This window comes from Panicum virgatum, chromosome 2N, assembly GCF_016808335.1.
Source record: "Panicum virgatum strain AP13 chromosome 2N, P.virgatum_v5, whole genome shotgun sequence".
Taxonomy (NCBI): domain Eukaryota; kingdom Viridiplantae; phylum Streptophyta; class Magnoliopsida; order Poales; family Poaceae; genus Panicum; species Panicum virgatum.
In genome coordinates, this window is record NC_053146.1 from 61,978,526 (window position 1) to 62,101,405 (window position 122,880).

Below are 122,880 nucleotides of genomic sequence, written 5' to 3' on the forward strand. Positions count from 1 at the left end.
AGAAAGCTGGCACTAGTCTGATTTTCTGTGTTGTCGTCTCATGTGCCATTCCCTCCTCATTTAAGTCTAAAAATTTGACCAAAAATTCAGAAAAAAAAGAGAAGTGAGGAGAAAGAAAATGACGAAGCCTTACCGAATTGCGCACTTGTAATCTGCAAGTAATTATATTTAACTTATGTATTGTTTCATTGCGAATAGAAAAATACATAAGTTAAATACAATAGCAATAGAAAAATATATAAATTAAATATAATTAACTGCAGATCACAAGTGCGCAATCCAGCAGGGTTTCGCCGCTTCTCTTCTCCTCATCTCTCTCTTTTTTTCTAAATTTTTAGTTAAATTTCTATACTCAAATAAGAAGGGAATGGTACATGAGACGACGACACAGAAAATCAGACTAGTGCCAGCTTTCTGACCCACTGCACGTTGCTCTACACGCTGCGCAGCTGGTGTTTTTTTATTTTATTTTATTTGCTCTCATGTCTATATCAACGGTTGATTTGACTGGGATGGCTTTTATAATCAGCCCGCCGCTCTGATTGATGCATGGAGACCTGTGCGTGCTTTACGGACCGGTCGCCCGAGGGAGGGGCGACAGCCCCCTATCGCCTGTTGTGGGGGCGATCGGCCCCGCTCCTTGCCACCGAGCCCCTGCGCTGCACTGTTTAGGGACTTGTTCGTAAATTTTTTTTAAAAAAAGGCCTGTCGCCCTCCCCATGGGCGACAGGGGCCCATTTTTGCAATTTTCTGAAACGGCCATATATTTTTGAAATTTTGATTTTTTTTAAATATAAAAAAGAAAAAGTCGCCAGCCGCTAGGCTGACTCGGCCGGGCTGCCCAGTGGTTGTGCGCGCTAGGCCACAGGTCGATAGATGGGCCAAGCCGAGCTGAAGCTGCCACCGCCCGAGCCTCCAGCGACGCGAACGTGTTCACCAGGATGCCGTCGGGCTCCACGTTCCGGCGCATCGTGTCCATCATCATCGCCTTGTACAGCTCGCTCTCCGGTTCCTGGAGCGTCTCGCGCATGAGGTACGACGCCGGAAAGGGAGGGACGCCGTGGAATTCGATAGCGGCGTCTCCGAGCTCCTTGAAGCTCGGCTGTCCTTCCGCGGGCATCCAGGGAAGCTGGAGGAACATGGCGACCGCCGAGGCATTGGAGGCGAAGAAGGTGTAGGCCGGGACCCCGAGCTCCCTGGCGACGGAAGGTGCGTCGGCAACCACGGCGTGGACGCTCCGGGGAGGCAGGTAGCAGAGGAACTCGCGGAGGCGCTCGTTGTTGGGCACATGTCAAAATCAGGCCCTTCTTCCCCTCAGTCTTAATGACGAAAGCACTGCCCGAAAACACTTGAGCCTGGCGAGGCCCGATCTTTTTCTCCCAAACAATGCGATAAACGCTTTCTCTAGCGCCAATCGCGTGGGCAAGGATGTGTGGGTCGGGCGTGGCTCTATTCAGAACTGCATCTGGCAAAGGAGAATCTAGGTTTTCTACTAGTGCCGCCATGACTTGCTAAGAAGAAGAGAAATGAACAATATGAATTGCAATAGAAAATACTACATGAACTTGCAATATGAACCAGTGAATCAACTTGCAGTAGATTAGAAATAATAAGTGAGATACTATGCAAATATAAACCACTGTAAACGAAGTTGCAGTAGAATAGAAATAATAAATGACATACTCTAATATTGTGTAAACCACTACAAATGAAGTTGCAATGAATAAATTAGCTTCGCAATACGGCTCCCTACACCACCATGGCCAGAACGCACAACACATCCGTCATAAGTTAAGCTCTCCTCTGCTTGGTCACTCTGGGCGTTCGGTTAACCGAACCTGATCGGTTCGGATATCTAGCTAATCCGGTTCCCTGAGAACAAGGCACCGATCGGTTCTGCAGAAACTCTGAACCGAGCTATTTCGGTTCTAACCGAAGGAACAAAAAATTTCAGAAATAAAAACCCCTCCATTCAGTTGCAAATTTCAGTAGCATTTTGCCACATTTTCATGCAGCCAACAGGGGCAATTTAAAGAGCAATGCAGCATAAAACAACAGTACAACACATATATGTTATTGTTCTCTCAAATTCTAAAGCAAGCAAGCAACAATCCACAAACAGTAATGAAACAGCCTCCAGGCTCCAGGTTACAGTACATCAGCTCCTATTAGGCCCGGCTGGCTCCATCGGGCCTTGTCGACACTGGGGATACAGCAGCGACCGACGGCCCCGCCCATGAAATGCCTCCCACCGCCCATGAGCCCTCCCCTGACAACAACGAACATGAACGAGCGAGGAGCAGGCGGGCCCAAAGTTCATCACAATCTAATCTATGAAAATTGGTAGCCCAGTCGCCTACCAGGATGTAATTAGGCATGCCTGAAAAAAAGTAGGCTAACATTGTGGGCCTAAGTTCTCACAGTCCCAGTATCAGCAGGCTCTCCCAATACCAAATCGCTACTCCGACCGTCCGACGAGATGGACGACAACTCCGACGAGCGCCGAGAACGACGCCCTGATGGCCATCTCCGACGGGCTCCCCCCGTCGGTTTCGGCATTTCCGCATAGCACCTCCTGCTCCTTCCGCTAACTAACGGCAGCTCTGATCAGGCGGTACGGGGCCGGCCGGACAGGGCGCCGAAACCCCATCGCATGCACTCGGCAGGCAGGATTACTTTAGCTAGTAGGTAGGTAGGGCATACCGTGGCGGGCGGGCGCTCCTGGTGGCGGCGTCCGTTGGAAGGAGCCGGCAGCGTCGGCGTCGCGAACGGCCGGAGCAGCCGCGGGCGGCGTCACGCTGCAGGAGTGGCCGGAGCAGCTGCAGGCGGCACGCGAGGCAGGAATGGTCGGCCTCGCGAGGAAGGAGCTGACGACGTCGCGCGGCAGGAGCGGGCGGAGTAGCCGCGGGCGGCGCGCGAGGCAGGAGTAGTCGGCCTCGCGAGGAAGGAGCCGACGACGTCGCGCGACAGGAGCGCCCGGAGGAGCCGCGGGCGGCGCAAGAGGCAGGAGCGGTCGGCCTCGCGAGGAAGAAGCCGACGACGTCGCGCTGCAGGAGCGCCCGGAGCAGCCGCGGGCGGCCTCGCGAGGAAGGAGCCGGCGGAGTTGATGCAGTCGCGCGGCAGGAGCGCCCGAGCAGCGCGCGAGGCAGGACAGGAGCAGTCGGCCTCGCGAGGAAGAAGCCGACGACGTCGCGCTGCAGGAGCGGGCGGAGCAGCCGCGGGCGACATAGCGAGGTAGGAGCCAGCGGAGTTGACGCCGTCGTGCGGCAGGAGCGCCCGGAGTAGCCGCGGGCGGTGCTGTAGGTGGCGTCGCCAGGCCTGGTTGGTCTTCGTGTTTTAATCAAGTTGTAAATAGCCACCGCTATAGTCTGCTATAAACTTTAGGAGAGAAGAAAACTAGGATATCCATGGCTTAGCTCTAAAAGGCTAAATCCGCTAATAATTAGCTATATCCCGTTATAGCTGCTAAATTATGGGTTATTTAGCTAACTAAACCATATATTAGTTTTTATTAATAGTTAGTTTACTATTGAACTTCATCGTTTACAAAATTCTAGTATTCATCAACGATGTAATGAGGGAATGAAGCCCAAGATGTATTTCAATGCATGAAATTTTCTTGATTTCATGTTTATATGCAAAATTACTCAGATTTATGCATGGTGTTGAAATAGAAATGCATAATTGTGAGAAGCTTCTAGAAGATTAGAGAGTATGCATGAAATATGGTTACCATATTTGTATGGTGAAATATAGAATACTCTAGAAATTAGATATTTGCATGGTTAGATAAGCATCAGGAAAATTCTAAAGTTAGATACTTTGTAAAGAATTGTATAGAAGATGGACACATAGCAAAATCATATGAGCCATAGAGTTCTATAAATTGGGGAGCCATGGAGTCATATAAATTGGGTGCTCCCCTCCCCCTCTTGCTATATAATGGCATAAGAGGTCTCAAGTAGAAGATGACAATGTTGCCATGTAGTCTCAAGTAGAAGATGACAATGTTGCCATGTAGTATAGTAGTGTCATGGTAGGGTAGCGACATAAAGAGTGCAAGAGTCTTGTGTTGTATTAAGTTAAGTGAATAAAGAGTTGACGGTGAAGATGAAGATACAACAGGAGATCGATTTGTTTAAGTTAATCAAAGCATGCCTATCACAAGTCACAAAGGTAAAAAAGGACATACATCGCGTTGGCCAGCAATCTTGGCTGGTTAATCCAAAGGTGAAGATATGACAGAAGATTTGTTTGAGTTAATCAAAGCATGCCTATCACCTGGTCGATTGTAATTGGATCCTGAGAAGCACGGAAAAATAAATAAAGAAAAGGGCAGAGCAAGTTAATAAAAGGATTTTTTTTAACAAAACCAGAAAGGAAAAAAGGGGGGAAAAGGTGCAGATGTTTCTTACATTGTCCGGATTGTCCGGCAGTTGTAGCCATCTCTTCATCACGTCAACTACTTCCGAGGTGTAGATAGCCAGTGTTGCTACGAGGCGCTTGGTAATGGTGTCGACGATCCCGCTAGCCATCATGCCAAGCACGAGACCAACCGGACATCCAGACATGCCTGGACTACCCACACATCTTAAGCTAACTAGAACTCTATGCCTCTCACCTTCTGTGCTTCGATAGGGCTGCGAGCTTTTTTAATTGAATAAATAGAAGAAGAAAAACGAGACGAAGGGTTTGAGTACAAAAGCATGCGTGCAGTTTGTTCGAACATAAATAAATAAATAAAATAACAACTCACGTGGTGACTCCAGTTGACACGGTGGATGTCCTTGTCCAGCCATATTCTGGCACCGAGCACGACGGCTGCCTCGTCTAGTGTCAGTGGCTCTGTGTTGGTTATGCCAGTTGCTTCAATCATGGCAAGGTCTGCCAGTGGATTGTAGAAGCGCACACGAGCTCCAAACTCCTTGACTCTCTCGTCTCCCGTATGCCACATCTTACAGATGAGAAGTCTATCGCCATTGCGGGGATTGAAAAGGACACCATCGTCATCTCAGAGCACATGGGCACATGTCAAAATCAGGCACTTCTTCCCCTCCGTCTTGATGACGAAACCACTGCCCGAAAACAATTGAGCCTGGCAAGGCCAGATCTTTTTCTCCCAAACAATGCGATAAACGCTTTCTCAAGCGCCAATCGCGTGGGCAAGGATGTGTGGGTCGGGCGTGGCTCTATTCAGGACTGCATCTGCCAAAGGAGGATCAGGGTTTTCTACCAGTGCCGCCATGACTTGTTAAGAAGAAGAGGAGGAATGAACAATATGAATTGCAATAGAAAATACTACATGAACTTGCAATATGACCCGGTAAATCAACTTGCAGTAGATTAGAAATGATAAGTGAGATACTCTGCAAATATAAACCACTGTAAACGAAGTTGCAGTAGAATAGAAATAATAAATGACATACTCTAATACTCTATAAACCACTACAAAATGAAGTTGCAATGAATAAATTAGCTTCCCAATACGGCTCCCTACACCACCATGGCCACAACACACAGCACATCCGTCATAAGTTAAGCTCTCCTCTGCTTGGTCACTCTGGGCGTTCGGTTAACCGAACCTGATCGGTTCGGATATCTAGCTAATCCGGTTCCTTGAGAACAAGGCACCGATCGGTTCTGCAGAAACTCAGAACCGAGCTATTTTGATTTCGGTTCTAACCGAAGGAACAAAAAATTTCAGAAATAAAAAAAAAACCTCCATTCAGTTGCAAATTTCAGCTGCAAATTTCAGCAGCATTTTGCCACATTTTCATGCAGCCAACAGGGGCAATTTAAAGAGCAATGCAGCATAAAACAACAGTACAACACATATATGTTATTGTTCTCTCAAATTCTAAAGCAAGCAAGCAACAATCCACAAACAGTAAGAAAACAGCCTCCAGCCTCCAGGTTACAGTACATCAGCTCCTATTAGGCCCGGCTGGCTCCATCGGGCCTTGTCGACACCGGGGATACTGCAGCGACCCATGGCCCCGCCCATGAAATGCCTCTCGCCACCCATGAGCCCTCCCCTGACAACAACAAACACGAACGAGCGAGGAGCAGGCGGGCCCAAAGTTCATCACAATCTAATCTATGAAAATTGGTAGCCCAGTCTCCTACCAGGATGTAATTAGGCATGCCTGAAAAAAAAGTAGGCTAACATTGTGGGCCTAAGTTCTCACAGACCCAGTATCAGCAGGCTCTCCCAATACCAAATCGCTACTCTCACCGTCCGACGAGATGGACGACGACTCCGACAAGCGCCGAGAACGAACGCCCTGACGTCCATCTCCGACGGGCTCCGCTCGTCGGTTCCGGCATTTCCACATAGCACCTCCTGCTCCTTCCGCTAACTAATGGTAGCTCTGATCAGGTGGGTACGGGCCCGGCCGGACGGGCCGCCGAAACCCCATCGCATGCACTCGGCCGGCAGTTTAGCTAGTTGGTAGGTAGGGCATACCGTGGCCGGCGAGCGCTCCTGGTGGCGGCGTCTGTTGGAAGGAGCCGGCGGCGGCGGCGTCGCGAACAGCTGGAGCAGCCGCGGGCGGCGCGTGAGGCAGGAATGGTCGGCCTCGCGAGGAAGGAGCCGACGACGTCACGCGGCAGGAGCGGGCGGAGCAGCAGCGGGCAGTGCGCGAGGCAGGAGCGGTCGGCCTCGGGAGGAAGGAGCCGACGACGTCGCCCGGCAGGAGTTCCCGGAGCAGCCGCGGGCGGCACGCGAGGCAGGAGCGGTCGGCCTCGCGAGGAAGAAGCTGACGACGTCGCGCAGCAGGAGCGCCCGGAGCAGCCACGGGCAGCCTCGCGAGGAAGGAGCCGGCGGAGTCGACGCCGTCGCGCGGCAGGAGCACTCGGGCGGCGTGCGAGGCAGGACAAGAGCGGTCGGCCTCGCGAGGAAGAAGCCGAGGACGTCGCGTGGTAGGAGCTAGCGGAGCAGCCGCGGGCGGCATAGCGAGGTAGGAGCCAGCGGAGTCGACGCCGTCGCACAGCAGGAGCGCCCGGAGCAACCGCGGGCGGCGTCGCCAGGCAGGAGTGCCCGGAGCAGCTGCGGGCGGCACTGCAAGCGGCGTCGCGAGGCCTGGTTAGTCATTGTGTTTTAATCAAGTTCTAAATAGCCACCGCTATAGTCTGCTATAGTCTTTAGGAGAGGAAGAAAACAGTTTTTTTTCAATTGAAAACATGGAATTAACTTGGCCTTGATCCGCTCGCTCGCTCGCCCCTGACACTGCCGTCGCCGGACACCAGCGCGCGGCCTCCGCCGGACACTGCGAGCATCTCGCGTTGCCTCCGCCGGCGACCACACGGTCCTGGGCACCGCCTCCGCCAGGCGCCACAGCCCACGGGCATCTAATCGATTGGGCTCTGCCGGGACCGGGCCAACATGCCGCCTCCGCCGCCGTTCGCTTGCCTCCGTTCTTGAGCAATCCCCGGCGGCCGGTCTCTCTGACGGCCTGTCGGTGGCGCTCCGCTCTGGTTGTCCGTGCGACACCGAGGCAGGGGCCTGCACGGGAGGCTGGGAGGGGCTAGGCGCCGGCGGCCATCGGCCCTGCGGCTAGATGACTTCCATGGAGCCCTTGTACCTCGACCTTCTCGGCTCCTGCGCGGCACTACCGCACGTCGCGGCCGTGCACGCCCACATCGCGCGCGCTCACCCGACGGCCTTCCTCTTCCTCCGCAACTCCCTCCTCGCCGCCTACTGCCGCCTCGGGGCCGGGGCGCCCCTCCACGCCGCCCGCCTACTCCACGAAACGCCCCGCCACAACGCCATCTCCTACAACCTCCTCATCGCCGCCTACGCCCTCCCGGGCCGCGCCCTGGCGACGTTCGCGCGCGCGCGGTCCGCCGCGGGGTTCAGGGTCCACCGGTTCACGTACGCCGCCGCGCTCGACGTAAGGACCGGGAAGGCCGTGCACGCGATGGCCGGTCTCGGGAACGGGGTGTTCCTGTCCAACTCGCTCGCCACCAATTACGTACGCCGGGTGCGGAGGCCAGGCGCGTGTTTGATGAAGCCGAGGAGCGTCATGGAACTCGCTGCTGTCTGGGTAGTCGGCGCTGAAGGTGTTCTCTCTGATCGATGTGCCACAATGGCATCGGATGGAATTCGTTTGCGCTTGGGAGCATCATCAAGTGCTGTGCTTCTGGTTCTGGTGGTGGTGATGTCGAAGGGCGCATCGCAGAGGCAGTTCATGGATGCGTGGTGAAGGCTGGACTGGACGCCGACCTGTTTCTTGCGAGCTCAATGATCGACATGTACGCTAAGAGAGGCGCCTTGGTCAATGCTGTCACGCTTGCCGGACCCAAATGTGATTGTTTTCAATGCGATGATTGCAGGATTCTGTCGTGATGAAGCTGCCGTTGGTAAGGAAGTCAATAGAGAAGCTTTGAGTCTGTATTCAGAGCTGCAGAGCCGACAGATGCAGCCTTCTTCTGAGGCCCTAAACAGTTACCACCACATAAATCCGTAAATGCAAAAAAAAACGTCACATCGAATATTTCGATACATACATGGAGTACTAAATGAAGTCTATTTACAAAATTTTTGCATGAATGGGCTATAAATCGCGAGATGAATCTAATGAGCCTACTTAATCTATGATTTGCAACAGTGATGCTACAGTAACAATCCGCTAATTATGGATTAATTAGCATTATTAGATTCGTCTCGCGATTTACAACCCATCTGTGCAAAAGTTTTGTAAATAGACTTCATTTAATACTTCAAATTAGCAAGATTCTTTCGAAAAAAATTTGTTTCAACTAAACAGGGCCTGAGTTCACATTCTCAAGTGTTCTACGTGCCCTGTAACCTGGCCGGTGACTTTGGATTTGGGAAACAGATACATGGTCAAGTAATCAAACACAGTTTCCAAGACAATGACTATATTGGGAGTGCACTCAAAATTATAACAACGAAATATGCTACAGTACCAAAACTCAAACTTTTTCACCAACTAAACACACCCTCACAAGGAAGCTCAGCAAAGAATGGATGATCTCACAAGAAGCTCGAAGAACAACATAACTTATATCACAGGAAATATAAAGTGTTAGTAAACGGTATAGTTAACTAAAAGAACATTAGCTAGATAGACCTTGACTGACCTAACTTCTACCTAGTTCCCTGCCTTCTTTTACCCTTTTGTTAGAAATAGGAGTTGCTTGTCTTCCCCACTACCTCTATCCATAATTATCTTACCCCTGTTTATGCATTTAAATATTTCATTGAGATGAGTTCATGTTGCCTACCTACACAACTTAGTCGCCGCCTTCCCTGCGGAATTATAAATGACCCCCCAATATACTCACTAGCTAAAATACTACACCGATTATTCCGTCCGCTTGTGGAATTGTTCATGGTTTATTAGTTTGGTTATTAGTAATTTCTATATGAAATATCGAGGTATTTATTGGCGCCGATGCCGGGCATTTCTGAAGCCTTTACCGAAACCGGGCTGAATGACCCTGTATCTGAAGTAGACGTTACGAAATACAAACACCCTTGTAGACATCGCTGTCTTGTACATTATGTGGGTTGTCTTGTACATTGTTTGGGATGTCGTCGTCAGCTTCCATGACATGACGAACCGACGTGAAGGCCATGGCTAAGGACGTGCCGTTCAGGATCACCGTCGTCATTACCTGGTGTGCAGAAGGTGATGATGACCACGCTACCCCCGCTCGGCTACACGCCTGACCGTTGAAGTCCAAGGACGGTGTCTATGACACCAAGTGTGACAGTCAGAAGGCTACAAGCATCCACAACACGTTACAGTAAATACCGTTGCTGGTATTGCTGCAGCAATAGTAAGACCTTACTATGACTTTTCCTTCTTCCACCTGAAGTCACAAGAAAATAAGATGATGTAAATATGAGTAAGATGTAAGCTGACTGGTGATTACCGGACTTTGTTCTCATCAGAACTAAACTTTTTAGATCAAGATAGCAGTGTCGAATCCAACATATGAAGAGGGTGCTCATATCCCTTCTCTTCTTTCTTCTCTTCTCATCTTCACTTTTTCTTCCAAAAATGGAGGAGGGCTAAAGGGTCAATTGAGGTCCCCTACCAGGCATCCATTAATCTTGGGGAGGTATGGGGCTCGAGCCCCCTGGCCCCTGTGAAAGATTCTTGTTTGGTTTTGGTAATTGAGTAACAACTTAGGTGGACTAATAAGTGTTTATGTTGAGATACACAGGTGATTAGTCCACACAAAGACACTAGTATGAGCAACATGTGCCATGGAGAAGAAACGGCTAAGGGTTGATGCTATGCTCATATAGTGTGATGGAGGAACTCATTGCATATGAGACATGACATGGAGTTATGTGACAAAAGTGGAGAAGATCAAGACAAAGCTTGGCTTGATGGGCCGGTTGCAATGGAGAAGGGCAAGTCAAGGCTTTGAAGCGAGGGACCGCGAGGCGGTGAAGCTTGGGCAAGATTTGGCGCCGATGGACCGAGGCAACGGTGAAGAGCGAGCAAGGTCAAGATCGATGGACCAAAGAGATCATGTGATGATATGGAGTGGATCATATCATTCAAGAAAGATAAAGCCAAGTGTTGACTCATGATGATGATCAAAAGGCTTGATGGAGTTTGGTGCTTGTGTGGCATCAATATTTGGGAAGATGAAATGGAATGCACAAGGCAAAGGTATGACTTGTAGGGCATTTCATTTCACCGGTCAAAGATTGTGTAGAGAAGTGCATGACCGGATTTAGGATAGATGGCCGTACTATCAAGAGGGGCAAACTTGTTTGCATATTGGTCATCTAGTGCCACTTGAGCGATCTAACATTGCGATTTTGCTAGGATCTATACCCGATCAGGAGGGTGCGAACGTGCCTTTGATGATTTGCCTACAAACACAGACACGTGTAAACATTAGTCCGAGCCGTAGTCGGCTCCCCGGGACGACTCTTGCATTGGCTTTGAAGAGCCGATCGAGTCCCGGTGTCAGATTGGATCTGCATATCCAGATGGTAATGGATAAAGCAAATAACTACAAGAACCGCTTCAATTAAATCTAGCTAATCTAATCCACGACGGTAAAAGCTTCACTACTAGATCAGAACATCCTACACGTAGTTAGGCCTAACAAGCGTAAAAGATAACCGAACCTTGACCAGAAAAGAGGCCTAAGAACAAGCGAAAGCCGATTCCCGGATCAATCCCTATTAAGATCAAGGCAAAGCATCTAATACGTTGCCGGATCGTCCAACCCGTTTGCAAGGCCTAAACTAGCAGATATTACGTCAATTCTTAAGTATAAGAACTAACCATAACAGATTAGATCTACTAGATAAAAAAGGAGCAGAGTGTCATCTCTACGCGACTAATTCCATGCAACGAGAATTAGTATAAGATTAAAACATGATCACGCAGAGATGACATGATGTTCGTAGATGATAAGCAACAAAAGCACGATGAATCTACTAAAAATCATGCTACGAAAATCAGGATAACTTGCACTACTCGCCATAAAAAACGCTTACGAGTAATACCAAGGTAAAAGCAAGAACAACGCTGCCCTGATCGCAAGAAGCGATCAGGGCAGCATGGCACTTACTTGGATGAAACCCTAGAATTAGGGGTGGCGGTGCGCCGAGAGTTGTTGTTTGCAAAACGTGATGATATTCTCTCTTTACAAATGTCATAGGGTACATATTTATAGTCTTGTAGACTTGACGACCAAGTTAAACAAAATCTAGTCCAATACGAAAACTAATCTATCTCTAATGATTACAGATAAAGAGAGCCCATTGGCTCCCAACGCACACAGATAAGAAGAGCCATCAGCTCTTGGCATGGACCACAATCGCCTCTTCCCAGGACAATATGTATAGGCCCATCGGCAGCTTCGGCCCATATCCTTCTCGACCAAATTCTGGTGGTAACACAGCCGATTCACAAGCCTTCTTTAATTTCCGCACTAAGCCCAACTTGCTCTCGGCCCATTAATTAACCATGTTAATTTATGGCGATAACAAGAGGTTGCAGCTCTAATTGGGCTTGAAGGCCGTACTGCGGACGGTTCGCCCTTGGGGTGCGGACAGTCCGCAGGTGTTTTAAAGAATTCGTCCAGAGAGGTTGTTTCTCTGGCTTGGGCTGAAAGGTTGGACTGCGGACGGTCCACAGGTCACTTAACATATTGACCAGAGACGTCTTGGGTCTCTGGTGGGATTTAAGAGTGAAGGTCGGACGGTCCTCCCATGGGCGCGGACAATCCGCAGGTCTTTTGAGAAAATGTCCAGAGACATTTTCACTTCTGGTAGGTTGCACGATGTGAAGGGCGGACGGTCCACCAAAGGGGTGCGGACGGTCCACCCAAGGGGTGCGGACGGTCCGCCCCTCTACTTTTAGTTTGTCCAGAGGCGCTGCCTCTGTGTTTCAGAGTGTCTGAACGGAGGAAGGTCCGCCCAAAGGGCGCAGACAGTCCGCGAAGGGCTCTAACGGTCGACTCTGACACATAATCATTGCAGATCTAGCCGTTGGGTTTGAATGGCGGATAGTCCAATTTTTGTGAGGAGGACAGTCCGCGAAAACTCTGTTTTCATGGGTTTTGAGTGTAACGGCTAGTTTGGGGCCTCTCTCTATAAATAGAGGGTGTGGCCGGCCATTTGAGGTTGCTGAGCACTTTGGGGACTTGGTGTCCTTGTGTGAGAGTGCTTGAGAGCCCTCTACTCACTCTAACTTGATACTAATCATCCGATCAAGTGAGAGAGCGATTCTAGTGTGATTGCTTTGAGAGATTGCATCGAGTGGCACTAGGTGATCGTGTTGCAAGCCGGTGTGCTTGTTACTCTTGGAGGTTGCCACCTCCTAGATGGCTTGGTGGCAAGAGGCTCTGTTGAAGCCCGCAAGAAGATTGTGCGGTGCTCCGGAGAAGAGATTGTGAGGGGTGTTGTACTCACTCCGCGGGAGCCGCGAAGAGCAACTCTAGTTGAGCGAGACGTGAAGAGCAACAAGTGGTCCGGCCGGGTCATGTGCTAGAGCTCAGTGTGAGCACTCCACGTGGGAGAGTGTGACTTGAGAGTCACCACTAGCAAGAGGATCGGCGGCAACCTTGGAGCTTGTCTCAACGGGGATTAGCTTGGTGGCAACCAAGTGAACCTCGGGATAAAAATCACCGTGTCAATTTTGTCTACTCTTCTCGGTGGTTTTCATTCTCTAAATCACAATCCTTGTATTTACATTCATATATATCTTATGCTTATGTAGTTGCTCTCTAGTGATTAGTTAGCTTGTGTAGCTTGCTAATCATCTTCTTGCTTGTGTGGCTAGAAGTAGAGATCCTAGTGTAACTAGTTAGCTTGTGTAGCTTAATTAGTTGCTCTTGCTTAGATTGTGTAGCTAAGCAAGTTGAGCTCTTGGGTTTGGATTGTGTATCCTTGTCCTTGAGCATCTAGTGAGTTTAGGTTTGGCTTTGTGCTTTTGCTCATTAAAATTGTGTAGGAGTTCCTCCGGTTTGTGAAGTACTAGTGCTTAGACTTGTGTGGCTTGGTATTAGAATTGTTAGGAGAGCTCTTGCTAGCTTGGCACTCCATTTGCTTTGTGTAGGATTTTTTTGGAGGTGCCTTAGAGTCATAGTTAGAGGGGTGAAGTCTTGGCTAAGCGAATAGTTTCAATTCCACATAAGTTTCGGTTAGCCAGCGCAATTAGTTTTAGAAAGGACTATTCACCCCCCCCTCTAGTCCGCCATCTCGACCCTACACCCTGTAGATCCGCCCATGCAAGGCAGTCGACTCTGTTCTCAACAGAATTGGCATGTTTTGGGCAGATTAAGGATAAATTGTTCGATGGACCAAGCCGCGCCGAAGCTGCGGGGTTGTTGAGCAGCTGCCCTGTAATAGAACCGTCCAAATTAAACCGGCTTAAATACACTAACTATGATCTTAATGGTTAATCAAGTTGCCACGCACTTAAAACGGTGTAATCCGGTCGTCTGTCGGGTTAAGGATCGAAAAACACTGGAAGTCTCGCACGAAGACGAGCACAGATGATTACAAGCAGACAAAAGTTCTCAAAATTAATTTACAATGCGGAGTTTCTCCAACAAGTTTACGTAAAATATCAGAGTTCAAAAGTGCAGCGGAATTTAAATAGAAGTTTAGTTTAGAAAAACAACGGAAACTACGATGGCGTGACGACGTCACATCGAGCCCACCGATGTGAATTCTGGTTAACTCCAACCAGCAGCAGTTACCTGAAAATAGGGTAACAACAAACCCTGAGTATACTAATACTCAGCAAGACTTACCCGACATGGGTATACTTAGCCCACTACCTAGACATGCAAAACTTTTTGGCTTTGGAATTTATTTTGCTAAAAAGCTACTAATACTGGATCCTTACTTTCAATATTTTAGCTCATGTTTAGTATATCGAATACCAACTAGGTTTGCTTGAGTATCTAGAGCACACATGGTAGATCAGATTAATTTTCCAAGAGTACAATAAACATATATTCCATCTTCGCCTTTCAACTCTTATTCCAGTTCTTTACTACGATGTGACACAGTGACCAAGGCTCTCATATCTGCAAGTCACGGCGAATAGATCCGATTTAACCTTGCAAGGTGGACCTAACTCACACAACACATGCAAACCACGCCGGGCCACACGCGTCAGCTGTCCCCATCATTACCACGACATCTGAACCATGCCTGCTAAAACCCAGGTCAAGGGTCCCTCACGGTGAACTCCCGGAGAACCCGGAGGCGACATCCAATCCAACACCCGCCATCATCCCACGCCCAGCGTAGCAGGACGGAATTCAAAGTATCGTCGTAAAGCGGTACACAGTTTACTGGTTTCGACTACCTCCTACTTCCGGTATATGGTTAGTACTGTTCAATCCTCGGTCATCAGGGCCAACAGCGGTACGGTCCTCAATCGACACAGGCGGAGGTCCACTTTCCATACATTCCATATCCATCATCCAATTCCTCTCCGCCCGGTCTCCATTTTTCTTTTCTCACAGATTCATTCTCAAACCATTTTGCCATAAGTAACAAGATCTTATATCTCGCGAGTGACAGGAATCACTCGACTTCTACCGAGTTCCTACTTAGCAAAGCATATCTAACGACACCTGTATACTAGTATAGACTCATAGGTACCTAGGGAGAAGCATGCATACTAGGGTTCCGTACAACTCCTAGAAATGTAAATGCACAAATACTTAAATAAACATTGAATACTGAAATTAGGGGTTATGCTCCGGGGCTTGCCTGGGTTTGACACAAAGTCAGTTAGTTAGCTTGTAGTCTTGCACCGGCTTGACATCATCCCAGTCCAAGCATGCACTGCAGTCGGTCCTTCTGTCATCTGGATTGGTCCACCCGTGCACCATCTTCTGGCTCGGCTTCAACATTGCCCTCCGGTTCCACGTGTCGCACATCTAGCGTACCTAGATGATATGCAACGATGCAAATGCAATGCGATTAAAGGAAAGACATGACTGGGCAATTATTTATCGAGTAAACACAACAAACAAACTCAAAAGGCAAAAGGGTTGGTGTTGCAATAAGAGAATTCAGGTTCAATTTATTTTAGCCTGAAGTGTCTCCTATAAAGGAAGGCTACTAATTCACTTAGGAAGACTAAGCATTACGAAGATTAAGGATCCTCCTAGAACCAAAAAGAAGTAGCTATGGACTTAAATTATTAGCAAGCAAGCATAAACATAGTACACAAACCAAGAACACTCTGAACCTAATAGGGTTAGCATGATTTACAGGAACTGCATGCTTTTGAATTAGCAGGACCACAGATATTGAGAGATAGCTTATACAGGCATTAAACATGATTAAGACAAAACCTCACCAATTGCTAAACGAACAACACGTTGAACATTTTAACTAGGCACTGCAGGTGACCACAAAGCTAAACCAGTTGGTTGCAAAATTTAGCATGCTACTAACTTCAATTACGCATTTACAAGCTACAAAAGGATTTATTCTAGCATAAGAAAAACTACACAAGGCATAAAAGAAATAAAGCAAGTGATAGCTACATTAATCAAGTTTAAATTATACAAGCGGTTATACTGAGTTATACTGAGTTCCAGGGCTCAAACTTTACTGTCATGATTATGTACTCAAGGAAAAGTTCTAGTAAAAAAAATTATATTTTTCCAGGCATAGAAATTATTTTCCCTGATTTAATGTTGTTCTCCTTAACAAAAATCATTTGGTCTAGTTAGGCATAACTAAAAATTCTCAAACGTTTTCTATAGCAATTAGGAACCAAAGTGAAGGTACTGCAAAAGTTTTAACTCACGGAGCACAGTATAACACCCTGAACAGAAACAAGGATTCAATTAAAACTAAAGCTAAACATGAGAAATGATCATGAAATTTTTGCACTAACACTAGATTCACATGTACACTACCATAAAAAATTCATGGTATAACATGGCTCCAAACATTAGTTATTAAAAAGGTAAGAACAACTGGTCTTTATGCACAATTAAACATAAATCTATTTTTGCAGCAAAACATTCTAAATAAAACATGTCATTTTATGGTTCCAGAGGGTAGATATTTTGATAAGGATTCCAAATAGACCTTATTTGCCTTTTTAGGATTTTTCTACGATTTTTAATTGAATTTCTAAATTTACTGTAAAAATGTAAAAAAAAACTAGATATTATGTTTAAGTCCCTGGATTTGCAGAAAACCCCTTGGAAAGATTTGGGACCTCGCAATCTAGCCCTTGGCCGGATTTGAAAACAGGGGAGGGGACAGAGAGGGCGGCGCCGCCGTTTCCCGGCGAGGGTGAGGGTCGCCGGCGGCGAGGGAGGGGTGGAGAGGCTAGAGTAGGTCGCGCTCTACCTCGGGGTGGCCTTGGACGGGGTCGGGGCGGCAGGGAAAGGCGCTGGCGGCGAGCAGTGAGGAGCGGCAGTGGTGGAGCTTCGCGGCGGCGGCGCTCCAGTGGGCGACTGGTTCAGTGGGCTAAGCTCAAGCGGAGGAGGGCTGGGGATGGACCTCCACGGAGCAGGGCCGGCGGTGGCAATGGGGTGCGGTGGCGGTGTTACTCCGGCGGCCGTGGGTGGTGAAGAGCTGGTCGGTGAGCTTCCGGGGAACGAGGCGAAGCCGGTTGTGGGGTTTAATTGGACCAAGGAGGGGCGGGTGCAGGTGCTCCGCGGTGGGCCAGGGTGCGGCGGCAACCATGGCGGCCGGCGGCGCCTCTGGCGCAGGGGGAGCTCGGCCCGGGGCTCTAGCGCGAGGAGTAGAGAGGGGAATTCGGAGTTGTCTTGCAAACAGATAAGGACGGCCTGAGCGGCGGCGAGGGCAATGGCACGGCGACGCGTGGGGCGCCGACGTCGAGACGGCGACAGTGCGAGCGGTCACTGGAGGAGGCTGGGTGCGTGTCGCGCGTGGAAGGCGCCAAGGAGGCTGGTTTCGACGAAACCAGGTGCGCCGAAGACGGGTTTGGTCGGGGGCACGGCGTGTGGCCGGCCAGTGGCCGCGCCGGCACATGGACGCCATCACGGTGAGAAACAGAGGAGGGAGAGAGATGGAGATGGTGGTGAGGGCAATCTCGTAAATAAATTGAAGTCCAAAATACAATTTATAAATTCAGTTTTTCTCCTTTTTCTTGGCCTCAAATGAAAAACTTTTGAATACCAAACTTGCTTAAAATTTCGAGATTTACAACTTTTGTTTTAGGCACTTTTTCATTTGAACAATGGTTTGAAAGATAAATTTTGAAACTTGAGTGCATTTGAAAATGTCATATTCAAAGCAAAATTAAAGGTTTTCTTTAAATTTCGTGCTGAAACTTGAAATTTGGCCAAAATGAAAGTTGCAGAGGAAGAAAAGTTCTACAATATTGATGTTGGGCAAAAGTTGATTCGAGTTTTGGATTTGGGAGAAAACAGGGGTCAAAGCTGAGTCAATATTTGAAATTTAACTAAGCCTACGTGATTAACACTAATGACTATGCTTAAGTGATGATTAGCGACTAAGTACGAAATTAGCACCTAAATTAACACTGGGGTGTTACATGCCCGAGCCGGAGTCCTAGTCCCACTATTACCCAACAGCCCATCCAATCCCACCCAATGAAGCTACTAACATCAGTTATAACAGTTATTGTATGTCAAAAAACTCGAACCAAAAAAAAAACACAGCCAGCTCACCTTGAAGACAGTCTCGAAATAGCCGATGCTGAGCTAGTTATCATCCGAAAAGTTCCCCGTTGTGACCCATATAGTTCGGAGAACATGTAGATCATGAATTCAGATCTCCTCTCCTCGTTTCTGCACAACTTTAGAGTCGTATTTGTCTTGGAACTGTTCTTAGATCGTGCTCACCTGTGCAGCTATAATTCCGCCTTTCCTGCACAAAGGGAAGTAACACAAGAATTAGTACCTCAAATAAAATGGAGGGAAAAGAGGATTTTGCTGGCTTAGATCTTACCTGCTCCTTTCTGTCATGTTCTGATTAGAACAAATCCAACAAGCATTACAGTAAACACTGTTGTTGCTACTGCTACAACAATGGTAAGTGAGACTTTACTGTGATTTTTCCTTCTTCCACCTGCAGTCACAAAGAAAATAAGAGGCTATAAAATATGAATAAGATCCGAGCTGTCTGGCGATAACCGAAAAATAAGAGGCTATAAAATATGAATAAGATCCGAGCTGTCTACCGATAACCGGACTCTGTTCTCCTCATAACTGAACTTTTTAGATCAAGGCAACAGTGGTGAATCCAACAACATATGAAGAGGGTGCTCATATCCCTTTTCTTCTTCTTCTTCCTCTTCTTCTTCTTCCTCTTCTTCCTCCTCCTCTTCCTCCTCCCCAAAAAGGGATGGGGGCTTAGGGGTCAATGGAGGTAGGGGGCTTGAGCCCCCTAGTGCAAGGCAGTAGACTCTGTTCTTATCAGAACCGGCATGTCTTCAGCATATGGAGGATGGGGTCACAGGCAAAAAAACTTGCAATGGCTGAAATTGTAGAAGCAATGCCATTGACGCATTCTCACGTCTCACTTTCCCTTGAGCAAAATATGTCAAGCAGCTCGGGCGATCTTCAACGGTCCTTGTAGGTTGACATTGCGTGAGCACGTAGATAGGTGCGTTGGTGCCTTCAACATCGATGTCATATTTTGATGGCGATCTAGCCGTGGATCAGCACAGTCTGGAGGAGAGTTTCAACACCAACGTGGAGCTCCGCCGAGGGTGCCGGTTGTCCCTCGTGTAGAAGTTGACGTCGCCGAAGCCGTCGGTGCTGGCGGAGGAGACGATGTTCTCATTGAAGGACCTCACATAGATCAGATCATCCGTCGGGGTCGGATTGGATAAAAAAGAAACCCGTTCACTAATCCATTCACAAGTTGAAGAGAACAAGTGATTAACCCCAGGGTTAAAAGGCACCGAGATTAGAAATGGTCACTAGTCATCGCCCCCCAAAGCCCACCAAACACCATATCGCCTAGTACCCGACCATTCCCGTCAATCGCCGCTATGCAAAAGAAGCTACTACTCCTACAGAACACACGCGTGTATCAACACGGAGCGCCATTGCCTTTCTGAATTTACAAGAACACATCCCGGCTGATCACCACCAGCCGCAGAGCACGAGGCCGAGGAGAAGGGCGACAGGGATGGCCGCATGCGGCGTCAAGGCGGCGGCTGCCGAGCTCGTGGTGCCGGTGCGCTCGAACTGCAGCGAGTCCACGGCCAGCGGCATGTTCTCCTGGTCCGGGCTGCACCGCGGCACCGCGCCGCTGCCGCTGCCGCTGCTGGAGCCGGACTCCGTCGGGTGCGCGGCGTAGAGCATGGCGCGCAGCACGGCGGAGACGGTGGGGATGTAGGCCGTCTTGTTCTTGGCCAGCAGCCACGTCAGCCCCATCAGCTGGCAGTCCCGCCCCAGCATCCGCCGCGCGCGGTCGCCGCCGGAGACCTCGCTGCTCACGTTCCCCTTCAGCTGCAAGGTTCATCGATGGAGGAGTTGCAGGTCAGCACCTCACATTCGAACAAGACCCTGAAGAAAAGCAGATGCAGTAAATGTGGTTCATGCAGGGGACGTTCTTGCGATGCAGATTTTGTTGCCAAGTAGGTGGGCTCTGTTCAGCACTCGACGTTGGATTTGGCTTGCTCAGACTACCTCAGTAAATGCATGTATAACAACCCGTTCATGCCGATGCACATGCACATTATCTACACACTTGACTTCAGCAGACTTTCAGCAATGCACGCAACGGAAACATTGTCAAAAAGTTTTTGAGTGTCTTTAATTCAGCATGGTTGTTACTGGTAGAACGCTTGACTGACTGCTCGTCAAGCCAAGCTCGTGTCCTGCACCGATTAAGATGCCAATCTGGATGCAGGACAGGCAGGTCGAGGACAAGCTCGGCTCAATTATCCACACACGCATAGCAAGTGGTGGTTAGCCGACTAAGCATTCATAAATCATAATTGGAAAAGGCTTTGGACAATGTGGCACACGCCATACTGTCCAATGTCCCAACAAGGCACGGTCCTGCAATTAGCTGGCGGCTAAGGAATGCTTACTGAGTGGGGGAGGATGCCCTTTGCCACGGTGCTTTCAGAAAGAAAGACAATTGAGTAGTATCGACTATCGAGTAGTAAAATGATTAGTGGTGATCAGCTCAAGAACAAGCAGTTGGTCCATTTGGGCATTCGAAAGTCGATACAATGATGTGTTCGGAAAGGGGTTGCGGCTTTGTGGGAAAGCCGGAAATGGGATCTCCTCTCATTGATGCCATAAGAGCATCTCCAGCAGTTTGGCAAATTGAGTTGTCATCTTTGATTTTTGGCAAAAATGTTAAAAATACTCCTCCAATAGTTTGGCAAAAGACTTGGCAATTTTTGGCAACTTGGGAAAAACCAGCCTCCAGCGCGTAAATATACGCGCACGGCGCGCAGTTGGCATCGTGGTTTCTAGTCAGGTGGGAGGGTGAAAAAAGAAATAACTAACAGAGAAGGGTTCCTGATTTAAGTTTTCAAGAGGTGGAAGGGCATAAATATAATTTTGTTTCTCTCTCAGGGTTCCTGATGTAAGTTAGATCTGGATTTGGCAAGTGAATTATGCCAAATTGTTGGAGATAAGCTATTTTTTTATTTGGTATATTTTTTTAGAAGTTGGCAAAACACAAGATATGCCAAGTAAAATATGGCAAACTCTTGGAGATGCTCTAAAAACGGCCTTTTTGCTAAGCCGAAAAGAGAAAAAAAAAGGCGTAGCTTGCAGTGCCGCACTAGGATACTAGTTGGTCCCCTTGCTAGAATGAAGCAATTGACAATTGTTGAAGAGAATTTCCGATAATAAAGTCTAAAAAACAACCAATGCATTTGTGGAAGCGTCACAGATTAGCAAAAAAAAACCACCTTTTTTTCATGATCAGAAATTAACAACACTTGAAATGTATCAAGTGAAGGCTGAAAGAATTGGAGCTGCCCACCATAAACTCGGAAAAGGTAAGATATGGCAAGATTCTTGGGAAATGAGAAAAGGAAGAGACAAGAACAGAAAAGGTAAACCATGGCAATGTCATTATTGTGGGAGAAAAAAAGCTAGCAAAGCAAGAAAGGAGCTCACCTTTTGCAGTGACTGGACGCAGCGGGAGCAGCCGGCGTAGGAGGCGTTGCGGCAGCTCTTCTCCAGGTCCTTGACGGCGGCGGTGGGCGTGGCGTTCTTGGCCGCCGCGCCGACGGCGAACGCGGCGGGGCAGCGGAGCGAGCCGATCTGGTGGAGCCGGATGCCGCAGAAGCAGAGCACGGTGTCGCACGTCTTGTTGGGCGTCGGCAGCGCCACCTCGCGCTTCTCCAGCGCGGCGCCCAGCGCGTCGACGCACCGCTGGTTGTCGTAGGGCACCATGGGCCCGTCGTCCCCGGGCCGGAGCCCCTCCTCGCCCGAGAGCGCCGAGGGCGGGGGCGCCGGGGGCAGGGACAGCGCGGTGCGCGCGTGCGCCGCGAACAGCCAGGCCGCGAGGACGGGGCAGCACCGCCCCCGGTCGAGCGAGCCCGGCCCGCCCCCCGCGCCGCACGCCGCGGCCACGCCGCCGAAGAGCTCGGCCGAGAGGTCGAGGTGGCAGGGCGGCGAGGAGGCGTTGGACGGCGAAGAGGAGTTGGACGGGGACTGCGCCTGCGAGAGCGGGAACGAGGGCACGTCGGAGGCGTGGGCAGTCGAGGCGAGGAGGGCGAGGAGCACCGCGACGGCGAGGTGCGCCGACATTGCTGCCGGCGAGGTGGACCAGGTGGCGGCGGCGAGGTTGTGGGCGAGAGCCGAGAAGTGAAGTGTTTGGGTGCGTGGGCTTTGGGGACCGGGTCTGTATATATGAGCCGGAGCCGAACCGCGGGCGCCGGTCGGGACTCGGGAGTCGGGAGGGGATGTCTGTCCGAGTTCTTGGTTCTTTTTGAAATAACTCGAGTTCTTGGTTCACAGTTTTTTTTTTTTTGGGTTGGAGACCTCGTTCTATTTGGCTGACTGTGGCTGGTAGCTAGTGCAAATTTATTGTAAGAGAAAAATACTATTGGTTGGTAGTTAATACTAATTTGGTGTGAGAGAAAAACAATGCTAGTTAACTGGTTAAAAAGACAGCAAACAGAATGAGAAAAGTACTAATTTGAATGAAGAATCGTGCGCTAGATTAACAGTGGCGAGTACTGGTACTAATCGTCTCAAGCTTGTAGTATCACCTAATCATACCATCAAAAACTTTCATCTTCCGTCGATCCGTGACATTCAACCTCTTTACTCACGACTTGGAACACTAAATTTCATCTATGTTTTTCTATCTACTCCCTCCGTCCTAAAAAAAATATAAATCTCATTTCCAGATAAATCAAACAATTTTAATTTTGATCAAATTTATATAAAATAATATTATTATATATTACAACATAAGTATTTTTAGATTAATCATATAATATATTTCTATACTACATCGATTCGGAGACACAAATGTTATAAATTTTTTGTATAAATATAGTCAAAATTAAAAGTGTTTGACTTCTCGAAAAACAAAATTTACATTTTTTTTGGGACGGAGGAAGTATTAAAAAAAAGTAAATCTCTTCATGTATAGTCGTTCCGATCGAAGTTCTAGCTCCTAACACATGCCCTCTTCTCAGATCCTACTCCGGTGCTCCTACCGTCCCCATACCTCGTGCACAAACCTACTTTACCATGGGTCAACCTTTCTCCCTAGAAAACTCAAATACTTCACCTCGGATAATCTCAACTTTAACCTCTTAAATCCAACTCTATAAGGTAACTGCCGATGAAGGTGTTGGCGCAGAACTAGGGCCAACACACGAAAATATTTGAACGCGCAGCGAACGACGGCACGATGCAGCGCTGATGCTCAGACCGGTCGGGTATACCGGTCAGGCCGGTTGTCGCCGGGCAGACCGGTTGTCGCCGGGCAGGCCGGCGGCGAGACCAACGAACGTCGCCCGGGAATGACCCGTCGGGGCAGGCGCACGAAGGGTTGTTCTAGGATCGGCAGACCACCTAGAACGCCCTCAATCGACGTAGAGTCGAAGGAGGAACATTAGATAGTAGATGGGAAAAAGTTAAGGCAAAAAAGAAAGTAAAAAGATAAAAGTTGTATTGATTTGATCGATTGGATTCGCTAATCGGCCGTGACCCTTTATATTTATAGGGTGGTGTGGACTTATCACATGAAATCCTATTACAAGATATAAATCTATTAAAATCTCTAGTTGTACTCGGATTCCACTTGGCCGGTCAAACCGGTTGGCTGCTGCCGGACCGACTACAGCGTCTGACCGGTCAGACCGCTAGGGCGTACCGGTCAGACCAGTCTGTATTGTCTAATGACAATTTTGATCGTCCGAAGTTAATTCCACCGGAGATGGTGCGAGGCGAGCCATGGAGTGCGACAGTTTGGACATAAAGGTGAAGATTGAGTGAACGAAAAGCGTGCAAGAATTTTTAAAATTCACCTGTACAAGGCAGAGAAAAATTTGGTTCTTTTTTAAAGCTGTGCGTGCAGTTGCTCGGCAGCGACTAGCAGCCATCGCTCATCAGATTGGTCCGTGCGGCGAGCTACGATTTTTTTGGTCTGGAATCCTGATTGGCCGGTGGTGGTACTAACATCTCTGTTCATGCCATTCTTTTCGCGCCATGATGATCCGATGCTGCAAACAGTTGGGTCAAATCAAGATCGAAAAGCAGAGGAATGGTACGCTAAACAACAGCGACCAGGGTAGAACAGCCCCTGGTGCAATCAAGTAAACTTATTAGATTCGTCTCATGATTTATAATCTATTCATGCAAACAATTTTATAAATAAATTTCATTTAGTACTCCACATATATATCAAAACATTTGATGTGACGTTTTTTTGTGTTTACAGGATTTACAAGTAAAAATCTAATCAAAGCCTTAACAATTGCAAAATGGCTCACACCCTGTCGGAGAGGAGCAGTCGTCTTCGGTCTTCTCCCGAAGATACTGCCGCTGCTGAACCAATGGGCTAGGATGTCAGGCACGAAACTGAACTTTTCTTTTAAAAAAAATTCTACTCATGGAATTCCTGCCGTGTAACTGCGTTCTGTTTGGGAATTACGGGACACAGTGAGCCGGGAATCATGGGGTCAAACGCGCATGCTTGCTGGGGTTAACTCGGTACGCGACTGCACAGCCTGACCGTAGTAGTATCTGCAGATTAGTAGGGAGGAGAGGACGGTGGCGGCGGCAGGTAGAGGTGCTCACTGCAAGGGTTTCAAGTTACCGACCGGTCCGGTCAAACTGGCGCGGTCCGGTAGCGGTTTATCGGTCGGTTTGACTGGTAACCGGCCAAATTCAATTTTTTTCTGGTTTAAATTCAAATGCCCGCAAAATATATTAAATAAATATTTGTATAACATATTTTAGCCTAAATGAACCCTCCAACCCTCTTTTGTACTACTTTTATATTGTATTTGTATACTTTTGTATGCACGTTTTTTTGTTTAACTTCAAATCCCCGCAAACTATACTAAATGAACGAATTTTTGAGAAAATTTGACACCATTAGATTCGTCGCACCTTGAAGTATTTTTTAGAATTTTTTTAGGAATTTTTCATTTTTTAATTCAAATTTGAATTTTGAATTTGGGCCGGTTTGATACCGACCCAAACCGGAACCGGGCCGGACCGGTTTGACCAGTAACCAACCGGTCAAACCGGACCGTTCCCACCGGTTTGGTTAACCATGCTCACTGCTCACGGCACGGCCTGATTCCCTCCAAGTTCCAGCTGCAACAGCACCGCTGCACCACTGAGGGACGATCCTTACAATTCTTGATCGCAGAAAGATACCTTCTTTTTCACCAAACACTGCCAACCTATTCTAGATGAACTTAATCAAACCCCTCTCTCTCTCTCTCTGCATTTGTTTTACGGCAAGTCGGCAATGGCAGTTTAAAACGAGATGTCTCAGAGGAGCAGGATTCAAAGTGGGGAAAAAGATACGCAGGGCAGCCAGGCTGCGAACTAGAGCAGGTAGGTCACAGCCTCGCAGGTCCACAGTTCAGACAGACTGGGAAAGGGTGTACCCCTTTTCCGGCTGGGCCCGGCCGTCGCCCTTACCAACCCCTTCACGTGAACGGATGGCGGCAGCGCCGGGCGTCGGGCTCCCCGGGCTCCGGGGCGCCCTGCTGCAACGAGAGGACAAACGGCCTTTGTCCTGGGGTCCTGCTCTGCCCAATCCCGTGGCACAAACCGGCCGATCACGGGAGTACGAGACTTATCTCTGCACCCGCCTTGTTAATCCAGGGCAAAATAGCCGAATTCGTATTGTGCTTTGGCTCAATTTGTCTCTCATCTATAAGAACATCCAATTTAATCTTTAAACTATTTAAATCAACCCAACTTTATCCATTCGCCTACATGGCAGGCCACGTTGGCTTGTTTGTCACCGCCCAATCATCGAGGGTAAGGATAGACTTGTCGGTCGTGCAGGAAGGATCGCAACTCCGAGTCTGACGGCAGCAGTACAAGCCTACAAGGTCGAGATATGCAATTTCAAAATGTGTGATGCTGCCATCCATAAGTGCCCTGAGCAAACATGACTCTGCTCGACAAGTGTGATGTCCCTGGGAACCACGGTTCTGCTGAATGAGCTTGAGTTGGCATTACCATCACATTGTAGTTTCCATCTTAACTGTGTTATGCCCCTGTATGTATCTCTTCCTCTTTGTCAGGTGGAACGAGCTGAGCTATATATAATAGCAAGGTTATGTCTGAAAGATCTGGAACTACACCACATATCTTTTTGCCTTGGCGGTCCTAGGTATTTGCTTTCTCACTTCAAAACCAACTTCACAATTCCATAAGACATGGCAGCACAAGGTATTTTACATTCTAAACTGACTGGGCGGTGACAAGGCAAGCTAGGCAAGCCAATGTGGTATGCCACGTAGGTGAATGGATGAAGTTAGGTTGATTTGGATAGTTCAGCAACTAAAATAGAATGTTTTCGTAGTTGAAGGATAAAATTAAGCTAAACTCGATAGTTAACGATGAATTCGGCTATGTTGCCTTAATCCAACCCAGGCCGGGAGGGAGTTCCATTGCCGTTTGTCTCATGTATCATTCGTGTATTCCTGTGCTGTTCTCTTCAGGCTGCTGGGAGCCTTGGATTGGGGGAAGGGAGCTGATCGAGAGGCGAGCTAAGCTTTTTGTATGGATGGGGCTTTTTTTTTTACCTCTTTGTCAGCATGCCAACCACTGCCATGCTCAGTTGTTCTGATGACAGAAGCTGTCCACCTGTGTGCGCTATACTGTACTAGCTCTTGCACATGCATGAGAGAGAGATTGAAAAAGATTGCACAAAGATAGAAATCAAGCACCGTCTGCACGAAGACCCGAGGATTTTGCCCTTTCCTTCCTTGTTCTCACCCATGTGGTGTTACCTGCTGCTTCAGCAACGGCAAAGACCACGTACGCCCACTCTTGACACCCCACAGCCACTCACACAGGCCAAAAATCCCAGGCAGCTTTCTCATCTTTTTCTCGGAAACAAGAAAAGCCGTTTGCACCGGGGACACTCGAACACGTCCAGCCAGCCAGAGCCAGGTCGTTTTCTTGGACTTCTACGAAGGATTCAATAACAGCAGCATGATGAGCCGCGCGAATCCTTGTGGGGATTGCCCTTTTTTTGAGACCTGAGCTGGGCCTTTCCGCTTTGCAGCTTCTCTCCCAGACCCTTTCGCTGAATAACCTAGCGAGCAGAGGATATTATTAACCTACGCGTCAACTATCAAGGACCCCCATCTCTCGTTGATCGCCGTGCCCAAATGCACATTAGGTGCAAAGCTCAATGTAGAAATAAAGGCCATGTTTGGATGATTCCACGAAAACTTTTGCACTAAAAGACGAATCCATGCATGAAGTACTAAACGAAGTTTATTTGCAAAACCTTTTTAGGAATGGGTGTAACTTTTCGAGACGAATCTAATGAGCCAAGTTTCATCATGATTGGCTACAGTGATGCTATAGTAACCGAGCTCAATCATCCTCTAATCGTGCGGTCAAAGACCTCATTAACTAGAGCAACTGCTACAGTACCACAGTTGTGGAGGTAATTTTGTAATTAGACTTTATTTAATACCCCTAATTAGTAGTCAAAGCATCGTTTCTCTCTCATCAAAATTTTTCCACCCTCCAACCAAACATGGCCAAAAAGGGATTACCAGGACACTGCAGTATTCTATTCTATATCCACGCAGGTCAGGCCAGGCCTGGATGCACGGGCATGTGTTTGTGTTTGTCAGGTAGCTGTGGTCTCCTCTGTTTAGTCCTTGTTGAGGGGCTGCGAACACTTGTCTCTAGCGCCATGGGAATAAGCAAGAAACGGCCTCTGGGTTAAGGGGGCTTGTTTATTCTTTTTTGCTCAGGTGGGTGTGGGGACGAGCACGACTTGAGGTAGCCCGGGCTCCTGGAAATTTGACGACGAAGACCCTGTTTGTTTCCAAGAATTTTTTTTTAGTCTCTGTCATATCGAAAAGAATTTTATCATTTAGGGGTATCAAATAAAATTTGTTTATAATTTTTTTTACAGATGAGTGCTAATTCGCGAGACGAATCTAATAAAACTAATTAATTCATAATTGCTACAGTGATGCTACAGTAGCCATTCACTAATCATGGACTAATATATCTCATTAGATTCATCTCGCAGTTTAGCTCTAGGGTTCTGCAGTTAGTTTTGTAATTAGACTTCATTTAATCTATATCTATATCTATACTTGTTACTAAAATGAGTAAGGTTTCCACCTCAAATTTTGGTTTGGTCCGACTTGTGTCATTGACAGGTGGGTCTTAATTAGCCCATACCGTATGCGAGTCTGACTAGCCTTTCATTAATCGAAACCTAATTGGAACCCGGATAAATCAGTCAGAATCATAATCAAAATTCGGACAAATCAATCGAAATCACAATCGAATCCTGGACAATCAATGCTTCGTATGATCACAACATGGCGTGTAATGAACACAAAAGTTGGTGATATTATATACCAATTTTTTTTGATGTAACATAGTTTAAAATTTAGCCTCTAGAACCAAACAACCCCGAGGTAGGCCGAAAGAGAATACTCTGCGGAGTGCAGTTGGGTGACCGAGCCTCACACGTCAGTGACCACACACTACTGTAGATAAGTCTCGTCCGTAGGCCATGGTGGAAGCGTATCCGTGAATCCTTCCACGGGGTCGGGATGTCATGTGTGTGTGGCCAAAGGTTTTGGATACGCATGTTGCAGGGTACGCAGAGTAGAGTCCGGGCCAGGCAGGTCACCTGAATTGTCAGGGCTCTGTTGTTGCTCGTGGCTCGCGAATCGTTAGAAACAGGGATGGCAGCCGAGCATTCCGACTCGATTGAACGCCGAGGATGCAAAGAGGGGTCAACACGAGAGATTTTACAGTGCGTACCCAAAGTCTCAAACTGTATAATTTGCACCTAAATTTTCGGTGAAATAATGATTCCTGATTCTGAACTGATACAAATGGCCAGATGGCTTTATGGATCGGCTGTTGCCTGTTGGGCAGGTCAGGTCCAGCTTTCCTGGCCGACCGCGACTCGTACCGGGCGCAGCTCTGCTAAGGCTGCGAAAGCATGAGCTCATACCAAAACGAGAGACCACTAGACACGAGAGCTCAGACAGCAACAAAAGCAACAGCGGTTCACTCCGAACCCGTGCTAATCAACCGACTCCAATCACAATACCAGAAAACAAATCACCGCGCACCTCTTCATTTGCATTCAACGCCGAGGGAGCGTCACGCTTACTGTGATCTGCTCTGGAAAGATAACCATAACTTTAGCTTAGCCATTTTCTTGTTAATCAAAATTTACATTTGACAGCGAGGCTGCCAGTACGAAGCGTAAACCTGTGCACTCCAACGTTGTTCAACTCGGACTCGATGACTATTCTGTTCTGCTACAAGTGTTTGTTCCTCCATGGAGTTTGTGGACAGGATTATAGGAACTTTCCGTGAATTTTAAAGAACCCCATGGCTGACTCCGCCAGAGTGGTGAGCAAAATTTTCATTGAAGGTTTTCAACAAAGAAAAAGACACATAAAATAGTGCATCAGATTATTAGCTTAACGTTATCATTGTCAGGATGCCTCCAGTCTTCTATTCCACCATCATCTTCTGTTGCTGCTATACATACGGACGATCTGTTTAAGAGAGAAGCAGCATGGATGAGAATTTCAGGTTTTCTAAATCCGATTATACCAAATTTCAACTTATCATGGCCATACTAACAAAGAACAATAGAAAAGGAACCACTAATTTGATATCAGCAAATAAAAACTGGGGTATCTAAAGACGGTCCACACAGCATTGGTACGATGGACTGGAACGAATCTCAGAAGTAACCCATAAAGTATACTGAACTTCTTGTTATGTTGCACACCACAGTCAAATATGGGGTGACGAGCCAGATGGTTTCACCAGTTTCTGGCACCCAACTAACAAAGCAACATAAGCTAATGAAGATCCTCTTCTCAGATCATTTCTCATCTCTCACAATTGAATGAATCCAACATCTGAAATTTTGTTTAAACAAAATCTAAATAATGTAGAACCATGTGAAGTAAAGTTTTATACATAGCGATCATATCCATAACTCAAACAAATTTGGCCTAATCAGATGTGGTGCCATTCCCTGCAGCAGTTGATTATTCTAGGAGAAAGGCCAGGACACTATTTTCATGCCAGTGCAAGAGGGCTGTTGCAACAAATCTATTTTCATGCTGATGCAACAGTTTGTTGCTACAGAATCTGTTCCTAGGGTGTAATAATTGCTCTATAAATTTCTTAGACAAAAAAAAAGAACAAAAACAAAAAGACTCAATTACAAGAATCAAGATTACCTGATACTGCTTGTTTACGAGAAAAAATCAACCGGTTGCTTGACATCCTTCTCTAGTAGTAATGCCTTCAATGTGTGCATGATATCAAAGCCTGGGTCCAGCTTGCGTTGCCAGCCCTACAGAAACATCGTCTCGTAAGCATATTGTATATCTATCTACAAGCAAGTTCCAGTAAAGTTAATCATGGGCAAGGGCTATTAAATTAGTGTGCAGCATCAAAAATAAAAGTACTGCTAGTTGATACAGTGAATTCTAGACAAGTCTACATTCAAACTGTAAAAGCAAATTCAATCCAGAAAATTAGTGTCCTCTGATACAGTCACTAAGCCGTTCAGTTCGTACATGATATATTCACAAACAGGAACCTGATTATGCATATGAGCATATCCTTTAAGTCTATAGCCTTTTTTCAGTATATAATGTTGAATCCATTCTGTGTGTAGTGCCACAGGATAATACTTAAGATGAAATATTTGATATACCAGTTCTTTTACCAAAGAGCTTTACCTCGAGGACCAAAATGGTAACCATGACAGTACAGATGTTGCCATCAATGTTGACTTTGTGGCGGCGAACTGTATCAAGCAATTGATGCATGCATTCAACAGGATGAAAGACATCCCCTTCAGGAGTTCCCCAGAATGTAAACGTCTTGTCCAGTTCCTATAAAAAATAAAAATATTTTTTATTCATGACAAAAATGTTTGCACTACAATTCATAGTGCACATCAGTAGTACAGCAGAAAACAGTCAGCAAACCAAGCTGCAATTGCCAAAGGCTGGATTAAAATAAACAAACAACAGGCAAAAAGAGTATTAATATGAACATACACATGATGCACCAAATGCTAAAGCCAGTAACCCACGTGTCAACATACTTCAAGGAATAGTCACTCTAGAGATCATTTACATTTTGCGTAATCAATACCAAAGCCACAAAATTTGAATATTAGGAACCACTCCTATTGTCTATTATCATAGTATAGTTAAAAATCATTACTGTCCTGGGTCTAAAAAAAAATAGTGTCTGCATATGCATAGCCAGATCAATCAAGAGTACAACCACCTTTCAAGATAGCACGAGTTAAAGAAGCACAACAATAAATAAAATACATGGAAGGCATTCAGATATCACATATGTAAAAAGTAACAGATACAACTGGTTTTAAACGTTTGATGCTCTTTTTCTGAATCAAGTTTCACACATTACCTCAGTGAATGCTACTGGATTTGGACAGCTCTGATTCTTCGACAACTGAAGGGTACACTTAGCAGCAGTAAGACCATCTCTAGTAGCTACTGCCTTGAAGAACTGTTGCAAGTTATCCCGGTCAGATCGCGTGAGCTCAGCAGTCATGCCCACATCAAGAAACACAATATGGGGCTTGGCTCTGAAAAATCGTCTCCTTGAAAGCTTGTTATCATTTAAACGGACAAGAATGTTTCCAGGGTGCATATCCGCATGAATAAAATTGTCCTCCTACAGGATCACGGTAAATGCCTTATTAACAAAATCATGCACTATACCTAGCATACATGACCACATACAAACACTACCACTAAGTGAAAAAAAGAAGGAATCACAGAATTAAAAAATGTACACATACCAGAAGCATCTTCAGAAAAGCATATGTCCCAATGTGTGCAAGGTCTTTCTTCATCCGAGCATTCCCTTCGATTTCATCCATAAAACGAGAGACACTTTCTCCATTCTCAAAAGTCTCAACTAGGACAGATGGATGCACAAGTGGATACAAGGGCTTCGGGAAAGATACATGTCTCCATCTGCGGAAGTTGTAGATAAAACGACTCAAGTGAGCAGCTTCCCTAGAAAGATCAACTTGAGACATCATGAATACTGCAAACTGGCGAACACTCTCATCCAGCCTCAGCCAGCTCAATCCAGGGACGATATTAGAAGCCTTGGCCACAAGATTGATGAGTAGAAAGTCTCTCTTGATTGATTCTCCAACACCAGGATGCCTCACCTTAACTGCAACATGCTTTCTAGGATGTTGATTTTTCAGTGTAGCCCGATGTATTTGTGCAATGCTTCCAGAAGCAACAGGGTTCTCCTCAAAGGACTCAAATATTTCAGAGAGCTCACGACCGAATGCCTTCTCAATGGCAGCTTTGCTGTAAGCAAAGCCATGCGCTGGAGCTGCACTGTGAAGCTTTGCAAGCTCAACACAGAGATCACTTGGAAAAAGATCAGGCCGTGTTGCAGCCCACTGGCCCCACTTAATGAATGCTGGCCCGGCCTTTTCGAGGGTACGGCGCACAAGGCTAAGCCACCTTCTTCTGAACGCAACACTGAACTTGTCAGCAAATGGAGCTAATGCAGTTGCAGGGAAGAACAGGAAAGTCAAATGCACTGCTCTTATAAGCAAAGTGAAGCCCTCCCAGATTGACCAAACAAGAGATGACAGAAACTGGCGAGTATCTTGTGCCTTTGTGATGATGCCGTCCATTCTCGGCATGAAGGATGGTGAGTCTGCCAGGACTGGTGGTGCAAGTGCCATCTTGCCAAAAGCTAGAGCCATGACCCCAGGGATGATATGGAACCTCGTAAAGGACAGGCTAATAGCACAGGCTGCTCGGCTCATCAGCGGGAACCGGGGACCACTATACGAGTACATATGACTGAGCCGCTTCCATGCCAGTTGCGCTTGCTGGGTTGCCGATGAATTGGCCACTGCCACTGAGAGTGTGCGGTATCCTCTGGACATCCTGGTTCTGCACTTGTGATCCTCAGCTCTGTTCTTTCTGACAATGACTTTATAATGTGAGAACATCCTCGAGAAGACAGCTGGAATCTTTCCCTTCGTTGACAAGCCATTGTCTCTCACCACTGTGTAGTACCCACTTCTGTGGCTCGGATGGGAATAACTGGCTGCCCGTCTATTTGTTCCAATTGCCAAAAGCCTGCTCAACAATGTGCGAACAGAAAATGTCAAGGAACTTAAAAGCTTCCAATCTTAAATAGCACTTGCCAGGAAGCTAATTTTACAGGGTGAAATTAAGATCTGAATATGTGTAAACAAAAGAGACTCAAGAATGTTGCTGTTGGCCTGATCATACTAGTACTAAGCCCAATGCACGATGTGTGTATTTTTCCACCCCCAAAATGCCAACAATGTACTCATGGAATCCCACTCCCACATTGATCCAGACCAACACTTTCATACATAAGCCAAATCATAGGAACCAATTGATCGAAACAATCCCAAAATTTCCAAGTGAGGCTTCACGAATAACTCAAGTTAAGGTGGGCAGCCTGTAAATCCAAGCCTGTGCACACATCAAAATCACTTGCCGTGCCTTACTGATCCTGTACCCGCTGAAATTTCTACCTTCACACGCGCTAGTGCAATACTTCGTGAAATCTACCAATTTAAAGCTAAATGCCTAAATCAGATGGCCAATTGATCACAACAGCTAGTGGGATTCAAGCACTGTAATAATCAAACAAGCCACATCTCAAAAAAAAAAAAAATCAAACAAGCCGCACGCGAGCCCTAGGCTTCCTTGTACTCAAAATGAAGCCACAACTCGGCCATCTGTAACAAAATCTGGAACCTCAGGCTATCCACCTTTCCCCCTTGCACCAACTGAAACAGGAGAAACAAAGCGCAAAAGGAGGAACGAGGAGAAATCGAGCCGCACCTCTCGCCGACCCCCAATAGCCGTTGCATCGGGGATGCCCGCTTCTTCGGCCTTCTTCACAGGATCAAGCCGCCGCAACCCGCAGAGCATACCACCCCTCCCCTCCCTTCCCTTCTCCCCCCACCAAAACCCCGGCACGGCCCCGCCCCTTACCGGACCGAACCTGGGGTTGGTGGAGACGAACGACAAGTGGAGGCGGCGCGCGCCGGCGGCGGCGGGAGACGAGATGCGCCTGTGTCGCGACGCGCTCCTCCTACCCGCGGTCGGTGGTGGTGGGCGAGGCGGAGGGACCTGTCTGCCCTTCCGGGGGAGGGATTGCGTGTGTGTTTTTTTTGCTGGGGAGTTTTTCTTTTCGTGTATTTCTTTTCGATTTTCTTTCTTGGAGAGGAGGGTATCACGAGGGTTTATTCCCGATTGCCCGGAACGGAACTATCTCGGGCACACGCGTGGCCGCGGCTCGGAGACTCGGAGTCGGGTTCGGCAGGCGCCGGTAAAGGAAACTCCGCGCCGACCCGGCCCGGTCTCGGCGCGCCGACTTGCGAGGTCAGCCGTGCAGGATGCACTGGTCGTCGTGTCCTGTGCCAGTGAAGTTGGAATTGTCACATCGTTCTCGTCGCGCGTGAGCTGGCTGTGCTGTGCTGGGCTATTTATTTATTTATTTATTTATTTTTTGCGGGTGAGTGCTGGGCAATGTGAACAGCCAAAACTTAAAATTGAACTGGTATATGTCAAAGTAGGTGAAACACAGGGATTAGACTATGCAAAAGTTTGAGAATATGAATGGATGTAAGAGAACCAGCCTATGAGAGATGACACTGGGTTTGCTTTTTTTTTTTTGAAGAAAAGTTTGCGTCAGATTGTGTTAGTGAGTCTTGTGCCATAAGTTGATGTTTCTCTCTTTTCTTAGAGCTGAAGTTGAAAAAAAGAAGTTAGCTTAATTTGGGGTACCGTCTGCTTTTTTGGTAACGGGGTGGGGGGAAAAATTGGGCCAACAGATGCAGCACGGCCTACTTTCGTCATTTTAGACCTTCGTTAGGAAACAAGCAGCCCACGGCCTTAGGTAACAAAGGTGGCTGGCCCGATAACGTATCACGTCATGGGCTTAGAACAGTTTCCCATTTAGGCATAGCCCAGTTCAAATCATAAGGATAGAAAAAGGCACCCCCCCCCCCCTCTCTCTCTCTCAAAAATAAAAAGGCAGGCAACCGAGAGGACTAGCAGACTGCAGACGTCATGATATATATACACTGACAAATGATGAGATGAAAAAAGTTCATATCTCCGCGTTGAAAGTAGACTTTTAAACATATTTTAAAGTTGAAAAATGAGATGCTGAAAGTTTGAATTATGCTCGCGTGCTGTAAGTATGAATTTCCGAGTGCAAGGTTCTGCATTTTTCTATAAAGTTGACCCTATTGTTTTGGCTGAAAATTGAGTGCCTACCCGACTCCTTACAGCCTCAAAACCAATAAGGTCGCACGGCATCAAATAGCAGCTTTCTTTCTCCAGCTCCAGGTGTTTGGAATGTTTGAATAATAGCTTGGTTCTTCAACTAGAGGATTCCAGTGCATTGCGCATGCATGGCTTTCTTGAACTACTAGCTGTCAATGTTTTGCTAACAGAGTTTGCTGGGTAGAGTAGTAATAAAGAGTATCAAATCAATATGAAAATTTGTTGACTAATCTCTTCACAAGCATGCAGCAAACATTTCCATCGATATACACATGGAGTCACGGTTACATTTTTTTTTTGTTTACGTAGGATTGCTCTACAAGTATAAGAGTACGAGAGGCAGGATTAGGAGGGAGTCCGTTTCTTATCAGAGTTGCGTTCCGGTTCCTCGCGTTACCGCCACCGGCGCCGCCGCTCCGTTCAATTCACCCGGCACACCCAATCCAATCGCGACGTCCTTCCCTCCCTCTCCGTTCGGACGCCGGCGATGGAACTGGTGCCCAACTGCCCCCCAGGTCTCCGGATCTACAAGCAGAGTTTCGATTTTGGGTACCCGTCGCCCCGGGAGCTATCCGACCACAGATCGCGCCTGCTCAACAAAATCCATAGCTCCTACTGCAAGGCGCTAGAGCGGCTCAGCCTCCGGGCGAGGCCCGGCATGGCGGCGCGCTTCATCGACGGCGGGGGCTTCTGCCTGGGCCTCCTCGACCCGGTCTCCAACGTCGTCGCCAACACCCTCCTCTCCTACGGCCGCCGCGCGGAGGGCGATCCGGTTCCGGGCGAGTGCGGCGAGCTCGTCTACGTCCCCGAGGCGAAGCTCCGGGACCTGGAGCGGCGGTCGCTGGAGGGCATGGTGACCTTCCTCACCCGCTTCTTCCCCTACCTCGCCGACTGCGAGGCCGTGCGCGTCCTGCGCTACGCCGACGCCGACCTGCTCGTCGCCTTCCGCATCGTCGCGTCGGATCTCGGCGTCAAGCGGCTCGCGTACTCCGAGCCCGCTTTCAAGGAGGCCTTCGTGATGGCCCTCAAGTGCGCCGCCCTGGTCGCCAAGCACCCGAACCCCGACCGCTTCGTCGCCGACTGGCTCGCCATCTCCAGCCGCCTCGCCGAGACTGTGAGCCTGCTCGCCGAGGTGCGCCGCCACTCTGTAACACCTCGGTGTTAATCCATCCTAATTAAAGTTAATCATAATTAGTTTCAAATCTAAATGATTAAACTATAAGATAGCATTTTCTTTGTCCGGTTCTACCGGTTGAGCCGATTTCAATTACTTTGAGCCCCACAACATTTAAATCTTCTCTCTCTCCCTCATCAGTTCACTCGCCTCACTCAGCTCTTTCACTCCCTTCCCGAGCCCCTCCTTTCCCAAACCCTAGGATTTCAAATCCTCACCCTAAATTCAATCTCAAGGCCGGGTAAAGAATCAAATCGGCATGGGAAGGCTCCTTCTCCATGATTCCCTACCCAGGGGTGCGTCGGGTCCAAGTTCTTCGCGGGGGAAACACTCACCCAAGGTATTTTAGCTTGTGATGGTCGATCTCTAGTTCTATATGTTTTTAGGTGGTTCCCTCTGGTAAAAAACATCCAAATGTATCCCTGGACTAGTGCCTATAAGGGTTTAAAAATTTGTGGGTGATTTTCGCCGCGCCAAGAAATCCTAGGTTTTTTGTCTGGGTAGGACCGGTCAGACCGGTCGGAGGGACCGGTCTGACCGGTAGGGGTCCGGACAGTCCGGCCATGTGTTCGGATACTCCGGATTTGTGGTAGTCTAGACATTCCGGGTTTAGGTCCGAATTCTCCAGACTTGGGAGTCCAGATACTCCGAGAATACGTCCGGATACTCCGAATTTTTGGTCTCGAGTCGCACACAGGCCAGACCGGTCTGACCGGTTTGGTATACCAGTCTGACCGGTGCTAGCAGGGCTGAGAGTGTTAAATCAGGGTTTGTTAGTGAAAATAGATAGAAACTGATTTGGTTATTGGTTACTTGTAATTTTTATAAATCATGCATGCATTCTCTCATGTCATGCATATGCATACGTGTAGCAGTCACGACGGAGGAAATTGTGTACAAGGTGGTTGCGGAGCCACAGGAACCACAGGGGCAAACCCTGCAGCAGGAGGATCGTGAGGAGCCGGCCCAAGGCCCAATTCACCCTAGAACTGAGCAGCAGACGCAAGGCAAGCCCCGGTGCACATCCTATTATTTTAAATTATGACACCTATATATGTCTCTATTACTTGTGCATTAGGTTTAGGAATTATTTGGAACCCTAGTTGCATGATCCCTGGGTTCCCTTGAGTTATACTAGTATGTATAGGACGATAGAAGTGCTATGCTTAATGGTTCCCGGTAGAAGACGAGTGATCTCTGGTCACTCGCGAGAAATAGGATGATTAGAAGTCGAGTAATTTCCGGTTACTCGCGAGATATATAATATTTTATAATCCAGTTCCGAGTTGTTGAACTTGATATAAATGGAAGCTTGAGACCAGACGGGAAGTGATGATGATATATAGATATGGCAGCAGGACAGGATTCCTGGGTGTCTTAGTCCCGTCTGTGTCGGTTAAGGACCGTACCGTTGTTGGCCCTGCTGATCATGTTTGAATTGTACTAACCGCATACCGGGAGTAGGAGATAGTCAAAACCGGTAAGCCGAGTACTGCCTTGCTTCGAAAGTACAAGAACCCGCACCCAACTCCTGGGGTAGTCGAGTAGTCGCGGAGAAATGGGGATGCATTGTTTACTTTTGGTGGTCTCACGTTGAGCTCGGCTGACCATATGTCGTTGGGCTGGTTCCTGTAGTTCGAGACGGGGAGTGGAATGATTATCATGTATAGTCCGACGGGGCAAATACGTGCCGTGTTGGTTAGGTCCACCTTGCAAGGTTAAATCGGATCGATTCGCCGTCAGTCGCTCTCGGATATGAGCACCTTGATCAACTGCGTCACATCGTTGTCTTATGATAGCAGGATGATTGTATATATGATGATGAGTACATTGCACTATTATTTAATGTTCTACCATGTCTGCTATAGTTGGGTTATGCAAATGCTTAGATTATGGTTGATTTACATAGAATCTGGAGCTAAAATAATAAAAGTAAGGAGTTACTTTAGTTGTTTTTTTGTAAAATAACCACCAGCCAATTGTCTTGCATGTCTAGGTATGTGGGCTAAGTTATACCCACTGGTCGGGTAAGTCTTGCTGAGTATTAGTTGTTCAGAGTTTGTTGTTTACCCTATTTCAGATATAGGAGCTAGCTAGGGTTCACATCGGTGGGCTCGATGTGGCGCCTTGTCTTCACGTTTCGGTAGTTCTCGACTTATTTAGTTTGTTTTATTTATTCTCTAGTAAAAATACTCTGTAAGTTAGATTCTCTTCCGCTGCTATCTTTTCTTTTGTAAATTTTAAATTTAAAACTGTTTTTTGTAAAAGTCTTAATATCATTTATTATTTTTGTAAGATTCTATCATGATGGTACCGTCTGCGCTCGCCGTCGTGCGAGACTACTAGTGTGTTTCGATCGGCCTGTGGGTTGAAAACAGATTGTCAAGTTACACTTAATTAAGTTAATACGTCAGATGATAGCGGTTACGCTTAATTAAGCGTTTTACTCGGCAGGTCAGTCACACACTCCCCCGGTCCAGCCTCGGCGACCTCGCCAAGCTGCTCGACGGAACGCCGCAGCCGCCCCACGACTGTTGTGAAGGCCTGTGGCATGCATGGGCCCTCATGGTTCCTCGTCTCCCTCCTCCCCGCAGCGTGCCATGCCTTTACAGCCCTGCTCTGAAGGGGACGCTCCAGGACGCGATCCATGGGTTGTACCTCAAGGCACTTGCTTGTGCTTGCCCGGCTGCCGACCGGCAAGCTCCGCTCCCGCTTCCACCGCAGCCTGCTCGCGGCCGGCCACTGCTACGGCCCGCTCGATCCTGTCTCCAACATCATCGTCAACACCATCTGGTATGACGCCGCGTTCCCACCCACCGTGAAACTCGAGATGGACACGATCGGCACGTTCAGCCTCCACCGGACGGAAAACTGCTCCTTGTACGGCATGGTCTCCTTCCTCTGCACACGTTACCATCACGTCGATTTCCATCAAGCTATGCGCGGCCTGCTCAACGCAGATGGCTACCTGTTCAAGGCAGATGTCACCCTTAATATGGACCTTGATCCCTACATAAACAACACAATGAGCACCCCCGCCTTTTTTGCCGCCCCACACACTGGCATGGAGGAAGCCTTCTTTGCTGCCGCCACCGCTGCCTGCCACCCCAAACCTGAAGCTCAAGCAAAGTTTCTTTTTCAATGTTCAAATGTCCCGATGCTACGGAATGCATCAATAGTGCTGAAGGGTGATGGCCAGCTCTCCTCTCAGGATGTTCAGTGTCTTGCCAAGTTGTTGTGTCAAACTGAGGCCGCTTGCAGTGAGCTGCCACTTCCCTCATTTCGCCGTACATGGTACTTGTCCGAGCATACAAGAATGTCCAAAAAGATCAACGATGCATTGAGTGCATATGCCGTGATGCCGAATGGGATAGGTTTACTCATTGTAGTAGCTAACATTTCATCACAGGTGCTACGCAAAGGTTGCTGACCGAGCTGATTTACCTCCTCGATCTTCCCACTTGCAGGAACCCATGTACAAGCTCCAGACTATATGTGGTGTGAACAAATACGTGTCCGGCCCAGTTGGCACTGTTGCTAAGTGGTATCGCTCTCATGTTAATTTCCTGGCGACTCCCAAAGGCACTCAAGGCAAAAATCCAGTGCTTTTCTTCGCTGAGGTTAGCAATGATGACAAAGACAGAGCCGGAGCACAATCCTTTTGCTGCAGTGTATCTGTGCCAATACCAAGTTCCCGTATGATCTCTACCCTTGTCAATAGTTCTCATATCTTATCATTTGAGTAAACACCTAAAAGGCCATCCATTATGTATACTGTAGCTATTTAATTGTTAATAATTTAACTACCTTTTACATTTGGCCATTGCTTCCTCTGTAGTGTCAAAGATAAAAAAAAGTTGTTTACTATAAAAATGCCTTCACTCGAATATGTCAATGCTTAAGTTGGTAAGACAAACATTCACATCAAGCCACAAACCAGTTACCATGCAGTTGGATAACCACCCAACCAGCATACATGTAGTTACACTTTAAAAGCAGCTAGCCCTCCATTAACCCGTTTTTATGCATGTGTTGCCAAGCACAAAATTATTCTGTGTCAATGTGCCTGATGAAACTTGAAAGGAGCGCATTTTATTTTACTAAATTTTTACCGCTTACAATTTATGCTGCAGCCATTCATGAATATTATTTACATTCCTTGTTGACAGAACGAGTACGGTGCCTTTTCTGTGATTACATGGGTATTAGGATTGTGCATCCTATTGGGGAAGATTTCCATGGGCACAAGTTGGAATTTGAGAAGATGGTATGTGGAGAAGACCCGTGTAATGATGATTTTGAAGTGATGCAGCCATTTTACACCAACATAGGAATCATTGAGCATAGCCAGTTCACTTCAGATAGAGTTAATGGTAGGGTGGAGGAGGACTGTCTTTACAGTGACTCCAGTGGAGATAGTAGTGATGGGTATGATAGTGACCGAACTTTGCTGAGCGATGAGTTTGAGGGTGATTTGGGCTCCATCGATGATGACTGTCCCCCTTATTGTCGAGTAACATCATGTTCTAGATGTTGTTAAGATGTAGAATTCGAAGCCTTGTGTTAATGAGAACATTCTCCTAGGCGGAGTTTAAGATGATGCTCATGTAATTTAACAAGTGACTTAATTTCCTACAATGTTCATTGACAATTGTATTTGGAAGGGAGAATCGATTATTTGCAAAATCCCTTTTGAACTTCTATGTTGAACTGCTTAGCTTCTAAGAGCTTGTGGATGGCTGAATCATTTTTTTTTTGAAAAATTGGTTGTGATGCATGGATATGCATTGACCCATTTAAATTCCAGCACATTGTTCATTTTTTTCAATCTTGTTACGTGTTTTTTCCTTCTTCTTTTTTGCAAAATTCAGTGTCCATTGTCCTTCGCTGTCTTGCTGCCAAAACTTAGATAGATAAAGGCCAATTTTTTGGGCACAACTAACGTTAGCTTTATTATGACTTATGAGCCAATCTTTCGGTATGGTTGTGGGCATACATAAAACTGTTAGTTAGGGATCGAGCCAGTCATACGCATTCACAAAGATTATATTATGTTTAATTTGTTTCAAAATTAGATCTGTGAGTGCAATAAAATTATTAGTCTCATTTGTTTTCATGAAAAACTTTGCAATTATCTTGTTCCTCCTATCCATCACAAAAATTAACTACTCCCTCCGTTCTAAATTATAAGTCATTCCAAGAATCTTAGAGAGTCAAACTATTTCAAAGTTTGACCAAAATTATAGAGAGAAATACAAAGATTTATGACATCAAATAGGTATACTATAAAAATATAACTAACAAAGAATCTAATGATACTTAATTGGTATCGTAAATGTTATTATTGTATTGTATAACTTTGGTCAAACTTAGAAAATTTTGACTCTCCAAGATTTTTGGAATGACTTATAATTTGGAACAGAGGGAGTACACACGTTTTGATGGAATCTAACAAAATCACAAATCCTTTCTAGAAACAAATTCAATGAACACTAGGTCATCTCTTCATTATAAAATTTCAAAATGCATCCGATGGTCTTTTGGGTATCCAACGTGTTGTGTTCAATTGTGCTTGCTTCTACTTGATATATAACTCATGCGGCAAAGTGCCCACCTTGAATTTTTCCTTGTGGCTAAGATTGGCATCGTTCTCCAACGAGAAAGCTAATGAACTCTCAAGTTCTCATCTGTCAGGAAGTAGTGCCTAGTGTAAATTATGCTACCATTCTTCCTTCATCTATTGTCAGTACCTTGGGACAGGAAGCTTAATGCTAGAATTTAACCTTTTATTTATGTCTGCAGGAAATACAAAGAACACTATACCTTTGAATCTACAGAATGGTAATGGAATATATTTACCTATAGCATCGACTGTTAATCAAATGTGATCATTAACTTTGATTTCCTTTCACCATTGAGGCATACATGGTAAATGGTTGGATGAACAAAATCTAGGAGAATAGCAGCACAGAGGAACTTTTCTCGTGACCAACAACACCAATTTTTGTGTTGTACTGATGCAGTTTTGAAAAGTTTTCATTTTTTTAGGAAAGTACGGAACAAGTTGCAATGGCAGTGAACGGAGCAGCTCAGCTTGCACGGAATCACGGTGCAAGCGAGCGGCATGATTAGCAGAGGGGTACACCACCCAGGTGGAAGCAAGCTGAGCAGTATATAATCACTCGGGCTGGGCATTCGGGAGGAACCGAACCGGTTCCTCGGTTCCCACTGAACTTCGGTTCTTGAATAATAGGTACCGATCGGTTCTTTTTATAGGTAGGAACCGAGCAATTTCGGTTTCGGTAAGTTCGGTTCGGTTCCGGTACTAACCGAAGGAACTGAAGGCACTGGAGCACTGGACACTTGGGCAAGGGCTGGCACTGGGGCACGGGGGCAAGGACGGTCGGAGCTGGCCGGAGTACTGGGGCAAGGGTGGCCGGAGTTGGGCGGGGCACTGGGGCAGGGGCGGCCGAAGCTGGGCGGCCGGAGCTGGGCGGAGCAACGGGGCAAGGGCGGCCGGAGCTGTGCGGGGACTGGGGCGGCAAGGGCTACCAAGCCGCGCTGCCGTTGCTCGCCGCCGTGCATGCGAAGGCCGCCCGGGTGATCATCCCGTTGACGCCGCCCCGTTGCCCATCCGCCGCTCGGCGCTGGCCTCGGCGGCCGCACCGCGGCACCCGCACCTCCGACAGCGGCGGCGCATGCCAGGGAGGGGAGAAGGGCGCCGTGGAGGACCGACGGCGGGCACCGGCACGGGTCGGGCGGTCGGTAGCGGCGGGCCTTCGCGGGATCTGTCGATGGCGGGTGCGGGCCGGAGGCGGGGGCTAGAGGACGCATGCAGGGCGGCCGGCGGCGACGCTGCTGGGCGCCAAGGCGGGGGCGGCGGTGCCGCGCAGCCGCTGGGGGAGGGGGTCGCGGGTGAAGTGCTGGGGTGCTATTGGGCTTCGTTTAGTTAGGGTTTGGTTGGTGGCTGGTTTGGGCCTTAGCTGGGCTTAATGTTTTAATGGACTAATTTGCTAACCTGCTCGGTTCTTCGGGTAACCGAACCTAGGAACCGAATTAACCGAGTAATTTCGGTTCCTGAGAAGTAGGAACCGAACTTAGAACTGAAATTCTCTGTTCCGGTTCTTTCGGTTCCGGTTCTCGGTTACTTTGGTTCGATACTCGGTTCTCGGGAAAATTTGCCCAGCCCGAATAATCACGGTGCAAGCAAGCGGCAGCCAAGAACGCTTCCTCGATGCCGGTGTCCGGGTGTTGAGCTTCAGCATTATTGCCAACGCTAGCTGCTCCGCTCCTCAGCGCACCTCCCCCTATTCCAAAGGAGACGAAGGCAGACGTGTGCTCTGAGGATCAACCGATCAAGGTTGTGGTGGCTCCGTTTCTGCTGGTGGCCTAGTTTGCGGTTGTTATGTGCAGTGATTGCGGTGGCTACGTTTCTACTGTGAATTTAAAACAGCAGTGGTTTCGCTTATTTTAATTAACTGACTCGCCGGACCAAGGGACGCTGCCGGTGCCCGACTATTATTCAGCTCGCTGGGTACCCAATAGACAATAGGTACATGTATATGATGACAAATGATGAGATGAAACAAATGATGAGAAGACAAATGATGAGATGAAAAAAGTTCATTTCTTCGCGTTGAAAGTAGACTTTTAAACACATTTTAGTTGAAAAATAAGATGCAGAAGTGTGAAAACTTTAGTAGCTGGAAGTTTGAATTATGCTAGTGTGCGCTATAAGTGTGAAATTCCGAGTGCAAAGTTCTGAATTTTTTTTCTATAAAGTTGACCTTTTGTTTTGGCTGAAAATTGAGTGCCTACCCGACTCCTTACAGCCTCAAAACCAATAAGGTCGCACGTGCGTCAAATAGCATTTTTTTTCTTTCTCCAGCTCCAGGTGTTTGGAATGTTTCTTATCCTAGAGGATTCCATTGCATGCATGGCTTTCTTGAACTAGCTGTCCATGTTTTGCTAGCAGAGTTTGCTGGGTAGAGTAGTAATAAAGAGTATCAAATCAATAAGAAAATTTATCTGTTGACTAATCTCTTCACAAGCATGAAGCAAACATTTCCATCGATATAAACATGGAGTCACGGTTACAAAAATTTGGGTGATGGAGATGGAGTATGAACACTCTGGCTCTGTATATATATCCTGAAGATATATACACACAGCTGTACCTGTACACTCATGATTACTTACCTTTTGCACTAGTCTAACTTTAATAATTAATCTCTACCCGCAAAAAAAAACTTTAATAATCTCCCCGTCCCGTAGTGGCAATCCCTTTCTCTTGTTTGGAGTGGCAAGAAAAATGCAGATCAAAATGAAAAGACGTGACAGAAAGAAAATCTTGCCCGCACCGAGCTACGAGCGCTCTCAGCACACCATTTTGTAACCTCCTTTTCTGATATTCCCACTAGCCGGACAAGTCTTCGTCCTCTAGAAAACTACAAATAGCTAGCTCCAAGAACACCAGGAGACCATCCACCAAAAGCGTGGCCGTGGACGCTTGCTGCTGCTTGAGTGAGAATCAGTAAACGTGCTGCTGCATGCGGGTATAGCTAGCGGTATAGTGGCTACGTTGTTTGACAAAGGCCCGCAAGGCCACAACACAAAGTTGGGCGAGCGGGCGAGACTGCTTGTTTCGTCGTTGCCGTCTTCAATTCAGAGTTTTATTTCAGCAGATGTGTTCGACCAATGCAAGACCGAAAAGGCGTCTTCTGTATCCTTCTTCTCGCTTGCACGCGCATCGCACGTGTTGTCACACACAGTACGTTGGACTTTTCGATCGGCCGCCGCCATGGACAGAATAGTTGGAGGGTCAAGTAATATGTGTTCTCTTTAATTAAAGTCGAGGTGACGTTCGTGGCCATATTGAACCTGCAGGCTTCGTTCGGGGGAAAAAACAGCTATGTATTGATCATGATGATATGAAACCTCTGCAATACGAATTCTTAAAACTCACAGTTTCCTAGTGAAGCACATCCCGTGAGTAGATAGATTGCATATGCATGCTTCACGCGTAGCACTGTGGACCAGTAGTACGTGGTAAACCTAGGTAGCAGCAGCCCTCGGAGTAGGCCGCCGGTCACAAAAAGGCAAAAGGATATTTGAGCGCCATGCCGCGATGGAGGCCAGACAAAACACAACTTTTGGGTACGGTGCCCCCGGTCCCTCAGCCCCAGGTCGGCCGGTCGTCGGGACGTCTCCTGTGGCCCGGGCCGGGAAGCCGTGGGCCGTGGCGTGGCTTTCTACCCGTGCGAGAGGGAGACATGGGCACGATGGGTCAGGGATCCCCGCGGCCGTTTTCTTGGTCGGCGCGGCCTTGGAAACGCGGATCCCCGGCCGCAGGTCAAAAACGCCACCGCCTGGGCGGCGCTACTCGGCACTGCTGTCACGCACGTAGGGCGGAACTTTGCACCGAGAGAGACCGAGCCGTGGCGTGGCGTATTTACTTCCCCGGAAAGCGACGCCCCCCGGCCTCCCCCGTCGCATGCGCGCGCATCGCATCCCCACCCGGTGGCGCCCGCCCTGGACCCCGAGCGCTGGAACTGGACGCGCCTGCCTGCCGCTACCAGTTTCTTCTCCGTCTGCTCCCCCGCAGCTAGCCGCAGGTCAAACCGCGCAGCGCGGCCGGCCGCAGCTGCGCCTGCGCGCGGGAGCAGGCACGTACAGCGACGTAAGAGGGGGGCACTGCGCCCTGCCGCGCTCTGCTTCGGCTAACTGGCCCAGACAGCCAGGCCGGGGTGATGCAGGGCGCGCCGGCGGGGCCGGCTCAGGTCGCTTTCGGGGCCGTGTCGTGGTCCTGGCCGCCGCATCCTGCCCGGTCCAGAGCTCGGAGCCTTCTGCGGCAGGGCTTCGTTTCGTCGAGGCGCGGCGAGCGAGCTGGCCGAGCGCTAGCTGTACTGTACGTACAGGTACAGGCGCGCGCGCAGCCGCGTAAGTGTACAGTGTACAGACCACACAGGTCCGGTACGGTCAAACGCACTGTTCGTAGAACGTGACGTGGAGGCGCGGACGTGCTCTTGGGCTCTTGGCTTGGGCTTGGCGACTGGTGCCGACCCCGTGCCGCCTTTGCGCCCGCGTCGTCACGCTTACAGCGGCGTGATGGTTCCGTGCATGGGTCGTACAGTATAAATGCGCGATTCGTTCCGGTCTTGCCGTCTAGTAACATACATGTACACGGCCGCCGGCCGGCCGGCCGTCCTATCATCGGTCAGATCTACATATCCATCTTCCCCCTCTACGTGCCGCTAGCTAGCTATCAAGGTCATCGACCACCTCAACGAGAGTACGTGTGCCGCGTACCTGATGCATGCCTCCATCTCCATATGGTTTCAACAAGAGTAGGCGTGTCACATACTTAGCTTTGACATGATTGGATGATCGTCGTCGCACACACCTTGCCCGACCGCGATCGCCGTCTATCGATCAGACTATCACCATCAGGCGGCGAAGATGCAGGTAAGGAAGAGTGGTAATAACTTCACAGTTCAGCGAGCGTCCACCTGGACACAATTCCAACACCTGTCGTAGCTAGCACGCAGTAGTACTATCTACCCAGGCCTAGCGGAGGAGTAGTACGCACACAGAACTGCGACGCCGCCCGCGGGCGGCGGCGAACCGGCCGGATCGACGGCGGCGCGAGGCGCCAGCCCGTCGTCCAATGTCCATCCGTGTCGACCCGCGGGGGGGAAGTCAGCCGCGTATATGATTGGGGCCGTGGGCAGGCGACAGCGACGGCCGCGGAGGTGGCAGCCCACGCGTCCCCGCCGAGGCGCGCCGGACGGCCGCGACGCGACGAAACCGGCCCGCCACGCCACCACCCCCCAAGATACGATACGGCCGGGGAGCCCGCGCGCGGCGACGGGCCGATCGCGACGGCCGGGGTCGGGGTCGAGCCCGTACGTACAGACGACGACTGCGACGGCGAGGCCGCCGCGCCGGCAGTGCGTCGTCTCTTTCACCGGCGGCGAGATGCGTGCATGGCCGCATCCTCCCAAGCTAGTCCTGGCTCGGCAGATGCCTGCCCAAGTGTGCGCCTCAAGGAACGCTACTTTGTTGTTTGTTCTCGTCCCGCCGTGCGTGTGGCTCTCGGGCGCCCGGCCGGCATGCTGCTCGATATCCTTTTCTACACGTGACGCCGTGACTACTGTGTTCCCGTCTATCGACAGGAGTTTCAAGTTCAACTGTTGGGCGTCCACACGTACACATCCTCCATCGGTCAAACTTTCAAGCAGAGGCGATAGCAATGCCACCCCCACATGTTGATTCGCACTCTATCTCTCGCGCTGACACACCTCAGCTCCTACGTCACACTCACTAGCTAGTTTGGAGTAGTACATACTACGTGTAAGATCCGTTTTTTACTTTCGATAATTCCACATTGATTTTTTACTCCGCCCGACAGAAACACTGTAGCTTCATCATCGCTGGATTACAACTTTATCTTGCTTTTGTCCTCATGTTACAGCTTTTGGGATCATATCCTACCAGCCGCACTGGCCGTACAAATTAAAGCACGTGGGAATATTAGCAATCAGTTGATCAGCACGAGATCATCTGCTAGTAGCATTTGATGAATTAGCTCCACGCGATGACCAAACAAAGTTTAGTCGAGACTCAAAAAATTTAGCAAAGATATAAATGTTAATAGGTGGTAAAGTTTACCAGTCAACTTTAACTCATCCAAACAGGTAGACCCTTAGTTTGCCAATATATGATTAGGAACTAGTAAGAATTCCCATAAAAAAAGGGACTAGTAAGAAAAAAAGGTTGATATTTCCTTAAGAGTTAAGACCAAGATTTTATATGTTTATTTATTAATTAGCTAAATGCAGCTCTCGAGACGAGGTCATGGCGGCTGCATCCATCTGGCGGGATTTGATCAAAGGGGAAACACTTAGCTACAAAGCTTGTTTACACGTACACGATTACGTGCATGCATGCAAACGTTGACTTGCCCTTTTGTAGACACCGTATATGCATGCGACAAAATGGATGTATCGATCAGAGGTCAGCTGCAGTGTGCCACAGTACTGCTTACTGTAGGCACACACTTGCTCTCCGCGGATTGATTGGCCTTAAGGCATCTATCAAGCAAGCTACTGTATCAGCACAGTAGACACATGGAAAATCTTGCAGGTCGTGTCAACTATCAATGAGTCATCCATTCTGGTGACCATCGTCGAACTCGATCGGACTTAAAAGAAGTATTGGTGGCCAACAGGAGTCCAATACATATATATATATATATATATATATATATATATATGCATATGATATACTATGTGATGTGTTTCATCACCAGTTGCTCAAAGCACCTGTATTCCGCTCGGTCGGCAGAGGGAGCAGGCAGGAAGCAGCAATCATTAAGTTGCGTCGCACACCACACTAGCTAGTGCTAGCTAGTGATCTGTTTTTCTCAACCATTTTTAAGAATTAGTATCGCCTAGTATATCATGTGACCATCAGCTATGACCGTGACAGTTACTGGTGTCCTTATTCAAGCTTACAATATTTTCTCCGTCCTTTTTTGAATTATTTGCTCTGCTTTTTTTTTTGTATTCCCTCCACACAGTCCCCAATCACATAATAAGGAACCAAAAGATCGAACGCAAGGGTGAATAAACTAGTAGCATTCTAAGAAAAGCAACCCTAATTTTCTTCGCTGGAGACAAGGCGGTGATGCGAGCGAGAGCGACAGCGGCCGCCTCCACCAATCGTGGGAGGACACCTTCGCGGTGTTTCCCCACACTGACACGCACACCACGCGACCCAATTGAAACGACGAGAATTACGGTGAGCCAAGAGAAACAAATCCAAGGGAGTTGAAGCTTCTAACTGTAACCACATGAACGAACTGGCATGAAGAAGGTGCAAACAATTCTGTACAAAATGGAGTCCCTGATCCATGAGATAGATTTCCGTTCGCCCCTTGGGGTGGGACGAGAGAGAGATGAAGTGTTGGACCTAGTAGTTTGGGTGTTACATGTAGTCGCTCACATCGAGGAGGTCCGACAGTTGCAAGTTGAACAGCGCGGCGGCGTCGCTGCTGCTCGCGCTCGCGCCGCCGTACGTCGTCGTGCCGGCGGAGGTGGAGTGATTCAACCCGGCGACGGGGCTGGACGACGGTGTGGACACGCCGGAGCCGACGTTGTGGTTGTTGTTGCTGCTGCTCGTCACCGTGCTGCTCCACTGCTGGAGGTTCGACGCGTCGGGCTGCTGAACCATCTGCATCAGCGCCGGGACGTCGAGCTGGCAGTCGGCGGCGTAGCCGGTGGGCGGCTGCATGCTGTGGCAGGCCGCCGCGGCCATCTCCTGGGGCTGGTGCTGTTGCTGTTGAGCGGCGGCCGCCAGCTGCTGCGCCACCGTCGTCGGGCTCGCGTGGACCAGGTCCGGAATTTGGCACGCGGCTACGGCGGCCTGCTGCTGCATGAACTGATTTTGCCCGCCCTGCTGCGGCGGCGGCGGCGGCGCCATGGCGGCCGCCTGCGCCATCTGCGCCTGCAGCAGCCAAGGCAGAAGCTGCTGCTGCTGCTGCTGCTGGTCGGCGATCGCGGCCGAGCCCGAGAGCAGGGTGGTGGCAGCGAGGCGGAGCAGGTCCGGGTAGTTGGCGAGCGGCTCGAAGGCGCGGAGCGTGTCGAGGTCGGCCTGCGTGGGGTAGTAGGCGGCGGGCTTGAGGAGCGCGGAGAGGTCGAGGAGGTCGAGGCGCGGCGCGTGGGTGACGGGGTCGATGCCCCTGCGGAGCAGGCGCTTGCGGATGTGCGTGTTCCAGTAGTTCTTGATCTCGTTGTCCGTCCGCCCGGGCAGCCGCGCCGCGATCGCTGACCACCTATCAGCCAATCATTCACGCATCAGAAACCGTACTGGTACGCTCACCGACTACTTCTACTAATAGAGGGAGCAAAAACAGCGAAGCTATAGCCAGGCTAGCTTGCCACAGCCAGCTCTGTCGTCGAAGAGAGGGGAAAATAAATTGCTTGTACTACTAATGCTTACTTGTTGCCGAGGATGCTGTGGAGCTGGATGATGGTCTCCTCCTCCTCGAAGGAGAAGCGGCCGCGCTTGATGTCCGGCCTCAGGTAGTTGGTCCACCGCAGCCGGCAGCTCTTCCCGCACCGCGCGAGCCCTGCCATGGGAAGGGGATGGGGATCGATCGAGGTGAGCATGCATGCATAGACCGAGCCATCCATGTCTGCAAAGCGTATCGTGGTGGTGATCGAGATGAATGAGATCATCGGTCGGTCGGGGGCGCTCACCGGCATTCTTGGGGAGGGTGCGCCAGTTGCCCTGGCCGTGCTTCTTGATGTAGGCGACGAGCTTCTCGTCCTCCTCCGGCGTCCACGGCCCCTTCTTCAGCCCGCTCTTCTCGCAGCACGGCGCGCGCCCCATGGATCTCGCTTGCTTCGCTAGCTTCTCGGGATCGAGCGAGGGCGGCGGCGACGGCGACGCAGCTCGTGTGGAAGCGCGGCGAGCGAGGGGGAAAAGGCCCGGCTTGTCTCGCAGCTAGCCACTAGCTACAGCCGCAAGCAAACGGAGGGGAGGGAGCAGTAGTCAGGCCGGGATGGAGGAGCGTCGTTGCGCTCCAGCTACAAGGGTGTGAAATGGAGCTGGGGAAGCGGACAGCAGGGAGGTCGATCGAGTAGGGGTGGGGGCGGGGGGCACGGTTTATAAAGGGCGCGAGGGCGACCGGGTGGGAAGTCAACAGGATTCGGTGCCGGCCTTTGTGTGCCGCGCCCGCGACGTGGCCGACGGCCGCGCAGGGCCGCACAACAGCGGCTCAGCTTCCGTCCGCCCGCCCGGCGGCATCGGGTGGAAAAAGTTTGCTGGGGGCACGAAGAGCACCGGCGCCCCCCCCCCCCCCCCCCCCCCAAAAGTAACCGCTGCCCCGCCTGGCGCGCGCTGGCGTCCCGCCGGGCGTTCTGGGCGAAGCGTCAGCACCCGGCAGGCAGGCGAGGCGAGGAACACCAGTGAACAGACAGATCGCCAGAACGACCACACGACGGCACGGCGAGCCGGCTCCGCGCATGGGCACAATCTCGACTCGTGTCTTATCGATCCGTTGCTAGCTCGCCGGCGGACAGAATGTACTTTTTACTGCTAGAGCGCTGGAAGAAGAAGAAGAAGATCACCGGCCGGCCAGGCTTTTTACCACGGATTGTAATTGTGCTGCCAGCTTTAGTTTGTTGGGTATGTCAGCCCCGTTTAATTAAAATATCTGGCTTTTTCCCTGTTCTTGTTGGCTATGTTACGTGATCTTTTTTGAAAGTCATGCATTTACCACGTAACCCTGCTACATGGCACTTTGCTGTGGACAATGTCAATGTAATGGACGGATGTCAAGACAAGTGACTCGGACGACCGTGTTGGCAATAATACAAGAAATGGCAATTACCTTCCTGGGATAAAAAACTTAAATTATGAAACCGTACCTTTTGTATTCAAAATATGGTTTCCTGGGATTATAGTTTGTTTTAACTCAAGGTGAAAATCAATACTAGTACTTTCTCCAGGGTCCATATATAAGAACCGCGCTAGGCCCCCTAAATAAGCAATTAAAACTAACAAAGGGATTACTAGGAAAGTGATGGTGGGTGTGTGGTGGGTTTGATATTTATGACTCTTTTTGGAATAATAACCTTGACGGGACTTAATCGCGGACAAAGTAGAGAACAACTACATGGAACCCAAGAAGTGGTTGAGAAATGTTCAGAAATAGACTGGTGTCCTTTTGTCATCATCACAAATGTTATTGTGGGCCTGTATATATGTGTGTGAACTCAGTTGGAGGGTGAAGTGACTAGTTTAGTAAAAAGAAAATTTTGAATGACTATCTCTTGGTACTTGCCATTTCCTGGAAAAGGAGGGTACACGCCATCAATAAGTTCCTCGTTCTACTTTAAGATAAAAGCATTTTCCGAATCATGTATCAAGATCTATACAGAGAGAGAGAGAGACAGAGAGCATCAGTCATTTTAAAACAAAAGCATTTTGATTCACCAAAAAAAAATCTAAACCATGAATTAAGATCTATATAGAGAGAGAGCACCATCCGTCATTTTAAGAAAATTTAAACGTTTTCATAGTTTTCATCAATACTTAGCCAAAATACAAATATTTTCTCATACGACATTAATAATAGTAGGTTTGTTTGGAAAGAAAAGACCCTATGTAAAACCCGAATGAAGGATACCAAGCATGCAACCGCCTTGAAGGAGACTCACGAAGACCAATTTCTTCCAACCTTAGCCCTGGCACGTTACAATGGACCCTTGACATATACTCGATCGAGAAGGAGGCGAACAAAGGATCCCTACTCTACAGGGTGCAAGGGCGGATCCAGTGTGGGGCAGGGGCCTGGAGCCATGGATCCTTTGTTCATGGATGAAAAAGAGGAAGAAGAAAAGTAGTAAGAAGAAGAAAAAGAGTGGGGAATGAGAAATAAGGACCCCCCCCCGTCTAACTGTTGGATCCTCCACTGACAGGGTGAATAGGAGATGATCTAGAGTCATGTGCATCGGCCACCGGTTTTGGTCGACCATTTTAAGAGGATGCTGAGCTTAATTACCCAACTAGAGGATGTGGCGTATGTGATGCGTTTATAGACTACATCAACACTACGGCGAACCAAAAGTTACATTCGGTGGAAATTATGTCTTTCGAAAAAAACATTCAGTGGAAATTATTGTTACACCTTCGATTCATTGGGTACAGACAATGGGTTGTGCTAGTTGAAGGATAGTCGTCCCTATAAATAAATATAGTACTCAAATGTAATATAAAAAGATAGAGCCCTATCATTGGTAAGGAGAAAAAAATACTTGTCATTTTCCCTTCTATTTCTAAGCTCTTCTCCAAGCTTGACCCCTTTCCTCATGTGGAGCTTCTCAGTTAATTGGATGGATTAGCGATCTCCCAATAGTTTGTAGCTATACTTCATGAGGAAATAATGGTTTAAAGTCAACCAGAAAGGACGAACCAAAGCAAAATGTGCAAGACTGCAAGTGGAGGGGGGAAAAAAGATAATCAAACACTATAGTCTGGAGGACACATCATCATCATCATGATCATTAAAGGCCGTTAAGATCAAGTTTCGCACACTTGCTCCAAGCAAGACGACAACGATCCGGGACCCTTTGCTTTGCCCCGTGCACGCTGCCTTTTCCCTCTCTCTCCCCATCACCCTGGCTGGCGTTGACGGGCTCTGGTGCGCGGGCGCTGCCACCTTGCACGGCTGACGGCACGGCAGCAGCCTTGGCCCCACGCGCCCGGCCAATCCCCCGCCGCGCTCGCTCGCGGAACCTGTGCCCCCCGCTGAGGCCTCGCGCTGCGCCTGCGCCCATGGCAGCGGCGGAGCCTGTGCCTGGCTGTCCCTGCGGGCTGCGGTCCCTGCGACCCTGCCCGCCCCAGGCCTGCCCCCCTTTAATTCCTGCAGCGAGCCAGCGTGGCAGGCACTGCCGGCCGACCAAACGTCCCAGCGCCGTATCCGTACGTCCCCGCAGCAGCCACCGCCACGCACACTACCGCCGGCCGGGCCCCGGGCTGCCAGAGCGCGAAACCCCCGTTCCAGAACGCCAGCCAGTGCCCGGCGCGGCGGGGCTCGCCATCGGATGCCGCCCTCGCCGTGCAAACGCGCGCTCGCCGGCGGCTCCGGCCGCCCGCGTCCACGCACCACCTGCGCCGCGGGCGAATCGCGCCGATCCCGACGTGACCGCGACGCCTCCCAAAACTTTTGAGCATCGACACGGGGGAAAAGTTACCGTGATCTCGCCTCGTCGCGTTGGCGGCGGCCGTGCGATGGGCAAGGGCAGCAAGTGCGTACGCGTGTGTGTACAGGGCGCGCCACCTGCTGATGTGGTGCGCGCGTACGGCGACTGATGGATGGCCGAACACACCACAGGAGCGACTCGTGTGTGCGATCGCGCGTGTCGCTCCGTGCGCAGCAGGACGATAGGTTCCTTCAATCAAAGGATAATATTTGCTATTTGTTAGTTAAAAGCGGCAATCCAAAACGTCAAAAAGTTTTGCCCGAGTAAATAAAGCTGAGGCGTAAAGTAGAGTGACAACGACTAGAGAGAGAGGAGGGAAAAGGCGACCATCAGAGGAAAAATTATTCCATCCAAATGTACATGACACAGACGATTAGCGTGCTAATGCGAACTAACTTTTACCGCGATAATTCAAGGATATATTCTCTAGAAGTACTAGTAATTAGTAAATCAGTAGCTTAACTCTGTGATGAAGTCTTTTCTAGTGCGAGGTCATGTTTTAGTAGAAGAGTGCAAGTAGTATACTGTGACCCGAAGCGCCATTGCAGGACATACCACCAGAACTCTCGAAGAGCCGTTCTGCAGCGACGCGTGTCCCGGCAGCCTCCGGTGTCTACGTCAGTTGACTTCGAGGAGATCACAATAATTGCTTGATATAAAGACACGTCCACTTGTACAAGCCCAGGACATGCGGTACATTTCAATATTCGATTAAGGTTTTGACCGTTCCTTCAATATACACTACACCACAACACCGACATATAAACCCAACACCGACATATAAACCGTTATACCGACGGATAGTCCGTTGGTATAAACTTATACCGACGACACATCCCGTCGATGCTAGTCCCGTCGGTAAAAATTTTTACCAACAGACTTTACTTATACCAACAAACCATCCGTTACAATAACATGCCGACGGACTGTGTATAACTAGTTATACCGACAGACAGTTTGATGTTAATAGCTTCTTTAACGACTGATCATCCAACGCAATAATTTTATAATTGTAAAAAAATAAAAACTCATCTAATTGCAATTTAATTGTACAATGATTACATTCATTCATAACAAGGTCCCAATATAATTCTAAACAAACATTCAATTCAACGAGTGATCCATACAACATATATACAGCATATCATCCATACATGCCAAGAGTCAAGATAACATTTGCCAAGAGAGTTCTGCACTACATATGGAAAAGGAATGACATTGTGAAATAAACAGTAAGGTACACTATATGCTTTCAGTGAGGTATACTATATGCAGTAATCATTTCTGAACAGCTAACTGGTTTCCAGCCTCAGAGTTTGTCACTTGATATCTGCAAAGTAAATAGTAAGGTGTTAACAACAAGAAATAAAGTGCAAGAGAGCCCTGTGACAATGACAGATTCCATCTGTAGAAGGCAAAGGCAAAGGATAGGATTGTTGGCCGAAGCAAAGACTTATGTAGCTTATGCAAATATATTGTGCGAATAGTACTCTATTGTATACCATACACTGATGCAATGTTTTTGAGGCGCCGCGCCCCGTTCACAACGCCTAGTGTTTGTGGCGGACGCCCAGGCGACGCCATACACACATTGCTTAGGCGTTGTAAGCTAGAATTTTATATACTAGTGCAGCACATACATACCTCGTTTGATGCTTATTCTTGAGCCCAGGTTCCTTCCATTCCTTTCCAAAAGATCTTCTCCCATGTAGCATCCTTCCTCCTTGAAGGAAACTGCATGACGATTACAGAATTCAGCAATCAAACATGTTATCAGTTGTTGAGAATTAAATAGGAAATAATACACAAGAGGCAAGATAACAAATTAGCAAGCATTAGTTCATGCATGCATGAGCATGACAAATGACATCATAAGTCTGTCTCAACTCAAATACTCCACAAACTTAGACTGAAGTACAGAACTCTACAGCAAACTAATTAAGTCAACTACACCAAAGCTAAATAGGAGTGCAGGACAACACAGAAGTACAGCAAGTGTGCAGGATACAAAAGAATCCATCAGCAGGAGTGCAAATCTCTGTTTCAGCACTCAAAATCCATCATCAAACTCATCAGGATAAGCAGCCTCTCAACTACACAGATGTAGTCTAGTAATAGAAATAGACAAAAATATACAAGTTGACTTGGAGAAGATAATGAGCTACCTCTCATACTTTTTCAATATGTTAGGTTATATACTGAAGAAATTATAAGACTAATTTACTCTCGGACCTCAATTACTTTATGGAGAACAACACTACCCAAGCTTCTTGGAACAAATCCTGCCCAATTCCTAGCAGACATTTTAGTAAACAAATAGCATCTCCATGGAAAGAAAAAGATATCACAGAGGACAGATTACAATAACCTTATGCGTTGGTCCTATCTTCTCATATATATCTGCATTACTTTTCTTCATTCCTTCACCAAAAGTTGCTGTACATTCAGAAAAATCAGGAGGGCAAGATAAAATTTGTGTCCTTTACCAAACTATAAGGCAAATCTGCAAAAATAAATAAATAAAAGCTAACCGTAAATTGCAATACAATCAAGGAGATTAATTGAACTGTAACTTTTCTGCACATAGATAATTGGTGGAACATGAAAACTTGTCGACCTCATGTCAATAGAATTAGTAGAAAATGGCATGGTTAAACAGATACCAGTCATCAAAATCAAATCATAAACCATCTTTAGTCTATTGACATTGACACCATCAAATCCTTAACTATCACAATGCAACTAAATCTGAGCATGAATTTATATCAATAATAAGCTATCATGTTCACCGATTTTGAATAAATAAATTAAGATATGGCATCTCAATAATAGTTATGATGTTCACAGATTAGAGAATAAACAAATTAAGATATAGCATCTAAATAATAGTTATAATGTTCACAGTGACTACCGCACACATGGTTAAGTGCAGTTCAGACAGCATCCCAATTTTTTTTTACTGCAGATTTCATCAAGATTGAGAAAAAAATTGATACAAAGCCTAAGGGATTGCAGATCCAGAACTTTGAGCCAGCAACGTGCAGATCCACCAAAGGCCTTCACGGGTTGGGGGCAGAAGGCGAGTGGACTACCCAGCAGTTGACCCAACCTAGCACCACAAGATTTGGAAATCAAGACCATCACAAAATTCTTGAAACGGAACACAAATTCACGCGCATTGCATGGAGCTCCTTTTGCATTACCTGTGGATGTCGTCTTCCCAGCAAGATGGATCAAAAGAAAGGGTTCGAGGGGGGTTTCAAGATTGGGCTCGAGGGAGGAGGCGCTGGACCTTGGGGGACATCAGGATTCAGCGGCACTGTGGGCTGCGAAACCCTAGATCGAACCTTGTCGGTGAGAGGCGGCGGCGACTGGCGGAGGCGACCAGCGGCTTCGAGGTGAGCGCAGGGGCCTCCTGCGAGCAAACCTGGAGGAGGGCCGCTCTCCTAGGCCCCCTTCTGCGTCAATCTTGGTTGGCATGGGAAGCAGAGAGAATGGGGAGGGACGGGGAGGCGTGAGGCGAGGAGTGCACGGGGCGGCCCATGGCGGGGAGTGGTCAGGGTAGCGCGCATGAGAGGAGTTGGAAGGCGGCGGGGATAGGGCGGCGGCGGTGCTCGACGAGGATGGGCAGCGCGCGGCTAGCTCAACGAGGATGGGGCGGCGCGTGCGAGGAGCTGTCGGGGCAGCACCGGGTATTGATAGTTTACGGTCAATCGTACCGACCTACTTTTTTCCATTTATAGAATTTTTTTTGTCGTTTCTGATTAAAAAAATTTAAAAAAATACAAAAAACATTTCAAGCAAAATATTAGAGCAGAAAAAATTTCAAGTAAAAAAATTTAAGACCAGGAAAAAAAATTCAAGAAAAAAATTGGAGAGCACAAAAAATTTCAAGAATTTTTTTTTGCGTCATTAAAAAAATATTCATCCGAAAAAAATCAAAAGAAATTCAAAAAAATTGTTGAAAAATTTTTGCAAAAAAAAAGGAGGCGCGCGGCGGCGGCGGATCTGGGCGCCTCCCCGCCGCCACCGGCCCGCCCCGCCGCCTCCCCGCCGCCGGAGCCGCCCTCCCCGCCGCCGCCGTGCGACGCGCCGCGGGCGGGCTCCCTGCGGGCCGCCGCCGCCGTGCCGCGGGTAGAGCTACCCACGTCCGCCGCCGACGCGCCGCGCCGCGGACTCGGGGCCGCCGAGCTCGCGGGCGGAGCTCCCCGCCCCGCCGCCGCCGCGCCGCGTCGCGGACTCGTGGTCGCGTCGCGGCCGCAGGAGGAAGGAGAAGGGAGGCTGCAGGAGGAAGGAGAAGGGGGGAGGCGCGCGCGGGGATGGATCTGAGAGAGGGACGGAGGAAGGAGAAGGGGAGCAGCAGGAGGAAGGAGAAGGGGGAGGCGCGGCGCGGGGATGGATCCGAGAGAAAGGGACGGAGGAAGGAGAAGGGGAGCAGCAGGAGGAAGGAGAAGCGGCTTGAGGGAGGAAGGGGAGGCAGCCATGGAGGATCTCGTCGCCCCTCCTCCACCGCGAGCTCGCTGGCTAGATCTCGATTCGGCGCGGCCGAGGAGGGCCTGCCGCGGCCTCCTTTCCATCCGCGCGCGAGCAGGGAGGAGTAGGCGTGGGGCACCGCGATGTGGAGAGGAGAGAGGGAGGCCCCCGGCGGCCGGGCTGCTCCGCCGAGCCGAGGAACCGAGGTTGGAGAGAGAGGAGAGGAATACGGTGGAGAGCAAGAGAGACGGAGAGAGCGAGACGGAAATATCTAGGAGGCGCCGGTGGAGAAAAAAAAGAAGTAAGGGGAAGCGAAGGGGGAAGGGGAGGGATCGGGGGCGGCGGACAGACCGGAGTGACCGTAAGGTGGAGAAACTTACGGTCACCCGCATATTCATCATCGCGGGCAGCACCGCAGCACGCTCAAGAGCAATTGGGGGTGGCGGCGCATTGTGTTGGGGGTCTCAGGTAGGACACGGGGTGATGCAAGTTAGGGTTTGTGGTCTGATGGGCCGGCTAGGTCCAGGTGCCACCAAATTTTTTTTCATGGATACGCCAAAATCAGTTACTTTTGCCGGCTGATTGTTCGATGTAGTATAGAGATTTGCCGACTGATCATTCATAAGTAAATGTGGGTACATTTACCGACGGACAGTTACTCGGTGAAACAAAAATCAACGACGGACCATCCATTAGTAATCTTTACCTACAGACTGTCTATTGGTAATATTGCACTTTTAACGACTGACTCCCGTCGTTAATTTGGTGTTGTGGTGTAGTGATACATGTACACACACCGGCGAAATAAAAAAGCTAGACACGGATGATTGGGACACTTGCACTTTATTGGTAAACTAACATTGCAGAATGAATCGCCATTGTAGTAGTTAATTTTAGTTGCCCTATAGGAAATAGTGAGACTATTTCAAAAGATGAAAAAGGACCGAAAAATTTGCAAATGTCAGCAGACACTGAAATTTAAAAGAGCACGTAGCAAATTTCTAGAAGCTAGTAGCCACTGAGAATTTGTTTTGAGGGAGGGTACATTATATTGCTGCACTATTTTTCTCAGTTGTTTTACGGTTTATTCTGACTGATAATACAATCATCTGAAAATGCATAGTCGCATTGAAGCCTCAACAATTTGTGTAGTATGTAGCGTGCATGTGCAGGGTTGTTATTATATTTCAGAAAGAAGAAAGAAAATAAACACTACTAGTAGTAGCTATTAAGTAGCTAGATGTGCCCTAGGTCAGCATCCCAGAAACAGAAGAGAGAGGGGGAAGATGGAAAGGCTGCAAAGAGTGTAGCTCAAGGAACAGTGATGCATCCAAGAGGGAGACAGCAGGGGGGTCGATGGAGACGAGAAGATCTCATCCACTCCATCAAACGTGCAACTAAAAGAGTCAAATCACATCGAATGCTTGTAATGTCAGGCTTTGGTTAATTGACTCGGTCGTCCAACCAGGCACCTGAACGCCACTGCCTTAGTTTAAGCAACTGGCTGCGAAGTCCAAATTAGGCAACCTCAGGTTCCCAAGTTGCTCCACTAACGGTACGGATTCACACCATTTCCCGTCGACGCTTAGAATGAAGCTCATTTGCAGACACATATACAGTACTGATCGATGATGGGAACATCTATCATCTCATGAAAACAACCTTGCATCTACTTGACTGTACTAGCCAGCTCTTAGAGTTTAGGCCACTTGATGCGTCTCGTCCTTCTCGAAATTTATATGAAGTAGCATCAGCCTGTCACTGTTTCAGTTAAGTGAGCGAGCTCAGCTTCCTGTACGTATATGCTGCTGTTGTTTACGAGACAGATTGGACTTGTGGAGAACCTAATATAATAAGCTAAGGGTGCGTGATTATTTGCCGCATCAATTTCATTGGTAAATCGGTTCCTTGGCAAGCAAATATTCTCATAAATTTCACGCAAAAGCTTTGCACGACATTGCAGTAAGAAGGAAGGAGAGAGGAAAACAGATCATATTCAAAACCGTACGATAGATGAATTCTCTCGTTTCATTTCACAACGTTTTCCAATATCTCGCATGTAACGTAACTGACCGGTCACAGTGCAAAAGCAGTGCTGTTGTGTCACGCGTGTGCTGCGTGCAACCACATGGATCGCTTGATCGATCTATCGCTGGCGGGTAGCTTATTTGGCAAGGTGAAGTCTCGCTGATGATGAGCTCAGGCGTACGTACGTGCCGATCCAACGGTACGGATTCGGAGAGGAAATCCAGCGGGTGGGGTTAGATTAGCCGACGCCAGATTGACAGGGCCGCGTCCAACCTGCAGCGCGCCATCGCGCATAGTCTTACAGCGCATCCTTACTTTAATTCGGTCCGTACAGGGGCCGCAGTTAACAAATAAAGGCAAATTTAAATTCATTTCGACGATTTCAGTGAGATCACACAGAGAAGAGCTAGCACTCGAGATCTCTCCTGTAACTTCCAGTGATCGCTACTACTGGCCGGCCCTATTTGCCAATATAAAATACGCACACAGGCAGATACAGAGACATCTATATATATACGTATTGTTACATACTACACAGATAATACTAGTATATGTAGTTAGTAAAATACCCTGGCTAGCTATAGCTATGTGTATATATATGTGTACTAGGTATCGTAGCTAGATTACGATAAGCTTCAACATCCCACGCGGGATAAACCGGGCTGGATTTGGAAGTAACTTTTAAATAGTGCCCCCATGTCTCTCGGCAAGGAGACACCCGCCATCTTCCATGCATGCGCTATCCAAATTATGGCCGTGTTTGGTTGAGGCTGTAAAAAATTTCGCGAAAACTTTTTAGCCCTTCGACCAAAAATTTAGAATAGTAAATGAAGTCTAATTACAAAACCACCTCCACAACCCCCCGGGTAAATCGCGAGACGAATCTAATGAGGCATTTGACCGCGTGATTAGAGGATGATTACTATACCATCACTGTAGCAAATCATCAATTAATTACCATCATTAGATTCATCTCAAAAATTTACATCCGTCCCTGAAAAGGTTTTGCAAATATACTTCATTTAGTACTTCATGCATACGTTTTTCTTTTTGTGTAAATTTGATGTGATGTTTTACCAAACATGGCCTATATGAACCTAGCTAGCTAGCTAGCTACCACACACACTGACACTCCCCCCAAATTAAGTACGGTTTCGTCAAAGACAGCGGCAATTGTTATCTCCGTAATACTCGACTAGGGCCCCCTACGTGGCGCTTCCCGAGTGCTCCGTGGCGTATGCCTCTTGCATGCCCAAACTTAGTACACCAGTAGGACTTGTTGTATATATAAATATATATGTGTATCTATATATTTATATACCATATATATACATATATATATATGCGCAAATAATGCTTGCATCGGCAGTTTGACCCCCGCCCCTACCATATATACATGCGTACGCGAGCGGCGAGAGCGAGAAGCGAGGGTTGTTACGAATAGACGCGACATGCACACGCACCAGCAGCCTACGTGTCCCCAATAATCTAGCGGTGAGCGGGCATATGCCCGGCCCTGAACCTGACCCTGCTGATCTGCGCATTAGTTGGGCGATTCGCGCGAGATCTGCTGTGAGGTCACCGGTCGCGCCTGCTTCATCCAAACGTTGACGTTTATACTACTATACACGTACACACGCACTGCTTGTGCTGGTTCTAATCTTGCTCCTTTTGGCCTTTGCTAATCTAGTGTAATTAGTTTATTTATTTATTGTAGAGGGGAAAAAAGTACCACGACGAATTGTTTGAAAAATCGGGTGTAGGCATCGTCGTCGCGAGTGACTCGTCGGCCAGTCAAGGTGCTGGCTAGCCAGCTGGCTGCTGTACATGTGCGTGCCGCCGAGCGGATCGTCCTGCATGTACAGATACTATAGACTATAGAGTAATGGAAAGTGTAAACTAAAAAGAGACGATCGAGCGGCAACGACGTGCTCTGACTTTGCTGTTAATCCTGACACTTGGGTGGTGTTCCTTTTGTGGGTAACACCTGTGATCGATGGTACTGAGTATCTCAGCAGGACTGACCGCCACCGGCCGGGAATGAAGTCACATGCCATGGATCAAGGTAAAATACTAAACAAGTACACACTCCAGCTAGAGCATACGTACGTACGTAGCTTAATTATCCAATATATATTCTACACCTGCTAGAACGTTCATCTGCTGATGGTGACTAGGCCAGCATGACGGCCTTCATGCACATAGCTGAGGCGACCTCTATGATCTCTAGCTAATCCGGATTCTTTTATGCATTGTTTCGGTGTTCCCAAATCGCAACCGTTCATTATATATATGGATCCAAATTTATTTATTTATTTGCCAACGTTCATATATATTAATATATATGATCGGTCATGTGGCTAAGCGCGCGGTCGAGGCCGGTGTACGTGCACGCCGGCGATGAGGTGTCCAAGTTAGCAGCAACAACCTTTGAAACAACAGCACCTGTTCGATCTCGCTCCCGCTGCGCTTGCGTTTGCCGACCGATCTCGCTTGTCGCGCTGCACCGCACGCATCACGCGAGCCCTAGAAACAATGCCCGGATAATACACGGAGCCGCGGCGAGTTGCCTCTGTGGCTGCGTGCCGCCGTGACCTGGACACGAGCACGCGCACGACCTTCTTCTCCCAGCCGCTCGCATGCATCGATCGCCCGGAGTTAGCAGGGAGTAGATGGCCGGGAAACCATTATGGTCTCGCCCCGTCAGCGCCCGTGCATGGCCCGCCACCATGCACACGCCAGCCAGGGCATGCGTGGGGGTCGGGTCTACTTGCTCCCGCCATTTGTTTAAGTTCGTGTGGCTCGAAATGGCAAGGACGCATCCGGCGAGTGGGTGTGGGTGCGCAGTGTGTATCTTATGTGGCATTATTGGCATCAGGATCAGGAATAGTTGGTGGCGCCGCGGACAGCACACTTGCTTGGTCCTTGACCATCGATCTCTTCCATGCTCCATCGCGCGCGGATCGGCCCGCCGGCGGCCGCAACCTGATCGATCGACCGTTCAGAAGCTTCACGATGAGGTTGGAGGGGAAAATAAAATGGAATGGTCGGTTTCTGTGTGACTGGAAATGCGCGGGGCTGAGAAAAGAAATTAAAACTATACATGCCTCTAGGATCATGATTCGGAATTGTATATTCAGCCGTTTGACGTCTGTTTTCCGGCGGTTCATACGCTGATGATGATATGACGGTTTGGTTGGTCCTGCTGAAGAAAGCCTGAAAGCTCGCAGCTCATCTTGCTCCTGCTAACCCAGCTGTCAAGGCTACTTGTTGCGTTCTTGCACAAGTTGTTGCGTGTTCAGCCCAGTTTCTACTTTGTACAAGACAGGCAGCAAATTAAAACTCACCCAGGCGGACGCTGTACACATGGATTGCAGTTCAGCGCACAAAAATATCGATCAGAGCTTTTTCAGACACTACCGTTTCATCAGTTTCCGCGCCGCCGTTATCTGAATTGAACCCAGGTGGCTCTCCGGTCCACTCGTACATGAACAACATGTGATTTCCGTTCGTCAGGCAGGCAACACTTGCCGGAATGGTTGACTCGGAGCGACAGGTACCCGGCCGGCCGGTTTCAGATCAGGATAAACTCCTCGAACCCAGGGAATTTTCCACCGTGCTTGCATACGGGAATTACATTATCCTGAATGATTCTTCGGCCGCGCAAGCAAGCGCGACTTTTTCTCCAGGAGGAGGAAGAACATCGGATCAGTGGCGCTTCTTGTGCGGGGCGGGGGCAAAAGTCAGCATGGATTGCAACGACAAGCCAACCACAGGCAGCTTCATTCGCGGAAGCCTGACGTGCCGCCGTTGGGGAAAGCAACGCTGATGATTTGGCCATGCGGGTTTTGGTTAGGCTAATCATGCTTTGGAAGCTGGTCGATTCTGCATTAGGACCTGAATGAGCAATCAGGTCGTTATCCTGCGGTGATGCAGCCAGGGGATGCCGTCCTTTCCGCGTCTTTTTTCTTCGGTTTGAATTGGTGGCCAAACATCATGTCTCTGCATGGTGCCCTCCTGCCTGACTGGTCAGAGATTTCTTCCCTTTAGTTTTTGCAGGACTCAGGTGTATGTGTGCGTGGACGTCGTATGTCCATATGAGAGCAGAGCATCAGGGTTGCACAGCAGATTCACACATTGTAAAGGCAAAATGCTCGGGATCTTTTGTGAAAAAAAATTGGGCACGAAAATGACAAAGGCGAGCATCACAGCTCACACGAATTGCGTCTGGATTAAGTTTCTTGAGGATTTGTTCAGCATATTGCTTCGAGAAAATTGTGCGATTCCATTCATGTAGTGGTAATGGCAACAAAAGTCATATGGACATGCTTTGTGGTTTCTCTACTGAATGTGAGACCGAATACAATTTGATGAGGGTCAATATAGTTGATTCCAGAAAAGCAATGTGTTGGGGTGTGAAGCTATATATGCAGCTACTTGTAATTAGCAGAGATCATTTCCACAAGCTTGTTATGCAGAGCACCATTTGTCACAAGAACGCCGCCCGAAGGGTAGATGATTCTGCGAGAAGTTAGGTCAGCTGCAAGATCCAACGGGTTTCCACTCCAGTCACTGATCTGTCAATTTCAGAAAGTTACAAGATCACCGTGGTTATAACGCTAACAGTGATGATCTGGGAATTGAGTTGACATTTGACATGGTCTTGTCTTAACAAACAAGGAAGGTACAAACCTGACCGCCAGCTTCCTGCACGCAAATTACCCCAACAGCATGATCCCAAGACTATGTAAACAGTATGAATAGAAAGGGTGATCAGTACACCAGCTAACTAAGTCAACAAGTTGCTTAACTTGTCATGCAGGACGAGGGAAAATTGCAAGCAAACATGGCACCTTGATCTGAGTTGTCGGCTGTGCTCGGAGGACAAAAACGGAGGCTCTCCCAGAAGCTACAGTTAGATACTTGCACAAGCTATAGAATAACAACATGAAGAGCACATCAGGATGAACTCATATGCAGCCGACCAATCGATAATCATTAAGCAGGTCATTATCAACCTCAGCCAGATTTTCTAGGAAATCCAATGATAGCAGGACAGCGCAATATTAGAGAAAAATATTTAACATTTTTAGGTTGTGCTAAGAAAGTCTCAGTCATTGCTTTAAATGCCTTTTGCACATCGGTAGCACCATATGTTCTTGGAGAAATCAGTCATTGCTTGAAATGACTTAGCTCACTAGCTAGCATCATAAATCAACTTGCTAGAGGTATGATAACTAAAATTTTATGCAAGTATCAAATCACTAATGGAAGGTGCAACAAACCTTCCACAGAAAACCGATAGTAGAAGAATTTCATTCTCATTTCTAGGATCAGATTCACCCGTCGTTGAATTGAAGAGAACAGATAATGGTATCATATCCCATGTTTGGCTATCCGGAATGCAATAGCGTGCCATGTGAACAACTGAACATGAGTCAACAAAGCATCTTTTCCAAATATCCGGTGCTGTAGTGGACTGGCCAATCTCAGAAGACAGGCGCCTAGACCATGTACCACAGCCTAGATGAGATACCATAAGAATCCCTCGGTCATTACATGCAGCAGCACTGCCATCTTTCTCATTGTGTATGGTGTCATTGGTCCAATTTGGACATCCCATCACTCCAACTGTTACCTTTCCATTCACCACAAGAGCCAGACCGACCTTAAGAAATAGCAAAAATGTATGTTAGAAGAAAGAAAACACATAAATAAAAGCAAGCCAGGTTAATAGCAAATAAATTTGCTAAAGAATCCTGAATTTGTCAGTCCATGCTGAATGGCAAGTCAGCAACAATAACAAAGTGCTGCAGAACTCGGGGAAAAAGAACAAGACTCATAAAAAATATGCATGAACGTTTTTCACATCAGTTAATCGTTAATGATGTGAAATCATTATAATGTCTTGTAGCAATGAGGGTGAGGATCATCTGGAAATCCTCAAATGACATGCATTGGCATTCCATGAATCTTGTGACAAGTAAATAGCAGAGTGCGAGGTATATTGATTAAGATCTAGATTCAATCATTCATCTGGATCACTTATGCTATATGAGGTGGACAGAGGTGACTCCTGAGGCAACCTACAGTAATATCAATATAGAAGATTCTAGAACAGTGGGCGTGCCTGGCACAAATGTGGCACCAAGAAATTACCCAAGATCCCCGCGCTTGCAGAATGGAAGAAAATTTCGTGCAAAAATTATGCAGCCTATTACTAAAGTGTAATGGTTGTAACATTGAAGAACATCTTGTATCAATGGCTGAATAAAGCATATCAGTGCCTGATCAACAGCATGTAAAGATGAGTTTTAGAAAGAAATTAGGGAATCGTACCACATATAGAGCATCATCGCCTCTCAAGAAACCTTTGGTGCCATCAATTGGATCAAGTACCTTCAAATCAAAGCATAAACTTTATGATACATGAACTTGGCATATGCCCAATAAATGAATATAACTTCAAAGAACTGGACGTGTATGATAAATAAAACACGACAGCTTACTGATTACCCAATAAGTAGCAGGGTTTGAATCAAATGAGACAGCATCCTTGCCTCCTCTATCAATTGCTCTCAGCACATCATCTTGAGTTAAAAGTGAACCACTGTTGCTCACTTTGTCTGCAACTCCACTAAAAATTGACTCAACAAGTACATCACTACTATTATCATCAGCGTTGGATGACCTTAGCGATGCCGAGTCCTCTTCTGCCACCAGAGGTATTGATGGGAACAATCTCTGGAGTTCTTCCAACAGCAACATGGTAAAATATGGCATTAGACAAAGCCGCAAAACTGAACTTCGAAATTGTGCTATGGATTACCCAAACTAACAAGGGCCTGCACCCCGAAATCCGCAATTGTGACAGGAGTTTGGTCATTCTTTTCAAGAATACTCTTCCCAACTGAAAACAGTGACCACTTCACCTGTCAAAACGTACAACCGAAGAGGCAAAACAGAGTTCAGACATTTTTTTCTAGTGAGATGTCAGTCAAACATTCAGATTTGTTCAACCAAATCTGAAAGATAACTCACAAAAATTACATGTTGATACAGTACAGATTATTGGCTGCTCATCATACAAAGCAAACCCTGTTGAACTTCCGGAAGTACTATGCTTCTTCAATAATATCTCAAATTCAGACTAGATCAATGTTGGTTATCTATTTGAATGATGCATGAAAATTTGTTTGAGTACATTCAGCATCAAGTGAATTATTATACCTCAACATTTTATTTCCTTATGTAACCCACATAGCATGAACTTACCTCTACCATGGTTAGTGTTTCCTGTCCCAGGCATAACTATATTCTGTTAAGACTTTGACCCATTTTGTCTAGGAAAATGAAATGGCGTGCTCTAGCCTATAGGTATAAAAAGTGAGTGTACCCGGTGCTGAAAGACTCCACACAAGGTCTCTAGGCAAGGGAATTTCTAGAAAGCCTTACCCTTGCTTAATTGCAAGGAGGCTAGGGAAGGGAATTTCTGGACCATGACTGCCCTTAGTTAGTACATGCACTACTAAGCAGATGGTCATTTTGAATCCTTTTGTTTAAAACTAATTAAATAACAGTTTATGCGAATGAACGATGCAAACCACTTACACGTATGGCGAACACACGCCTCAAAGGATGGTTTTACTGACGTTTGTGGGTGCACAGAAAATCAATGCTATTAGGATCACAAACCTAGGTTATAGTAGTAGCAGCAGAGCTTAAAGAAAATCAAGACTCAAGAGGATGCTATCAGTACTATATTGTTGCCTAATGTGCAAATTTATTAATTTCTACTCCCTCCAGACCCTTTTTTAAGGCGTATCTTCGTTTTTCATTTGGGCCACAATATAGAGCGCTCCATCAGTACCAAGGCAGGCATCACGAGCGAAGTAAAAAAAAAACAAAGCGTCATCTGGTTGCACCGTTTTGGTAACTGCCAATCAGCGCAAGGCATTCGCGAAACGATTCGTTGTGGGCATGCGCGCATGGTTCTACAAGATCGCAGCAGCCAAGCGTATGTTGGGACAAGCGCGGGACCTGGTGGATAATTATGCCACCACCACGATGACGTCTTGGTATTTGGGTTTAACCTCAACGAGCCTAACAAATGGGTCTGGAGGAAGTAAGCATCAGTACATGTAGAAAGAAACTTTGGATCGAACAAGTTTCATGGCTTTTGATAGCACGGCATTGGATTGACATCATGGTGCTCCACAAATTAGTAAAGACAGATGTTTCTAAAGAAAAATCAAAACAATGTTGGTCTCAAAAGATCAAGCCTTATGCAAAATAGTTGACCATTTAGATAATTTCTGTCCAGTCGCACTGTTGCATTGCCAAGAAGCTGTGAGCCTGTGAGAGCCCATTCTGCCATTAGGAACATTTAATATATCCCCAATGATTTTTCTCCAAAAAAATATATATATCCCCAATGACAATGATGACATTGACACGAATTATACGCACGACTGCCTACTACATCAACTGACCCCGCCAAACTGAAATTGATCCGGCGCTGATGTCTAAAAGCGAAGCCTCTAATTTTATCAAATCAGTCAATCATCAGGAGAGGGGATGAAGTTAACTCACGTCAACGCAGAGGCGGCAGGCGCGCTCGACGGCGGCAGTGGCCGCGGCGAGCTCGCGGTGGTGGGAGGCGCGCTCCGGAGGGAAGGGGAGCTCGTAAGCCCCCGCTGCGACAGACACGGCTGCATCCCCAGGCCCCAGCCGCCGCCCTGTCCAGGAACGAGCGCGAGTGAGCCTGTGAGCAAAAGCGGCGGCGGCATGCGACAGGTAGGGTAGGGTTAGGTTCCGGATTGGCGTGAGTTCGTTCACCTGACAGATACGCGGGTGTGACGAGGAACCGGCGGGAAGTACAGCCCGCCGCGGCCGGCGACGAGGAGGCGGTGCGGCGGGAGCGAGAGGTGGAGGAGCGGCATGGCTGTGTCGGGCGTGAGCGAGACGCGAGGCGCGGCTGCGAGGTCGCCGCGGGGGAATACGTATACGTATTCAGATGAGTATATTCGAGATGTGGTACTCCGTCAGTTCCAAATTGTAGGTGGTTTGATTTTTTAACTCTAAGTTTGATCACTCGTTTTATTCAAAAATTTGTGTAAAACATCACTTCTCTTGTTGTGACTTGTTTTATTAATACAAGTTCTCGAAGAATGGTTTAAATTTGACTATGTTTGCATAAATTTTTTGAATAAGACGAGTGGTCAAATTTGGTATCAAAAAAGTCAAACGACCTATAATTTGGAACGGAGGGAGTAGAAGACAAAATACGCTTTTTACATATACCTCTAATTGGGATCGCGATTAGGACGGTGATTTTGCTGACTTGGATGTCACATTCTCTTTGGTTAAAGTTAATTTATAATTAATCATGAGTTGGAAGCTAACTCTAACTTCTAACTTAGTTAGAGACTTAGAGTATCCAAATAGGACCATTGTGGTAGGGATCCACAATGTACCCTAATACATTAATACATTATGGCTCTATTTGGATCCATGAGTTATTTTTTATCCATCCCTCAAATAGCCCAAATAATCATATAGAGAGCCAAATATGTGGGTTATTTTGCGGCTATTTAGAAATAACCCACCCCAAAAACTATCCCCAAGAGGTAATATTTGTGTTATTTTGAGTGGGGTCCATTGTAGGAAGATAGAGATAATGAGACTCTAATAATTGGGAAAGTGTATTAAATGATAAATAACCTTTGGATCCAAATAGTCCAAAGGTTATTTTGGTAAAGGACTATTTCTATGGGCTAAAGAATAGCCTAAAAAATAACATTGGGATAGTTCTCCAAACAAAATCTATGGTAGGATCCACGTGCTAGTTCTCCTCTCTCTTTTCTCTTATCTTCTCTTCTCTTCGTCTCCTCTGTCAGGAGCGTGGCGTCATAAACTCGCACGCATCGCCGTTGATGGAATCCGAACATGTAAAACTAAATCGGCAAATTAGAGAAAAGATCGTCGGCTGCCGACCACCGGACATTTGTTACTGCGGTGTGCGTGCATGTACCCTACTACTTTTACACTCAACCTGATTTGCTTGTGGTACTTCAAGTAGATGCCCTCGTATCCATCACACCTTCATCTTAAATTTAGTGATTTATTTCATTAATCATTTATTTATCATATTAAATCTTCAATTTTTAAACTTTGAACTAATTTTATTTTGACGTTCTTTTCAGTCTGTACTATTAACATTTTTCTCCAAAATTTAATATGAATTATTAGCACTACAATCTCTTTTCCATATTATAAATGCAAAATATTTAGTCTAAAGTATCCATAATTTCTAGTTCGCTCAAAAACCTCGAAAATGGTAGAGCTGGCCCTGCCGCCGCCCTCCCCCCACGCCTCTCCAGCTTGCCGACCGACGCCTCCGTACCGCTACGGGGAGAGGGTGGTGGGCGGCGTAGGGTCAAAGGAGAGGAATTGTCCCGTTTGGTTTGCAGTGTGCTAGTAAATAGTGACAGTTTAACTATTAATTACGGTGTCAAACAAAGCCAGTTTACAAAACCAACTTCAGAACCCCACGCTAGTGACCCTGAAGAATCTAATGAGGCCTTTGACCGCGCGATTAGAGAATGGTTACTGTAGCATCACTGTAGCAAATCGTCGATTAATTACTATCGTTAGATTTGTCGCGAAAAATAACACACATCCCTGAAAATGTTTTACAAATAGATTTCATTTAGTCTTTCATACGGAGACTAAAAGAGACGCGCTAGAATTCCAGCACGTCAAACCAAACAAAGGCCAATATATCATATATAGGAGAGAGGTGGGAGAGAAGAAAGCGAGGGAGGGGAGAGGAAAGCTGGTAAGTGGACTCCACCACCATATATCATCCACATCAGCAAAATAACATGGTTAAAGATGGACGATTTTCACTGTGTTCAGCAGCCAGCTCCAGCCCAACAGTATTTTCCTCTCACACCACTCCAGCCACCAGCTCCAGCTCCAGCCAGCCCAACAGTATTTTTCTCTCACACCATTCCAGCTCCAGCCTGCCGAACACAATGTTTAAAGATTGGATGGCCAAATATTTTTGGTTTTGCGATTCGATGATCAAAACCACTGAAACTATAGTTAGATGGTCAAAAATGAATTTTGTCCCTCCAAAATCTAGAGCTAACCTCTATCTCCTATTATTTTTCAGTAGCCGGAAAATTGTGCAGCTGGATGTGTTTGACACGAGAATTTGGAAGTGGAGCTAGAAACGTGAAGTGAAGCTCTCCCAAATAGACGCTAAAATCTACAAGTATACATCACCTCAAGATGTACAAGTGAATGCATTAATTCATCATCACTGGTTCATATATTACAAATCACAAGTCCCAGCAGCTAGCAGCGGTTCTCCTAATCAACGAGTCCTGCATTAACAAAGGATCGGATCGGATCGGATGGATCTTCCCATACCCTCTCACTCATCACAAAATGATACCACGGACGGATTCACATCCATCGTCTCCAACGTATGATAGCCGAGATCACAGTTGATTGAAGGCTTCGATCGATGGGCGGACGGAGCTAGCAATGGCGGGCGGGCTTAAGAGGATCCTGCTCCGAACGTGTCGAAGATGGTGGTGTGCAGCGGGTCGCTGAGGTGGGTGGCCCAGTTGTTGAGCGGGCCCTTGCCGGTGGCGGCGGCTTGCACGGCGAAGCCAAGGAAGGCGACCATGGCGAGGCGCGCGTGCTTGATCTCCGCCAGCTGCAGCCGCTCCTTCTTCTCCGGGTCGGCCGCCAGGCCGAGCGGGTCGAAGTAGGAGCCCCCGGGGTAGAGCCTCTTCTCCGGGTCGAGCTCCGCGTTGCGCTGGAACTCGATGTAGCCGATCACGAGCACCTCGATCCAGATGAGCGTCGAGATGGAGAAGGGCAGCGGCTGCCCCAGGTAGGACGACCCGTCCACCAGCTCCACCTGCGGCATGCGTGCCACCATCATCATCATCATCGCTTGCAAATCATACTAGTAGTATGCGCCGGCATGGGATTAATAATGAAAGCAAATGCGTATGCACAGTACCTTGCCGGCGTCCTGCCAGGTGACGCCGGTGAGCCACTCGACGGAGAGGGCGCCGAGGGTGGCGAGCATGGCCCAGCGGCCGTGGATGAGCTCGCACTCGCGGAACCGCTGGAGGCCGAACACCTCGCTGTAGGGCTGGAACGGGGTGGACTTCACCTCCGAGGACTCGAACCGGGTGCCGATGACGCCGCCGGCCTCGTTCTTGGCCAGGTTCTGGTCCAACGAGTCCAGGTCGAACTGCAGGTACTCCACGGGCTTGCCGAGCCCGAACGGGTCGAACCCGTAGTCGCCGACCAGCGACCCGTCCAGGTAGTCGGGCGCCACCGCGCCGGGGAACCAGAGCGGCCGGTCGGAGCTGGTCGACGTCTTGGCCGCCTTCTTCGGGGCAGCCGGTTTCTTGCCGAACGGGAACCGGGCCACGATGCGCCCGTTCTGCGGCGCCGGGTCCGCCAACCGGGTGCCCAGGAATGTGCTCGCCGCGGCGGCCACCGACGAAGCCATGGCTTGTCCTTGCTGGTGTGCTCAGGTCCGGTGGTGGTGTGCGTGTGGCGGGGGAGACGGCTCGTCGCGGGGTACAAATAAGAAATTCCGGTGTTATCCCCGCGTGGCAGATCGGACGGCCGTCGAGCGGATGTGATCTATTTGACGGCCGCGATGGGCGCTGCCTTATCCGGGTCTTATCTGCCTGGTCCAATGGATGGGCTGCTGGCGAAGGGCCTTGGGACACGTGGAGAGCCGTGATTGGGAGGAGGGCGTTTCGAGCGCCTCTGATTTGTGGTCTTCGCCTCTTCCGGGGCTGGGAAATATCGGCCAAAATAATCTTGGAGACCATGTGGTTTTGGAACCCAAAATCAAAATGGGTGTGAGGCTCCGTTTCCTAGCTCTAGTTCAGTCCATTCTATTTAAGTTTTTTTGTTCTGTCCAGCTAGCCAGGTGAAAATGCTGCAGGTTTCTCACACGCGTGAATCCACCACAAAATGGTCGCATACCTTGTTCTCCACCTAAGATATTTTCCAGTTCACTGAGCCCGGTACACAGAAATTCAGATAAACAAACAACACATCAACTGATCTCATAAATGCTCATCACAATATACTAGTGAACACACTCAGCCTCTCGAGTTATCGCCATCAAGATACAAAAAGAGGAAAGCTATATTTCTCAGCTTATGAGTAACATTGATCCCCACATACCTCTTCATATACTTTTGAACAAGCGGAGAGAATGAATACATTTGAAGACACATGAGATAAATACAAAATATCTGTCCAATAGTAAGAGTAATCTGCATCCTTTTGTACGGCAGAATGCTACACCACACGATGAGCAGCCAAAGATGTCTCTGTGGTGAAAGGGGATGATTGATATTTCTCGATACGGTCCAGAAGTAACTGTTAATTCTGTTATCCGTGGAGACTCTCCTCTGCGAAAGGCTGACCTAATGCCTCATGGAATAAAGGCTTCCATCAAATTTCGTAACAGCTTCGTTCGGCTTTGGAGCTTCTGATCTTTCTTCTCTCTTCTTCTTTTCCCTGCCAATACAGAAGTTAGTTGAGTTTTCTGTCACTGGAATGACAGTCCAAAAGGGTGGAGAGCATGTAAACCAAGCAATTGACAGTCCTTACTAAAAGAGGAGCGATTCAAGTGGCCCAAAATGGTAAGATTCAATGATGAGGTTATATATCTCAAGCATTTAACTCACAATATAAACTCCTCGGATAGCTTAGTGGTATCATTTAATGAATACATCCAACTTAAATGACATGTAAAGTGACAAAACATTAATGTATTGCTGGGATATGGTATTTACCTATCGACGTATTCCTTGAGAAGTTCCTTGGCTTGAACCAACTTCGAGAGTATGTTGCGGTAAACATCAAGGTCCCTATCCACACTTCTTTTATTGACGTTTAATGAAGCGCAAAGCTATCAAGCGAGAAATGAAGTCAGTGCTCGCTGGAAATATTAGTGATGTAACAGGGAGTTTTTTTTTTTGAGGGAAAATGTAACAGGGAGTAAGTGCATTCAATTCTGATATCAACACCAAGCACTACCTAAACTGCTCAAATGCTTAGCTGAAACATTTGTTACACATTACAAAAAAAATTACTTTGACAGGATGTGCTACACTACCTCGCATGTGCAAAAATGGTAACTTACAATTGAAGGGCAGTCTATCATAGGCCCAAGCACCAGCTAACAACATTTATGAAAAAAACTGTAAATACAGTTAGTGACAAGGCTACCCGATTGTACTAGGTAGAAGAGCACACCATTTAAATCAGAGGTGTCATGTCAAGGTCAGATGAAGTTTGTAGAAGGAAGCTTAACTTTGATGAGTCTGCCTATAGAATTATCTGAATAGGTCCTGGTCTCCTAGAGGATGCTAAATGCTACCTAGCACAGACTTACCTTGAACCCTAATTGTTATTTTCTAATTTCTACTTTGTTAGAAACATCATAGAAGACGGATCAATTCCAAACTGGCTCGCACGCCTTAACAATTAACATATTTGAAATCCCTGGAAGAACAATATTGAACAGGCCTGAGGCCAGTATATAAAAAAGAAAGTTATGTAAAGACAATAAGATCTCACGAATGAATCCAGTTATAAGTGGTTCAATGTTTTCTTGTAATGAACACTGTGTGGATCCTAAAGCAGTTGTCAATACTGAATATAAAATTCAGGTCAGACGCTGAATTGATTTAGGCAAAACTGAGTGCACTTTAGCCACAAATAAGACATACATAAAAAACGAGTCCTTTCTGTAAAAATCACTTAGTAAAGAAGCTTATAGGTAAATAGGAAGCATAATTGAGAACACACGCAACAACTAACGAGAAATGCACAAAAGACAATAATGGCAGGAACAACCTTGTCTAGAACTGTTGGCTCCGTTGCATTTGCAAGCTCAAGCAAACGGAACAAGCCAACTGCAAAGAACCGACTGTAGCTGAAGTTTCCTGTACCCTTGGCCCTTTCTGATATGTCTTTCAGAATGGCCTCTATTTCTCCATCTCTGGAGGAGAAATCAACTAACGAGTTACCATTCTGAGAACGTGCCCACTCTTCCATCTTTTGTGCATCATCTCTGTACAGCAGACAAAAGAACACTTATTCGGATTGTTCAAAATAGAAACGTTACTATCTGAGGAAAGAGACTTTATGGATGCCAAGTTGCCAACTAGTGCCCCAAAATGCTTAAGTTGTTATTGATGCCAAGAAAGATAGTATCTAGTGACCCAAAAAGCATGTAAACATTAAACTACTGTACCTCAGAAATATAAAGGAGGTAAAGCAATAAGCTGCTAAAATCCTTCTCTAAGAAAAAAAATCCAGATTTCACAATAAAGTTGAAGAACAAAATACGTTTCATGAACATTGATGGATTAGAATAACAACAATTAACCTTAAAAGAATAAGGGCATGTTTCGATGTTACAGTATTCGAAAATATCTTTTAAGAATGTATTATGATATACCACAGTTTATGATTGCTACAGTACTAACATGGCTGACAAAGCCAGATATGTGAGCTATTAGATGTACCTATACTGATCAGGATCTTCATTTAACGCTGTTATATATGCCTTGAAGATGGAATCCCGGTCCTCGTTGCTGGGGTACCCTTCCATGAGCTGATCGTAGACAGTAACAAAACCAAGAGCAAACACAGGATCGTACTGATAGGTTCTTTTGTATCTCATCAGATGTTGCTGAACCAAAAGTTCTTGTAGGACTGTACTGTAAATGCTTGGGATAGGGCGTTTGTATGACTTAAGAAAGTTCAGCTTTGTTTCTGCAACAGTAGGTGGGACATCTGCACAAGATTATAAATAAATTAGAAGTTGCACAAATAATTTCTGTACTATGCTACTTACACAAACAAGATGTTCTGCATCGGATCCAATAAGTTTTAATCGGAATATATTGAACAGCATGTGGGTTACCATGACCCAATAGAAAATACTTGATAAGTGATTTACAATTTGTTTGAAAGTAGACATGACAAGTTAATTTTTTTCTCGAACCAACAGGAGGACTGCATGTCATTATATTAAGAAGGATTAAGGATTGGTCTTACAACATATAGGATTGGGCTTGTTATTGCATCGATCTCATTCTACACTGTATGCTGAAAGTCTATACTCTATAAATTAACCGCGCATGATTATATTCTACACTACAAAGCTTCTTTGGGTGACTTGCTCACACCACTCTTCATTTTTCAGAAGGACTTCACATCGGTCCTCTTCATGTGGAATTCAACACATAAAAATTCAGTGAATTGCATAACTGCATTTTTCTAAGCAAGGAAGTAGCAGCATGAAGTGGGACTAGGAACCTGACTGAATCTGATCGACTGGCAAAAGTTTAGTCTTTGAGTTCATTTCAAAAACTTATTGTGCCTGAAATTCTGCTGTCTCTAGCACAGGCAAAGGGTGAAGAGTTGAATGGAGCTATGGATGCATAGATTGAATTATAGGACACCTTGTGCGTGCAGCCAGCAAACCCACAAGTAATTGGGTTGATGGAAAACAATATTTGGATATGATTGCTCACAGCAAAGGAAGGTCCCCTGGAACAAAACTGTTAGAACAATGCATCCAAACGAGCTAGAATTAAAGAAAAAACGAGCTAGAATTTATTGCCAACAAAAGCCAAACCAGCTCACTTGCAGGGAGCATGACGACGACCACAGAAGAATCTGAGGTAACGTCGGTGAAGGAGGCACCATCGCTGGCAAGGCCAGGAATCGCACATTGGTGGGTGAATTTGGGATGAGGAGGAGGAAGTCTTTTGCGGTGAATCGCACAGATTGGATGGTGATTCGGACTCGCTAGTTTGAGATAGCGCTGCAGCTACAACCCCGACAGGACAGACAGAGATAGCTCACCGCCCGCCGTGGCCACGCACCGCACCACCGAGCGCGAGGACCGCCGAGCCCTCGCGCTGAGCACGACGGCACCGGAGACGGCCGCCGCCGTGGACAACGGCCTCCACTCGGAGGCTCCGCGCAGCGCCGCGAAGGGAAGCGACGATATGGCCGCCATGGGACACCCCTTTGGTCCTACAGCTGGTCGTTTCGCCGGACGCGGCGGCGGGTGGTCGGCGCCGCCGACGAGGGCAAAATGGTAAATGCAGGGGAGCGAGTGCGAGGAAAGGCTATTGTTCGTCTGGGTAGCCGAGGGATGGGATCTTTCTTATCCAGCAGACTACGCAGGTTCCTCGGCCACTACTACGTTGCCACGTGGCATGACATTTTTTGATTGGAGATTTAATTTGTTTTTGATACTTTTAAGGTCTTTTGGGCAATTTTTATGGGCACGAGAGGTTGGATTTGCTTGCGGCTTTGCAATTAGGATCTGGAATCTAGTGCACTGATGGCTTTGATTTAGACTTTAGCAGCTAAATGTTTTCTGAAATGTTTGGTCCCCGTTACTTTCTCTTAGTGGTGTGCACGCAACAAAAACATATGAAAACATTTTCGAATAATTTGAATGTTTGTATAAATTGATGCTGTGTATTTTATTATCGCGTGATAATGTTCCTTCAGTTCGAGTGCAAACTAGGTCTGATATCATGGAGCAACGAAGAACATGTACATGTCTGTTTGATAACTACATATTCATGTAGCAAATATACTACTTTGAACCTTTGTATATCTTTAACTCCAGCCAGCATTGCAAATATGTTTCCTTGAAAGCTAATCACTCTGTTTGTGAAGCGTCCCCTCACAAGAGAAAACTTAAATGTGATATAATATCAGTCCCAGGAGGCTGATAACACATTTATTACATCAGATAGTACATCACCGTACAACTCTACGCGGTAATGGGCAGTGAAGCGCCACTATCGCGAGGACAACAACTACAACCCAAACAAGAACGTGAAGCATGAAGAAGTCATCAGACTCTTGCGCCATACGGAGCTCCTGCGGGTGACCCTATCCACAGGCAAGATTGGGTGCAGAACGGAACCCCTACTCAACGTCTTCGGGAACAAGGTCTGGATCTTCCTCTGTAAAAATTAAGTAAGGGGTGAGTACAACGTACTCAGCAAGTCCAACCACACCCACGGAGGAGGTATAAACAGAATACATGCACAGGATGGATCAAGGATAAGGTTAGGGTTTTATTTGCGGAAAGCTGATTTTTCATGCATGGGTTTATTTGACAGAAAAAGGTTTTCCAAAGCGATTATCTTGTACCGAGTACACGTAGAGTTGATCCACACAGGATCCTAGTTTATAAGTTGCTACCGGACTCCCCGTCCGCCGAAGCACACGGCACAGCTGCCGGACACTTTTCAAAATAACTCACGCCAACCCATCCATTCCCAGAAGAAATACTAGTTGTGTGACCAAACCATAACTCACTCAGTACTGTGGGCACGACTATTCAAATAGGTTTTAACTCTGCAGAGGTGTACAACTTTACCCACAAGTGGGGTACCACAGCACGAGCACCTTAGTGTCGGTGCAGATCCCAACAAAACCATTACCCACCTTAGCTAGACCTGACTAGCCAACACGGGATCCACGAAGGGGCCATTGACCTATCTGTAGCGAAAATGGCCTCTCATGCCATATTTCAATATAATGTTTTGGTGATTGATATAGACAACACAACACTTGGACTAGTGTGATTGTTAAGATGACCATTCTCAGGCTTTTAGGTTCAAGTGATGACAAAGAGAAGATAGACGTAGCTATGCCCGAAGGGCCGCCCCTACGGTGGTTCCGCCCCTCGCGGGTCTCAGGGCAGCGCCCTGAAAGCTCTTCGGTCCAACGGACAAGAATTGAAGAGACCGTGAAGAAATCAAGTCAAAACGAACAAGACAGAGACAATTTGCTATCACCGGTTAAACCGACGTTAGGTAAATTGTACTCATCATTGCAATGTATCCAGAAAGCTGAGACTAGGGTTTTGCGCTGGATGAACCGACGATGCCTGAAGATAACTCGTCGGTGCAATGACTTGAAGTGAAGCCAGACCCAGAGACACCGGTTAAACCGATGATAAAGAAAAAGTGAGCGTCGATGCAGTTGTCCAGAGACTCCATTTTTCGGGGGGTTCTGAACTTACACACACCGGTTAAACCGACGTTATTTTTGAGAGCGTCGGTCGATTGATCAAAGGAGCCGTTGGAGCAGTAACGACTAGTTGCTGGGAAAATACACTCACCGGTTAAACCGGTGATGACAAAAAGTTGAGCGTCGGATCAACCGACGTTAAGGGATTTCGTCAGCCTTTTCCCAACGTCTAGTTTGGAGGGTTGGGCTATATATATGCCACCCCACGCCTCATTTGAGGTTGCTGGAGACCAAGGAAGTATACAAGAGCCAAAGATCATCTCCAACCACCTTAGAGCTTCATTGTACATCATATAGGCTTAAGCACACTTGTGAGAGTGCTTAGTGCTTGTAATAGGGATTAGTTCTTGCGAGAGCTCCCTTGAGAGAAGTCTTGCTACGGCAAGCAATCCTTGTGATCCGTCGTGTGACCCTCCGACTTGGTGTGGAGTGGCAACGACACTTTGTGCGGGGGAAGAGGAGACCCCCTCCTTGGTGGAGAAGCTCCGTAGTGGATTTCGGCTGGGTGACCGAGAGAGACGGTGGCGGTGCACGAGACTCAGGTGTCTTGTGGGCACTTGCCTTTGCTTGCCGGCATCGCCTTGGTGGCGTAGTGCAAGACGGTGATCGGAAGAGCCTCGGTGTCCCATGGACGTAGGCGTTTGTGCCGAACCACGTTATATGACCGTGTCTACTCGGGAGTTTGCATCCCTCTTGCACTTACCTCTTTACTTACCATATTATGTTTCCGCATTTACTTTATCTTGCGTGCCTTTACTTTCCTAGTTAGTTTGTTTAGGATTGGCTATAGGTTGCAAGTATTTTGGGGTAAGTAGAGAGTAGCAAAGATAAACCTTAGTCATAACTAGCATGAATAGGACGTGTTAGATTTATCTTATGCAAGTAGTTTGAGCCCTAGGTTAAAAAGCGATTAGCGACCCTATTCACCCCTCCCCCTCTAGGGTTGAACACCCCGGTGATCCTTACACTATCACCGAGGTTTAACTGGGGCATAAGTCACACAGAGCTTATCCCTTCTCCTTGGTCACCCGTTGCTCTCAGCTCTCCTGATGGCTATCAGACTAACTAGTGGGGTTTATGCTAAGCCGTTGCCACATACAACGGTCGAGTGGTTTGCACGATGGTTGAGTTAGGCAAGATGACACATCAACTCGGTCCTTAATTGTGACAAGATGAATATCTCCCAACCTTGCTTAACCACACAGGTACGAGCACACCTTTTGGCAATTCATACAGAAGTGCCATCAATCTCATCTTTCTTTTGGTTTCCAGAAACTCCACATTTTCCCTTCCCACACACTCATGCATTTTCCTTTTTATAAAACAAGTGGTACCGTGTTCAAGGCCCTAAGCATTCTAACAGCGATTAACATCCAAATAGAATAACTCATATTTAGACATTAATCCAGGTGGTCAAGGAATAGGTATAACAAATCAAGGGGTGGCTATCCAACCGTGTTTTCAGCAGGCAAAATATGCAGTTTTGTAAAACAGGCCAATAGGTTGTGTTTATAAAATTGGGACAAAACATACATCAAAGGATGGGATTGAACTTGCCGTTCTCAAAGCCTTCCGGGAAGTCCTGATCGAGGTACTGTCCTTCGGGTTCGGGGTCGCGGAACTGGTCCTCGCACACTTGCTTGCGGTACTGCTCGTCGATGGGTTCTCCCTCGTTCACGCCGTGATCTACGACGCACACAAACAAGCACACAATAAAGAAAAAGAAATAAATGTTTTATCGTTGAGCTCGAATCGGGAACAATTAAGATATAGAGATAGGAGTAATATTTGTGGGTAGTTTTCTAATGGCACGACCGAAATTATGTTAGAAATGGCGTGGTAAAGTTTCAGGTCAATCAGAGAATGTTTGGCGCATGAAATGATAGGTTAAAGAGAGGTTTAGGGGCTAAACCGCAGTCTTGGGGGCCTATTTGTAATTATTTTTGGGAAGGAAAGGGCTTGTTTGGAATTTCTAGAAATATCTGAGGTTCACTAGAAATATGCAGGGGTCTAGGTGTAATTATTTTGTATAGTGGAAGGGTCTTTTCTTAAATAGGAAGAACCGGGAGGGCTTTTTTGGAAAAGAACATAGAGAGAGGGGGAGGACTCTTAAAGAAATAGGGAGAAGGGCAGGGGGTTAAGGGAAAAACACCCTTTCTTCTCCCTCCTCCCTCCCGTGGAACAGAGGAGGGGCACGGGGAGGTGAAGAGGGAGAGGGAGTCGCGGTGGGTCGATTCCCCCACTTAATTTGGGCGTAGGTGGCCTGTGGAGGCGCGGCCATGCTGGCGGGCGGCGGCCGGCTCTGGTGTTCGCGGTGGCGGCACTGCGGGGCTCGGTGATAGCCGGGGTTAGGGGGAAAAGGAAGAGGGAGGTGAGGAGGTCCTATTCCCCTCCTTACCTCGAGCAGAGACAGTGCGAGCAGGCGGCTCCGCGGTGGCCGGCGAGGGGCGGCGGCTATGGCTCTGAGTGGCGGCACTGGGGAGTTGGTGAGGGGGCTAGCGGCGGCGGTGAGGTTCGTGGTGGTGGCGGAGCGCGACGTGAAGGCCTATTTATAGGCGGGGAGAGGCGGTGGAGGAGGGGCCGTGGTGGTGGCCAGTAAGCGAGCTCGGCGGGGCGGCTATAATGGCGTGGGGGCGGGTTGGGCGTCGTGGAGCGGCGCGAGCGTCAAGGGCGATAGTATGCAGGGGTGGACGGCGCAAGTGCACAAGTGGAGGGGCCAGCTGCTCGGCGTGGAGCTCGGTGTCGAGCTCTGCTCGAGCAGTGCGGGCTCGAGGGGCGAGGCGGCGGCGCTGTGCTGGACGACGGGCGGTGCGGCGAGCACAGGGTGATGGGATGGGTCGGGCAGGCGGCGAGCGGCGTGGCGGGCATCCCGGCACGTGGAGCGCGTGGGGGCGGCCGGGAGCAGGGGCGCGCGTGGGCGGGAGCAGAGAGAAGGAAGGAGAAGGGAGAAGGAGGGAGAAAAGAAAAGAAGAAAAGGAAAAAGGGAAAAAGGAGAAGAAAAGAAAAGAAAAAGAAGAGAGGAAGGAAAAGAGAGAGAGAGAGCGGCGGTCGGCGGGATTCGCGGCGACGGTCGACCACGCGCGACGGTCGGGCACAGTGCAACGCGCAGGACGAGGAAAAAAAAGAGAAGGAACGGGGATTGATTTCGGTGTCGGGTCGGCGGGATCGCCGGGAAAGATTACGAGGAATTTGGAGTTCGGACAGGAAGGGTTTTAGGAATGATTTGGGCTCAACGATGAAAAGAGATTTTGAAAATTATTTTTAGCGCATGATTTATCTTGGTAAATTTTTCGGGATGTTACAAACCTACCCCACTTAAAATGAATCTCGTCCTCGAGATTCGGCTGGTTCATAAAGAGATGGGGAAACTCCTTCTTTAGCGCATCTTTGCATTCCCAAGTAGCTTCTTTTATTCCATGCCTACTCCATTGGACTCTGCAAATACGTACTTCTGAGTTCCTTGTCCTTTTTGTGACAATGTCCAGAATTTTGACCTTTACTTCTTGGTATCGCAGGTCTGGCTGCAAATCTATTGCTTCCACTGGCACGTGTTCTGTCTCGGGTACCCTCAAATACCTTCTTAATTGGGAGACATGGAACTCTGGGTGTATGTCTGACATTCCTTCTGGTAGTTGGAGTCGGTAGGCTACTTTTCCGACTTTCTTTAGCACTTGGTACGGTCCAATGTATCGAGGGGCTAACTTTCCGTGCACTTGAAATCTTCGGATCCCTCGAATAGGTGAAACCTTAAGATAGACGAAGTCTCCTGGATTGAAACTTATTTCTCGTCTTTTTTTGTCCGCGTAGCTCTTCTGCCTGGACTGGGCTGTTTTCAACTTTTCGCGGATTTCTGCTACTCTTTCTTCCGCTTTCTTTATGAGGGCTGGTCCGACTACTGAACGCTCTCCTACTTCTGACCACATCAGTGGGTTCTGCACTTTCTTCCATAGAGAGCCTCAAATGGTGACATGCCTAAGCTTGCCTGATAACTGTTGTTGTATGAGAACTCTGCATAGGGCAAACTTTGTTCCCAATCCTTACCATAGGTAAGGACACATGCCCTTAACATATCTTCCATTATTTGGTTTGCCCTCTCAGTCTGTCCATCAGTCTGCAGGTGATAGGCCGAACTAAAATCCAATTTGGTCCCCATGGTCTTATGCAGACTTTTCAAAAACTTGGAGGTGAACTGGGTCCCTCGATCTAAAACGATTCTACTTGGCACACCATGCAGCTTTACTATATTATTCACATAGAGTTGGGCTAACTTTTCTCCTCCATAGTTGGTCCGTACGGGTAGGAAGTGAGCGACTTTGGTGAGCCGGTCCACTATTACCCAAATGGAATCATAATCTTTTTGGGTCTTGGGCAATCCTACCACAAAATCCATTCCTATCTCATCCCATTTCCAAACTGGGATAGGCAGGGGTTGTAGTAATCCTGCTGGCTTCTGGTGCTCAGCCTTGATCCTTTGACATGTATAGCAATGCGCAACAAACTGGGCAATGTCCGACTTCATTCCATTCCACCAATACTTTTGTTTTAAATCCAAATACATTTTGGTGGACCCTGGTTGAATGGAATATGCCGAGTTATGAGCCTCGTCCATGATCATTCACCGGAAGTCCCCTTCTTTAGGCACACAAACCCTATCTTTATACCACAAGGTTCCCTTATCGTCCACTCGAAAATCCGGTGCTTTGTTTTCTCCAGTATGTTTGTGGATTTTCATTAAATCCTTATCCGAACCTTGGGCCTTTCTGATTCTGTCCTCTAGTGTGGGTTGGACGTCCAACATGTGACTGGAGCCTCGAGGGATAATGTGCACATTCAATCGTGCCATTTCCTCTTGCAGATGGGCACTTGGGTCCATAAGATTTCCGGCTTAAGGCATCGGTTACCACGTTAGCTTTGCCAGGGTGGTAGTAAATTTCCACATTGTAATCCTTGACCAGTTCTAACCATCTTCTCTGCTTGAGGTTTAAATCTGGTTGGGTGAAGATATACTTCAGGCTTTTATGATCCGTGTATATCTCACACTTATTTTCAATCAGGTAGTGCCTCCAAATCTTGAGGGCATGCACTACGGCTGCAAACTCTAAGTCAGGTGTTGGGTAATTCTGCTCATGAGGCCTGAGCTGTCGGGAGGTATACGCAACTACTTTTCCATCTTGCATAAGAACACACCCTAAACCTTGTCGGGATGCATCACAATAGATGACAAAGTCCCGATGAATATCCGGTAGAGTCAGCACTGGGGCGGTCGTCAACCTATTCTTCAATTCTTGGAAACATCTTTCGCATGACTCTGTCTAGGTGAATTTCTTATCCTTCTTGAGCAGCTCTGTCATGGGCCGGACTATCTTAGAAAATCCTTCAATGAACCTCCGATAATACCCAGCTAATCCAAGAAAGCTTCTGATTTCGCTAACATTGGTTGGCTGCTGCCAATCGGAAACTGCCTCAACTTTCTCGGGGTCCACTGCTACTCTTTCTGCGGTCAAAATATGACCAAGGAAAGCTACTTTCTCAAGCCATAATTCACACTTGCTGAATTTGGCATATAGCTTATGTACTCTTAGATTTTCCAAAACCACTCTAAGGTGTTGTTCATGCTCTTGAGCACTTTTGGAGTAGATGAGTATGTCGTCAATAAAGACTACGACAAACTTATCTAACTCATCCATAAACACTTTGTTCATAAGATTCATGAAATAAGCAGGTGCATTGGTGAGTCCAAAAGACATCACCGTAAACTCAAACTGCCCGTAACGGGTGACAAAAGATGTCTTTGGGATGTCACTTTCCTTAATATTGAGCTGATAATATCCTGACCTCAGATCAATCTTGGAGAAGTACTTGGCTCCTTTTAGCTGATCAAAAAGATAATCAATCCTGGGGAGGGGGTACTTATTCTTGATGGTTACCTCATTCAGCGCATGGTAATCTACACACAACCTCATACTCCCATCATTCTTCTTGACGAATAGGACTGGGGACTCCCAAAGGTGATGAGCTTGGTCTGATGAAGCCACTTTGTTGTAATTCTTCCAGTTGCTTCTTCAATTCCGCCAACTCAGAGGCTACCATCCTATAGGGTCTCTTAGCTATAGGAGAGGTTCCAGGGACAAGGTCGATGACAAACTCTATATCCCTATCTGGTGGCATTCCGGGAAGTTCTTCAGGGAAAACATCTGGTGTGACACCCCGGCCCAGGGCTTAATAGGATTAATAGGATACTCATACCAACAAGTTGCAACTTCTTTTCTAGAAGCCGGTCTCCAAAGAACTCCGAGGTTAAGCGTGCTTGGCCCGGAGCAATTTGGGGATGGGTGACCGACTGAGTTATTCCCAGGTGCTCAAGTGTGCAGAAAAGACATGTGTTGGTCTGTGAGGGCAGTCTATGTCCTAGAAAGCTGTCAGATGTAAGCGGGCCCGGCCTCGGGGAGGCGGGATGTTACATCTGGGTACTCATTTACTACTGGAACTTCTTCTAAGGGCTTAGCTTCCATGCTAAAAACCATTGGGTCTGGTCCACTTCCCCGAATATGGCAGGTCATTTGCTTCCCATCTGAGTTGGTTAGGTGTACTACCTTGTCAGCACAACCTATGAGGCCATTGTGTAGGCTTAACCAGTCCATTCCAAGGATCATGTCTATTCCCTTAGACTTAAGGACTACGAGGTCTGCTAGGAATTCTACCCCACTTAAATTGATCCTTACCCGTAAACAACCTAGTTGGCACTTGATGTCACCTCCAGGCGTCCGGGTTAATAGGGGTATTTTTAGTAGTACCGTAGGTATTTTATGCTTATCCATAAAGTTTGACGATATGAATGAGTGTGATGCTCCAGAATCAAATAATACTGTTGCCAGAGTTGAACTGACTAGTAACTCACCAAGTACCACTCCTTGCGCACCCTGAGCCTCCTGCGCATTGATGTGGTTGATGCGGCTCGTCTATAATGCTGCTAGTTGTTGCCCTTGTTGTTGCTGCCGACGGGGACACGGTTGGCTCCGGATACAGGTGGCCTAGGCCCATTCATCGAGTTGGAGAAGACTGATGCAGCAGGCTTGTTCTTGGCATATGGGCAGTTGGCAATGTAATGCCCTGTCTCACGGCAGTTGAAATAGACCCTAGCATTGTTGTTGTTGGTGGTGACTTAGCTGGCATTGCTCTGCGGGGCTTTCATGGTGTTCTGGCTCCTGAACTGTGTGTTAGGGGCCTGGGGGCCTATCACCTGAGACTGCGTCCTATACTGCATTGGGGCTTGAGATCTTGGTGCAGTATAGCTGGAGCTTCTTGGTTTCTGGAAGCGGTCCTGCTGGCGGGCCTTGCTTTCCCGGAACTTACGCTTGTTTTCCTTCCTTTCCTCCGCTTTGGCCCTTTCTGTGAGAATGGCTATATTCATCAGCGTATTGAAGTCCGGGTAGATCTGAGGGGTAAGCAGGGTCCGGAGTTCTGGGTTCAATCCCTTTTTGAACATGTCCTGTTTTTTTCATCCTTATCCACTTCCTCTGGTGCATAGCGGGCAAGCTCCATGAACTGGTAGGTGTACTGTTCCACAGACATGCTCCCTTGCTGCAGTTCGCGGAACTCATCTGCCTTACGCTTCATGGTGGCTCTGGGGATATGGTAGCGGCGGAACTCCTTCACAAATTCATCCCAAGTGATGGTGGAGGCATCTACGGCAGCGGCACAGTAATTCTCCCACCAAGCTAAGGTAGTTCCGGTGAGTTGGTGAGCTGCCAGAAGAACTTTGTCTCGGTCTTGGCATTCGAACGGCTCAAGCTTCCTTTCGATCACACGCAGCCAGTCATCTGCCTCCAAGGGGTTGCTGGATCCTGCAAAGGTAGGTGGCTTGGTCCTCAAGAAAGCTGTCAGCTTGTCATTCATGGTCTGCTCTCGTGGCTGCTTGTTGATGAGGGCATTGGCCAGGATTTCCAGTATGAGGGTCTGATTGCTTATCGCCTGTGCCAGGTCCCCGAAAGGTGGAGGTGGTGGCAGTGGTGCTTCTCCTTGGTTTCGTCCTCCATTCTTGCTCACTTCCTATTCGTTCGGAAGAGGGTCCTGTCCGTTAGGCTGTCCTCCCGCTCCAAGGGCTGCAGGGGTCCTATTGCGGGAGGCTCTCGAACCGCTTCGGGAAGCCATCTGTAGATTGGGTAGAGTCTTTGTGAGATTGGGATTAGAATTAAGTGATGTTTAAGTTGTTTAGTTCGTATTTTTGAAAAGACAGAATCCACCTTCTGCCGAAAAGCACATAGACTAACAACAAGCACACAGACTAGCAAACAACAAGCACAAACAACCTCATTACTGCAAGGGGGGTACAACACTGGGTCAAGGCCAAAACGCATACTACACGTCCGGATACAAAGGCCACAATTAAGGGTACAACTTAAGACAAAGGGGCTGGAGGACTTTTTCTAGGGTGGCTTCGGAACATGCTACTTGCGGGGCGAGCCTTCTTCGGAGTGTGCCTCCAGGGGAATGAGCAGTCCTTGCTCGACGTTCTCTCGGTTTCCGTTTTCCAGGGGTTGCTCGGCAGTTTCTCCTTCAACGGTGGCAGTAGACCCTTCAGGGTTCTCGGGTGGGGCTTGTGGGGTCCCCAAAAGTGGTCCCCGCCCTATGATGGGTGTCCCAAGTAGGACATGATTTTCCCCAATTGTCGGGACAGACATTCCACTTCTGGTCCATTCTTGCATACGCCGGTCCCAGGCCAGCCTGAGGCTCTCCCGGGTAACCGCTTCACTACTGACCGCAGCTGCGACTCTTGCCTCGGCTTGGGCCGCCCGGATCTGTTGCATTCTTACCGCAAGCTCTGCTTGCTCGGCTCGATGGGTCTGCTCCCTCAGGATGCTGGCTTGCTCATCAAAGAGCTGATCCAAGGAGGCTAGGTAAGTAGCCACTTGGTATAGAGGGTCCTCTTCATGGCGGCATCATTTCAGACTTCTCATGCGAGCCTCCCAAACTGGGGGTTCTGATGGCGGGAGGAAAAAATCTCATTGGTGTGGGGGCTAGGTGTCTTTCAAAAATCCGGCACAGATAACGGAGCGCCTTCCTGGTGACCAAGGGATAGGTGTCTTTGAAAGGACCGTGATGTCGCCTAGAGGGGGGTGAATAGGCGCACCTACAAATTTTCACTCAAATACAACAGATTAAATTCACTGTCTGCCAAACACGAAACTTTCGGGTTTCAAATCTGGAACTTCCAAATTTGGGCTAGACAGCAGGTGAACTCGGAACTTCCGGGTTTGTCAATCCGGAACTTCCGAGTTCACTCAGAACAAAGTGAACACAATAAGAGTAGTGCTAATAAATGAATGTAAATTCAAACCCCAATTGTAGAGTCTGCTCAGAGAAGTTGCTTGAGCAGGTTCACGCAGATCCTGCACATACAAAATAACAATATCTCCAAGACACAAGTGTCTAATGGAGAGCTCCTCAAATCCACAAAACAAATGTAAATGCAATGAACAGAAGGATTTGTTTTACCGAAGTTCAGATTCACCCCGTGCACCCACGTGTGAATCCTAGTCTCCATTGAGGAAACTTATATCGACCCCAAGGTCAAGCTATTTCCTCCTTCCACTATATGACCATGCGCCCTTGTGGCACAAGGTCGGAGCTGCAACAAACTTACCGCTATGTGTCAGTTAGAACCCAGAACTTCCGGATTCTACAACCCAGAACCTCCGCGTTTTCAAACCAACTAGCCGTTAGTGCCACGTGTGCGAAATCCAGAACTTTCGGGTTCCAAATCCGGAACTTCCGGATTTGCCCTGGCAGCAAAGTTAAAATGTGCACGTGAGGCTTTTGTGCCTCTCTCAACTCACATGGGTTACTTGAGCACTGAGACTAAACTAAGACCATTGTGATGCATCCCTTTTGATAGTACGGCATACCTAAACTCAAGATCAAAGATAAATTACATTTCAACTTCTTGAGCTTCTTTTTTTTCATCATATGACGTGTGTTGATCAATCACAATCTGAGGTGTGCATCCAACTTGGCTTCTTTACTTTGAGCACATCTTTCCTTGAGCTAGTGACCTTGAACCATTATCCTTGAATGAAATCCACTTCTAGTTCAAGTCACCGTCTTCACAATAAGATTCTAGAAAGATTGATACTTGCCAACATGAACACCATACATGACCAAGATTCTTCAAGTTGAACCCAAAGAACGTTTCGTCACCCTAGCATTGGTTCCTTGGCACAACCACAATTGCCCTTCTCCAAGCTTAGTACCTAGAAACCCATTCCCGAATTCCAACTCATCATCCTTGCATCACATATAGCTTCATGTAGGCTTGTATCACATTTAACTTACAATGAAATCCATTTTGATTCACAAGCATTTTTTCTTCTCTAATGAATGACACTTGTCAATATGAAATTCTCCATGTCTCTTAGAATTCTTGGACTTGATCATTATCGGTTTCTTTGCTCATGCCAAGCCTTTGCTTACATAGCCTCTAGAAACACGCCTTTCGATCCCATCCATTTATCCTCAAGAGCCCACTTGAACTCACATTGATTTTGCCATTACAATGAACATCATTTTTTTCATTCTTACTTGATCATCAACTATCTCATACATTCCTTATGACAAGTTTCTCCAATTGTGAGACTATACCTAAGCATACACCTTTATCTCATTCACAATACCTTGGCTTGTCATTTTGAATTCCACTTACATCAACAAGCTTCATTTGGATATACGAATAAATTCTTTATCGTTGATACATATCCCAATTTCCATGGTAGCTATTGCTCGTTAATATTCTCATACTAGAACATGTCATTCATCTTGTCATATGAGCATATGTCTTGAATCTTGATTCATTTCATCACATAGATTACAATTATGATAATCAATTCCTGCTCATATACTCAACAAGATAGTTAGTCCTTTAATCGTGGTGTCAATCAATCCACCAAAACACACTAGGGGCCGAGATGCACTTTCAATCTCCCCCTTTTTGGTGATTGATTACAACACCGATTAAAGCTTACGAAAAGATATAACAAATGTAGCTTTTGAATTTTCAGATTTTGTAGGAGCTCCCCTTACTATGTGCATTGAATGGAATTCAATCAATTTGGCCTCAAATGCCCTTTTGCACATATTCACAAGAAAAACAAAGAGCTCCCCTTAAATCTTAGCATCCGTGGAGTGCAAAACAAATGTGTGATCAAATAATACGTGATGCATATGACATATATCTCACACAAAAGCAAGATAAAAGAAGCAGGTCAGTTCTGTCACCCCAAACCCGGAACCTCCGGATTACAAATCCGGAACTTCCAGATTTGCCAGGCAGAACTGGCCTAAAAACAATAAAACATCATTTCATCACCTTTTATCACACTAACAAGAATCACATATTAGTTTAAAGCATCTAAACATGGTTCACCACACAATATCACACAATACAATTTGTTCTCAAGTCCACATGAGCTAAAACGAATTTATTACATGGCATGTGGCATCCCACACCCAAATCCGGAACTTCCGGATTTGGAAACCCGGTACCTCCTGGTTTGCCTGACCAGAAACACTAAAATCTGAGTAGAAGCTTTAATCTTCAATAATGAGTAGAAGCTTCAATCTTCAATAATCTCTCCCCCTTTGTCATCTATCACCAAGAAAGCCCTGAGGGGAGTCTTTCTGGGGCTTCTACTACTGATCATCATCCTCATCATCTTGTCTTCCATCTTGCCTACTCGAACATTGGCCGGCATCACCAACATGTTGGTCAAACATCCAAGCACCAAAAGCATCAAACCCATAAGATGGTGCAACATATGGAGGAGGTGGTGGTGGAAACTGAGGAGCCTGAGGCATGAAAGGAGCAGTCGAGGGGTCAACAAAAGTAGGGTTAACATAGGATGTGGTGCCACTACCATAGAGCTGCCCACAATAATCTTCTTGCTGATATCTAGCATTCATTTGCTCCATAGTTTCAGGCTCACTTTGCTGTCCTTCTGAGCCAATGGGTGAGGGAGGATCATTGGGCAACATGGCTTCTTGCAATTTCTTTAGCCTCAAAGTGTCTTTCTTCCTCCTTTCCCTCTCCTTGTGTACCACATCATTTGTGGACTTGCACATCCCAAAAATCATGTTGAACATTTTTCTAATTGGAGAAAGAGACTTTTCCCAATTTTGAGATCTAGAGCCACCACGCCTTGAATAGAAGCGAGTAGGGACATGTGGTGCACTAGGAGCATGTGTAGGAGCATGTGGGGCTGTATCACCATCACCTGAAGCTGCAGCTTGCTCTCTAGATGCAATAATTTCAGCAAGAGTGGGTCCGGGGTGTGAGTCCATCTTGACATCAACAGGAGGATGTTTGTAATCACACTCAAATCTTTTGTTGGTCTTTTGATCAATCATGAACATGAGATAAGCTCCAAAACCACAACACTTTTGAGGTGATTCAGATATAGACTTGATTTCCTCCCATATGTAATCAAACACACTGAACTCTGGATCACTAGGAGTTAAAGCATATAGCAAATTCTTTCCGTGTGACGATATGTTGTGAGCATCACCCTCTCTAGGAGCAAGCGTCTTCCTAAAGAACTTGTTAAGATATGCATAAAATGGAATTAGTCCTTTAGGCCCCCCAAACTCTGACTCCCTGCCAGGCAAGTACATGCTCTTCATTTCTTCTTTGGGTAGAGGTGAGCTAAGATGAAGTCTAACTCTTTCTGCATTAGCTCTCCCAAATCTAAACATGGCTGCAAAATCAACATAATTAATTTTATACCATTTGCCCTCTGTCATCCAATGAACCCTTCTCATATCATCACGTGTCTCAAAATAGCAAGTGGCATAAAATTGGGCAATCACTTCAATGTTCCAATCATATTGAAATGCCATGATTTTATATATGTGCTTAGCCTTGCATGCACCAATGATCTCATTAAAGATTGGATCTCCCATGCTCTCAAGTTTTGGCCAATTCATAAATTGAGAGCGTGCCACTTTGTATTTCTTGCTAAGAATTGCACTCACATAGAAGTCTTGATGGAACTTGGTTTGAAATCTATAATCAACACTTCTTCCTTTCTTAGCATGCAAAGGATTATTCAATCTTTCTTTTCTTACTTTGTCTGTCATTCCCCTCTTCATGTAATCAGTCATGATATAGTCATGGGGAACACTTGGCTTTCTCAACATGACTCCAGTCACAAAGAGAGGCTGACCGGACTGCTGTACATGTTCTTCTTCCTCATCATCATCATCGAATCGAGCACCACCACTGCTAATCCCATGGCCACCACTGCTGCTGCTGCCCCTCATTTGCCTACCACCCCTCTTTGTCCCATGGGGAGGTGATTTCTGATAGTTTGTATCACTTTCCTCCCCATCATCACTAGAGGTGTTGTTTTCCTCCTGAATCTCTGGCTCATCTGCAATGTGCAAGGTGCCTCTGGAAAGTTGCCTTATGGATCTCTTTGTCCCAATAGGAACATTAGGATTTTTGCTCCTCCTCCTCAAAACAAACATTTCCTCATCTGAATTATCATTGCTCATGGTGGGAAGGGTTTGAAATTGATTCCGGAGGATGGATCCGGAACCTCTGGATTGTAATCACCAAGATCCGCCCTTCAATCCTTGAAATCCTTGATCAAATGGCCGAATCGCCCCAAAATCGCCTCTCCCGAACAGTGTTTGTGTCGGGCAGTGAGTGGGAGAGAGAATGAGAGGTGAAAGGGTAAGTCACGGGCTGAATAGTGATATACCGCTTGAAATCCGGAACTTCCGGGTTTCACATTACCCCTCGGTCAAGACTTGATATTGGAGAATTTGTCTGAGATAAATGTGAGTTCCAACTTCTTAGATATCCATAAAATTTTTTGGAACAAATATATCCATGGAAATTTCTCAGAACTTTAGTGGTGAATATTTTTACCCACTAAATCCGGAACTTCCGGGTTACAAACCTGGAACTTCCGGGTTTATTGTTGTACCTGGGTAAACTCCAGAGAATCCGGGAGAAAAGCCAGAGTATCCGGGCCACCCCAGAGTATCCGAGCTGAAACCCAGAGAATCCGGGAGAAAAGCCAGAGTATCCGGGCCACCCCAGAGAATCTGGGCTGAAACCCAGAGAATCCGGGAGAAAAGCCAGAGTATCCGGGCCACCCCAGAGAATCCGGGCTGAAACCCAGAGAATCCGGACTATTCTCAGAATTGGGCAAAATATCTCAAAAGTGTTGATAGAGTTTGATTTCTAGATGAGAGGGCCTTGACAAGAGAAAGATTTTGATATTTTGGTTCTTTTGTCTTAGATATCAATTTGAAATAGGAACCTAGGCTTGAATTTGATGAGAGATAGCATTTCCAAAGAATATAGCCCTTGAGATGAGATTGGAATAGATCCTATGGACTTGAGAGAGTCTTGTTGCTTTGCGGTTAGCCAACAATCAAACAAGTGTAAATATAACCATAAGGCAACTTGACATGGTCACAAAGACCAAGAACCAAAAGTTTCCAAACAGCATACAACCTAGCATACTAGTTGGGTTTTCGAAAAATCTATCCTATAACACTCATGTATCTAGTAATTCAAGTCAAGCACCGTCCTTAGCATATTTGGCTCATACCTCACAACAATTTAGTTCTCTTGACACTAAGTCAATCTCAAAAGAAGGTATCAACCAAATATCTAAAGTTACACTAAATGACTTTGAATTACTTGATACAAAACATGCACACACTAGCATGCAGAGGGCCTAGATGCAAATCATAAATACTTGACCCTAATAAAACATACCTTGGCCCTTTAGGTTCCATGTCCTTCACAAGAGAAAGATCTCACATACATGGCTTGCACATAATCATTATAAACATAACTTGAACTCTTTTCTTTCGATTAATCATGAAAAGCTCAGAAGTCCAAGTAAATCACATTAGTAGTACAAGCCCTAGATTTGTGCTTGATGATTCTTGAAATGTGGAAGGCAATGAATCGTCAAGCAGTAAAGCCTCATAACATGGACTAAGTTTCTCAAGAGTGAATAATGCACACATGTATATGGAAGGCAAGTATATGTGCATCTTTTGATCGATTAAGACCAAGTGAGGAACTTAAGCCATATTATGGAGAGCAGCCACACGGAGCGATAAGCAATCCAATTCTGAGTTTAGATGCACCCTTTTCAAGTGGCATACTCGTAGTGAAGCATATTACCCTTGTGATCATGTATATGTTTTCTACACACACGAAGCCTTGAAAACAAGGTTAGTAGCAAGACACAAAATATGAAATAAGCTCCCCCTAAATAAGTGCATCAAGGATAGAATTCTTGAGATATGTTAGTAGCAAGACACAAAATATGAAATAAGCTCCCCCTAAATAAGTGCATCAAGGATAGAATTCTTGAGATATGCACTTGTGATCAATAAAGACACTTAAGGATACTCATTTCATATCTTAGTCAACTAATCAAGAAATATGTCTAGAATATAGAGTAGGTCAAGAATGAACTCACAGTCCCTTGAGTAATGTAGAAATGAAGTCGTGGCTACTGTCTGTCCACAGATATTACTCAACAGTGATTCTTTTGAAAATTCGGAACTTCCGGGTTGTAAAATCCGGAACTTCCGAGTTTACCAGACTTTCTTGACTAAGGGTAATCCATGAATTCTTGATCTTTCTTGAATCTTCAATACTTGTAGATGCTCCTGTAATGTTACTAAAGCACTAGCTCCACCAAAGAGCTTGTTAAGAGCATCACAATTGATAATTGCATAGATAACTCAAATTTACAAAGGATGCTAAACAATTATTCTACTTGAAACCACACTAAGCAATTTCAGATATTAGAACTTGATTAGCTAAGAAGAAGATACTTGTTATCGGAGATGCATTGGATTGATGGATCGGTTTGAGTTGAACTTGGAGATTTTCTAGATGATCTTTTGGACAATGATGTTGAAGTGAAGCTTTTCTTAAGTTTGCCAAGTCCACAATGCATCTCTGAGTACATGCTAATTCTTTCAAGCACATTTTGGTACCCAAGCCATGTTGGGTCCACGAAGGTTAGTCAACAAAGATTTGGGAACCCAAATGGCTCTTGGGCGAGTAGTTGATGAACTCATCATCCTACCGGCACCAACACCATTTGAAGGTCTCCTGTAGCATAATGGTACATTGTTGATCAAGTTTGGGTTAGGAGAGTTACCGTTTGGACAATTCTTACCAAGATGTCCTTTTTCTCGACATGTATAGCAAACTTTGTGCTTGATGTTGCTTGATGGAGTGTTCTTATTGTCCTTAGCTGCTTTCTTCTCCAAGTATTTTTCTTGAGCTTTCTTGAAACCTTTGTTTGGCCTGAAGTGACGTTGTGATTTCAAAACCGGAACTTCCGGATTTGCTTGACTTGTCTGGGCAAGTTGCAATTCTGTGTCCCATTTTGCAGCAGCCAAAACATCTTCTTTTGGCAAGGCTTCTTTATCTCTTGGAGAGGGTCTGCTGGCCTTCTATCTTGATTGAGCACACTGAGGCATAATGTCCCATGTTGGAGCATTTGTAGCACTTAATATGATCCATATTTTTCTTCCTTGCTTGAGACTTGCTCTCCTTTGACTTGGGTATAAGTTTGCATGAGTTTTGCACGGTGGACCCCTTCTCAAGCTTCTTCACCATGGCTTCACGGTTATCTTGAGAAGATTGCACAACACTCTTGCCTTTTAATTTTGACAAGTCTTGTGAGAGCCTCTCAACCTCTTGTTTGAGCACTTCATTTTCTAGAGCGAGGTCATCATTGCAATCTTCCACGATCACTTGCTCATATCAAGATTGTTTCTCTTTGTTATTATTTTGTGAGCAAGTGTTGTCAATTTGCTTGTATGATTTCACCATTGTAACTATGACCTCATGAGCAACTTCTAGATTGACAAATGAATCCACAAGTTGGTCATTGGAGCACTTGAGTTTCTGATGCAGATTTTGAAGGTCCATATGCTTGCTAGTAAGCTCATCCAATTCAGTCTTGAGAGCATGATTTCTCTCTTCTACTAGAGCAAGACATTTGATTTCATCATCCTTTTTGTTGAGAACCTTCTTTTGTTTCTTTATTTCTTGATCTTGCTTCATCACCTTTTTCATCAGCCCAAGAATTATTTCCCTGCTCTTCTTGCTTATTTTTCTAAGTTCAAGTATTAGCTCCTCGTCGTCATCATCACTATCACAATCACTACCACTATCAATATCTGAATCTGAATTGTCTTCAGCTGTGGCCATAAAGCACTGATGATGACCATAATGTGATTGAGCAGAACAATTAGAGGTTGATTCATCATCTGATTGATATATTTCAGCATTATTCTCCAATCCGGAACTTCCAGGTTCTGAATCTGGAACTTCCGGGTTTGCTGAGATTTTTGGAGTTGAGTCAATGCCTTTTGAATCTTTGTCTTCCTGACTCTTGACATATGATTCTTGATGAGCTGTGCTTGTTACTGATGATACTGAGCAATTTTTGTCATAAAGATTCTTGAGAAAATTCCAAATGAGATAGGCGTTTTCTTGCATTTCTTCATCCTCAAGAATGATATCACTAATTTCTGCGCATACAACACTCAGCAAATAATCAGTGACTAACGCGTTGAGTTGCATGCAATCCATTTCCCTTTTGTTTGTTATGTCAACATTTTTCCAACTAAAATTTGAAGGAAGGATACTTGCAACTACAACTCGTTCAGCAAGCAGACCAAGATTCTGCAAATGATTTTGAATATTAATGGACCAGAAAGCATAATTTGAACCATCACTTACAAGCGGCTCAATGGGTACCTCATAGGACGTTGACATCGTTTCTTCACGGCGGTTAAGCTTTGATGTGAAGTTAGGCTTTGATACCAATTGAAAGGACCGTGATGTCGCCTAGAGGGGGGGTGAATAGGCGCACCTACAAATTTTCACTCAAATGCAGTGGATTAAATTCAATGTCTGCCAAACCCGAAACTTCCGGGTTTCAAATCCAGAACTTCCGGATTTGGGCTAGACAGTAGGTGAACTCGGAACTTCCGGGTTTGTCAATCCGGAACTTCCGAGTTCACTCCGAACAGAGTGAACACAATAAGAGTAGTGCTAATAAATGAATGTAAATTCAAACCCCAATTGTAGAGTCTGCTCAGAGAAGTTCCTTGAGCAGGTTCACGCAGATCCTGCACATACGAAACAACAATATCTCCAAGACACAAGTGTCTAATGGAGAGCTTCTCAAATCCACAAAACAAATGTAAATGCAATGAACACAAGGATTTGTTTTACCGAAGTTCAGATTCACCCCGTGCACCCACGTGTGAATCCTAGTCTCCGTTGAGGAAGCTTATATCGACCCCAAGGTCAAGCTATTTCCTCCTTCCACTATATGACCATGCGCCCTTGTGGCACAAGATCGGTGCTGCAACAAACTTGTCGCTGCTCACCACAATCCTTGGGAGCTAACTGGCGACGCCTAGCCGTCTAGGAGGATTCACCTCCAAGAGTAACAAATGCGAATCACACAAATCACGGCTAATCTCAAGTGCTCAAGGTTTGTTGTGCTCTCTAGTGCTCTCAAGCATTCACTCTCTCAACCCAACTCAAGGATATACACTAATAACACAATCTCACAAAGAGATGTTGGGGAGAGCTCAACTATGGCTACCAAGCTTCTTGGGACGACCAGCAATGAACAGAATAAAGCCTGGAACAGCAGCCCACCAAGGAGGGGGCTAAGGGGTATAAATAGCCGGTCCCAACAAAACTAGCCGTTATGTGACAGTTAGAACTCGGAACTTCCGGATTCTACAACCCGGAACCTCCGGGTTTTCAAACCAACTAGTCGTTAGTGCCATGTGTGCCAAATCCGGAACTTCCGGGTTCCAAATCCGGAACTTCCGGATTTGCCCTGGCAGCAAAGTTAAAATGTGCACATGAGGCTTTTGTGTCTCTCTCAACTCACATGGGTTACTTGAGCACTGAGACTAAACCAAGACCATTGTGATGCATCCCTCTTGATAGTACGGCATACCTAAACTCAAGATCAAAGATAAATTACATTTTAACTTCTTGAGCTTCTCTTTTTTCATCCTATGTCGTGTGTTGATCAATCACAATCTGAGGTGTGCATCAAATTTGGCTTCTTTACTTTGAGCACATCTTCCTTGAGCTAGTGACCTTGAACCTTTATCCTTGAATGAAATCTATTTCTAGTTCAAGTCACCGTCTTCACAATAAGATTCTAGAAAGATTGATACTTGCCAACATAAACACCACACATGACCAAGATTCTTTAAGTTGAACCCAAAGAACGTTTCGTCACCCTAGCATTGGTTCCTCGGCACAACCACAATTGCCCTTCTCCAAGCTTAGTACCTAGAAACCCATTCCCGAATTCTAACTCTTCATCCTTGCATCATATATAGCTTCATGTAGGCTTGTATCACATTTAACGTACAATGAAATCCATTTTGATTCACAAGCAATTTTTCTTCTCTAATGAATGACACTTGTCAATATGAAATTCTCCATGTCTCTTAGAATTCTTGGACTTGATCATTATCGGTTTCTTTGCTCATGCCAAGCCTTTGCTTACATAGCCTCTAGAAACACGCCTTTCGATCCCATCCATTTATCCTCAAGAGTCCTCTTGAACTCACATTGATTTTGACATTACAATGAACATCATTTCTTTCATGCTTGCTTGATCATCAACTATCTCATACATTCCTTATGACAAGTTTCTCCAATTGTGAGACTATACCTAAGCATACACATTTGTCTCATTCACAATACCTTGGCTTGTCATTTTAAATTCCACTTACATCAATAAGCTTCATTTGGATATACGAATAAATTCTCTATCATTGATACATATCCCAATTTCCATGGTAGCTGTTGCTTGTTAATATTCTCATACTAGAACATGTCATTCATCTTGTCATATAAGCATATGTCTTGAATCTTGATTCATTTCATCACATAGATTACAATTATGATAATCAATTCCTGCTCATATACTCAACAAGATAGTTAGTCCTTTAATCGTGGTGTCAATCAATCCACTAAAACACACTAGGGGCCGAGATGCACTTTCAGTCTTGGTGCCTAAACCCCGTGGCGGTCACTCGCCATGGCTGGATGTCGGGGTAGCGGTCACTCGCCATGGCTGGATGTCGGGGTAGCGGTCACTTCTGGCGATGACCAGGATCACTCTGCAGCGGAGGGTACCATGGTGCTTGTACTCCCTGCTGTAGTACCTTGGGCGTTCCGAAACGCCAAGGCTCTCCAGGGCGTTGATCAAAAGGCCGGGGAAGCCAGGTGCATCTTGACAAATGCCATGGGTCCATCCTTCCTCAGCCATCTGAAATAGGGCAAGAGTTAGCGATGAGGGTTTGTGTGGGAAAAAGGGTTAAGCAAGAAAAGTCCTAATGCGGAAAGGCTTGACAAAGGGGTCTCGCTCCTACGACCAACCTACGGCTCTGATACCACCTGAAGCGTCCCCTCATAAGAGAAGACTTAAATGTGATACAATATCAGTCCCCGGAGGCTGATAACACATTTATTACATCAGATGGTACATCACCGTACAACTCCATGCGGTAATGGGCAGTGAAGCGCCACTATCGCAATGACAACAACTACAACCCAAACAAGAACGTGAAGCACGAAGAAGTCATCAGAGTCTTGCGCCATACGGAGCTCCTGCGGGTGACCCTATCCACAGGCAAGGTTGGGTGCAGAACGGAACCCCTACTCAACGTCCTCGGAAACAACGTCTAGATCTTCCTATGTAAAAATTAAGTAAGGGGTGAGTACAACGTACTCAGCAAGTCCAACCACACCCACGGAGGGGGTATAAACAGAATACATGCACAAGATGGATCAAGGATAAGGCTAGGGTTTTATTTGCGGAAAGCTAATTTTTCATGCATGTGTTTATTTGATAGAAAAGGTTTTTTCAAAGCGATTATTTTGTACCGAGTACACGTAGAGTTGATCCACACAGGATCCTAGTTTATAAGTTGTTACCAGACTCCCCGTCTACCGTCGCACACGGCACAGCTGCCGGACACTTTTCAAAATAACTCCCGCCAACCCATCCATTCTCAGAAGAAATACTAGTTGTGTGACCAAACCATAACTCGCCCAGTACCGTGGGCATGGCTATTCGAATAGGTTTTAACTCTGCAGAGGTGTGCAACTTTACCCACAAGCGGGGTACCACAGCACGATAACCTTAGTGTCGGTGCAGATCCCAACAAAGCCATTATCCACCTTAGCTAGACCTGACTAGCCAACACGGGATCCACCAAGGGGCCATTGACCTATCACCGAGGTTTAACCGGGGCATAAGTCACATAGAGCTTATCCCTTCTCCTTGGTCACCCGTTGCTCTCAGCTCTTCTGATGGCTATCAGACTAACTAGTGGGGTTTATGCTAAGTCGTTGCCACATACAACGGTCGAGTGGTTTGCACGATGGTTGAGTTAGGCAAGATGACACATCAACTCGGTTCTTAATTGTGACAAGATGGATATCTCCCAACCTTGCTCAACCACACAGGTACGAGCACACCTTTTGGCAATTCACACAGAAGTGCCATCCATCTCATCTTTCTTTTGGTTTCTAGAAACTCCACATTTTCTCTTCCCATACACTCACGCATTTTCCTTTTTATAAAACAAGTGGTACCGTGTTCAAGGCCCTAAGTATTCTAGCAGCGATTAACATCCAAATAGAATAACTCATATTTAGACATTAATCCAGGTGGTCAAGGAATAGATATAACAAATTAAGGGGTGGCTATCCAACCATGTTTTCAGCAGACAAAACATATGCAGATTTGTAAAACAGGCCAATAGGTTGCGTTTATAAAACTGGGACAAAACATGCATCAAAGGATGAGATTGAACTTGGCGTTCTCAAAGCCTTCCGGGAAGTCCTGATCGTGGTATTTAGGGCTGGAAAAATAGCTCGTGGCTCGTAGCTCGGCTCGGGCTCGGAACGGCTCGGCTCGGCTCTGAGCAGCTCGCGAGCCTCAAACGAGCCGAGCCGAGCCAGATTTTTTGGCTCGCAAAAATAGCGAGCCGAGCCGAGCCGGCTCGTTCAGGCTCGCGAGCCGGCTCGCGAGCTCGATCCAATACAGTTTAAGAATAATTTTACGATGATTGATGAATTAATTCTTCATCATTAGTGGTATAAATTAATATTTATACACGTAACATAGCAATTTGTATGTACATAAGAAATATATGACACATAATTATTGTTATCATTCAAAAAAAAGTAAATTAATTTATTTTGAGTTTAGTTCACATTGTTTAGTGTGGCTCGCGAGCCGGCTCGAGCCGGCTCGCGAGCCTCCACCGAGCCGAGCCGAGCCTGATTTTCTGGCTCGCAAAAATAGCGAGCCGAGCCGAGCTCGGCTCGTTCCCTTGCCGAGCCGAACCGAGCCGAGCCGAGCTCAGCTCGGCTCGGCTCGTTTCCAGCCCTAGTGGTATTGTCCTTCGGGTTCGGGGTCGCGGAACTAATCCTCGCACACTTGCTCGCGGTACTGCTCATCGACGAGTTCTCCCTCGTTCACACCGTGATCTACGACGCACACAAGCAAGCACACAATAAAGAAAATGAAATAAAGGTTTTATCGTTGGGCTCGAATCGGGAATAATTATGATATAGAGATAGGAGTAATATTTTTGGTTGGTTTTCTAATGGCACAACTGAAATTATGTTAGAAATAGCGTGGTAAAATTTCATGTCAATTGGAGAATGTTTGGCGCATGAAATGATAGGTTAAAGAGAGGTTTAGGGGCTAAACTGGAGTCTTGGGGGCCTATTTGTAATTATTTTTGGGAAGGAAAGGGCTTGTTTGGAATTTCTAGAAATATCCGGGGTTCACTAGAAATGTGCAAGGGTCTAGGTGTAATTATTTTGTATAGTGGAAGGGTCTTTTCTTAAATAGGAAGAACCGGGAGGGCTTTTTTGGAAAAGAACATAGAGAGAGGGGGAGGACTCTTAAAGAAATAGGGAGAAGGGCAGGGGGTTAAGGGCAAAACACACTTTCTTCTCCCTCCTCCCTCCCATGGAATAGAGGAGGGGCGCGGGGTCGCCGGCGGCGCCTGGGCCAGCGGCCTCGGGGTGCGACGGCGGCCATGGGGAGGGGGGAAAGGGAGAGGGAGTCACGGTGGGTCGATTCCCCCACTTAATTTGGGCGGAGGTGGCCTGTGGAGGCGCGGCCATGGTGGCGGGCGGCGGCCGGCTCTGGTGTTCGCGGTGGCGGCACTGCGGGGCTCGGCGGTGGCCGGGGTTAGGGGAGAAAGGTAGAGGGAGGCGAGGAGGTCCTATTCCCCTCCTTACCTCGAGCAGAGACAGTGCGAGGAGGCGGCTCCGCGGTGGCCGGCGAGAGGCGGCGGCTATGGCTCTGAGTGGCGGTGTTGGGGAGCTAGTGAGAGGGCTAGCGGCGGCGGTGAGGTTCATGGTGGTGATGGAGCGTGACGTGAAGGCCTATTTATAGGCGGGGAGAGGCGGTGGAGGAGGGGCCGCGGTGGTGGCCAGTAAGCGAGCTCGGCGGGGTGGCTTTAATGGCGTGGGGACGGGTTGGGCTTCGTTGTAACGTCCCGCCTCCCCGAGGCCGGGCCCGCTTACATCTGGCTGCTTTCTAGGACATAGACTGTCCTCACAGACCAACACCAGTCTTTTCTACACACTTTGTCCTCACTCGTGCGCACCCGGGAAGAACTTCTCGGTCGGTCACCCATCCCCAAATTACTCCGGGCCAAGCACGCTTAATCTCGGAGTTCTTTGGAGACCGGCTTCCGGAAAAGAAGTTGCAACTTGTTGGTATGAGTATCCTATTAATCCTATTAAGCCCTGGGCCGGGGTGTCACATGCTCACCCCCTTAAGAGACTGACGTCCTCGTCGGTCAATCCCAAGCCAGGAACGTCCTCTCTTGGCCACGTCCCGTACGTCCAGTGCCAGCAGCCCATGTGCCACGTCCGTGCGTCCAGTGCCAACGGTCCCTGTGCCACGTTCGTGCGTCCAGTGCCAACGGCGCATCCCAGATGCCCGCGCACTGACCCGCCACGCGCCCGTGCACATGCCGGTGGCATCTGCGCCCCCACACGCCCATGCTCATGCCTCCGTACTTACGCCCGTACGTGCCCGTGAAACTGCGAGAGTCAGCTCTGATACCATTCTGTAACGTCCCGCCTCCCCGAGGCCCGGCCCGCTTACATCTGGCTGCTTTCTAGGACATAGACTGTCCTCACAGACCAACACCAGTCTTTTCTGCACACTTTGTCATCACTCGTGCGCACCCGGGAAGAACTTCCCGGTCGGTCACCCATCCCCAAATTTCTCCGGGCCAAGCATGCTTAATCTCGGAGTTCTTTGGAGACCGGCTTCCGGAAAAGAAGTTGCAACTTGTTGGTATGAGTATCCTATTAATCCTATTAAGCCCTGGGCCGGGGTGTCACATTCGTGGAGCGGCGCGAGCGTCGAGGGCGACGGTATGCAGGGGTGGACAGCGCAAGTGGACAAGTGGAGGGGCCAGCTGCTCGGCGTGGAGCTCGGCGTCGAGCTCTGCTCGAGCAGTGCGGGCTCGAGCGGCGAGGCGGCGGCTCTGTGCTGGACGACGGGCGGTGCGACGAGCACAGGGCGATGGGATGGGTCAGGCAGGCGGCGAGCGGCGTGGCGGGCATCCCGGCACGTAGAGCGCGTGGGGGCGGCCGGGAGTAGGGGCGTGCGTGCGTGGACGGGAGCAGAGAGAAGGAAGGAGAAGAAGGGAGAAGGAGGGAGAAAAGAAAAGGAAAAAGGGAAAAAGGAGAAGAAAAGAAAAGAAAAAGAAGAGAGGAAGGAAAAGAGAGAGAGCGGCGGTCGGCGGGATTCGCGGCGACGGTCGGGCGCAGCGCAACGCGCGGGACAAGGAAAAGAAAGAGAAGGGACGGCGATTGATTTCGGTGTCGGGTCGGCTGGATCGCCGGGAAAGATTACGGGAAATTTGGAGTTCGGACATGAAGGGGTTTAGGAATGATTTGGGCTCAACGATGAAAAGAGATTTTGAAAAATATTTTTAGCGCGTGATTTATCTTGGTAAATTTTTCGAGATGTTACAGTTTGGTTGGCTGTGATTGGTGTTGATTTGTTGTGAGAGAAAAGTACTGCTGGCTAGCTGGTAGATGATACTGATTTAGTGTGAGAGAAAAGCATTGTCGGCTGGTTGGCTGACAAGCATAAATGTGAATTTGAAATAGTATAATTTCTGTCGAGTATGTAGCATAGATGTGAGAAAAAAATCGACATATTGTGTGTGTAATATTTCCACTTTAATTTGTGGTACTGAGACAAAATATCATCCACCTTTATGAACAAAAATTATATCAAAATTTAAAGAACTATCTCATGAGCACAAAATAAGATATTTGGATAATTTTAAACTAATTATTTTGTCCTAATCATTACATATTTCAAAACTAAAGGGGTATGATGGGAAAAGTGATCATATTTTGGTTATGTGGTGTGACAAAGTTATAGGTCATCTACTAAACTTTGGGGTGGGTAGAGAGAAAAGTGAGCAAAAGGGAATAAGAGGTAGACTCGTCACATCACATCACTTGAGGCTTATCCGACTGTATAACCTTTAGCTCTGATTTTATTAGTTCTTAGTCTCTATAATAAACATTGTTTAACCATCAATACTTATCCCTACTATCAATGAGCAATTGAGCATGGAGAAAATGGAATATCATAAATAGTATGATGAATTCACAAAACTTTACCTAAAAGGTAATCCATTGCCATGCGGTAAGCATGGTAGGAACAATAAAATTGATCTTCTAAAATCTACACTGGTTATTTTTGAAGTGACTAGAAGTTCAATTAACTACTATTCTAGCACCCAATTATTCTTTGCTTCATTCCATTGCGTGAAATCTTTCATTGGGTAAACAATCATTTGGTGTTGCTATTTTGAGCTTTGCTCTTGCCGAAGCTGTGGTATTGCTGTCCCAATAACGGTCTTTTCTGGTCTCAATTGTAGTAAAATAGCAATAAATAATGTAAAATATAATTAAGAGAATATACATAACATATAAATGCGGACTAGAGGTCAAGGGCATAAATTGTTAAAAAAATATTCATCCTCCACTATGCTAGAGAAGTTATAGGTTGTGTGTACAAATCACAGAGAAGCTTGTGAAACTCAATGGAATATTCAAAAGAAAAATTGTAGTTTGAGTTTAATTGATTGATGCCTCTGTTATCCAAACTCTTTAGTTGATGGTTGCATTCCTCTTTAAGCAATAATAGAATTTTGACTTTTCCAATTGCACGTGTTATAATTTCTCTATTAAAGATAGCGTCTTCTTTCCTTCTCATACTTTTTTCCTTCCAAGTGACGTGTTTCTTTCTTTTAGACGTGTTACGTAAAGGTGCATAAACAATTAACATTATTTTTTGCATTTTCATTTACATGTGGAGGTGTTGTTCTTTGAAGAAGAGACCTGATTCATACCTTTCAGAACGTATAATACACACATGTTTCACAAGATAGGTAAAAGTATAAAGTAACAATTTTATTATAATATAACAAAAGCAATAACCACCTAAATAATTACAATTTATTGCTAGCTTATGCATCAACATTATTATAATATTGATAGTGCGATAGCTTAGTCACCATCTCGGTAAGGCCTCTCTCCCTTTTCATTATCCCTCTTTCATTGTTGAATCACACCCTACATAATCAACCATTATTAACCGTAGTTTATTGCCACCTAAACCTATTACCGGTTGCATTAATCACTCTAACACCGCATGTATCTGGCCACGATCAAAGTTCAAAATTCACCGCCGCATCTCGCCACAATGCACCACAGCTCATGCGTCTAGGCTTCAGCGGATGTTTTAGTTTGTTACCACACTTGTGGCGTGACACGGCAAATCATTTTTTACGCCAAATACTGTCTAAATTTGGTGCCATAATTTTGGTGCAGATGCTGCTGCAGCATATATAGCAGCGCAATAAATAGATTCTAAAACTAGAAGAAAACCGATGTTGTCCAAGTTGCCTACTGCAAAGAAAATTTTAGATGCTGCCGCTCCTGCACCGGCGGCCATCATCGCCGGGGAAGATTCTTTTTTTTTTTTTGAAAAGAAAGGATCGCCGGGGAAGAATTGACAAAAGCAAGCTGCAAGCTACAATTGGACGGGAACATGTCTGCTTTCAGAGTTTCACTGCTGTCACCTCCTTCCTCGTTCCTCCGGCGGTGCATAGAAAACAGTAGGATCCATCACGGTCCCATGATTAGCTTCACTGTAGCAGCAGCAGCAGCAGCAGCACCATCATATAAAAGTCAACCGGAAAAAGACGCGATAAAAGGGGCGAGATCAAGGATGCAGAACGCACTGTAGCGAAAGCTGGAGGTGAACCGGTGAAAGAAAAGGAGATCACTTTAGAAGAGTGGGGAGCGTGAGCGCAGCCAGCCCGGACCACAAGCCTCACCGCACCTGGCGTGGTAACTGGTAACTTGCCTCATGGCGATCTCCGGCGAGGAGAGGCACGCGCCCGCCGGAGGCGACTCCGGCGGCGGGAAGCTCTGGAACCTCTGCCGTATGCCCTTCCGGCAGGCGGGCGGGGCGCCGGCGACGGCGACTCCGCAGTCGTCCTCGTCCGGGATCCACCACTCCGCTGGCCGGTACGGCCACGAGGCGCCCGTCGCTGGGGACGGAGGCGCGCAGGGGGCGTCGGCGGGATCGATCTCGTCCGTGGCCAAGTCGCTGCTGCCTGCCCGCCGCCGCCTCAGGCTCGATCCGGCCAATAAGCTCTACTTCCCATGTGAGGACGCGAGAAACTAAACCTCTTTTAACTCCTGCTTGTTCAATTATGGGATCTCCTCTCGAGTAGTCTGGAAAGTTGCCATTTTTGCCTGATCTGCTTAGGTCGCATGCCGAAAACCCTTTGATTCCGCTATGTTTTTTCTGCAATTCTTTATTATTTTTGCGCGATCTTAGCTATTCCGAAGTTACTGTGTAGGAAGGGGGATCTTGTAGGCCGATTTGGTGAATGAGTTGCCTGATTCTTGGAATGTGTTCGTTGGGGTTTGGTTTTGGTCGGCGACTCGGATAATACCCTGGCTCCATTTCCACCTGGTTTTCTTGATCTTGGTGTAGATTGTAGTGGTTATATCATCAATCTATGAGTTCGATCTAAATCATAGTGGACACTTGTGGTGCAGAAGTTCCAGCAGGGAGTACCATTGATGAATTTTTAGTACAAGATTCTGGAACTGAACTTTAAGTAGGATGGTGTCCATAGCATTAACTATGTTGCCACCTCTGATTTTTTAGCTGATTTGGCACTATATTAAATAAGAGGGTGTCTTATTGGGAATGCCCTGAGATTAGCTTGTGTATAGCTTTAATGTCGTATGTTGGTGTAATAAAATGTCTGTTCGCAGAAGTTGTTCGGTATCTAGCACCTGGGCGATAGAATTTCTACCCAGGTAGATGTGGGGAATGAGATTATGATCTACTTTATTTGCAATTTTTTTGGTTGATTGCTAATGCTATGATGCACAAGTTTGCTGCAGCTGAACATGTAAATGATGCATGCTTATTGTGCTGTGGTAGAACTCTACCTATTGTGCAGATTTTGTGCAGCTTTCTGATGATCTTAGAATACTCTTAGATCTGTTAGCATAACTTTGTGCTGTCGTTTTGCGACATACTGTTACATGAGTAAGGCAGCTATTGTAGGTTGCAATGTTCGGGAAAATTGTATTACCGGTAACAGATCAGCAAACAATCTAATATGGCATGAAGGCTAACGCCTAGTTTCCTGGGGTTCACAGAAACTCCAAATGAACTCCAGCAAATTATCAACTCTTTGAATGCCAAGTATCTCGTTACTGTATTGAAGCTGAAATGCTGTCTAGGACTAGAATCCTTGTCAGAATCAGATAGTTATTATTCAATGGACAAGAAAAATGCTTGATTGGCTGAATCAATTTTTTAAACTATTGATTGGCTAAATCATTCACAGGCTTGATTTACTTTCAGCTTAATACTGGCATAATCAGTTGTGTTCTTATGTTCTAATGAGTAACAGCACCAACAAATGAGGAGGTTTCCATTCGACCTCATATTTATTTAACATTTGCTATTTTGTGAAGAGGAGCTAATGACATTCCCATCTCTGCCTTGTATAGATGAACCAGGAAAGCAGGTCAAAAGTGCAATTAGGATAAAGAATACAAGCAAGTCTCATGTAGCATTTAAGGTTCGTATGTCATATCTCATTGCACAACTCTACTCCAACATAGTATGTGTTGAATTAGCAGTGTATACACTAGTTTTGTTGGTAATGGTTCTTTTTTCTGTCTGTTAACTGACATTGAAATCACTAGTTTCAAACAACTGCACCCAAGAGTTGCTTCATGCGCCCTCCTGGAGCTGTCCTCGCCCCTGGGGAGACTATTATAGCAACTGGTAATACTGCTATGACCTTGGATCTGTACTTGAATAACAACAAGGTTTCCAGTGTTCTGTTTTGGTGCTTATCTTTTCATTTTTCTAACTTTCCAGTTTTTAAGTTTGTGGAGCACCCAGAGAATAATGAGAATATTCTACAGAAGTGCAAGGTCAAATTCAAGATTTTGAGCTTGAAGGTGAAGGGACCAATGGAATATGCACCAGAACTGGTTCGTAGCATTTCCTGCATTCTTGTTTGATTTCTACCAAAATCATGGCTGATTAAAGATGTGGGAGAGTATGGTAACTGTAGAGATGAGTGCCTTACCGCATTTTTCATAAGTGATGCCCTAGGTGGGAGGTCACTTGGTGGATCTCCACGAAGGCCAAGTAAGAAAAAACTCCCAGAGATGATACTGTTCGTGTTGAAAAGGAAGTTTATGAGGTGGCAAGAGAGTTGACACATTGTTGGCATACACCTTGGGTAGGATGAGCTGGGCAGGGAGACTTATTTCGAGCTTATGGCTAAAGTAAGCCCACTAAGTTGGGTATTTAATTTATTGGGTGTCTGGTTTGGGGACCTCCTCACCTAGGGTGAATTTATCCTTTATGGGTATGATTTTCGTAGGGTGACACCATTCTTGTTGCATTAGACTGATTTTGGAAGGGTGACACCATTCTTGTTGCATTAGACTTAAAAAGCTTATGGATGTTACATGCTGTGAAGGACTAGCTCATTTTGTTCCTTAAACTGAACAAGCGAGATACATTCTGAGTTAGGATTAATTTACTGACCACTCTATTTCTGCAAACCAAACATCCAATAAATTAATTACGCAATTTAGTGATTAGGGACTGTTAGGGTGGATTATAAGGGTTGATAAGATTGGTTAGTGGTTGCCACATAATGAGAATTTATGGCTTCCGCCTGTAATTTGATTGTAGAGAGTATTTGGGCTAAACCCTTACACGCTCGCAAGGTCCATATCACCCCGTTACCGTTAGTTTGTGTAATATATTACATTACATGAAGCAAAATCACATGTGCTCATTCTCTAGAGCCTTTTTCATGTGATGCTACATGTACAGGAGGACTGAGAATTTTTGGGTGCTTAATTCCTCTTAGCTTTGCTGTCCAGTAAATTAAATTCTTTACTCTATGCTACCAAACAATGTCTCGGTATTGTATTAATTTTGTAATACAAGGCATATTTTGGGGGAATCAACTAAAGGGAACATTTGTTTTTCTTAAAATGTAAAATCGATTACTCCCTACGTTCCAAATTATAGTCCGTTTTGGCTTTTCTAGATACATAGTTTTTGCAATGTATATAGACATAGCGTATATCTAGACACATAGCAAAAGCTATGTATCTAAAAAAGCCAAAACGACCTATAGTTTGGAATGGAGGGAGTAGTTGATAGGTGATCCTAGTTAAACAATTTGTTAATATTTTGCATCTTAGAGCATCTCCAGCAGTTTGGCAAATCGAGTTGCCATCTTTAATTTTTGGCAAAAACGTTAAAAATACTCCTCCAACAGTTTGGCAAAAGATTTGGCAATTTTTGGCAATTTGGAAAAAACCAGCCTCCAGCGCGTAAATATACGCGCGCAGTGCGCGGTTGGCATCGTGGTTTCTAGTCAGGTGGGAGGGTGAAAAAAGAAATAAATAACAGAGAATGGTTCCTGATTTAAGTTTTCAAGAGATGGAAGGGCATAAATATAATTTTGTTTCTCTCTCAGGGTTCCTGATGTAAGTTAGATCTGGATTTGGCAAGTGAATTATGCCAAACTGTTGGAGATAAGCTCTTTTTTTACTTGGCATATCTTTTTAGAAGTTGGCAAAACACAAGATATGCCAAGTAAAATATGGCAAACTCTTGGAGATGCTCTTACACATCTGTCCCATTCTGCATTTGGTGTTTTGAGTTGAATGGAACATGAGACACTTTATGCTTCTTGTCCCTGATACACTACATGATATTATTGAGATTTGAGATGCATATGCTATAGGTTTCCAGAAACTCTGAACTTATGAAGGGGCTCATGGCCCTTGTGGCTAGTTCAGTTGTGTAATCTGTAGTATGTCTTGTATTCTTGACTGAGGTGTGTTCATGTCTATGTGAGGGTGATGTGTATGTCTGAGTTTTATTGCTTTCCGTTTGGAAGAGTTTGTGTTTTTGGACCAGTGCTCCCTCTTCAATACAAAGATTTGCAGCTCTCCTTCGTGTTCGAGAAAAAAGAACTCTGAACCTTCTTTTTGCTGCGTTTTTTTTGTTTATATCATGTGGATGCAACTTTCCCCCAATTATCAGTAACTTCTTTTATGGACTCAGTAGTTCTTTCCTGTCTGGAAAACTAACCTTTTTTTATTGATGTAGTTTGATGAGCAGAAGGATCAAGCTGTTGTTGAGAAGATCCTGAAGGTTGTTTTCTTGGATATAAACGGTCAAAGCCCTGTAAGCAAATGATAAGAACTATTTTGTAATTGTGATTCTTTTGATGGATACTGGAATTCAAATGATCTCACTCGTTCATTCTTTTTCAAAGCAACTCGAAAAGCTCAATAACCAACTAGCTGAGGCAGAAGCTGCACTTGAGGCACGGAAGAAACCTCCAGAAGAAAATGGCCCAAAAATTGTTGGTGAAGGGCTTGTCATTGATGAATGGGTACACCTCTCAGGCTCTCTCAGTGACATGAAATCTTCTGGCTTTGTCCGGTTCAGTGCTAAAATCCATCATTACATGTGTTTGTTGCAGAAAGAGCGGAGGGAAAGATACCTCGCGCAACAGCAGGTTGAAGTGGTCGATTCGGTGTAAATTGTACCTTCTGCTGCTCCGCAATCTATGCACATGGCTTCAACAAGAGCTGTGACATTCTGTAAACTCTTAGGTTTTGCTGTAGTGTAGTGTATGTTGTAGTCTAGGGTTGTGCTTGCAGGATCAGTCCCCAAAGGACAAGCTAACCTCCAGTGTCATCGGTACTTCTCATGTAATTGTGTTAACAAATGTGTTTGGTGCTAGTGCTGGATGCGTTTGTTTGTCAGAACAAAATAAAGCTTATAATTGTTGGCATCAGAACATGTTGGAGTGCCATGTAGGATATCTGCTTCCTGTTTATAATGGTTTGCGAGTGCTGTGCTGATTGGGGTGGGCTGAGTTTCGAAAACTTAAAAACCTGTCGCAACTCGCCTTTTTCTTGGTCTATTTGTTGTGTTGATCTGTAATCTTAATTTTAGTTTTGGGTGCCCTTCTCACGAATTGATTTGAGTATACATAACTGCTGTATCTACTTCTCAGCTGTCAAGTGTGAGATCTGTTGTTGATAACATCACTGGTATCAATTCTGCTGCTCCGCAATCTATGCACATGGCTTCAACAAGAGCTGTGACATTCTGTAAACTCTTAGGTTTTGCTGTAGTGTGTGTATGTTGTAGTCTAGGGTTGTGCTTGCAGGATCAGTCCCCAAAGGACAAGCTAAACCTCCAGTGTCATCGGTACTTCTCATGTAATTGTGTTAACAAATGTGTTTGGTGCTAGTGCTGGATGCGTTTGTTTGTCAAACAAATAAAGCTTATAATTGTTGGCATCAGAACATGTTGGAGTGCCATGTAGGATATCTGCTTCCTGTTTATAATGGTTTGCGAGTGCTGTGCTGATTGGGGTGGGCTGAGTTTCGAAAACTTAAAAACCTGTCGCAACTCGCCTTTTTCTTGGTCTATTTGTTGTGTTGATCTGTAATCTTAATTTTAGTTTTTGGGTGCCCTTCTCACGAATTGATTTGAGTACTACATAACTGCTGTATCTACTTCTCAAGCTGTCAAGTGTGAGATCTGTTGTTGATAACATCACTGGTATCAAATGCAGCTATTATTCAATTATTGGACTGAAATCGGCCATGAACTTCTTGATTCCTAAGCTAGATTTCCAAGATTTAAGTTGCACTGCACAACATATACAACCTACTGTTGCAAGTGTTACAATAGTAATGACATATAAATGCTGTATAGAGCTCGAAACTTAATGTCCCTGGAGCAGATGGCTTGAGATTAGAGGAAGAATCGTATCAGACATCGACCAGATCATTCGTTATTACAAGTTTTATCCAACGGTTGGACACCCACTGCTAGCCATCAGCACTCGATTCATACAACCAAGACAGAGAATTGTAAATCAAGCCTATGAGTGAACATAAATTCATATTCTCTTAATGAAAAAAGTGAGCATAAGCCATACTATTTCATCCCATTTGATAAATTCATCACCTATTTACATCCATGGACCATGGAGATATGTTCAGAGGTACAGAGTTAATAGCTTGATATCATGTGAATACATGTCACTGTGAATGGTAGTAATCAACCATTAGATCACCTATGAGTCCTGAACAAGGATCAGACGTCCTTATGGACACACTAGTGCTTCATTTAACAACCCTGCAGCTATTTTAACCGTTTGAATCACCACAAGTCACATAACACAATGGTTTGTCTCCTGATGCAATATAAAACACTTCACAAATTTATTCGAATGTGACATGCACTTGTGGGCAAAATGTAGGACATGACCGGAAAGCTACAAATGATGATGTTCCACGACGAGATTCGTGAGATCTTTTATATGCATATAATATCAGCGATGGATCTCATCAGATAGTCTATCTGTGCAATTATCTGCGACCTGTCACTTCAATCAGTGCTATTATTTATTAGTGAGCCAACTAATCTTCTTATTAAACACTGTTCGTTTAAAAAGTGATGTAGTTTGATATTGACCCATTACAGACAGTTACCGGAAACGATTTACTGTGGCCTCTGATGCTAATTTGTCCAGTAAAGAACCCCGAGGGAGACATTAAAGAAGTCAAACTGGATTGTTGCCCGTTAGAGTCGATCGATGTTTGTCCCATTCGCTTCATGATTCATAAGGATAACCATCAGGTCCTAGCAGAGTATTATAGTGTGTATCTTAATGCAGTGTCAGAACACAAAGATACAAGCGAGCACATGCAACAAGAAGGCTTGATTCCCGGCAGCTTCTTCCCTCTAGCATGCATGTTCGTAGCGGATAATGCTCCAGATCAGAGAACCTATCCATACCAGTCTTAACAAAGGATGAGTTTCAGAAACCAAGCGACCAGCTAACTCTGACATCAAAGTACTCCGCATTGCATCTGCCATTTCCGCAAGCAAGTGGTTGAATTTCAGAAACCAAGCGACCAGCTAGATCTCGGTTCAAATCCAAAGCCCACTGAAACTTGCTGCGTTGGAGTTGCAGCCGGGACTCGAAATTCAGCGATCAGTATGAACCAGCAGGTACGTGAAGCAACTGAATTGCTGGACGCGATGACTTAAAAGGTGATGCGAGCCAAGCAAGCGACAGGTTCAGGCAAGATGATCTGCATGCTGCAGAGAAGACAAGCGCCAGTAACGGCAGCGCCCATCCGAATCATGAGCCAGAAGCCATACCATGGACTCGAGGCCGGCCACGAGCTCCCGGTTTGGCGGAACCAATGGTCCGCCGCCCACCTGTTTCCCGAGCTGCCCGCGAAACCATTGGCCGCTGACGACTTGACATCGACGCACGCCACGTCAACACACGTGTGTGTATATATAGCTCGTTCTACCCAATCATGCACGAACACTGACGACGTTCTTGAGGAGGTTGTCCAAGTTTGAGCCACACAGAACGCAGGAGGACGGGGAGAATGAGGTTTGCGGTGGCGAACAAAGCGTACATGGCAGTGACGCTGGGCGCCGCCATCGAGCTCAAGGAGCAGGTGGCGAAGCCGTGCTCGTCCGCGGCGAGGCGGCGCGCCGCGCCGGTGCTCGCAGCGCGGTCGCCGTCGTCGGCCGGCAGCGCCGCCGAGGAGTCGCTGAGGATGGTCATGTACCTCAGCTGCTGGGGGCCAAGTTAGCTAGGCTCGTGCAGAGTGGCAGGTGCCGCAGCTGCATGTCCATGTTTCGATCGACAGCTATAGCGTGAGGTCGTTGCTAGCTACTACTTGCTAGTGGCAGGAAGCATCTGCTTTCGTTCTCGCCGAGCTCCGAAGCCAGGAATCATCGTGTTCTTGGTTGGATGCATGCTCGTCCAAGGCTCAAGCTAGCAAAGCTACAATCGAGCTGGCCTGTACATTTGTTAAAATATAAACTTATAAATCTGGAGCAATCCTATGTCTTGCGCCCTTTTGCTTTGTGCTTTTTTTCCCTCTTGCACATAGTAGTTGTAGGCTCTGGTTGCTCGAGCTTTAATTTGTGTAGTTTTTTCAGCGTGGAAAGTTATTTGATCAGCTGACATGGAGGTGAGAGAGAAAAGAAAAGACTATTTAATATTATTGGACCCACACGCTCCTCTCACATGTTTTTGTACTATGTGAAATAGATCAGCTATTTGCTCGTCACTAGTGACTACTCTATCTCCTACTTTTTTGTTGCCACATCAGATCTAGCTAGCCAAATAGCTAACCATTGCGGACGCCCTTAGAAGTTGAACTACTCGCGCAGCTTCTGAAAAGCCTCAAATTTCAAAAAAATTTAAAAAAGGTTGAGTTTATATGTTAAACAAAAAAGTTAGTTTTCTTAGCTTTCTGTAGCTTTTTAACTCTAGAAAATTATAATTATCATCTAAAACTATCATTATTTTTAGAAGCAAAAACCAGAAGCAACTTTTAGAGAAAAAAACTCTAAAAACTGCAGCTCAAATAAACACATCCTTGATGCATATGACTTGGTCAAAAGAAAAAATAACAAAAGGAGAATTAACCTTCTAACAGTCATGAATCTTAAAAAGATGGACTTGTTTAGCAACAAGAAAGGGAATTCATGAATGCATACCTATCGTATTATTTTAAGGAACAAGAATTATGCTGCGGGAATATTTTCAAAAGCTTTTTTCCCTTACGATTGAAGAAGATGGTATAAATTAAGGAAACTATTATTGTCTTGTGTAGGACATGAATTCTATCAAATTTTTGTACCAAACCTTGTAAACAAACTTGGTACGAAAATGCTAAGACCTAAGAGCCTTTCTCTTCCATATTCATATCACGTTCACTGGTGCGCATATGCTCAAAGGGATCAAGTGATCAACCCAACTTATTGGGTTGAGTTGTCTATCATAAGATTAGTTAGCAATAGCATCACGGTTAGTAAGATGATATTTCGTCTGCCAGTGTAGTCATCTAGGAGTACTTGGGATGGTTGGATTATTGATGGACCATTGTATCTAATTTTCAAATCAAATAAGGGTAGCTGATTAGATTAAAAGATTAGAACAATTAAGGGTTTTTAGTCTGCAGCACACCGCATAAATGTGATTTTGCATCCCGCACACTCTCAAAGTTGAAATTGTCTCTCACACACTACAAAATCAATGTTTGGTCTGCAGCACACTGAGCCGATTAAAAAAGTCATTTCTAATCTGGTTGAGTAGGAGATATCTATGAAATGGCATATATACCCTTCTTCCTTTCTTCCCCTGCCCGCTCTGTGTGTTTGCGCTATGCTCCAATGGCACCCTCGAGGTCCGGGGCGATGGCGAAGGCGTCGGCGTCCGCATCGTCAAGAGCGTCGCCCTGGGCGCGCAGGAGGCGACGCTCCTCGACGGCCCAGCTCCGGCGTCCGCCCCCGGCGGGCTGTCGTCCAAGCTCAGAGCCCTCCGGCGCATCACGTCGGGGAGCAACCGCGCCGCGGTGCCCCTCTCGGCGTTGCTCTGTAGGGACCGGCCCGCTAGGCTCGACCGGAGCGTCACCGGCGCCGCCAGCACGCTCAGGCAGCTCCAGTTCCTCAACCAGGCTGTCGTAACCGGAGCTTCGCACTCTGACTGCCTCCACAAATAAGCTGTCCAATATCCTCGAGCGCGTCGGCGAGTACACCGCCCGGCCACCTCTGTCCTTCGCTGCACAGCACGCCCCTCATCCGTGCTTTGCCCCCAACGAATCAATGTAATTAATTAGTAGCAGCAAAATTACAGGCCATCAATCTTGCTCCATCAATTTGATGCCTCTTCTCCAAATCAAGTCGTACCACGCCATTGCTGATGTCGAGCACAGCGGCGGGCCGCGCGAGGATGGAGGCGCGGGGGGAGACTGTCGAAGAGGGGAAGGAAGAAGATGACATGTGGGTCCAAGGGCAAAAATGGTTTTTTACATCTTTACTCAACTAAAAATGATTATTATAATCAGCGTGGTGTGTTGAAGATAAAATAGCAATTTCACAATGTGTTGGAGATAAAATCAACTTTCACGGTGTACTCCACACAAAATCACTCTTTTAGAGTGCGCTGCATACAAATTTCCCAACAATTAATTATGTGCCACATCGTTAATGTTTCATTAATCAGATTTGCTCCTCCACATTAACCATTAGCCAACGAACACTCACCTGATGCAAATGTCGCGCTGCATAAACCTACCTTGTTTTGGAATGGCCGGATGATTAGTGATTTCCGTTGAATTCATGGGCATTGCATGTAGGATAACCGGGTGAGAGTCCATGGTTGTCAAGAATCAGAGCAAGGTAGTAGAATGGACATGGTTACAAACAGAAATCCAAAGAACAGTGGGTCCGGCGAGAGAATCCTGCGTCAAACAGACACAACAATCGAGTAGGGTGTCATGTCACCATGACAGCAAAACACTTCGATTTAGGGTGTGTTTAGTTCCCACCAAATTTCCAAATTTTCCATCACATCCATCACATTTCCTATCATATCAATACATTAAATATAACAAATAACACATGCATGGAGTACTAAATGTAGTTAAATAAAAAAATTAATTGCATAGTTTTGATGTACGTTGCGAGACGAATTTTTTGAGCCTGGTTAGGTCATGGTAGGACAATATTTACCACAAACAAACAAAAAGTACTATAGTGTGCTACAGTGACTGATGTGTCTTTTTCTCACCCTTCTCACCTCGCCTAAACACAGCCTTAGGCTATAAACGTCAAGGAGAAGAGGGAAGGGAACCCACGTGAACGTGACGTGACGCGCTGGGAGAAGAGATCACTCAGCTCTCGTGTCGTGAGAAGCACGCGAGAAACTCGGCGAGATGCAGGCGCAAAAGCGGCCGTGTCCTCCTCATCCTGTGGCCCCGCAAGCAACCGAGCCAGGAAAAAGGGAAAAGGAGACGCAGGAGCGGATAATTACCAAAACCACCCGTCCCCGAAAACCACCACCAGCCGCGATTACCGAAGCCACCCCCCACCCGCTACAAATACCGCCTCCTCTCGCACCCTCCCACACCTCTCCCAGCTCCAGCTCCAGCAACCAGCAGTGGTGTAGCACAGGCAAGGTTGCAAGCGCGAGGCGAGCTGCCAAGGCGAAGGCATAGGAACAGGGCTAGAAGCGAGAGGACCCCCACCCCCGTGGTTACTGACCAGATGGCGGCGCTCATGAGCCGGGTGTGGGCGGCGGCCACGGTGGCCGCTGTGCGGGCGCAGCGGGAGAGGGCGCCCTCCGCCGGGGCGCGGGACCGGCTGGCGGGGCTCGCCCCCCAGGCGGCCGCGCTGACCTGGGCGCGGGCGGCCGCTGGCGCCGCCGGCGACGGCCGCAGGCAGGCCGGCGCCGACGAGTCGCTCCGCAAGGCCATGTACCTCAGCTGCTGGGGACCCTGCTGAGTGAGGATAAGCCTTGTGGCTTGTGGGGCCCTAGGCCCATGTGGGTTGGATGCTCCAGGGCCGTTGGCTGCCAGTCAGCCATGAACCAACCGTTGAGATGTTTTTCGGGGTTCGGTGATTGGGATTTAACATCTCTTCTGGGGAATTCATGGGATCAGAGCTGGGATGACTGTAATGTGACTTGTACTTATCCTTACTGTAAATATCTATCTCATGGGACTAATTGGAGGGGGGGGATCCAATAATCAAAACCGTTCGGCTCCCTTTTTATTTGCAACTTCTACTCGGATGATTTCGATCGATCTGAGAGATTCAGAGCACACGCCGTCAGAGTCAGAGGGCTGCGCGACGAGAGATCTCTGCCGCAGATGGTTGTTCTTTCACTGTTTCGGGTGAAATTTATCATCTACCCATGTCAAAAACGATGGACGAGAGAGACCAGAGCTCGTGCCACACACCACCCCCACACGAGCTCGTGCCACACACCACCCTCTAGCCAGAAATTCGTCCACCGATCAGTCCCTAGAAGAAGGTTCGCGGATACCCACCGCGAAGTGCCCAAGCCCCACCTGCAGGTTTCTGGGTTCAGACTTGAGACGGGAAGTCATCCGCGCGGGCACCAATCGTTCGCGCAGACTGGCCCGGCCGTGGATCTCTTTCCCCAGTCGCCACCCTCTCGTCTCCCTCCCCGCGAGCAGCAGGGTACTCCGCGATCGTTGCTGCGCCGTTCGTTACCTGCTCGAGTGCTCGATCCCTTTTTCTTCGCGAACCGCGGCCCCGGAGCTCGACACGACCGCACCGGGGACGGGGAGAGACGCGACAAGCGACGGACAGCCGTAGCGGAGAATATTGATTGGCTGCAACCGGACAAGGCCGTGGTGGCTGGAGCTCGACGGGGGTGGGCTGCTGGCCTGCCTTTCGCGTGGCGTCACGTGACGCTGGGCCACCGCGGTCGTGTCCCGGCGGGACGGGTGGCGGCGTGGCGCCACCGAGGCGTGGGCGAGATGGGGCAGCCCGCAGACGTCGCGGCGCGACGGGACCCCAGCGCAGAGCGCTTGCCGGCACGCGTGCGCGCGGCTGGTGCATGCACCACAAGCCACCAAGCGTGCGCGGTGCGCCGCCGTCCTGTCACCCCAGCTCCCGCATCCTGCGAGATCCGTCCGGGGAGCCGGAGTGGGAGCAAAGAGCAAGTGAGCAACTCACTCGGTGGCTCGGCATCGTCATGCCGTCGTTGGCGGTGCGGCCACGGCTGTCGTTAGAGCATTTTTAAGAGAATACTAATAATGTTAGCTAAATTTAGAGGAAAAGAGACTAGCTAAAAAATAAAAAGTTTCATAAATTAGAGGGTAAACCAACGGACTCTTCAAAACAGGACACTCTAAACCAACAAAGGCTACTGAGCCCCACGTGTCATTCTCATTCTCTTCTTCCTCTCCCCCATCTCCTCCTGCCCTGCCTGCCATCCCCTCCGGCGACCGAGCGCCGTGGAGACCCGCCCTCTCTGCGTGCCGCCGTGCTCCACTCCGCGCGCGCCGCCGTGCTCCAAACCCACCTGCGCGAGATTGGCCGGGCGCGAGCAGATCCGCCGCGTGCGAGCTCCTTCGGGCGCGAGGAGCTCCACCGCCCGAGAGCTCCGTCGGCTGCGCGCAAGCTCTCGCCGGGTGCGAGCTCCCCTGCGGGCGAGGAGCTCCGCCGCGCGCGAGCTCCGCCTCCGCGGGTGCGAGCTCCGCCACCGCGGCCGGTGGGCAAGCGGGCGGAGGGCGGCGGCCGGAGGAGGCGAGTTCGGATGGGCATGGCGGCGAGTGGGCGGAGGGCTATGGCGGCGAGCGGGCGGCGGCCGGAGGAGGCGAGGTCGGATGGCCATGGCGGCGAGCGCCCGGAGGGTGTGCACGAGGGGGGGGCGGAGGAGCTTCGGGAGCCGTGCGCGGGGAATCTGGAGGGGATGGCGACCCGCTGCGCTCGGGAAACAAAGCGAGCGGAAGGGGTGGGTTAGCGACTTGGATAGCGAGAAGTGAGTTTTGGAGACTGTTGGATCTCCCTTTTAGTCCAACTATGCTATCTTTAGCTAGTCATCTCATTTTAGAGAGATTATTGGAGATGCTCTTAGCCGCGTCGGTAGCATGGTTCCCCAAACCGTCGGTAACCGGTCCGGTTTGATCCGGTATAAACCGGTCCAAATTCAAAATTTAAATTTGAATTAAAAAAATGAAAAATTCTCAAAAAATTCCTAAAAATACTTCAAGATGCGACAAATTTAATGGTGTCAAATTTTCTCAAAAATTCGTTCATTTAGTATAGTTTGCGGGGATTTAAAGTTAAACAAAAAAACGTGCATACAAAAGTATACAAATACAATGTAAAAGTAGTACAAAAGAGGGTTGGAGGGTTCATTTAGACTAAAATATGTTATACAAATATTTATTTAGTATACTTTGCGGGCATTTGAATTTAAATAAAAAAAATGAATTTGACTGGTTACCAGTCAAACCGGCCGGTTACCAGTCAAACCGGCCGGTAAACCAGTCTAACCGGCCGGTATACCGGTACGAACCGGTTGAACGGGGAAGTTTGAATTTAAATTTGAATTTGTCCGGTTCCGACCGGTAACCGGCCAAACCGGTTCGGTATACCGGAATCGGAGGCCGGCGGTTACCGGTTAGCTGTCGGTAAGTTGAACCCTGGTCGGTAGTGGTCTAGCGATTTGGGCCAGCTATTTGGAAGAGAGAGAGAGCAGGGCAGCATGTGCTTGGGAAGAATGCGTGTGAGAGCGAGGTGCATCGCGAGTGTGCGAGCTAGCGACAGTGACCACTGTACAGCAACTGTTCATCCATTAAAAAATCAAATGGCCCGCCAAATCGTCCACCACTGGGGGCGCTCTTATCCGGGATCAACTGGCTCCTGCGATCCTGTCCTGCGTGCCGCTGCACAGCACAGCCGGAGCAGCGGCGGCGCACAGCTACGGATCCGCATCATCCTGCAAAGTTTCAAGCTCAGATCATGGGGTGGTCGGTCGTTATTTGAAATTCTGTCCACCTCTGTTCTTCGCGAACTGGGCGGACACCGAGCGGCGGCGGTGTCCGGCGGCGCTGCAGAACTGCGGGCACGCGGCACCGAGGGGAGGGCGTGGCGCAGATCACTTTGGTTCGTTGCTGGACTTACTGACATGACACGAAAGGATTAATGACAATGCTCCTCTAGTCCTCTCTACAAATCTACATTCCTGAATGGCTGGATGGAAAACGAAGGTATACAGTATACTGTAGCTCAGATTCTTTGATTACTGCTTTTCGTCAAGATTTGATTGATCAATGGAACATGCGTCGCTTTATTTGATTTGTTTCCACCAAAGGTTTGTTTTCACCGCAGCTGATCCAGGTGATTTTGGGTCATGTATTATGAATAACCTTTGTGAATGTTCAGACCTTTTGTACCACAAGACAGTAGCTAGATTCACGTAAAGCAACAATTTCTTTCAGTAATGGAGACATGCCTAGACCCAGCATTAACCATAAAAGGAACCATTCATTCAGCTCACCTGAATACATTACTGTTGGTACATGGCATCACCCTCGCGGCATTTACAACCCAGTTCGGGTATCTTTACATCCAAGTGAAACTGTCGGGCACTCGCTGCTAGTCCATCTTTCGATAGATAGGCTATGTATCTTAGATCCATTACCGGCCCAGTTTGCACATCACATAGGTCCAGA

General features: G+C 47.0%; 7 protein-coding genes, 1 long non-coding RNA gene and 2 pseudogenes across 13 annotated transcripts; 3 read left to right on the top strand and 7 right to left on the bottom strand.

The window, feature by feature from the left end:
• Window positions 1-19,313: 19,313 nt before the first annotated feature.
• Window positions 19,314-22,303, bottom strand: LOC120661662 (uncharacterized GPI-anchored protein At4g28100-like). Its single transcript, XM_039940570.1, has 2 exons — window positions 21,577-22,303; window positions 19,314-19,941 (listed from the first exon to the last, which is right to left on the bottom strand). Exons 1-2 carry the CDS (start codon window positions 22,210-22,212, stop codon window positions 19,573-19,575), a joined length of 1,005 nt encoding a protein of 334 aa, XP_039796504.1. The 5' UTR covers window positions 22,213-22,303; the 3' UTR covers window positions 19,314-19,572.
• Window positions 22,304-29,285: 6,982 nt separating this feature from the next.
• Window positions 29,286-34,417, bottom strand: LOC120661663 (ABC1 family protein YPL109C, mitochondrial-like). Its single transcript, XM_039940571.1, has 6 exons — window positions 34,038-34,417; window positions 31,979-33,296; window positions 31,582-31,851; window positions 30,879-31,034; window positions 30,372-30,487; window positions 29,286-29,672 (listed from the first exon to the last, which is right to left on the bottom strand). The coding sequence occupies exons 1-5, from the start codon at window positions 34,064-34,066 to the stop codon at window positions 30,386-30,388; spliced, it is 1,875 nt and encodes a 624-aa protein (XP_039796505.1). The 5' UTR covers window positions 34,067-34,417; the 3' UTR covers window positions 29,286-29,672; window positions 30,372-30,385.
• Window positions 34,418-35,845: 1,428 nt separating this feature from the next.
• Window positions 35,846-41,220, top strand: LOC120658977 (annotated as a pseudogene).
• An 8,292-nt stretch (window positions 41,221-49,512) lies between these two features.
• On the bottom strand, window positions 49,513-51,297 carry LOC120661664 (transcription factor MYB102-like). The gene is made up of 3 exons (XM_039940573.1): window positions 50,925-51,297; window positions 50,665-50,794; window positions 49,513-50,497 (listed from the first exon to the last, which is right to left on the bottom strand). Exons 1-3 carry the CDS (start codon window positions 51,055-51,057, stop codon window positions 49,651-49,653), a joined length of 1,110 nt encoding a protein of 369 aa, XP_039796507.1. The 5' UTR covers window positions 51,058-51,297; the 3' UTR covers window positions 49,513-49,650.
• A 4,173-nt stretch (window positions 51,298-55,470) lies between these two features.
• On the bottom strand, window positions 55,471-58,129 carry LOC120661665. 4 transcript variants are annotated; one of them, XR_005670016.1, is made up of 5 exons: window positions 57,638-58,129; window positions 57,459-57,543; window positions 56,803-56,937; window positions 56,079-56,168; window positions 55,471-55,764 (listed from the first exon to the last, which is right to left on the bottom strand). It is a non-coding gene; the product is annotated as an uncharacterized LOC120661665 (long non-coding RNA). The 4 variants fall into 4 exon arrangements; XR_005670018.1 differs by having other exon boundaries at window positions 57,431-57,543; XR_005670017.1 differs by having other exon boundaries at window positions 57,346-57,543.
• Window positions 58,130-65,163: 7,034 nt separating this feature from the next.
• LOC120661666 lies at window positions 65,164-69,908 on the bottom strand (annotated as a pseudogene).
• A 2,303-nt stretch (window positions 69,909-72,211) lies between these two features.
• On the bottom strand, window positions 72,212-73,845 carry LOC120661667 (chlorophyll a-b binding protein CP29.1, chloroplastic-like). Its single transcript, XM_039940574.1, has 2 exons — window positions 72,979-73,845; window positions 72,212-72,873 (listed from the first exon to the last, which is right to left on the bottom strand). Exons 1-2 carry the CDS (start codon window positions 73,477-73,479, stop codon window positions 72,505-72,507), a joined length of 870 nt encoding a protein of 289 aa, XP_039796508.1. The 5' UTR covers window positions 73,480-73,845; the 3' UTR covers window positions 72,212-72,504.
• Window positions 73,846-74,045: 200 nt separating this feature from the next.
• On the bottom strand, window positions 74,046-78,165 carry LOC120661668 (protein THYLAKOID FORMATION1, chloroplastic). 3 transcript variants are annotated; one of them, XM_039940576.1, is made up of 6 exons: window positions 77,655-77,835; window positions 77,471-77,558; window positions 76,529-76,799; window positions 75,855-76,071; window positions 74,789-74,904; window positions 74,115-74,510 (listed from the first exon to the last, which is right to left on the bottom strand). In XM_039940576.1, the coding sequence occupies exons 1-6, from the start codon at window positions 77,715-77,717 to the stop codon at window positions 74,417-74,419; spliced, it is 849 nt and encodes a 282-aa protein (XP_039796510.1). In that variant the 5' UTR covers window positions 77,718-77,835; the 3' UTR covers window positions 74,115-74,416. The 3 variants fall into 3 exon arrangements, with proteins under 3 accessions (XP_039796509.1, XP_039796510.1, XP_039796511.1); XM_039940575.1 differs by lacking the exons at window positions 77,471-77,558; window positions 77,655-77,835 and adding an exon at window positions 77,877-78,165 and having other exon boundaries at window positions 74,046-74,510; XM_039940577.1 differs by lacking the exons at window positions 77,471-77,558; window positions 77,655-77,835 and adding an exon at window positions 77,325-77,385.
• A 29,274-nt stretch (window positions 78,166-107,439) lies between these two features.
• Window positions 107,440-112,673, top strand: LOC120661669 (vesicle-associated protein 4-2-like). Its single transcript, XM_039940579.1, has 7 exons — window positions 107,440-107,915; window positions 109,288-109,358; window positions 109,486-109,567; window positions 109,664-109,779; window positions 111,932-112,009; window positions 112,101-112,220; window positions 112,311-112,673. The coding sequence occupies exons 1-7, from the start codon at window positions 107,615-107,617 to the stop codon at window positions 112,368-112,370; spliced, it is 828 nt and encodes a 275-aa protein (XP_039796513.1). The 5' UTR covers window positions 107,440-107,614; the 3' UTR covers window positions 112,371-112,673.
• A 6,063-nt stretch (window positions 112,674-118,736) lies between these two features.
• On the top strand, window positions 118,737-119,440 carry LOC120661670. The gene has a single exon (XM_039940580.1). It carries the CDS (start codon window positions 118,934-118,936, stop codon window positions 119,168-119,170), a length of 237 nt encoding a protein of 78 aa, XP_039796514.1. The 5' UTR covers window positions 118,737-118,933; the 3' UTR covers window positions 119,171-119,440.
• Window positions 119,441-122,880: the final 3,440 nt, after the last annotated feature.

Excerpts from the sequence above, each read along its gene's own strand:
- LOC120661662 (XM_039940570.1), bottom strand. The coding sequence starts at position 22,212 with ATGTCGGCGCACCTCGCCGTCGCGGTGCTCCTCGCCCTCCTCGCCTCG. Across the intron at positions 19,942-21,576 it reads GCGTCCAGTCACTGCAAAAG|CTGAAGGGGAACGTGAGCAG; the intron begins GTGAGCTCCTTT and ends TGAACCTTGCAG.
- LOC120661663 (XM_039940571.1), bottom strand. The coding sequence starts at position 34,066 with ATGCAACGGCTATTGGGGGTCGGCGAGAG. Across the intron at positions 33,297-34,037 it reads CTATTGGGGGTCGGCGAGAG|GCTTTTGGCAATTGGAACAA; the intron begins GTGCGGCTCGAT and ends ATTGTTGAGCAG. Across the intron at positions 30,488-30,878 it reads TTACCATTTTGGTCCTCGAG|GGCTGGCAACGCAAGCTGGA; the intron begins GTAAAGCTCTTT and ends ATGTTTCTGTAG.
- LOC120661664 (XM_039940573.1), bottom strand. The coding sequence starts at position 51,057 with ATGGGGCGCGCGCCGTGCTGCGAGAAGAGCGGGCTGAAGAAGGGGCCG. Across the intron at positions 50,795-50,924 it reads CACCCTCCCCAAGAATGCCG|GGCTCGCGCGGTGCGGGAAG; the intron begins GTGAGCGCCCCC and ends TTCCCATGGCAG. Across the intron at positions 50,498-50,664 it reads CACAGCATCCTCGGCAACAA|GTGGTCAGCGATCGCGGCGC; the intron begins GTAAGCATTAGT and ends ATTGGCTGATAG.
- LOC120661667 (XM_039940574.1), bottom strand. The coding sequence starts at position 73,479 with ATGGCTTCGTCGGTGGCCGCCGCGGCGAGCACATTCCTGGGCACCCGG. Across the intron at positions 72,874-72,978 it reads CCTGGCAGGACGCCGGCAAG|GTGGAGCTGGTGGACGGGTC; the intron begins GTACTGTGCATA and ends CGCATGCCGCAG.
- LOC120661668 (XM_039940575.1), bottom strand. The coding sequence starts at position 78,033 with ATGGCGGCCATATCGTCGCTTCCCTTCGCGGCGCTGCGCGGAGCCTCC. Across the intron at positions 76,072-76,528 it reads GAAGATCCTGATCAGTATAG|AGATGATGCACAAAAGATGG; the intron begins GTACATCTAATA and ends TCTGCTGTACAG. Across the intron at positions 74,905-75,854 it reads AGCCAACAGTTCTAGACAAG|CTTTGCGCTTCATTAAACGT; the intron begins GTTGTTCCTGCC and ends CTCGCTTGATAG.
- LOC120661669 (XM_039940579.1), top strand. The coding sequence starts at position 107,615 with ATGGCGATCTCCGGCGAGGAGAGGCACGCGCCCGCCGGAGGCGACTCC. Across the intron at positions 107,916-109,287 it reads CAATAAGCTCTACTTCCCAT|ATGAACCAGGAAAGCAGGTC; the intron begins GTGAGGACGCGA and ends TGCCTTGTATAG. Across the intron at positions 109,359-109,485 it reads AGTCTCATGTAGCATTTAAG|TTTCAAACAACTGCACCCAA; the intron begins GTTCGTATGTCA and ends TGAAATCACTAG.
- LOC120661670 (XM_039940580.1), top strand. The coding sequence starts at position 118,934 with ATGGCGGCGCTCATGAGCCGGGTGTGGGCGGCGGCCACGGTGGCCGCT.